This window comes from Canis aureus, chromosome 7 (genome assembly GCF_053574225.1).
Source record: "Canis aureus isolate CA01 chromosome 7, VMU_Caureus_v.1.0, whole genome shotgun sequence".
NCBI classification, from domain to species: Eukaryota; Metazoa; Chordata; class Mammalia; order Carnivora; family Canidae; genus Canis; species Canis aureus.
The window spans coordinates 56,495,461-56,639,639 of NC_135617.1; the positions used below are offsets into that span (position 1 = coordinate 56,495,461).

General features: G+C 37.2%; 1 protein-coding gene, 3 long non-coding RNA genes and 1 pseudogene across 6 annotated transcripts; 1 reads left to right on the top strand and 4 right to left on the bottom strand.

The window, feature by feature from the left end:
• Positions 1–12,212: 12,212 nt before the first annotated feature.
• On the bottom strand, positions 12,213–18,911 carry LOC144317413 (uncharacterized). Its single transcript, XR_013383414.1, has 2 exons — positions 18,255–18,911; positions 12,213–17,071 (listed from the first exon to the last, which is right to left on the bottom strand). It is a non-coding gene; the product is annotated as an uncharacterized LOC144317413 (long non-coding RNA).
• On the top strand, positions 18,248–72,397 carry LOC144317411 (patched domain-containing protein 4-like). Of its 2 annotated transcripts, none has more exons than XM_077903730.1 (2): positions 18,248–18,863; positions 71,196–72,397. In XM_077903730.1, exons 1-2 carry the CDS (start codon positions 18,264–18,266, stop codon positions 71,697–71,699), a joined length of 1,104 nt encoding a protein of 367 aa, XP_077759856.1. In that variant the 5' UTR covers positions 18,248–18,263; the 3' UTR covers positions 71,700–72,397. The 2 variants fall into 2 exon arrangements, with proteins under 2 accessions (XP_077759856.1, XP_077759857.1); XM_077903731.1 differs by having other exon boundaries at positions 18,248–18,689.
• Positions 49,474–107,514, bottom strand: LOC144317412 (uncharacterized). Of its 2 annotated transcripts, none has more exons than XR_013383412.1 (5): positions 107,395–107,514; positions 103,757–103,852; positions 80,426–80,534; positions 65,410–65,478; positions 49,474–49,604 (listed from the first exon to the last, which is right to left on the bottom strand). It is a non-coding gene; the product is annotated as an uncharacterized LOC144317412 (long non-coding RNA). The 2 variants fall into 2 exon arrangements; XR_013383413.1 differs by lacking the exon at positions 49,474–49,604 and adding an exon at positions 64,410–64,558.
• Positions 51,166–51,371, bottom strand: LOC144317942 (U2 spliceosomal RNA; annotated as a pseudogene).
• Positions 107,515–118,914: 11,400 nt separating the features above from the next.
• Positions 118,915–136,543, bottom strand: LOC144316874 (uncharacterized). Its single transcript, XR_013382709.1, has 3 exons — positions 136,363–136,543; positions 124,454–124,575; positions 118,915–119,079 (listed from the first exon to the last, which is right to left on the bottom strand). It is a non-coding gene; the product is annotated as an uncharacterized LOC144316874 (long non-coding RNA).
• Positions 136,544–144,179: the final 7,636 nt, after the last annotated feature.

The following is a 144,179-nucleotide window of genomic DNA, read 5'->3' on the forward strand; positions in this document are numbered from 1 at the left end:
AGATTTATCTTGCTTTTAGATACCATCAACTGAAAAGGAGATGGTAAGCTTTCCTAATACAGGCACTATCACAAATTGCTTATTGCAGAATTTTCAAGAAATTTTTAATAGAAAAAGTGGTTATGCTAGATACTTGTTTATATAATAAGTGTGCAACTGAAAACGTGGTGTGAATTAAAGCTGTGGAAAATTGACTCTTTAAATACTATGGGAGAATGCTCTTCTAAAGGATGGCTCAACACTTATTGTGGACACTTCTGTCAAGAATAAAGCAATCAAAGAGTGAAGTAGGACAGTTGAAGAATATTCCACATGAGTTCTCTTAGCAATTCAAACATTTATGGATTCCAATTAGCTACCAATGCTCATTCTACATTATGATTTATTGTCTGTATAATTGAGTGGCTAATCCCATGCACAGAGAGATAATGAGAGATAGGGTTTCTGCAGCCCCTGGCAGCCTGATTTTCTTATAGAATAGTTATTTTTTCCCCTTCTGAGATTTTTTTTTTTTTGCAGCCTAGTATAGAAAAATCGTAGGCTTTCATCTCAAGTAGATCTCAGTTCAAATCCTAACACAGATAATTATTATAGGATGACCTCTCTGCCTGCTGCAAAATGGCACTAAAAATAGTTGCTTGGTGGCACTGCTGTGAGGATTAAAGACAATATAAGTCAAGTAGCCTTTGAAGAGAGCAGCTATTTTCTATGAAGGAACAATATTTTCGTAAGTTTCCCTGGAATGACTTTCCTTCCAATCAAATATCCAATGATCATGCAAAAATGGCTCTTGTTAATTTATAAATATTGACACAAAAGATAGCAGATAGGTAGTAACTATTTAGAAGATTTGTGTGTATTTCTGAATGCATGTCATTATTAAACAAGTTTGCAATTTCTAACATTAAACAGACAATAATTATTTTTATAATAACAGGAAAGGTTCTGAATATTTATTAACTAAATCCAAGTTTAATTTACTACAAAGTATTAAGTGGACTAGAATTTATGAAGTAGTTCAGAGAAACTATAGAAAAACATTGATGAAACACTAAAGGATATATATAATTGACTCTTCAACCAAAACAACTTCTGTAATGCAGGCAGATAGACAGTTTTTAAAGAAGAAAACAGATAAAAGTGAAAAAAAAAAAAAGCAAAGTAATCATGTGGTAGTGAAGGATATGAACAATTAATAAGCTATAACCAACATGGGAGGCATGAAATGGAACACATGTGAGACATAAAATTTCAATTTATACATGGGGAATAAGAATTTCTAATGAAATTGATAAATGCATTGAATACTGTCATGATGAAAAGATTTTTCTCAACCTGCTGAATGAGAAATCTCTATTGGCAGAGTTGATGAAGGGAATTCAAATTTGAGAACAAAAAACAGTTATAAAATATCATGCAAGAGTACAGTTCAACAATGAGGGCTATGACAGGGGTTGTCAAAATTATACCAATAAGCTATATGTTCATTCTCATAGAATTGTTAATCATGTCTTATATAAATATGGTTATCACTTGTCTTTATAATGACTGATTACATTAAAATGTGTTAATATTTTATTACAGATCATTATAATCTGTTAAAACAAGAAGTTTACGTAGTGGTGATTCTTCTTTGTTTTATGGAGACTGACAGGCTTTATTTACCCAATCCACCACTTAATTAGTGACAATACCTTTCCAGAGTTTCCGAGTCCAGTATCATGAAATGTATTAAATAAATAATATTTACAGCATCCTTAAAGCTATGTCTGTGCCAGAATAAGTACACTGTAAATTGTTCTGCTTTCATTATCATTTAGTTAATATTAGTTTTCTGGGAATTTTCACTTTATCTGGCCTTGCTACTATTGATTTTATCACATTACAGCATCAGTATACATCTGTCTTCAACATGGGCAAGTTTTCATTAGAGTGATAGCTACGCACATTTTTTTAAGCCAGAGATTTTTGCAAAGCCTATGTGTTGGGAGGAAAGACAGGTTCCTTTAACTTGGTAAAATACATACATTTTCACTACACTAAAACTAAAGTCTTTTAGTCCCTCAAACACTTACTGATATTCTTATAGGATATGTTGGACTTCACTGAGTTTTTTATCACATCTCTGAAATAATAAGTCACCTTCAACAATGCATATTCACAACTTACACAATCATCCAGACATATGAGTGTTCATTTCATGCACTGATTCTGCTTGCTCCATTCTGTGGTCATCTTTAACACAATCAAATGATAGTCATTAAACAGAGGGCAAAAAGTGAATTGCTTTTATGAAGAAAGGAAGCATTGTAAACTATAAATCACTTGTCCATTATAGAAGGTGGAGTTTTCAGAAAATAGATCTTCTTAAATCAAATCAACATATTTGTCGAGGAGCTAACCTATGCTAAATGAGGCAATCAATCAATATCGACTGGAGAGGCCCACCCTTCCAGCTGGGAGACACAGTATTTCTGTGTCAATGGAGACCCCTGAAAAATACAAAGAGTATTATTTCACATTTTATCACATCAACCAAACTCTTAATGCTTTCCGGTAAAGTTTCTTATAAGAAATGGCAAGGTATCTGCGATCCTGAGTTTTCTGTTGATGGTCTTGTAACCTAACATGCCCACTCAAAAAATTATTTTGATTCTGAAACGAACATAATTATTATACACTCAATTTATTGCAGCCAACTGGGTTGAATATTATAAAATAGCATATATATTTTAACCAAGAAGTTACATCAATATGTTCTATTATATATACACTTTATCTGAGATCTAACTTTGTAAGAGGCTACCATATTATAGCTCCATTGACAGTAGAAATACAGAGACATTATAATTGACCCTTGTCTTGGATGTTTGACTCATTAATAATTAAGAGCTGAAGGAAATGATAGATCACACAACAGCAAGCTAATTCTTTTTAGATAGTTGCAGCTTTTTCATTTGCCTTATCTACTTTCTCTTCAGAATCATTGTATAGGCTTTGAAGCAAGATAGACCTGGATTTGAATCCAGGTTCTGCCATCTAGTGGCTGTGAGACCTTAAGAGAGTAATGTATCCTCTTTGAGCCTCAGTTCCTCTACAAATGTATAACAATTAATATTGCCCACCAGGACTCCTGTGAGGGTTAAGTAAAACAGGATATGCAAAGGTCCTGGATCTTAGTAAGGGTCTCATAAATGTTACTGATGATTAACATCATTAACAAATACAATGCTACATCACTACATAAAGACAGGCCTAGAGGGGAACAGGGAGGGCCATGGGAGTAGATGGGTCAATGATGGAAGTGGAATTGGGAGCAGCCGCCTCGTCTCCCATTCCAATGTTTTAAATACTAAGCTTCTCCATCTCTACTGAAAGCCCTACTTTGGAACAAACAGATCTTTTGGATTTATGATATCATTTTGAAAATGAAGAGAAAATAAAGACTTAGATATTCATGTAAATAAGTTCTTACTTGCAAAAAAAAACTTCTTACTTGCACTTTTAGACAAGAATATTAATAACAAAAATGATAGGACAAATTTTGTCATTTGTGCAAATGACAAAAAAAAAAAAAAAGCCACATAGTAACCACAGAGAGTCATGGTGGGAATGTTTGCTTTATCTCTAGATGTGTGATGTTTTGCTCCACAGACATTCTCACTTTCTTGATTTGAAGCTCCCCCTCCCTGACTAACATAAGAAAACATTAAGGGGAAAAATATCCAAATGTCATTCTTATTTACATTATTCTAGTGACTCCTACCCATACTAGACAGAGAATTTGTTTATTAGTTTGTTTGTAAGCAGACGTGCCCCGAGAAAGAAATGAACATGTCTTTTCCTTTCACCTCCATAATTTCCATTCTTTCCTACTGTTTCCCAGTGAAGTAAATGACAAAAATACAGAGATGGTGAATATTTCATGGTTTCAGCTTATTTGAAAATTTTGAATTTTTTTAAGACATTCTCTTCTAGTATGGGAGTCTGTGAACTCTGGCCCAAAGGCCAAATCCAGACTTCTCTCTGTTTTTATATATATTATGAGCTAAGAATGAGTTTTTCCCTTTTAAGCTGTTGAAGTAAAATCAGGGATGCCTGGGTGGCTCAGTGGTTGAGAGTCTGCCTTTGGCTTAGGGCGTAATCCTGGAGTCCCACATCAGACTCCCCACAGGGAGCCTACTTCTCCCTCTGCCTATGTCTCTGCCTCTCTCTGTGTGTCTCTCATGAATAAAAAAAAATCTTTTTTTAAAAAAATAGAAATAAACTGTTGAAGTAAAATCAAAAGAAAAGTATTAATCTTTGGCATGTGAAAATTATATGAGAATTAAATGTCTTTAATTAATTAAAGTTTTATTAGAACATAGCCACACTATGTTCTAATTTACAGATTGCCTGTAGCTGCTTTTGTTCTCCAACAGCAGAGATGCATAGTTGTGACACAAGCCATATGTTACATGCTCTCCAATTTGCACAGCTGCTTGGTTCACTACAAATCACAGCTATAATTTTACAACATTTCTGATGCCATGCATATTGCTGTACCACACATTTGTTTTATTGCTATTGTATGTGATGTAAAAAGAAGGAAAGTAAAAAGTGGACTTTTAATAATTCAATCTTAAGGTACTGTGGAGTGTGGATTATTTCATTATCAAATGAGACAACAAATTCCTTTGTATTTATCAAAGACACTATAATAATGCTAAATAAGTGTTCATATTCCCAGACTATGCATTTATCCTATCTCCCAACTCATGGGAAAACAACGATCAGAATAAAAGTAGAAACATTTAAATAAAGCATCTCATTACAACAGAATTTCTTCACAAAAATAAAAGACAAAAATGAGGCTGCAACTAAATTTCTGAGTGGATCATTTATTAGCCAAAGAAGAGAATGATTTTACCAATGTTGACTTATCAATTAAAGAAATGTAGCCAGAGAAAGTAGTTAAGACTGTCAACTATTTGGCAAGAACAGTTGCTTAGAGTTGAAAACATTGGAAGCAGCATCAACAGTCAATTAAAAACAAGACAAATTATCTTGAATGATTTTCTTTGGCTCTTCATTAGTGAAAAGATAGGGACAATACTGGTTGATTGTTGCTTATCAGCAGAGTCAATGATGCATTTGGAGTGGCTGAAAAATTACCTTTGTGAATCATCTGTGCAGAGCAAATACAGATAAGAATAATTTCAAAGAAGTTGAGAAAACACTCATACACAACAACCTGAAGTGGAATCTGCTAAGATGTGTTAACAACTGATGGTGGAAAAAATATGTGTGGAGTAAAAAAAAGCCTCCTCTCCACAAATTCACAAAGCTTATGAAGATGTAAGGTGTTTAAAACCTATGGTCATTCATTGTATCATTCATCCATAGGTCCTTTGCAGAAAGCATTTGAATCTATGTTGTCAAACCAGTAGTGTCAATAGTGAACTTCATTCACTCTTGTGGATTTAAGGATTGTCACTTAGATGATTTTGAACTCAGGGCCAGGAATTTAATGTTTTTTTCAACTGCTATTATCAAACATCGAGCAGCTTTGAAAATCACATTTACTATGGACTTGATAATGTTCCTTAAGGAAAAGACAGAGTGCTTATCTTTGAAATGTATACTTCAGTATAGTCATTTCTATAACTAATGTTGGTTGAATCACAAGTAACATCAAAGTGCTGTATAAGACCAGTGCTGTCAAAAGTTAAAACAATAAGCTAGGTCTCCATTTTTATACAAATTGTAAAGTGGGCTAAACTACAGTTCTGAACTAAAACTACAATTAGCTTTTTTCTTATGTTCATGAATGTGCAAAGGAAATGTACATATTTTATAATCCATTGAATGGTGCAGCCAACAAAGCTTCTCCATACCTTCAATTGGACATGGCTCGTCTGCAATGTAATGACATGTTATAAAGCAAACATCAAGACTGGAACCAAATAGGATCCATAAATTCCTTCCAAGAGATTGAATATATTCAATTAAAATGATATGTTTGTGGAAGGTTATGAATGTCAGTACATCTCCGTGGGAAAAGATATTTCATAGGTAAAATATATACAAAATGGCATTAGGGATCGACAATCAGAGATGGACATTTGCAATCAATTTGGATGATCAAGAACACTAAATTTGAAACCCCAAAGTATGAATTTTCCATCACTGCTATAATAAGTGACCACAACTTAGTGGCTTAAAATACCCATTTACTACCTCACAGCCTTATGAGTCAGAATTCTGAGTGACAGCATAACTCACCTGGATTCGCAGTGGAAAATCTCACAAGGCCAAAATCAAGGTCAGCAAAGCTGTGGTCCTTTTTGAAAGTTCTGGAAATGATTCCACTTCTAAGCTCATTCAGACTGTTGGACAACCACAATTTCTATGTTTATGGAACGGGGGCCCTCATTTCCTTTATGACTGTCAGCCAGGGGCCAATCTGAGACTCCTTGATTCTCCACATGTCTTTCTCATGCTTTCCATGTGGCCCCTCCACCAACTGCAGGTCTGCTCTCTCATGCTTCCAATATCTATTTTTCTTTCCCCTGCATTTCTATGACTTCAGCCTGAGAGTGTTCTCTCTGCTTTTTTAAGAGCTTGTTTAATTAAAATAGGTCCACCTGGATAAAGCAAACTACTATCCCTATACTAATATCCATAGTCTCAATTATACCTGCAACTTCCTTTCGCTTATATAGCATAGTTAGAGGACATAAGGATTAGGATGTGGACATATTCGTGGGTCATTCATTATTCTGTCGATCATACCCAATGGAGCAAAATGTTATTATTCAAAAAAGAAATTTTCTTTTCATTAGCAGCTTCATGTCATAAAAATTGTACATACTATTATTATTTTGAATTGTGTTAATTAAAAATGTATGGAAATGTATATTTCTCTCTTGTTATACAAATACCTGTCTAATAGTACAATTTTGCCTTTTGGCCCATAAGCTTAAAATGTTTTCTATCTGGCCCATTACAGAAAAGTTTGCTGATTTATGTTGTGGTAGAAAAATAAATTGGGGCAGACTTTTTGGAAGGAAGCTTAACAAAATGTTTCACAAACTAAAATGAAAATGAACAAACAAAACAAAATTTTTTAAAAGATTGTATTTATTTATTTATTTGAGAGAGAGAGAGAGAAAGAGAATGTGTGAGAGGAACACAAGAGGTGGAGAGGGAGAGGCAGGCTACCCATTAAGCAGGGAGCCCAATGTGGGGCTCAATCTCAGAACCCTGAGATCATGATCTAAGCTGAAGGCAGACACTTAGACTGAGCCACCCAGGTGCCCCACAAACAAAACAAATTTTAAAAAACTGTGTCAGAAATTACATTACTAGAATTTTATTCCAGAAGACAAAGTATGTATAAATCCATTTGGTTCTAAAATTATATTGTAATAAATGTAAATGATTGCTATTTTTATTGCCATTGATTATATCCATTTCAATATTTTAATAATATATATTTATTGTATTATAAAGAGACAACTATAATTACAAGTCTTTTTATAAAACAAATCGTCTTAATTTCATCGGAACATTAAAGAAGCAATAAAAAGAGACTTTGGTCTAATGTAGTTAATCCTCAAATAGAGCTCTATAAATATTGCTTAGGGATATGGAGAAATCTTCAAGAAGAAATGATGGGGGTTGTCCTCCCAGGAGTGAGACTGAGAACAGGAAGAAGTGGAACAGGAGTTCTCACTCGTGATCATAAGGTCTATGCACTATTTGATTTTATTTTGATAAAAGTGTAAAAATTTGGAATTAAATATGTGTATGTGTTTTATTTTCTTTTTTTTAAAGAGTTATGTATTTACTTTAGAAAGAGAAAGCATGCGTGAGTGGGGGCAGAGACAGAGGGGAAGGGAGACAAGCAGACTCTCCACTGAGCAGGACCCCCGCCCCTACCACATGGAGCTCAATCCCAGGACCCCCAGATCAGAACCTGAGCCAAAACCAAGAGCCAGAGTCTTTAACCAACTGAGCCACTCCCAGGTCCCCCTGATTTTACTTTGACAAAAGTATAAAAAATATGGGATTTACACATGTGTAGTTTATTTTTTTAAAGAAATATATGCTGGAGGCTGTCTTTTCATCAGAAAGCCTTATACTCCACAGAACAAGAAATTACTGAGAAATTGAGAGTAGAACTAATTAGTAAATTTGCTCCCTTTGACCAAACAGTCCAGAGCTTAAATGAATGAAATGTAAATTGAATGAAATCTCACAGGGCCTGAAAACAGTATCTTGTAGGTCACTTTTTTCCTTTTGAGTCTCCTGTTCTAATGTCTTCCTTTTACATTCATTTCCTAAAAAGAAGACCTTTGAATTCTGCTGGTTATAGAAAGCCTTCCCTTTCCACCAGAAGAAGGGAAATCTTTAAGCAAAGGCCTCTTTTCTCCTGGGGAAAATCTCACATAGGCAAGGGGAATATTTTCCCTGGATGCACAAATAGGCACAGTAAAAAAAGTCAATAGATAGACAATTTTTTTTTTTACAAGGAAATATCCAAGATAGGCTAAGAATACAGAAATGCAGTGCTGGCTACACATCTGAATGAAGAGAGGCTTTGAAGTAGGCATGCCTGCTTTCAAATACTAGTAGTTCCTAATCCTCTGGACCTCAGTCCTAGCATCTCTAACAGTGAGTAAGAGGTATCTATGTCAAGGATTCCTTAGCAATTAATGAATTAATGAATATAAAATGATAAGCGTAATATTTAGTTTACAGTAAACATTCAACAAAGCTGTTTCTCTGCCCATTATTGTAAATTTCTCCCCCCAAACTACATCCTTTTTAGTGTCTATAATCATATGAATAAGATTTAAATATACCTATATATACTTAAGTACAGCTTTTCAATATATGCAAATTAATTTAATTATCTATGTTTTACTTTCAAGCAATTTGTACTTCCTCTCCTTTTAGCTATTTTGAAAGCAAGAAGCACATCTAATAATTCTTGTATAACCCCATATAATATGCATCCTGTTTCTATTAATGTATTTGAATATTTATATTCAGTATTCCACTTAATCCACACAATATCCTACAAGGTGTGAGCTTGTTTTATCCCAGGGTAACAGCTGAGAAGGCTGAAGGGTACAGTGGTTACATAAGTTGGTCAGGCTAATACCACTCGAAGGTGACAGGGAGGGTAGGGATTTGAGGACTTGAACCCGGATGTGTCTGTGTCCAGAGTCCAGATACCTGTTATGCTGTATTGTCATCACCCCTAAAAGAGAGCAGAAATAGCTTTCTTGCTCATCTTTGCAGGTGCTTTCAGGAGTTACACTATCTGTTTTTAGCATACACGTCCACATTGACTCCACATTACTTCTCTTTTCCCCTGTCGGTAGCTCACAAATACTTTCATTTTCCACCATCCCAGTCCATAGTACCCTGGTCCAGGCTGCTCTTATTATGGCTCAGACAACAGGTTCAAACTCCTGCAAGATCAGCCAGTCTTCCTTCTTACGCCTTCCGGTTCATTCTCTACACTGCATCCCAGCTGTATTCTAAAACCCAATCTGTTCTTGTAATGCTTGGTTAACTCCAGACCTCTGAGGCAAAACACTCCAACTCTTTAACTCCCCCTACCATATAAGCTCATGAAAGCGGTAGCAACCCTGGACAGCTGGCATACCAGGGCCTGGCATATTTGGGTTATTCAGGAAGTCTTCGGTCAGCATGTTGAAGGACCCTGGCTTCTTTATATTCGTGCACCTGTTCATTCTTTCAGCCTCATCTTTTGCTATTCTTGCCCTTGAACATGTAAGAAACTGCTATAATAAACTTCAGTATCCACCAGGATACTGAAGCTACAAGACCGGAGGGCAATAGGCATTGCCCTCATGAAGACTGTAGTCTGTGTAGGAGGGAGACATAGATTATTTCAGTACAACAAAAGAAAGACTGCCCTAAGTTTCACAGCAGCTCAGCAAAGGTGGGGCACTTTGCCAAACATGAAAACCTGCAGATAGGTTTCATCACCGCTTCTATAAATGCCTATTGATTTTGCCTATGTCAATAAGATAACTGAATCTCCAGATGTTTAGTCTACATGTTTTCCGGAGATGCGTTGTTTATGTACCAACATGAATGGTCACAGGAAACTTTAATTTTTTTTTCCATTTGAATATTATTATCATTTTGTTCATACCAAATTTCCTGGCAAAAAGGCTAAAAATTTCCCAAAGGTCACAGTAGAATTCTTCTCCTGGTTTGACAGGCTGAAGACCAAATTTTTGAATGTCAAACATGCTCATAAGTAGTCTGAGTTTGTCTGTTGGCTAATGCCATTTCACTTACATTTTTCCCAAGGATATCTGTTTTCCTCAGCAAGAGAACTCTATTTGGAATTAAGTCACACGCAGACTCTGCTACATCAGGGGTCAGGCCCTTCCATTTCTCTCCCTTCAATTTTGACAACATCCTGGGTAGGGGTGAGGGGACCATCGTAGGGGGCAGGTAATCAAAGGAACAGAGCAACTCAGTCTTTCATATTGTGATTCCATATTGACCGAAAACTACTCCAACCTTTTCAGCAATATGCAGCATCGGATATGCAGAATGTGAAGTTACTCAGAAATCATAGCTACAGATATTGGGAGGAGTGGTGTACCGAGAGTGGGGAGAGGGCACGGTGGTAGGAGCATGCCACCTCATGTGTGGGCAGCAATGGCATTGGCTGTAGAAAATTTAGAGAAATGATAAAACTGACTAAACTCTGGTCTGCTGGGATGCCTGGATGGCTCAGTGGTTGAGCATCTGCCTTCATCTCAGGTCATGATCCCAGGGTCCTGGGATCAAGTCTCGCATCAGCGTCCCTGCAGAGAGGCTGCTTCTCTGTCTGCCTATGTCTCTGCCTCTCTTTCTGTGTCTCTCATGAATAAGAAAATAAAATCTTAAAACTAAATAAAAATTTTAAAAATAAAAATAAAATCTGGTCTGCTTTTTATTATCCCCATGCATTGTCATTTTAGCAATGTCAGTGGTACAATCCTCCTCCCTCCTGGAATAGACCATGCTTTATGAGACCCTTCTGCCTCTCCCCAAGTCCTTTTCTCTGTACTTATGAATCTCTTTCTCTCTGATGCTATGAGTCAAGGACTGCTGTGACCAGAGCTAAGGAGCGTTACCTTCTGTTGCTGTCTATAATGGTATCAGCTTTGGTATCTGATGATGCAGCAATAAATGTGGAGTTGTAACATGGGGCGACATCCCTAATGCTTTCCTATTAGAGTATCTCTTCCATAGCGAATCTGATGCTCACTTCCACACAACAATTGGCTTCATAAAATTCTTTATTTTCCAGGATCTGATGGGAGAACTGCCTTGTCAAGAAATAGGATGCATTTCCACCAACAGGCCTGAAATCAATGAGCAACTGGTCCTTTAGGAGCAGGTTCCTCGCTGGGTGCAGTAACACCACTAAAATCCCAGCTCGATAACTGACAATTTGATTTGATTATGGGCCCACGCTTTTTTGGAAAATGTGTAACTATATAACAAACAATATGGGAGAAGTATCCTGAGTTCAACCAGAAGAAAGAGATATATTTTTGAGAGTTATTTCAGGAAGGCCTTGCTAGGAACACTTGAGAAAAAAAAGAATTATTACTGGAAGGAAGGCAAGAAGGAAGACAAAAGGGAAAGAATAAAACAGGGAAATCCTTCAGGTTTTTTTTTTTTTTTTTTTTTTGTAGGGCTAACTGATTGACCTGTATTATATCTGGATGTAAGACAAAAATTAAAAGATGATTTAAAAAAAAGTATGATTTACTTCTTCCCAAATTAGAACATTTTTATTTAAATGATTGAAAATGGAATGTGTACAAAGCAGCATGTCATCTTTGTACATTGTCCAATAAGTCTCTGCATCGAACTATATTTTGGCAGGCAGTCTTTTCATCTTCAGACCAGCTATTCCCCTGTGGCCACAATTTTCCAAGTATTTTTCCAGCCTCTCTATCTTTTACCAGACCAACACCAAAGCTTGCATGCTCCCCTGTGCTGGGCCACTCCCAGCCCTCAGTGACCCTCTGTTTGACATTGTGCAAAGAGTAAACAGGAAAGCAAGGCTGGGACACCAGCACAGAATAGAAGTTTGCCCTTGTTAAAATGTAGCAAATCTAGCAAATGAACCTCAGGATTGTCATTCTAGAAGATTATGGAATCACAGAGGAAAGGTAAGATAATGATCACTTAGTCCATTTTTATTACTTTGTTTTAGTTTACAGATGTGAATAAGGCATATTGACATGCAATGATTTGACCAGGTTGTTACAGATGTGAAGCAGGAGAACCCAAGTAAAAGCTAAGATAAAAACAGAATCTTAATTGTTTGATATCTTCACCAGAACTTACTCTTAAATTTCACCATAGGACAATACTAGTTCTGGAAAAAATTTAATACTGAGGATTTATTTATAAATGGTTAATAATGGATGCCTACCCTACTTTGTTCATTTTTTGGATACATAGGGCAGGTATTTTACTACTGGATTGAAAATTATGCTTATTTTCTGTTCTAAGCATGCAGCGTGCAACATGACAATGAGACTGAACCTCTAAGCCACATTTGATACACAGTCTTATATATGATGAATTATAGGTTATCAAATAATGAAAATCCTATCTAAACTTCCTATAGCTTTTAGTAAAACAAGATGTTTGCATAAACTCCTCAGCCATTACCAGCTAGTCATTTCCTACCCATCCAGAAATGGTAATCAGAAGTAGTGGATTTTCCCAAAGAATCATATTTATCTGTACCCTATTAAAATAAAGGTAATTTTTCAAATATCAAATATCATTGGAATACCTCTGTGTCATACTATAAAGCTATTAATATAAATGGATTACAAATCAGAAAAACAATTCCTTTGTCAGATTATGTGTCTATTCTCCATTCAAAAAGTCTGGTTTCCAAAAACTAATTTGCTCCAAGCAGAAAAACTCAACACCCAAGGTTAATGTCAGCTGCCCAACATCCAAACATCCCTGCCATCACATTATAATACTTCCTAAAGAAACTTTTGTTTAAAACAAAACAAAACAAACTAACAAAGTAAACCCCACATAAATTCCCACATGGCGATGTTCTCAGAGAGGAGGCTGGCTCCATTCCCAGCCCCACAGTGAGTCCAGATTGGTCTAAGCCAATTACTGCACCACCATTCCTCTCACCAGGGTATGAGATTTAGACAGGGGCATGAGAAATAAGACTTAGGAAAGCCATTGGAGATCTTTTGGGGAAAGGCCTCTTCGCTCTCAGATGAGATGCATAGAAAGAGGCACCTTCTTCCCCAGGATCTAGTTTTGCCTTGTTTTGTGGTCCGTGAGCAAGCACAAGCAAAAAGCGCATGCTCCAGGGATGGGCAAAGCAGAATGAGGAAGAGGACTTAGGCTCTTAATGACAAGCTGAACCTCTAAAATAACAAGCTCTATAATTACCATTTCTCCAGACATTCTGTTGTAGGAGGTAAGAAATGTCCTTACTGTTTAAACCAATTGCAGCTGGAAATATCCAAAATGATAAAGACCAAAACTGCCTTGAAAACTGTGTCTCTCAGGTATGCCCTTCCTAGATACAAGAGGCCTGACTAAGAGATGTGGGTAGGCGCAATGCAAACTCCTTAAAGCCACAGACGAAGCTCAGTGAGCATTTTCTAAAAAGCCCCAAAGCCAGCATTGCTTGAGACGGCTGTGGTAGAGTGAGTTCTGTGTAAAGCTGCATTATTCAGCCTCTCCTGCGACTAAATTCTAATCTTAGGCTGTAAGAGGAAGGGAGGTATGCCATTCCAGACTGAGCCAGAAGCACTTCTCTGGTGGGCTCTTCTGGGCTCTGTCCCCCCTTGCAGCTGGCTGGCTAGGAATGACCTCAGGAATGCCCTTGGAAGCCAGGAGCTAAAGGTGGATGAATGACCCATGGAACTGAGGTCTACCTCTTCCCGCTAAGCAGAACTAGTCATCATGGCTATACCTTGAACAAGATATAAACTTGTATTGTGTTATACCGCTAACATTTAGAGGTTTATTTGGTGCAATCACTAACATTATGCCTTAGTTAACGAAACAAGAACTACAGAGTTTTGGTGAATGGCGATATGAATGAATTGACCAGTAGATAAAGAACATAATCACATATCCAAGTGTATAAATAAGGAAACAGGATCAGAGAGTTCGGCGTCTCGCCCGAAACACCCAGAAAGTAACTTGTGGAAATGGCCTAGAACTCAGCTATTTTGTGTGCAAATACATGTTCCTCTGCTGTCCTATCCTTCAAAATGCCAAGTGGATAAATTCCAACTGGTTCCAAGTCTTGAGAACTGATATTGACCAACACATAACAGAAAAGACTAATCCTAGGTGAACTAAACAGCACAGATTCTTGTGTTGTTACTGACTGGCCTCTAAATGCACTGCTTTCAGCTTTATATTAAGCTTTATTTTAAATCAGGTTAGCTAAAACTATCATGTGATTGATATTCACTGATATTTTAGTGCAAAGTAACTTCCTGTAGGTTAATCTGGAATGTTGCTATCTCTTCCCTTCTTTGAGCATATACTTTATCTTCCTAATGAATCTATAATAGTATTTGACATTAGCTTTTCATAGCATGAAAATTAAGGAACCATGCTTTTCTTCTTTCCCTTAATTTTTTTCTGTTAAAAATATGTTTTCACCATACAAAAGAGATTTAAAAATCACCTACTGAACCAGTTTGTCATTGTTGACGTGGGAGGTTATAGGTAAGCATGGGAAAGAGGCTTGAATGATCCATGTGGCAATAGATTAGAGTCAGAGACATACGTAAAAACTCATATTTAACCTAGTATAGAGAGCCATGTAAAGAAATATTTATAGATACACAAATGCACAAATTAATATATAGACAGTCCCTAATTTACAATGGCTCAACATAGGATTTTTCAACTTGATGATGCTGTGCAAGCATTCCATAGAAACCAGACCTCAAATTTTGCAAGCCATATTCAGTAAGACAATCTCTTCTGATGCTGGGCAATGGTGCTGAGCCACAGCTCCCAGTCACCAATGCAACCAGGAGGGTAAACAACCGATGTATTTACAACTATTCTATTGTTCACTTTCAGGATGATATTCAATAAATTACATGAGATATTCACACTTTATTATAAAATAGACTTTATGTTGGGCTGCCTAGGTAGCTCAGTCAGTTGATAGCTGACTCTTGACTTTGGCTCAGGTCATGATCTCAGGATTGTGAGACAGAGCCTGTGGTCAGGCTCCATATGGATGGAGCCTGCTTAAGATTCTCTCTTACCCTCTCACTCTGTACACCCCCTGCCCCCGTGCCCCTCATATGTGAACTCACTCTGTCTTAAAAAAAGGCTTTATGTTAAATGACTTTGCCCAACTATAGGCCAATGTAAGGCTTCTGAACATGTTAAGGTAGGCTAGACTAAGCTATAATTTTGGTAGTTTAGGTGTATTAAATGCATTTTGAACTTACAATAATTTCAACTTACCATGGGCTTATTAGGATGAATCCCCAGCATAAGTTGAGGAAGATCTTTACAGTCATGTATTTTCTTGCTGTCAGTTGGAAAGGCTTAGAAGTGATAACACCACAACAGCAAGCAGCACATTTAGCACCCAGATTTTTGTTTCTAATACCATTGTCTAATCAAACAAACCAGGGCTGGTTAGAGAAATTAGAGAAATGGCTAATACTGGGCAGAAAAGATAAAAGACAAGCTTGGATTATCTTACCGTACAAGAAAGAACAATATTATTTTTTTAAAAAAGCACATAATAATGGGTTATGTCAAAGGGAGACAGAAACTAATGGACAGAGTTGGAACAATCTGAGCAACAAAATAAAGTAGTATTGAGTTATAACCCAAACACAATAGAAATATGTCTAAATATCCATTAGTCCATACTAATATAAAAGCATTGAGGGGCACACAAGTGGATCATTCAGTTAAGCAACTGCCATCACCACAGGTCATGATCTCAGGGTCCTGGGATTGAGCCCCCCCTTCCCTGAGTCAGACTCCTATCTCAGTGGGGGTCTGCTTCTCCCTCTCCTCAGCCCCTCCCCTCAACTTGTGCACATGCTCTCTCTCACACATAAATAAATAAATAAAATCTTTTTTAAAAAATGTTGAGTAAATAGAATAGTAAATGGAATATAATAGAATGAGAATAAAAAAGAAATCTCATACAGAAGCATGGGATAGGTTGGAGAACCATCAAGAATATTATAGAAGCTGTTCTTGCCCTCGGTGGGGGATGCAAAATGAATGGTCACCAAGATCACTTTCAATTTTAAAGGCTGGAATGTGTCTCTAATCTTGTATATAACACCACCTTTAAGCTATCACTCTTAAGCGCTGCCCCTGTTATAGAGCTCTCTGCAGTCTCATTGGCCTCCTAACTGAAAAACTGATTTCACTAGCAAACATCAAAGGCATCTTTTAAGAGGATGAGTCCTTCAGCTTCTTTGTATGCATAGATGGGCACATCTCTAAGTATCTGATGAAGAACAGGTCCTTTCACCCAGATTAAGAAAGTGTGAATGAATCATCTTTTGAAACTCCATCTTCTCCATGAAGTCAATGCAAAAAGAACAGAAGCTTTGGAAGGCAGGTCTCCAGTTCACCACCAAATTTAGCACTTGTCTTCAAGACTTCTTCATGTTTTCCAGAACATTGGGTTTTGTGAAAGGTCCAATCAGTAAAAAATAAAGTACACATGCACATCTATTAATGTAAAAGTTTCCGAATTCGATGGGGTCTGCAGGTGAGACTTTGTCGCCTTCATAGTGGTGGGTACTGAGGGAGGAATTGTACCCCTAGGAGTCTTCCTTCCTCTGGGGTGAAGTGGACTACTGTTTTACATTATCAAATGACTCCAGTGTGTTTTCCCCCTAGCCATCTAGAGCCTTCTAGTCCTCTTTCCGCAGGCAAAAACAGTGTGATAGAGGTCCCAAAATGTTTGTTTCTGGACTAGCACTCACAAGAGAAAGATTAGCTTCTTGGTCCACTTCGCATCAGAGTAAACCTGATGGAAAGGAGAATGGGGGAAGGGAACTGAAATCAGTTTTAAGAACTTTTTGTCCTAAACTTCACAAGCACAGAAAGTAAATGTAATATTTTATGGGAAACCACACATTGCCTGTGGATCTTCACTACCAACACGCGAGCGTTGGATACACACACACACACACACACACACACACACTCCAAGCCACAGGCTAGACTGCTATTGGCAAATGCCTCCTCTCCAATCACCAGAGCTAGGGAAGAATCCGGAGAGCCCCAACGCACCACCAACAGATGGGGTCTCTGGCAGCCCTGGGCTGCAGCCTACTAGTCTGTGGAATGACAGCGTGGAAGGTGTTGCAAGGAAATCCCTTGCACGCTTTGTGGTATGTTAAAAATGCAGCATCATCCTCTCTGCTCCCTTGTCTTCGGCAGGAAAGCAGAATTCGAGGGCACCGTTTCCCTATGGGGGCAAAAGCGCTGCTCGCCTCCAGGAGCCCTCGAGCTCCCTCCCTCCACGCCCCCCCACCCCAGCCTCTAACTGCCATTGCTCCAATGGGCCGGCAGCACCTTCACCCGTTTCCTCCTCCATTCACTCCAGCCAGGAGGGAAGAGGGAAAACAAAACTCTAAAAATAACTGCCAGCATCTTAAAAAAAAAAAAAAAAAAGCAAAGCTTAGCTGCCCCCCCCCACTCGGCTCCCTCCCTTCTAGTCTGTCTCCTCCCCGCCCCCCCCGCCCCTTATGGGGCACATGTCTGCTTCTTACAACACCGAGGCACATGGTTTCAGTTAGACACCGAACCCCGTCAGGACGGAGAGGGAATCCACATCTGTGGGACGCTCCGCGCGGAACCACCTCCAGCGAGGGAGGCCGGGGGACTGCAGCACCGAGATGAAGGGCTAGACCCAGGGAGCCTGCTCATGCGGTGAGAGGGCGCGGGCGGCGGCGGGGGCCGGGGAGGCCGGGCCCGTGGGCCCCGCGGGCCCCCACGCGCGCGGCCGGCGTTTGCCCGCCTTGCTGCAACTTGCTGCAGTGTTCGAAAGAGTAGTAGGAGCGCATGGAGGTGGGGCCGGGGAGAGACCGGGCGGAGTGGCCGGGGTGAACGCGGGGAGGGGGGAGGCGAGGCGGCGGGGCTGGGGAAGGGGGCTGGCCCGGAGCCGGGCGGGGGGGACGGGGAGTCGGGGGTAGCCAGGCGCTTACACATGTCACATGTGCTTTTTAAGACGGCCGGGAGCGCCTGCGAGCTGGATCTGGTGGAGGATGCTGCGGCAGGTGCTTCGCAGAGGGCTCCAGTCGTTCTGCCACAGGCTGGGCTTGTGCGTGAGCCGGCACCCCGTCTTCTTCCTCACCGTGCCCGCAGTCCTGACCATCACCTTCGGCCTCAGCGCGCTCAACCGCTTCCAGCCCGAGGGCGACCTGGAGCGCCTGGTCGCTCCCAGCCACAGCCTGGCCAAGATCGAGCGCAGCCTGGCCAGCAGCCTTTTCCCCCTGGACCAGTCCAAAAGCCAGCTCTATTCGGACTTACACACCCCTGGGAGGTATGGCAGGGTGATCCTGCTCTCCCCACCCGGGGACAATATTTTGCTCCAGGCTGAGGGGATCCTGCAGACCCACCGAGCCGTGCTGGAAATGAAGGTGAACCACAAGGGCTATAATTATACTTTTTCCCATCTGTGTGTGTTGAAAAATCAGGATAAGAAATGCGTGCTGGATGATATTATTTCAGTGCTAGAGGATCTCAGGCAGGCTGCCGTCTCCAATAAGACAACAGCCAGGGTGCAAGTGAGGTATCCCAACACTAAATTAAAGGTATGCTCCTCCTGCATGCTTCTGCCAATTAAAGAGGCAGCACTTCATTTCTTGCCCTAAACAAGCAAAGAAAATGCAGAGGTCTCATCCTTAAGACTCAGAAGCTAATGCTTCTTTCATTTCTCGGAGGGGAGGGGGGAAGATGGGCAACTGAGTGAAGAAAACAGGCCATGAATGGTATGACTAGATATTAAGAAATTCAAAGCCAAACAAAACAAATGCCAAAAAATGGAAAAAAAAAAAAAAAGAAAAAAGAAAAAAAAAAAAGTTGTTTCTGAGACCCTGCAATTACATCTTTGTTCAGGGTTAATAAATCAGTGAATGGAAGGGGGAGGGGGAGTCCTGAACAATTTGGGGGATTTCTTTTCATTATGGGGCTCAATGTATTTCTTATTACTGATTACACATCCACCTGGTGCCATATCCACCTATTTACATCTTCAGCCTGGCTTGATTTTGACGTGTAGAGATTTTGTGTTTTGGTGCCCTGTGAGTGTGTGTCTGAAAGCAGTGGATATGAATGTAGTAGGGATTCCAGGAATTATGTGTAAGTGTGTTAGCATAGCAAAAGAAGCAGAAATTTTCTGTGTGTAAAAATAGGGAAATGGAGCCAACTGATGTACTATTTTACTGAATCCTGTTATCTCCCTTTTTCGTGACAAAATCTAAACCAAACCAAGATGATTATAAGAGCCCAACAGCAAAAAAAGAAAGAACTCCACAGTCGTCAGCAAAAATTGCAAAAAAAAAAAAAATCATTTCAACATTAAATATATTGTGCTGTTTAAACTCTTAATTCAAATTTTGTTGCTCAAATGAGATTTCTAAACTCATTCTCCACTGTCAGGATTGAGCTGCTGCAGGCAATGAGGCATGCAGTCTCCAGGTGACTGAAGTTTCAGGGACAAATGTGACTTCCAAAAGAGTCACTGCACCATTTGTATGCTCGACCCTGTGCATGCTCAGATGCTACAACCAAGAACTCCCAAGACAGGTGTTTCCCAAGAAGGAGGAATTTTCTTTCTTCTAATACATATAAGGCTATGTGTGTGTGCTTCCATGGAGATAATGGAATAGGAAGGACCTCAGTTTGGATAAATGGATGGCCTAATATAGGAAATCATGAATATTTCTGTTAATGTATCTGGTATAGTCAGCATCTATACACGATTTAAAAAGAACTTTCTCGGTTTTTTTTTTTTTTTTTTTTTTTTTTTTTAGTTAAAAGGCTCTTTTTTTGTGCATTGAAAGAGGACTTCATGCACTCAGAAAGTAGGGATTCCTCAGGAAACCTCATAACCTGACTCCTTTTAACATGTTGTCCTTGTTCAAATGCATCCAGAGGCTGACAGGGTTTCAGCTTTACAAAGCCGAGCAGTCCCTTGAGGTTTACTGAAACTAGACAGATGATTCATCAGCTTGAAATCTAGGTAAGGGCTCGCCTGCCTCACACTTACTGAAGGAGGCATGCTGAATATATGTGGTTGGGTAGCTTGCTTTTTGTTACCTGAATCTGTTGCCATCAACATTATCACTTGCCACAGAAAAGGATGGAGTGGAGAAGTGATCTTCCCAGACTACAGTCTTTTACCTCAGTTATTACCTATGCCAAACATCTGGTGTAAAGAAAGGTTGGAAACTGTGTCATAGTTAAGTTTCGATTTGTTTTCCCTATTGAGGCAAGTTTGCAGATTATTCACAGGCATTATTAGTTGGGTCCCTTGTTTCCTTCATTCAGCAGTACCCTCCAGGTGTAAGAGCTTTGTCCAATCGGCCACGGTGAATATTTCGTTTACCTGGCAATGTTATTATGGCATTTACAAAATAAACCCCTGAGGTTTTTCATTCACTCATTTAATAATTGGTTGTGCTCCTATGATTTACTAGGGGCTTTTCTAGGCCTACGAGACAGAATTTGGGGTAAGATAAGCAAGGATCTTATTCTCACTGAGCTTAAGAGTGATATATGTCGGCAACCTCACCCAGAGTTATCTTGTGAGCAAGGACTCTGAGATTTCTGGGTTCCTCATTGAGTCAACACCACACTAAGCCTATAATTGGAGCTCCATCTAAACTTTTTTGCTGATTGGTTAATAGATCTACATCTTGGTAGGGGTCAGTGAGTAATCATAGAAGAATGGAGTAATTGATCACAAAGACCAGTGTAGTAATAAAATTATTCTATTAACCATAAAAAGAACAGGAGAATTATATGCCAGCTCTATAAACTGTAGAGCCCTATTCTAGTATATTCTAATGTCAATGTCTCCTCAAATGTGCTGCTGGCTTGACTCTCTCTGCATGGCATCAGTGGGAGTTGTAGAAGCTGTTTGGGAAAAATGAATACTTTGAGTCTCTTCGGAGAGCAATGGGCCCTCTCAAGCATCCAGAGGTAATCTCAGCCATGGGAATGTAACATAAAATATAATTTGTGCAATAAGTACCATGGATACCTTGAATCTGATCGAAGTGTCTCCAAGGACTTCTAAGTTAAGAACTCCTTAACTCCTTAACTCCTTAGTTCTAACTTCTAAGTTAAGAACTCCTTGTCACAGAGCAAAATGAGACAGCCTTTTGTTTGGATTACATGTTATTTGGAAATGATTTTGATTCAAATGTGGCACTGGTTCTCAAAGAGTGTCCCTGCAATGTTGATGTGTGGTAAAGTTTGAGAACGTCTAGTGTACGTGATTTGAGGGGAAAGTTTGTACTCATGTGTTATGGCCCTCGAATTCATTTTGCTTTCCTCTGCTGTACTTGGGTCACCATCCTTCCCAAATCAACATGGAAAATTTTCATGGTAGAAAATGCTACTGATGGGCCTGGGAAGCAGGAGTTATGGAAAAACGCAAACTAACTAGCACAGGCTGGATAATGAGAGTAGGAATTGGCAATCTCTTGACATGAAGAAAGCAGTAGGTCAGTTCTTAGAGACAGTCTGAAAATGCATAAACACTGATTGGCAGAAAGAAGTAGCCAGACACAGTTCTGACAATTGGAAAGGCATCTTCCAAATGTTAATTAAGACACTTGAGTCATCCTGAGCACCGAACAGTTTAGAACTTCTGATAAACATGATTTTCTTGACTAGGTGATCCAGAGAGGCAGGGACATGGAAAGTTGACTGGTATGGAATTCCAAACAGAGGCTCAAATAAAGCTGGTATGGAAAAAGCAGGACTCAGCTTAGGACACTACAGAAGAAATGAAACATATACACGTTTTCAAAAACTGTAGAAAAGATGACAAAATCTACAATTCCTACATCTATGTGATATGAACTCTCTAAGTGTATTTGTCATTAACATCTTTAATTATCTCCATTATTATATCCCAGATTAGGCACAAAGGTCATGTCCTGTGTTGCTTCTATATTTATTCTTGCACCCCAACCTAATCTGATTCTTTGTAGATAGTGTTCACATCATTGATTAGCCTATTGATTGATTTGTACATTAGTACTGTAATATCACAAAATTATCATCACTTTTCAAACCTCTGTGGCATGATTTTTTTAAAGGTGCTTTCTACATTCTCCAGATTTCTATAAAGTGTTTTTGGTTTAAAAAAAAAGTGTTTTTGGTTTAGAGTCATTTATCATCATTTTTCAAACCTCTGTGGCATGATTTTTTTAAAGGTGCTTTCTACATTCTCCAGATTTCTATAAAGTGTTTTTGGTTTAGAGTCAATTATCATCACTTTTCAAACCTCTGTGGCATGATTTTTTTAAAGGTGCTTTCTACATTCTCCAGATTTCTATAAAGTGTTTTTGGTTTAGAGTCATTTTTTCTGTTTTTCTTCCCTTAGTAAACCTACATATCACCTGCATAAATTAATCCAATGTGGCCAGACTGAATTTTTAAATTAAATACATACCATCTTGCTAAAACGAGGCTCTTGAATAAAACCAATAAGGCACTCAAAATCCTTAAGCAAGAACTACTCTGGACTCCAAGAAATCTTTCCATGATTATTCAAGTGGCTCAGGTGTTGGCAGGTGGTATTTCTCATGATAGGTCATCGTGACCTCACTTTTCCATCTGGCTAATTCTAAGAGAGTAACAATGTTCATGTCCTCAGTTGTTTATTTTTACCACAGTGAAAGGCACAGGTAAAGAAGAAGCAGACAAATGCAGTCCATGGCAAATGATGAGAAATAAATGAAGCAGGTTTGATTCCCCTGCAGCCTGTCCTCCCTGTTAAATTTCATTAATATGATGCCTACGAACAGATGTTTAACTGAATTATCTGTGCTTCAATATACTACACTTAAGAACAGGTGCAAAGAAAGACTTTCCTGTTTCTTAATAAAGGGCAGTGTTTCTTTGGGTACATTTCCAGGCTCGGAGGATGTTGCCATTGATTATTTAGTTCCAATCTCAGTGGAAGGGCAACTTAAGCCAACACGGAGAGTGGGGACTAACATTATTTTTAGAAATTTCCAAGAAAAATGGTTCTATAGATCTCTTTCTCTGATTTATTCTGAAATCTTATAAGATATCCATGTCAGGATCTTAGGATATTTTGATTTAGGTTTACCTTTCTGATTCTCTCTCTTTTTTTAAAAGATTTTATTTATTTATTTGTTTGTTTGTTTATTTATTTGAAAGAAAGAGCCACACAAGCAGGGGGAAGGGCAGAGGGAGAAGCAGACTCCCCACAGAGCAGGGAGCCTGATGCAGGGCTCAATGTGGGGCTCAATCTCAGGACCTTGTCATCATGACCTGAGCCAACAAGACACCCTCTGATTCTCTCTTATTAGGGGAAAACATTGCTACCTTATTGAATGTTCTCATTGTGTACTAAGTGGTACTGGTGTTTTATACACACCATGTTATTTTTACGAGTTTATGAGTCAGGGGAATATTTGTATTCTTATTTGATAGGTAAGGAAACTAAAGACCAGGAAGTCAAATGACTTCTACAAGGTCCCCGAGGTAGTACATGTTGGAGCTGGGATTTAAATCCATGTCCGTCTATACCAAAATTTATACCCTTAATCACAATAGTAGACTAGGTCCTATGATACCTTGCATCACTCTTTGTAGCAACAGGCTTTATACTGAGGAAAATCTAGTGTCCTAATTCTCAAGCCATCTCAAATCCACATTAAAGACCACTGCTGGGCAGTCCGGGTGGCTCAGCGGTTTAGCGCCTGCCTTCTGCCCAGGGCTTGATCCTGGAGACCCGGGATCGAGTCCCACGTCGGGCTCCTTGCATGGAGCCTGCTTCTCCCTCTGCCTGTGTCTCTGCCTTTCTCTCCCTCTCTCTGTCTCTCATGAATAAATAAATAAATTCTTTTAAAAAAATTAAAAAATAAATAAAGACCACTGCTGACCTTTCACAGTAGTGTTCCTGTTCAGTCAGATCACCAGCCCCTAAAATGGTGAAATGAAGCCTCTCTTCTCTTACTCTTCTCTTCTCACTTCTCTTATTCACCCACAAGAGAGTACAGCTTCCAGTCTGGGCAAACTCCTACCCTCTAACTACCATGGAACCTGCTACAGATTGTTTAGCAAATTCCTCACTGGCACATGATTTCATCTTTAATATCATTTCACAGCAACTCTGAACAAACCATGGTGAGTCTCCAGGATCAACAGCAAGTGGGAAGCCTATAAAGTGGCCCAGGGTTTTCAGACAGGGGATTTTGTGCCAGACAAGCTTGGGTGTTTTAAAAATTGGCATCAGGAAAAATGATTGATGAGATAGCATGGGATAAAACACTGCAGACTAAATTGAGAAATGTTCAGGAAATCTAAGTTCTAAACCCAGTTCTTTAAAGATCAGTTGTGTGAAAATGGACAAGTCCCATTACCAATCTGGGCTTCAAGTTCTTGGATTCTTCTGTAACATTCCACTATGTAGTAGATAAATATCATCACAGCAGATTTGGGAATATATACTAGAATAGTTTTCCTGTGGAAAGAAGTAGATGTGTTTGGTTAGATGTGAACTATGCTTTTGAATGATGTTAATCATAGTTTCCTAATGAAATTATTGTACATCTATTTTCTAGTCATCATGTCAGGAGTAGTCAATGAAAGTTTTCTGAGTGCTGGTTTAAAAGCTGGTCCCTGGGATCCCTGGGTGGCGCAGCGGTTTGGCGCCTGCCTTTGGCCCAGGGCGCGATCCTGGAGACCCGGGATCAAATCCCACATCGGGCTCCCGGTGCATGGAGCCTGTTCCTCCCTCTGCCTGTGTCTCTGCCGCGCTCTCTCTCTCTCTGTGACTATCATAAATAAATAAAAAATTAAAAAAAAAAAAAAAAAAAAAAAAAAATAAAAGCTGGTCCCTGTAGAAAGAAAGCAAGGAGAGACCAAAGAAAGAAGCAGACCACTCTAGATTGGGAGGTGACAAGTGTAATGATCCAGAGAACTTACATATAAGGGTTGTCTTGAGCAGCCGCAAGATGAGTAGGTCTCTATACTGGCCTGCAAGAATCTTAAAAGTTTATATCGAGGCCTAACTGGGTTCAGTCACATATACTGTCCAGATGGTCTCAACAACACATTGTTCTCTCAAGGGTGCATCCTTGAAAACGTCTCCCACTATGAGAATAGTGGACAGAACATATCTTCCAAAGCCAGGGGAGGGGCTGAGGAGCCTCTGACTGCCCAGGTCCAGCTCCTGGATCAACTGGTGGTTACATTCTCTTGACAACATCCTCCAACACTGAGTATCCAAATGGACAAAAGACTTGCTTGGTATGGGGGTCTACCTCCTTCTCCTTGGCTTCAACAAAGACCTATTTTTAACTAAACTAAATGATCTTCATAATTCTGTTTGTACTCTTTTCATTTTTGAAAATCAAGGTTTAAGGGATGTTTTTTTAAAAAAGGAACAGAAATCATTCTCTCCATTCTTCTCATTTGCTTATTCTCAGTTTATCTGCTGGTATTTCCCTCTCAGGTGCAAGACTACCAAGAGCCTGGGGTTAAGGGTAGAGAAGAGAAGTCAAAGAGACACATACAACGTGGGGGAAGCATAGAAGGAACAAACCACTTCCCCCACAAAATGAACCACTTCTTTACCTCTGCTGCCACTTTAAGCAATAATTAGCTCTAACAGTTGTTTTCTTAATCTTTTCTATGATATACATTATTTAACTGAAACAAACTGTTATATTTTGCTTTCATATTGTGTTTGAAGAGTATTTTTATATTGTGTTTGGAGAGTATTTTCCATCTTAAGATTTTATTTATTTATTCATGAGAGACACATACACACAGAGGCAGAGACATAGGCAGAGGGAGAAGCAGACTCCCCTCAGGGATCCCCATGTGGGACTCGATCCCTAAACTCCAGGATCATACCCTGAGCCATCCAGGTGTCCCAGTATTTTCCATTTTAACCCAAACAGCTATTACATCATTATTGGACCATGTTGCTTTTAATTCAGTTTTAGAAGGATCAGCATATGCTCAAACCTATTCTAGATACTTCTAAACACTTCCCTATGTGCTCAGTATAAATATTTTTAAAGAAGAATTCTGGAAATTCCAAGATTCTAGATTTGCATAAGACAGTTCTAGATTGGACAGAAGGTCTGTTTGTTTCCTGAGTGAAACAGATACCCTCTGGGAGTAATTCATTTCTCTGGATTGTTTCTGCCCAAATGCTGGTGGGTAGGGTTACATTCATCATAGCCCTGGCACAAAGCAACATTTAGGCAATGCTTCTGGCTCACAAGGGTGCTGAGTTTCATTTTAAACCACAGAATCAGTTTCATTTTGTTTTCTAAGACCTTGCTCCCCACAGTGTTATGTATGGACCAGGAGCATCAGTATTACCTGGGAGCTTATTAGAAATTAAAGCTTCCCAGGTCACACCTGATTGAATTTTTCACAAGGCCTCTAGATGACCCCTATGCATTTGAGAGTTGGAGAAGCTCAGGTCTAAGCCATAAAGTTGACCTAAGGATTCCTCATTTGTGGCTGAGCTTGAAGTAACACATGTCAATTCAGGCCAAAAACACCAGAAGAAAATTGAGTAATTGAGCCTGTAGCGGTATCATTGAGTCATGTGATAGAGACACTGAAGAAATGCCTGGAGAATGAATGAGCAGCTATTCTACACTGAGAAACCCTCATCCCTATCATCTGTAGTCGGGCCTGTCACCTGGTTAAGCTTAAAGCTGATTACTGTCGTTCAATATTTTCCAAAAGTGTTGAAATTAAATCTAACCATCTCTTTAAGAAAGTATATCTGCAGCATTTTTCTCAAGCCCCTTTGCTGTTATTTCACAAGAGTAGCAACATTAAGGCCTAGTTAGCTTAATTATGTTAATATAATATGAGAACACAAGGTATAGGAACTATCCATAGGAGCAAGAGTATTTGGGAAAATGAAATACAAAATTACAGTGGAACATATTTTTAAAGTGGCCTTGCAATCCATGCTTTTCTCAGGCAGGATTATTACGGCAGAGCCATTCACTGAAATCAAGGCTTATTCTCTGTCATTCAAGGGAAATCAGAGCCTCTGAAAGGTACCTGATGAGCAGCTCTCAGGATGAATGGACTCTGTTTAGTTATAGGATTTGTAGGTTAGAACAGCCAATGTTTTCCCTCCAGAGCTACCCTCCCAACATGGAGAGGCCTCACCTGAGCCACTCTGACTTTCCTCTGCTGTCTCAAAGGCTGAGGGAAAGTACAGGCTCGTGATTCTAGGAAGTGGAAATATGTTCAAAGGGTTCTCCTAACTTCAGGAGGTCCTGAATGTCTGTGGCAGATGGAGCCTTGCCTGGATGGTTCCGATTCAGCCACAAAGTGTACATTACCTTTGAATGATCATGTCTGCTCTTTCACCTCACCAGGTTTCTTAATAACGTGGAAGGTGAGAGTGTTTGGTTCTGATTGTCACTACAGGTCATACTAATATGGGTAAGACACACCTTTGATTCAAAAGTCATTCCTAAGCACATTTCTGCAGGCAATGATTGCGTTGCTGCTACATGCAGGGCTTGGTCTTAGGCCCTGGGGTTCTGGGATGTACAAAACAGGAGTGCATTTGCCCTCCAGGAGTTTGAGCCAAGCCAAAAAAAAAAAAAAAAAAAAAAAGCGCATATATTCCTAACTACAGATGATCATGGGGGAAAAATACATGATTCTGTGAGAGTGGAATACCACGTCTTAGGGTGTCGGAAACGGTCCTCTCGAGGAGGTGACTGTTAGCTGAGATCTAAGGGATGAGAATATTAACACACAGGGGTTGGGAGGTAGAATCCGAGTACAAAGGGGACGACATGTACCTTAGAAGCATTGGACAAGAGCCACTGTGGATGGAAGTTTACAGAGATGGTGGGGAGGGTGCTGAGGGCCATTGTCATAGTTTTTTGAGGGTTGGTGTAACAACCTCAATTAGATCCAGGACTATGGATCTAGATTGTCTGGGTTTAGATCTTTGCTCTGCCCCATTAGCTCTCTGACTCTGTGCAAATATTTTCGCCTCTTTGTAACTCACCTCCCTCCTCATTGTCCCTACCTCTTAGAGTTGAGTAAGTTAAATGAGTTCAGGATGCCTAAAAGCAATGCTACTCAAGCTCTAATTGTTACCTGGGGATCTTGTTAAAAATGCAGATTCTGTTTCAGTAGGTCTGGTGTGGGTGACAGTCTGCATTTCTAGCAAGTGATGCTGATGCTACTGGTCCATGAACCACACCATGAGCAGGATCAGTGTGCAGCATTAGACCACTACCTGGTTCATTGCAAATTCTTGACCACTGCCAGTGGCTTAACTCCTTGAGCACTGATGCTCTGCCCTTATCCAGATTAGGTGAAAAGCTCTTTTTGTCTCAACCCTCAAAGCTGGAAAATCTTTCTGTCATATGGTAGTATCCTTATTTCCTTAGTAAGTGCAGCATGAGGGATACAGATCCCTCTGTTTTTTGTGCTAAAAACCTTAAGCCTCCAGGGTTATCATTCTGAATGTGACCTCTCTTTGTGAAGGATAGGAAAGAGCAGATAAGGAAAGTGTGGGACCTCAAGGTTTCTGTGTTCACTGGGTTTGGTAGTATCTCAGAGGTTACATTTTTGTGATATTCTTAGTAGAGCTAGCCTTGACCTTTTTCTCCCCCTAGACATTTGTGTTGTTCTGGTTCTCCTTCTATGTTTCTGATGTCTCCTATTCTCTACTTCTTACTGGCTCCCTCTTCTTACTATTCCCATATTTATAATGGCCCCCACAAAACATTATTTTTCATGGTCTATTCTCTCAATATTCTCATTCAAAACAAACACCTGTTTTCTTCCACATCTGTGACTCTTTGAATGGCACCTCTATTCTGTCATTTACTCAGGGTCAGAATGTCCATCACCTATAATTAATTCTTCCTACCCCCCACCCTCAAACAGCCGAGACATATATACACAGTAATAGCTAATTAACTACTGAGTCCTGCCCATTCCACATCAGAAGTTCTCCTAGCATGGTCCTTGGACCCACAGCATCCACACCACCTAGGAACTTGTTAGAAATATGAATCCTCAGACCTCAATTCAGGTCTGCTGAAACTCCGAGAGTGGCACACAACAAACCCTGTAGATGATTGATTCCTACTTAAGTGGGAGAACCCCTGTTCTACAGTAGTGGTGCTCAATCGTGCCTGAGTGTAGGAATCATGAGGGGAGCCTTCCAGATACTGGTGTGTGAGTCTCATCCCCAGAGATTCTGATTTAATTAGTCTGAAAGAGGCATGGGCATTGGAAATTAAACAAAAAACAAAAACAAAACAAAACAAAAACCTCCTCTGCTGATTAAAATGGATTACCAAAGTTTCATACCAAGGTTTCCTTTTCATTTTTTTCCCTTTTCTTCCCCCTTGCTCCCCCTTGGGTCTTCATTACTTATTATCTATTTTATTTGTGTGATAATATAATCTCTCTCCCATAATTTCTCATACTTGGAACATAGCCTATGTAACAGGACTATCTACATCTCTTAATTATATTTTCTTCTAACCAAATCCTGCAAGTGCTTCCCATTGCCTGGAGAAGAAATTACAAACTCTTGACCATGGCTATGGAAAACCTTCCTTGGCTAGTTCCCCAACTTTCCATGTAAGTTTCAGGTTGCAGTACATCATATGCTGTCTCATACACTGTCACCAAACTGAAGTAAGCCCACCCTGAACTTCCTGTTTTTTTACCTCCATTCATACTGTTCTTTTTGCTTGGAATTTCTTTCACACTGTCAAAATCACACACATTTCTTAAAAGCTGAGGACCCAAAGCCACTTTTTTTCATGGAGCTTCTGTAAGTGCTTCCAAAAGTAAAAAACACTTCCACGCACATTAGAATTACTTTGAAGGCAGTTCCCTTAATCACAGTCTAACTTTTATTATGGATTTATTGCAAGTTTTTGCAAAATAAAACTGTATGTGCCTCATGAGCCAATAAAGGTGGTAGCCTTCATCATATAAATTGACTTGCTTGGGAGGAGCTAGCCAATAAGAAGAGCTGTAGGGCAAGCTTTTGGGGGAGGGCGGATTCTAAGAATACAGGAAAAAAGCCCACCTCAGTCTGACATTCTTAGGCTGTGTCTAAACCCTAGAGACAGATGGCCACAGATAGACCCTGAAAGCTGTTTCTGTGAGTGGCCCTGAGATATATGAAGTGCAAGCAGTGTAGCTTTGGGCTAAAGAGCCAAAAGGCCATCAGGAGAGAGAGAGAGAGAGAGAGAGAGAGACATTTTCCCCACCTATACGGAGCAAACATGGGACTTTAGTTCAAGAAAGATCGCTGTGAGCATGACATGGCTTGGACACCTGATAGGGTTGCCAGATTTGGCAAATAAAAATACAGGACACCACGTTGAAGTTGAATTTTGGATAAACAAAGGACAATTTTTTAGTAAAAGTGTGCCCTGTATATATTGCCTTTTTTTTTTTTTTTTTTTTTTTACTTATTAGATATTCAGGGATGTCTGAGTGGCTCAGCGGTTTGAGCATCTGACTTTGGCTCAGAGTGTGATCCTGGAGTCCTGGGATTGAGTTCTACATCAGGCTCCCTGCATGAATCCTGCTTCTCCTGCCCATGTCTCTGCTTCTCTCTCTCTGTGTATCTCTCATGAATAAATAAATAAAATCTTTTTAAAAAAGATATTCAGATTTTTAAAAAGATTTTTTATGTGTTTATTTGAGAGAGAACCAGAGCAAGAGAGATCACAGAGTGAAAGGAAGAGGGAGAAGCAGACTCCCCACTGAGTGGGGACCCTGACATGAGGTTCAATCCCAGGACCCTGAGATCATGACCTGAGTCTAAGGCAGATACTTGACCAACTGAACCACCCAGGTGCCCCAGATATTCAGATTTAACTGGGTGTCCTGTATTTTATCTGGCAGCCTAGCAGTATATGAATTCACAGAATCACATCAGAAGAGCACTGACTTGAGAGAGTCACAAGGATCAGCACCAGTGCTAACTCACGGTATAGGCAATCAGCCAAGGGGGCTGGAGGGGAAGACCAGGAAAACTCTATTTGGGACATAGTGAAGATAGCAGAAGGATTCCCAGAAATGCATGGGTAAAAGTTTTTAGGGGCCAGAGTTCCTGTCTCAAAGTGAGGCTACAAGCAAGTGAAATTTAAGTTCTTAACTACGACCTTATTTGTACATTGTACCTGTAGGAAATCCAAGTTACATTTATTGTTTTAATGGTTCCAAGTATTTACTTGCTAGTAAAATGAAAATTGAATGAGTAAGAGAAATTAATCCAAAGACTCCACTGGATAAAGATTCCATTTAGCAGAAATGTCTTTCATTTTATATTTTATCTATGAGAAGATTATTTACACACAAGAGAAAAATTTAATTAAAGAAAATAGATGATGAGTGTAGATTAGTGAAAATTTGTAGCATGAGAATATTAGCAAACCAAAATTTGAACCCCTAAACAGGATAGGTTACTCCCTCCACATATGAAATGTTGCATTAGAAACAAAGATGAAGCGTAGCATTAAACATGCGTTCAACAGCACAAAGGGGTTTATGTGTTAAGTAGAATCTTATTTTCCTTCAAGATTATAGAACTTTTAAGAGCAGTGATCATTTCGGGTTCACATTTCTAGCTTTAAAAAAAATGAATTCTAGCTTTTCATCTCTCTCTTCCCAGGAACCAGGTCTTCCTGCACAGTGCAGTTTACGGGATGATCTCTTTAGAGCCAATTCCTGGGTGGAGGAGGCAAAGCCTGAGTAATGAAGCATGAGGACAGGGATGGTGGGGCACCAGTAAGTGCCCCCAGAGACAGACACACACCCTGCTGGAGCCCCCAGGGGGCTGAGCAGCTCAGGGGCTGAACTAGTTTAATGACCCCTTTTCATAGATAGAGCATATCCTCTAAGGGAATGGCACATAAAACTGGTATTAGCAACCTGACTTTTATTATCATTTCATTCTTTCCAGACACTTTTTACCTTAGGGATTATTTTTAAGGAACTGAATCCTTTCTAGGCTGAGAAATGTTAGACCTTTTTTTTATCGACTAATCACTTCTTATCAGTATGTCCCTGACTAAACAATGCCCAACTTCACATTTTTAGTGACTTATTTTAAAAAGTTGTTTATAAAGTGATATTATCCTACTTGACTTTCCTGATAGAATATTTTGTTAATTGATAATTAAATTGGTAAGAGATCTTCACCTCTCATCTTTCCCTCACCTTAGTATACAGAAAACATGTTGATGGTGTTAGACAGCCTAAAACAACAAATGTTTTTATTGAGGTGGGTCAGGTCATATTTCTTAAATGGATTGAGATGGGATGCACGGCTTTTACTGAGTCCTTCTTTTAAATTTTTAAAATAATGATGAATAGGGTAATAAAAAAAGGAACAAAAAAAAAAAAGGAACAGACACATCTTTGAACCCAGTTTTGTCATTTACTAGCTCTGTGACTCAGATATGTTACCTAATACCTTTGTCCTTAAGTTTTTCTGTTAAAAAATTGTATTATTAATACCAATTCTGTAAGTTTTCAAAATTTCTGGCACTTGGTGGTTTCTTAATAAACTATAGCTATTTTTTCTATCAATCCAACAGCACCATAATACCAAGGAAAGATTAGGAAACCAAGTGAAAAATCTCTCACAAGCCCACTCACCAATTCTATAAATGATTTATTTCTAGTCTTTAACTATAAAATACACAGCTATCATATACAGTATATGTCTTTTTTATCCCATTTATTTTCATTTTTTAATAAGCATTTTCATAATTATAATTTTATCAGTTGCTCAAAAGTCTGGCAAGTAACTGTGACATAATTTATTTAATTGCTCATTTATTGTTCACTTTAGAGTGTTTCTGGGGCAGTGTTTTTGGAACTGATTTTCACTATCTTTAACAGGCATAAGAAAGAAAGCAAAATATTCTGGCTTGTTAACAGAAGCTGTAGGAAAAGAGCATTTTCTTACATGATTTCAAATATCTCTTTTGTACGTATAGGCACTTACGAAAGCAAGATACAAATATAGGTCAAAGAGTTCCAAGGGAGCAGGTGTCGCAAGAAAAACCCTGGATAAAAATTAGAAGGACTGGATTTATTTATAGACCAACTCCAACATGCTATAAATTACTTTGTTAAGGACCACTTCCAAGATCAAGCTTCTAAGAGTAGTTTGTGGCTGATCCTATTATGAAGTAATTTTTACTGCTTTACACTTGCTATAGCTCAATGATTCTCAAAAGAAACAATTCAGGAACTTTCCAATTTCGTGATGCCCTGGGGCCCCTCCCCAGACCATTGAATTAGAATCTCTGGGGAGAGGGCCTGAGCATTGGTGTTTTCAAAGCCTTTGTATGAATGATTGCAGTGGATAACCAGATTGAAACATTGAAGTACTTTAGACCAGAAAGATCCTGCTATCCTACCCAGCAATTTTGCAGAGGATGAGAGGTAAGGGGGAAATGCTCTTTCCCCTGAACCTCAGCGGTAGGCTTTGTCTGAGGTACCAAAGGAGAGAACATTTGCCTTGATACCAACAATCACGGTGCCATTTCCCCACCAGATAAACTGCCTCCTTGAGAACTCTTCAGATAAATAAACAAATTCATTCTCTCCTGGAATTCCTTAATCTGGTATTGGCTGGCCAGAAATATGATGTCTTAATCAATTTGTTATGCTCCAAAGATATCCTGGATTGCTAGCCATTGGGGAAATATATCCCCTGACACTTTAACAGGCATGCTTATTTAATACATTTTTGTAAGGAGATTAATGAAGAAAACCTGTAGGCACATGATAAATATTATGATGATAGAGCCAAAGGTAATAAATCTTGAGAGTTCAAAGAAGTATAATACTAGGACCTGAAATAGCCTTCCACATTTTATTAGGTTGTTATTAGCTCCTTGATTTTCACCAAGATAACCCAAATGCCTTCATATCATGAGATGGTCATTGTTTGCTACCTTGTAACCAATTCATTAATTGTGCATACAGTAGGAGATAAATATGTGTTGAATGAATGCAAGGTCAAGTGAATTAATGATCTTTTTAATTGTCACATTTTGAGTATTAAAAGCATGATATTAAAGAATTTCAAAATATTCCCAGCTTTAGCTTAGCCAAAATTTACTTAATCTTCAGCTAAATCCCATTTCTTGTATCCTTTCATCTATGAAAATAGTATTATACTCCTTGTCTGGACATAGGGGTTCTGGGAAGGTTAACTACTAGGTTTTAGCAAGCTTGAGACTTCTAACTCATTCATAAACAGATCCTGGCTTTCCCAGATCAGCAAATCAATTCAGATTAAAACAGTATTAACACCATGTCTAATTAAAGGAAAAGTATGTTCATTAAAGTGCAATGAATATTTAAAGTAGTTCTAACTACATAGGAGCCATAACAATTTAAGTGCCCTTCTTGGGTCAGCAGAGAGCTTTTCCATTAGCAGCCTAGTGGATTCACAAATCATATACTCCCTCGCTTATTATTTTTAAATGGCAATTATAAATCATTTGATAGAATGAGGTAAAGGATGTTTTCCTAGTCCATATGAGTGATGTGATGTGTGCTACCGGCCACTGAAAACTTGAAATTATATATCATAAAAAGAAAGTTAAACATTTGGTACCTCACTACTGTCTTTATATTAAATACTTCATTTTTGGCAAAAGGCAAAAGCATTTGAGAAATTTGAATCCATACTCATGTTTTGCAAAGGCATATAAAATAGAGAATTGATTTCACTTTTATTTACTGTTCTAAGGAATATACATTAATTGTGGCATGCATTTCTAAAGGAATGCATAAGCATCGCATTTTATGCATATATTTTCATAAGGCTTCATTAACAGAAATTTCGGAAGGTTATCTAATTTACACATTTCAGAAAGCATTGCTGTATATAAATTCGTTTGGTAACCTATTCACTATTTAATATCCCTCTCGAAGAAAATTATTCCTCATATCTCTTTAAAACAGATATTTCTATTTGTTCTTCCTTCAGTGAAGAAGGAGAACCTGATTGTTATGATCTTCTTTTTTTTTAGCCATCTTCTACCTGTGACCTTGGAAATGGTCATTATATTCTCTTGGCTTTTTCCTCTTTGGCTGCATAATCTCTTATACGTAGACTTCATTCTCCACCCTCACAGCCTTTTTGTTTCCAACATACTTTTAAGATTGGGAAACTGATGTGTCTCCTGGGTCTTAAAAACATATGTTTCATTCTTTATAGATAAGCAAGTATTGGGGCACCTGGGTGGCTCAGTCAGTTAAGCATCTGCCTTCGGCTCAGGTCGGTAACCCAGGGTCCTGGGATGGAGCCCTGCCTTGGGTTCTTTGCTCCATGGGAAGCCCACTTCTCCCTCTCCCTCTCCCCTGGCTGCTCCTCCTGCTTCTGTGCTCTTTCTCTCTCTCTCTCTCTCTCTCTCTCTCCATCAAGTAAATAAAAAATCTTTAAAAAATGATATGCAAGTGTCTTCGATGCTCCAAACTTCCTTCTCTCTGTATCTGCCTTATCTCAATGAACAGTCTTTCACAATAGAGATGTAGTCCATGCTTATATTGTTTCAGAAACTACACTAGGCTGAGGAGTTACAGATAAGTTACAGATCCTCTTTTTCAGAAACGTAGGCTAGTGAAGAAGAAAGAAAATTAAATGGGAAGTAATCAGTACAGTGTGGTAACTTGAATCTTAAAGGTGAGTGAAAAATGATCCAGAGCTTTGAATAATCCAGCGTTGGTGCTGTATCAGATTCAGCCTCTCAGGGGCTCCATAAAAAATAAAATAAAAAAAAAATTACTCTTTAGTGGTGGGAGAAGTCTTTCAGAGATGCTTATTTCAATCAGTAATAAATGTTTTCTTTTCAAAGTGTATTCATTAAAATTGAGGTCAATGGAAAGCTGCTCTCCACAAGGAAGGAAATATTTTGCTATGATCAGTTACTCTGAAGGTTATGAAGTCAGCATAAAATCCCAATAATGTTATAGACTTAAAAAATGAATACAAAGCAGGAAAATTTTTATGGGTATGGACCAAGAAATATCAAGATGAAAAAGCATGAGGGCTATTAATCACAAATAAGACCTGGCTAGAAGATCTTGGAACTTTCCATGACCCCAAAAATCATCCCACCTTCAGGTCTTTCCTCCTTGATGGGTAGTAACTGTTAAGGTAATCATAAGATTACTTAGCCACCAAAAATGAAGCCTATACACAAGTACAAGACATCTTGTCTAAATATTGAAGCAACGACTACTAAGATGTTGAAACTGTGAGACAACCACAGCTAAAATGCTGAGCATTTTTAACAGTGACAAAGAATGAGAAGTTAATTCCTACTTTTGTTTTGGGTAATAGCCAGTTTGATAAACGTATCTGACTTAGTGCCCGCTTGGGTGGTAAATCAGTATTTTTATTCCCATTAAACAAATTAGTCACTTTTATATCATTAACAAAAGGTCATGTTAAATCTTTCCAGAATAGCATGGCTAAATACAATCTGCAAAAGATATCTCCTGCTTTCATTGATTGAAGGAAGTTCCATGTATGCTTTTGAGAGTTAATGTTTATGTAGAAATTGTAAGACTCCAAGTCTCCTTGCTGAGAAACGTAAAATGGAAATGCACCTTGTTCCTTTTTCATATTCTTTGTATTAGGAAAGTCAAGTGCAGCATTAAATAATTGCCCAGTGAGTTCAAATCTTTATGAATAGAAAATCTAGATATTTTTATCTGACTGTCCTATATCAACACTTTTATTTTGCTTTGTTTCCCTCAGTAATTATTTCAGTTCTCTCATTTTTATTGTTGTTTAATTCAGAGATAGTAAGACGGCAGTCTCTTTCATCTCTGGAGAATTGAATTTTTTGGAGGCCAGGATAGCCCACAGTATGTCTGTTTGTAGGTCCCAGGGAGCAGTTCTACCAAGGAATGGTACATGGAGACTGAGTAATTGTCAGAGTCCACCGAGACTGTAGTGGGGACAGTATTCTTATTACAGCACCTGCATTCTTACTGCTACACCATTGACCACATAGGCCCTTAGATCTTTAGTTCAGTTGCACATATTTCTAAAGTTATCTCTGATGGTCTTTGTGGGAAACTCAAGATTAAAAGTGGAAAGGATTCACTGTATCATCAAATTCACCCTCACCCAGAACTAATAAAAGTATATTCCCTACAGCATTTTTTCCAAAGCTTTTTAGGCAGTTTTATTAAGTTCAATTTATGTGCACCTCACTTAATTGATCGAATTTCTGCCACTTTTCTTGGAATATTCCTCTAAAGCCCTAATAAACCTGACTAATATCATGACACTTCTCTATTATAAAACTATTTCTCTTTATTATGATATACCATTATTCCTTTTTCTATTAACAACATAGAATGGCCCTAAATAATTCTTCTTTTTTTAATAAGTCATGTTGATGCCTAGTTTTTTATGAATACCAGAAATCAAAGTCCACATCCTGGCTTTGTAGACTAGGAACCATTGTAAATAGAAATATATTTGATTTAATTTTGAAATGATCCCTTTCTGTCCCAATTTAGACTGGGGAGAACTGGCAGCCAAAGTCCTTCTAATTTTATGTAATGATGACCACTCTGAGGGTACTCAGAATATTTGAAGAGAGTGAATATTCATCATCATATAATGAATGAATGATTACAGAGCTCTCACTATGTGCAAGCTGGTAATAGATTATGTGTTTCAGAAGCAGTATGAAACATTATCCCTACCAGTAAGGAATTTACAATTTAGTTGACTTGGTTGGATAAGTTCACAACGTAGTTGCCTTGTCTCATATGTACAGTAAGTAGATGAGACAGCAAATGCCCAATGAGGTATGCAGACACTACTTGCTGTAAAAAAGGAGTCCAGAGGAACAATGGATCACCTTTGTCTTTCCTGCAGGCTTTTGGAATGAAGTGGGACTTGCGCTAGTTCCAAAAACAAAGATTGGAATCAGCTGGAGTAATACAGGGAGAGCATCTGGGATGAAAAAAGAACCCATTTTTAGAGTGCACCCATTTGGGTGGTAAACCAGCATTTTTATTCTCAGTAAACAAATCAGGAGAATTATTTTATTTCTTAGAACTGGCCCAGGTAGGCTAATTCAAGTCATTGAAAGCACTCTTTAACAATTAGTTATAGTATGCTAACATTTAAGAGAACTCCAAAAATGTGTACATTCTCCAGGTCAGGGTTTCTTAACCTTGACACTGTTCACACTTTGAGGCTGATAATTCCTTGCTGGGCAGGGCTGCCCTGTGCAGTGTAAAATGTTCAACAGTGTCCCAGGTGCCTGCCCAGTAGACATAGACATCTAGCTCCTCTCCCCAGTTTTGACAACCAAAAACAAATGTGTCCAGGTATTGCCAAATGTCCCCCAGGCTGCAAAATTGCTCCTCCTCATTGAGAGCCACTCTCTGGTTCTATGAACATTGAGGAAAAGAGTTCTCTCAGATTCTCCTCTCCTCCTGTAACACCAGCAATCAGAAAACTTGTCTCTGTACTTAACCTAAATCCCTCCTATTGCATGTTATAAATCCTCTTCTTTAGTAGCCTCAGAGTTGCACTTCCATGTGAGGAGTACCGTGTCCCCTTGGCAGGACACTAGGCTATAATCTCTGGAGAATTTCTAAGTGCCCAGAGAAAGCCACTAAGAAATGCTCACTAGTATCTCTTCTCCACTTAGGAAAAACTCTCTAGTCTTGTTCACTTGTCAAAACTGTAGTCCTGTTTAGATTAGAAACCTATTTCAATTGTAAATCCCATTGGTGGGGGAAGCTCAGCTTGAGGAGAGACAGCACAGCTGGTGCTTCCTGGATGTTAAATAATTCATCTTCCTTATTTTGGAGAGTCAGAAAAAGCCAAGCTGAGATGCTAAATCCTCAAGGTAATACCTTGTCCCTGGCACTACAAAGGGAAAAGGCCTGCTAGATTACAAAGACCACCCTCCACAGCTTTGGGAGGAGCTGTAGAGAAAATACTATTTGCTCACCTGATTCTTTCCCCGTGTTGGTAACACAGGGAAGACATGTTGCCCAAAGAATTTTATGAAACTCAGTTAAGAAAATCAGCCTTTCTACATTGTATATAGTGCCTGTGTCACTCATGCATGTAATTCATTTTTCAAGTGCAGAATTTTGTTCCTTCTAAAAAATATTTCCCCCAGAAATCAAAAGGTAATCATGGAACTCAGAAACCACCTGCTCAGTTGCAGTTTGTAGAAAATAGATGACATTTGAGCAACTGCTTAACGTTAAATATTTCTCATTAACGGTTCCATTCTTACACTTGGCTATTTCTTGCATAACATATTTTGGTCCAAATTGTCCTAGTACCTGTCCTAGGCTCATCTTGGATTTTCATATTATGTTCAAAGCTGCACTAATTCCTCCAGAATGCACAGCTTCTAGAACAGTGTTTCATGGTAGTACTAACACATTTTCAGGTAACTGATAATCTTAGTACCTTTATTTCTGTACCCTGAAAAAGGTAACATTCTTACTAGGAAACCTGTTTTACATCTTAATGAGACACTATTTTTCTTCTTTCATGATAGGGTTCATATGTGTGCTACTACACCTATATGCTTCTCTCAACCAAGTTTCTTGATTGTGGGACTCTAATGAGAATCTATAATGCTCAGTGATTGCAGCAATTTTTATGTTTTAATCTATGCTGCTTGAGTGGTTGACTGCATATGATATAAGCAATCAAAGCTACCAAACTCCAGATTTTTCCATCCATCAGGCTCGGTAGTTTTGTATTAATTTCAATGAGAGTAAATACAGACAAAAGTAAAAGACAATCGGGAAGTCTACATGCAACCATCAGAGTTATCAAGGCAACACAAATTTCTAAATGATCATTTAGTTCTTTATCCAGGGGGATTTTCACAGGGTACACAGACAAAAATTGAATTTTCCAACTGGAAATTGGCCAGATGTAATTTGTAAGAGCTATGTTCTTTTGAAAAAGACGTGGTGGTCATTACAACAGGGGAGACGGAAGGGAGGGCGAGTTCTATCAAACAAAATCTGTTTGGGTTCATTTATTAAAGCCTTTTCTCATCTCATGAGAACAAAGGGGAAAAAGCCATTTTGGTGATTGGACCCATGGGCCAGACAACCCAATAATCAGGCTTTGACTGAACCTAAGACATCCCAAGCAATATTCCGTTTATGGCAGTGGTTCCAAGGAAGCTTTTATGAGCATCCATACTATTTTTCCCTCCATGGTGTTTTCTTCAGAAGTTAGGAATATAATCTGAGCTATTTAGCTTCCTAATAACACAACTTGCTTTAATGTACCCTAAACAGAAGCACTTAATTCAAATGAGCTTCCTTTCTATTATTTTTCAAAGATGTCTTCCTTAGGAAACCCATTTTATGTGCATTTTATTCGATTTGAAAATTGACAACTTGTATCATAAATCAGATGTGATACTGCACAAGATATATATTATTTCAGTAAGTGATAGGACCTTTTAAAAGTCAGAACGAGGCACTTGAGTGGTTCAGTTGGTTTAGCCTCTGCCTTTGGCTCAGGTCATGATCCTGGGGTCCAGGATGGAGCCCTGCTGTAAGCCTCCCTGTAGGCTGACTCTCCCCTTTCCTCTCCCCCTCCCCACTGCTTGTGCTGCTCATGCAGTCCTCTCTCTCTCTCTTCCTCTCTCTCAAATAAATAAATAATCTTTTTTAAAAATTAAATAAGAAAAATAAAAGAACAATTGAGACAGCTGTCCCCGTATAAATATCAGTAGGTTCAAAAGTACACAGTGGAAGGAAAGGGGAAATGCTTGAAAACTTTTAAAATAAGAATCCCTAAAGATAATATTAACCCAGTTAAAATACTAGTTTATGACTATTATTAAAAGCTAGAAAATAATAAACCCATCTTATCACTTAAATATATATTTGCTTAATTTAACATGAAATTATGGTACTGGGAGTATGACACTTTTAATTGGCCTGGATTCCATTCAAAAGAGACCGGGAAAGTTCACTCAGAACTATCGGAATGGGGCTTCCCAACAGAGCTACTTGCATCTGAAATTCGTTTATTTCTGTAAAGAAGCAGCTCTAAGAGGAATGAGTGAGATAAACAAATTTCAGTGTGAGTGAATGTCTGGGAACCAATGACCCAACAGGTTGTGATGAAAAGGCCCTCAATCATGAGGGAAGAGATTTGGAAATCAACTAAAGTAAATTAGTTCAGAGGTAGTAAGTTTTAGAGCGATATTCTAATTTCTTCTCCCAAGTCACTTACATTGACTTGTTCCCTGGTATTATTTAATCTGTAAATGTAAGTATTTGCTCTCCAATTTTCCATTTTTCCTAAATGTCTGAATGCTCTGGTTCAAAGAAATTCTAAAGTAGCCAGACTGGCTCATTCACAGCTAAATCAAGACATGGCAAGTGGTAAGGATATAGATAATGTTTCTATGTAGTCTTTGAACACCTTGTTCAGATTGTGTTTAGCCACTCATTCATTTAGCATACACTTTAGTGAGATTATCCTATACGCCAAAACCTTTGATGACTCTGGAGAAACAAAGGCACATTATACTCAATCCCTGCCCTCCAAGCTGCAGAACTCAGTGGACAGAAACTCCATCTCTAGCATCAGACAGATTTAGGATGGCATCCTAGCCTTGTCAGTTACTAGCTGTGTGATATTGGGATAAATGACATTATCTCTCTAAGCCTTGGATTCTTCAGCTTAAAATGGGGATGATGAGGGATGCCTGGGTGGCTCAGCAGTTGAGCATCTGTCTTCAGCTCAGGGCGTGATCCTGTGGTCTCAGGATGGAGTCCCACATCGGGCTCCCTGCATGGAACCTGCTTCTTCCTCTGCCTATGTCTCTGCCTCTCTCTCTCTCTCTCTCTCTCTCTCTCTCTGTGTGTGTGTTTGTGTGTGTGTGTCTCATGAATAAATAAATAAAATCTTTTTAAAAATTTGGGATAAGGATAGGAACTATCCTATAAGTCACTGGAAGGATTGAAATGAGAAACACTTTTCAGTAACTACCAAAATAATCAATGAGTAAATGTTAGTGTTTGTGCTCTAAAGGGAAGGTATTACACGATTAAATTGTAGGGGTCTCTAATGTGAGGGCACCAAAGATCTCTTATCATCTCAAGAACAAAAAGAGTGAAAATGAAACATCCTGTGTGGGTGAAGCCATTGCTGGAATAATCAGACCCTGCAATTTTAGAAATATTACAACTATTACAAATATTTTTAAATGATATCAAGGGAATGCTCTCATCTCTGCTGAGCTAGAAGAGGGAACAGAATCAAACTACAGTAAATGATTAGGCTCCATGAAAACTTTCAAATTCTAAAGGTTGTTAGGAAAATTTATCACCCCAAAAATGTATTTTTAGAAATATGACATGCAGTTTTCTTCTCCAGATGATTTGGATGTAGGGCTGACTGGAGACAGAGGTGTGAAAGAAATCTTTAGGAGGATATTGCTCTCCTCCGATGATTGATGTAGGGATGAGATGCAGAGTTGACAACATATAATAAACTATCATGGCAGAGATGGAAAAGCTGTAGTAAAAGGTCAGGAGAAATAGATACCAGTTATATTTTTTAATAAGGAGTGGGGCCTATTCTGCAATTGTGGAATCACATAGTCTTTTGAAGTTTTGAATATAGAAATACCAACCTATAAATTCTGTTTGCAAATTCTGCTTAGAATTGCAGCCTCCAAATCTTATGGTGCTATTACATTGAAACTTGACAGCATTTCAGTTAATAAAATGCTATTTGACAAGATTTTGAGGACTTTGTCGTCTGGAATGCATGTTGAAAATATTTGGAAATTTAAACCTGAAAATTCCTAAGTTCATTTTCAAAATTCATAAGGTACTCATTTCAATTAAAAAAAATCTAAGCACAATAAAACGTAGTAGGAAATAAAATTGGAACATAGAGATTCCTATTTGGCATGTTCTAAACGGGGTGTCAGTAAACTTTTCTGTGAAGCTCTAGACAATTCATACACAAATGAATACTACTTTATACCAGTAAAACTTTATTTACAAAACCCAGCAGGGGCCAGATTTGGTTGGTGGGCTTTAGTTTGCCAAGACTTAGTTTAGTAATTTTTAAGTCTTTTTTTTTTTTTCAAAATAATAACATTTTTTCCTGCTGAGTATCAGACTCCCTCACCTCAAATTTGGGTTATATATCTGTGTTTTCTTTCACTCTTCAGAATGCAACATCAAAAAAAAAAAAAAAAAAAAAGAATGCAACATCTAGAACTGCACTTAGACTAGGAAGAGCCTAATCTACAAACACAATTATAGATTTGCATTACAAACTTACATTCAGTTTAGAAAAAATCCCCACACTGAAAAAACAGATGAAAAGAACCTAGTACCCAAAGAGATGAGGATTATCTTTGTGGTGGGTTAAAACATTGTGGCAGAAAGGAGAAAAAATATTATATTCTTCCCCTTTCATATCTAAAATTGCTGCCTTCATGAAAATGCCTCAGGACGTAAGCACAAAAATTAAAATATTAATGAAAATACATAAAACAGCAGCATTAAACTCCCCTTTGGACAGGCCTCATAAAATGGGACTGATACTGGGTCCTGCAATCAGGCTCAATCAGGAATCATGAAGTCCCACTTATTTCTTTGCTCTTCTTCCCTTCAAACCCCTGAATTTTGCATTCTAATTCTCTTACATCGAAGACTAAATTTTACTTTAGATTTGGGATAAACAGCCTAGGCCCAAAAACTCTGCTTCTGTCCCTGTCGGGTTTAGTAGTATCTCTTCGTTCGATCCGGAAGCATTTGATATAACTGTTACAGTGCATCTGAGAAGCTATATCCCTTTGAGAAGGCAGACAGCCCCACTTTTATAAATATTTGGCATCTGGAAGCATGTTTTTCATTTTTGAATATTGTTATGAGCTTGGCACCTATTTTTGGTGGCATTTCTTAGAGACATTTTACATAGCAAGAAAAGCAAGCACAAGCATTTATTTGAATTTAAGGAGCAGTGACACTTGGATTTGAGATCATATCCGTGGCATACATTATAAAGCATGCTTTACAGCAGACCTGCGATAAAAGGTATCACTCTGATGACTTAAACTGATAATGAAGAAATGTAGGGAAAGTGCAAGTGTGTTTGAGGCAAAGCTTTGAAACTAAGATGAAGATGGTGAGGACATTCCCAGTCCTAGTGTTCTGAGTTTGGACATCAGAAAATGCTGCCTCTCTGCATGAAAAGAATTATAGAATACTATGGCAGGGAATGAATAATATTCTGTTAGCAAGTCTGTGAGGTATATGCCTCAGATTGGCATCTGGACATCATTAATGTTGTTATAGATAGTGAAAAGAACAGCTTGGATCAGAAAATCAGAATTGTTAGAAAACCACTCTGGGAAGGCTTGGGATTGATATGGAAATGTGTTGGAATGAAAAAAACCTTAAAGACAAAAAGTGCTTGTGCATATTTATCTATATTAAAGATATGTGCATGCCTCCCCAGCAATATTCATTGCTTTAATATGCAGGTTTGCTTATACCTTCAGGCTTTTTTATAAACATACTCGTATTTCTCTAATCTGTCCCAACCGTTTCATCTGCTCCCTCCTATTTTCACCTTATTCACTAATACTGTCCCTCAGCTCAGTACACAGTAGTAGAAACTCAACAAGTATGTTGATACATTAGCTAAGGAACTAGACCAAACGCCACGGACATTCATCAGAAATCAGAGTAGACAATAATTTGGCAGTCTTTCTTTCTAGCCACTGTTCCTTGGATAAAAATTAAGCAACTGTTTGTGGTGCTAGCCCTTATTGGCAGTTGTTTCTGACTAATCACCTTATTGATTGATGTCATATTTATTAAGTGTCCCCAGTGTCAGATGTCTGCCTAGCGTTTTGACAAAGGCGAGACCTAGAAACTGCAAAATAGACTGCAGGGAAGAAAAATAGGAAGGAAGAAACTGCAATGCAGTGGCCAGGGGAAGTTGCCTGAAAAGAGCGGTCTGGAAAACAGCAACAGAAAAACAAGATTAGATCAGTGATTTGGTTGGAAAGGGCCACTGTGTTCATGCTAGTCAATTTCCATTTCTCAATCCAGGCCGCTAAACTGATATTTCCATCACAATTTTCAGCCTTTGTTGAAGGATTGGTTTTACAGGGAACAGGGGCCAGCTAGCCCACACTTAGGTTGGAGCTGATATTCCTATTGTATTAAATTGCATTTGCATTGGCCATCCTCATTTAAATATCAAATAACGAAGATTCCTAGAAGTCAGTGATTTCTCCCAAGGGCATAAAACTAAAGAGTGAACTCAAACACAAATATCCTGGCTCAATGTTCCTGGTGGTTGTGTTTCTTCATGCTGCCTGGTGGGAAGCTATATGTAGAGCCAATCTCATTCCCATTTGGGAAACTCCTGTTTATGGGCCTGGATTTGAGTTTAAAACTGGTCAAACATGGGTGGCGGTAGTAGGAGTGACAGATGTTCTTTGTCTTTTCTTGAAGTTAATCCATGAGAAGAGAAGAAAGTGCTTATACCTAACAACACATCACTGGCTTCTTGTTAATATCCCCACCATTCGGTGTGTGAACTTCGAGACCACAGTTCCTACAGTTATGGTTCCTACAGTTCCTACAGTTCCTACAGTTATGACCTTGCACACCAAGATTCTAATCAATCCGTCAGTGTTTCTGGGCACATCTTAAACTATACCAATCAGCAAAGAAATCTTTACTTGCTGTGTCTTGCTTCCCGCCCCCACCCCAGCAATCTTAACACTGAAATTTTTGCTAGTTGCAAAAGTATTCATAAATAATTTCAAATGGTTTTCAAAAAGATTGAAGAAATAGAATAAAAGAAGAAAACAAAGATATGCTAGCAGTTGTGATCAAATGGTCGCTACATCTCAAACTTCAAATTCAGATCAGTTTTCTGGATTCAGAAAGGTACACTAAAAAAGCTTGATCCTCATTGCGGGAGGAAAGGATTTCACCAGGCTTTTCTATGACTGAGTCTTAAGGGATTGATAAATTGGACATTTTTGGCAAGCACAGAGGAAAACTGTATGTAGCTATGCCTATCAGCAACCTCTGATGAAAAATGAGAACATAACATGAAAACATTTTAATGGTGAAAGTTCTATGAGACTGCTAACCCAAGAGGGCCAGGTGTGTAGACATGTTGTGTTCTAACTGGTAACGAGGAGAGATTTTAACAAATTTGACAGTCAGTGGGCAGCGTGTCCCTTATGTAGTCTCCACCAAGTGTTACTTTATTTAGCTAAACATTTGGTAAGAGTTGGATTTCAAAGTGTTTGAAGTTGCACACTTTGATAGGGAACTGAAGAGCTGATGTCCTACATTACAAAGTATGGGAGAGTGAGCGCTTTTGGAAACCAGAGGAGATATTAGCAGGGCTGATACTCTATTCTGAAAATTGATAGTCTGATTAAATTATCAACTGGAAAAGCTCCAGTTCCTCTCGGTTTACAGGCATACCTCATTTTATTGTGCCTTGCTTTATTGCATGTTATAGATACCACATATTTTATAAATTGAAGGTTTCTGGCAAGCTTTCTTGAGCAAGTCGGTTGGCACCATGTTTTACAACAGCATTTGCTCACTTGGTGTCTCTATGTCACATTTTGGTAATTCTCACAATATTTCAAGGTTTTTAGTTGTTATTGTATTTGTTATGATGATTTGTGATAAATGACTATGGCGCACTGAAAGATCAGATGATGGTTAGTATTTTTTAGCAATAAGATATTTTTAATTAAGGTATGTTGTTTTTTAGACATAACACTATTGCACATTTAATAGACCACAGTATGGGGTTAATACCACTTTTATTGCACCAGGAAACCAAAACGTTCATTTGACTCACTGAATTGCGATATTCACCCTATTGCAGTGGTCTAGAATCAAACCCACAATATCTCCAAGGTATGTCTTTACTCACTAAATTGAACTTACTACTGGTTCCCTAGGAACCAGTTTTGAAAACAAAACTCATCTCACTGTTATCCAGTGAGACTAGTCATTTACATGTAATGAGTTGACATTTGAATTTTAGTTAAAAAATTATATTCAGAATGGATACCTGCCGTGATCATCACCATGGATTTTTATATATATTAAAGATGTAAGTTTCAGGATATTTAAAATAATGATACCTCTCATCCATGCTTCACCAAAATGAGATTTTGCTTCTTCCTAGGAGCAGCAGTGAAGCAGTATGATGGGTGTAAAGGGCACACTGTCTCTGAAGTTAGAAGATTGGATTCAAATCTTGACTTTATCTCTTATGAGATGTGTTGCTTTGGGCGGGCCACTTGACTTCTCTCTGTAAAATGTGTATAAGAATTATATCTGTTTCATGGTATGGTGGAGGAAATTAAAGCATAGGAGAGCACCTGCCAAATCATCTGGCATTTAGTACACACAATAAATATGCTTTATTTTTTTTGTTCCTTACTCTAAACTCACTCTTTTCCGATATATAAAGTTATTCCATTAAACAGTCACTGTTCATAATTTAAAATCATCCTGTCGGCCCTCAAATTTATACCTGATCATTATAACTTGCTCTTTATGAGAACTGGAAAGGAAGGCAAACTTGATATTTATCCTTTTGTTCTTGACTCCCATGAAACAAAAACGACTTACTCCCAGGATGGGTGCCACTGAGGGACAGAGGGAAGGAATTCCCTGGGGACCATGATAACTATGCTTTCTGCTACTCCATGTGTCACAAGGACAAAGTTAGGAGAAGTTCTTATCAGGGATCCATTATTCCATCTCCAGAACAAATGAAAATAGAGTTATTGTAAATAAAATAGGAGAAAGCAAATTAAAAAGCAAGGAAAATGTGGAAAAATAGGAAATTAGACTGCTTGGATTGATAAGCCATTCTGATTATCCTGTGAGTGGCATGGCCTCAGTTGTGTGAGATTGACCCATGCATGTTCCTAAATTAAGAATCAGAATCATAGCATCATTAAATTTTAGGAGTGGTAAGGACCTTAAATTGCCTGTTCTCTCACTACTCAGAGGGACAGCCACTAACCTACAGCATCATCATCATCACTGGGAGCATGCTCAAAATGGAAAATCTTAGTCACACTGAGTAGACCAGGATATATGTTTCCACAAGATTCCCAGGTGATTCCTATGTACACAAGGGTCTGAGAAACAATGGTCAGGTCCGTCCCCATCCCATTTTCCTGCAAGCTTCAAATCTGATATGCATATCTTACATTTCCATCTGAGTACCTGATAAAAAGTGTTCATTAAAGCAGTGAACAAAGTCAAAGACAGAACCCTACAATATGCCTCTGAAAAATTCTCTCAAGCCTCATCTGATGTTGTGATTAAATCAGCATCTTGTTCAGTCATACAAATTCATGGAATTATTAATTATTATCCTCCAAAATGTTTTCTTCATCTTTTTTTGCAGTAATATCATGAGACACTTTCTCTAGCATTGTAATTATGTAATACATCATATATACAGAAGAATATACGAGAGATATGTATAGTTTAAAGCATAATTATCAAGCAAACACCATGTAAACAGCATCAGAGTTAAACATAAATCACTGCCAGAAGCTCAATATTCCTATGGCAGCTAGTTCCAGCTGTATCCTCTTACCTTGAGTATAATAACCACTAAGAGTATGATTTCTACAATAACCTTTTTCCCTGTTCTCCTTTATAGTTTTTCGGCCTAAGTATACATTCTTAAATAAAACAATTACTTCACTTTTTTGAGGACTCTATAAATGGAATTCTATGGTATGTGTTCCTTGCTAATCTCACTCAACCTTATGTTTGTGTGATTTATCCATGTTGATGTGCTTAGCCTTGGTTAGTACCTTTACATCACTGCCACGGTATTTCACTGAGCGTTCATTTCACTATTTATCCTAATATTCCTAAGCACTTGGATTGTTTGCTGTTTCAGGCCATTATAGGCAATACCACAGTTAACATTTTATGTACATGTCTCCTGGTGCATATGTGCAAAATTCGTCCAGGCTACCTAGCTAGGAGAGGAATCTCAGTCATGGAGTCTCTGCATCTTCAACTTTACCCAATGCCAAAAAGTCTTCCAAAGTAGTTCAAGCAATTTCCATTTTGAAAGAATAACTAAGAGTCTTGACACTGTCCATCCATGACACTTCTTCATAGGCTGCCTTGATGGAGTCCAGGTGCACAAGGTCCTCTGCCATTCTCTGACACATCTGTCAATGACTCTGTTGAAAAAAAAAAAAAAAAGGCTCCCACCAGCATCTTGTTATCTCTACCTCTTATCTTAATGGCTCACCCAAATATCAGATCTCAGATCAACATCGATCTTTGTATAAGTACGTGAGAAATTCACCTTTCCTTTTTTCAACCCCAATTCCATTTGCCCATTGCCAATCTTATGATCCTTCCCTATTCACTGTGGCAGTATCAACATCACTGTTGGCATCTCTGGGTCTACTTCTTTTTTTTTTTTAAGATTTTATTTATTTATAGAGACACAGAGAGAGACAGAAAGGCAGAGATACAGGCCGAGGGAGAAGCAGGTTCCATGCAGGGAGCCTGACAAGGGACTCGATCCCAGGTCTTCTGGATCACACCCCGGGCTGCAGGCGACGCTAAACCGCTCGGCCACCAGGGCTGTCTGGGTCTACTCTTGTTCTCTTGGAATATCAGGTGGTAATTTACCCAGGTCAGCAGACAAACAATTTAGAGACATCATTCAGTAATGAGTTTTGTCACCTATTCCTTCCTCAGCCCTGTTTCCTTTCTCCCTATATTCTCCTCACCTTTCCATTCTCACAGAAGTAGAAGACAGAAACTTAGCAGTGGCTTTATTCCTCTTTTTTTTTTTTTCTTTTTGGTCAGTCATGAAGAGTTACATGACCACCTCAATGCGGAGGGCCTGTTTCCTCTCTAATCTTCTTGGTCCAAACAAAGAAAAAAAAAAAAAAACAAGTCAAATATTCACAACAAATAAAAAGAACTTTCTTACTCTTAGCATCTGGTGCCTTGTTCTAAATTTAGCCTTCTGAACACAATTCTCATAGATCCATGATGGTCTTTTAAACTGTCTCTTTATTTACATTTTTGGGTCTCCTTGTAAAAGGTAAGCTCATTGGAGAACATTCTATGCCACCTCATTTCCTGTGGGATTCTCCTCTTTTCCTTCCTCAGTACAATTATTTGTATTAGCATAGCCTGTATGATATTTTTAAGATTTTTGTAACCTTTGAGCTTTCTTTTTCCATTACAGAGTTACATGTTATAGCTTCTGTCAACTTTTTCTTTGAAACTCTTGAATCCTCCTCTTTGAAGTTCGTAGTGCATGTCTAAGCCCAAGCTTGATCAGGATGAGATTTGCAAAAAGAGAAGAAGAAGAAAAGAAGAAGAAGAAGAAGAAGAAGAAGAAGAAGAAGAAGAAGAAGAAGAAGAAGAAGGAAGAAGAAGAAGAAGAAGAAGAAGAAGAAGAAGAAGAAGAAGAAGGAGGAAGAGGAGGAGGAGGAGGAGGAGGAGGAGGAGGGGGAGGAGGAGGAGGAGGGGGAGAGAAAAAAAAGACATAAATTGGCATACACTTCCTTTATAAGAGGACTCTTGGCTTCTAGAGTGTGTGTACCTCTACATTTCTTCAGGGTGATGTGTCATGTTTAAGTGCTTCCCTACATCCTCATCTTAGCACTTTGATGTTTTCTCCTGGATGCCTGTGAGCCTCATTCTGTCTTGCTATACACATTGTCTTTCTCCTTAATTTTTTTTAAAAAAAATTTAAGCAACCTTTATTTCCCTTTATGGGGGTGCACCGTTCCTGGAAATACTGCAATACCAGGTCGATGTGTGGAATGGATGGAGCGAGCTTCTACTCCATCTCCTAATTCCAAAAATCCCTTTCTCCTTAAATCTTAATCTCTCTTGATCCTTTTCTTTTAGCCATATCTCTACTAACATTTATATACTGAATTTCTTGGGAACTAAAAAAAAAAAAAAGAAGAAGAAATTAAACCTCTTGCCATGTTTCTGTTGTGAAATTTGACTCCTTGCCATCAAACTGACATTGCAAACTCAGGAGAAAAACGTTCTTCTAGATCAGTGGTTCTCAAGCTTGAGTGTGCATTGGACTCACCTAAGGGCTTATTATTAAAACACACATTTGCTGGCCCCTCCTCCCTAAGTTTTTGATTCAAAGAACTTGCAATTCTCCCAAGTTTTCTGGTGATGTTGATGCTGCTGGTTCAGAGAACACACTTTAAAAACAATTGTGAGTGAAATATTAGAATCTTTTGAAGGATCAATTTTCCTAATTCCAAGTAACCCAACTAGTCCTCATACTTCTTCAATATAAATGGTAGACTTTGAGCTGATCCTGTGGAATCATGTGTTGCTATCTTCCAAGTAAGTGTTTTAGTGGTATATTATATGTATGAGTGAAAAAATAATATTTATAAACACTTCTCTGCAAAATGAAGAGATTTTTATTCATTCACCACACAGATAATAAGAAAAAAGATGATTTAAAGAAGAAAAGTAAGGAAAATGAGTTACATTTTTCATTTGAGAGACATTTTGGGGCACAAGAATAGTACAGCATCAGGAAGAAGTGGTTTGACTCTTTGAGAAATGTATTCACCCAGTTTTGGGGAGAGGGTGAATGCAGAAAGTGTCTAACAATTCCTCTGGAAAAGAAGGTACTTTGCTGTCTCTGATCAAGTAACTCACTGCCCAGATAATTTTAACTATACCTTATTATTACTCAATTCTTCACGATGTTTTGTCTTCTAATCATGGTTTCTGGAGTGAGATGAATCAGTGAAAAGTAAAATTTTCATTGACTGCAAAGGGAGTTTATTCTGATAAGAGGTGGTGCTGACAGTGATGAGGGCTCAAGTGATAGGTCTGCCGATAGATCTGGAAAAGTGCACACTATGCCAATATTCAGCAGTGAGAGCAGCAGCAAAGGCATAGAGAACGGCCCACCTAAAGACCTGCTGTGCCCCACCCCAGCACACTCTCCATCACAATTGTGTGACAGAGTAGTTTTGATATTTCAAACCTCCATTCAAATATTAACAATACTATAATTCTCTGAAACCATAAAAAAATATATATATCATGCTTTCCCACCCTCAGCTTTGTCCTTTAAAATGGCAGCCAAAAAAAATAAAAAATAAAAAATAAAATAAAATAAAATGGCAGCCAAAGGGATCCCTGGGTGGCGCAGCGTTTTAGCGCCTGCCTTTGGCCCGGGGCGCGATCCTGGAGACCCGGGATCGAATCCCACGTCGGGCTCCCGGTGCATGGAGCCTGCTTCTCCCTCTGCCTGTGTCTCTGCCTCTCTCTCTCTCTCTCTCTCTCTCTGTGTGACTATCATAAATAAATAAAAAACAAAAAAACTTTAAAAAAATGGCAGCCAAAACATCACTGGGCCATCTTCATTCCTGTCAAGGAGTTAAGGGGATGCAGTGTAGTGAACTGCTGATCTTCTGTGTCTAGGCCTTGATTCTACTCCCTTTTGATGAGACCCATATCCCAGCTTCTGCCTTCACAACCACACGTGGTACCTAGTAATGACTTCCACATCTCTCTTTAACCAAAGGTGCCATCACTGAGGTCTAAACCTGCCTGCTAAACACTTGCCCTTTTATTTAGGTCATATGCACCTGGTGGGGGAGGTGTTTTGTTTTATTTGTGTTTTTTTAATAAAATAACAATGACTGTTTTATCTGCCACACAAAAGAAATCTCACAGCTAATTTTGGTCAGAAGTGTACAGTATTTTTATGCTGTCTCTTTTTCTTCAACATCCAGTATCCCATAAATTTCTACAAAATGTAGTGCCCCCCCAGCGGGCCCACAGTTCCTCAAGGGGTGCCTTATGTTTGACTCTTCAAAACCTACTTTAGGGGCACCTGGATGGCTTAGTGGCTGAATGCTTGCCTTCAGCTCAGGTCGTGATCCCGGGGTCCTAGGACCAAGTCTAGCATCGGGCTCCCCACACAGAGCCTGCTTCTCCCTCAGCCTGTGTCTCTGCCCCTCTCTCTGTGTCGTAAATAAATAAATAAATAAATAAATAAATAAATAACTTAAAAAAAGAATTTCAGGTCCAAATAAGAGGTGCAAGCAAGACCATGGAAATTAACGGAACAGATATTTAAGAGAAGGCAGAAACCATGTAAATACACTTGGTGCTCATCCAGCTACCATTCTGACATAAAGAGAAAAATATGAAGTACCTGGTTCCTATCCATGTATATGCTACTTTAGTGTCTTGCTCTTCTCTACTGTTATAATCCAGTATTACAAGTCTCCACACATCTGGAGGAAGTTTCTGGAAAACATACTATTTCTCCATACCTACCAGTGCTGCCTGGGCATTGAGAAAGGCCATGTATATGGCCTCATGGATTGTTTGCAATGTGAGCAAACTAACTTCATACTAAATCTACAGATGAAAAAAAAAAAGTGAAATCCTATATCACTTGATCAGAAGGTCCAGGCAGAGAAGTGGTCCTTGAGACATCTGTCACTCAAGTTGGATGAAGGCCAATGGTCACATGGCTGATCAGTGATGGAAGAAGAGAAACTTTGGTACAGGATTTCTAAGTTAGAAAGTCACTTAGTTTTCTTTAAAGTCACAGATAGAAGACAGCACTGGGCTTCAAAGATTAACAGAAAAGATGGAAACAGTACAAAGTATCACACTTTTTCCAGAGACCCTTGGGATTCTCACTCTCAGCTTCCTGAAATGTCTACAAACATACAGTGGTCCACTCCCCCCTCAACCCCCTTAAATCTCACCCCTGGTTTCACTTTGTGCAGTTTCCATGTCCTACAGTTTCAGGTCTCTATAGTAAATGATCCTCCTTCTGACATATCATCAGAAGGTAAATAGCAAGAGTGCCTTTAACTTTGGCTCATATCATGATCTCAGGATTGTGAGGTGGAGCCCTACATGGGGTTCTGTGCTCAGCGAGGAGTCTGCTTGAGATTCTTTCCTTCTCTTTCTGCCCACCCCCACTTATGCTCACACACACACACTCTCCCTTTCTCCTGAATAAATAAATCAATCTTTTAAAAAAAGTTCCATAGCGGCCTAATGTTACATCACAACACCTGTGACTTTCCCCTCACTTCATCTCATCATGAAAGCATGTTATCCTCTCATATCATGACAAGAAGAAGGGTTAGTGCTGTACTGTAAGGTATTTTGAGGGACAGAGCACATTTATATAACTTTTATTATAGTATACTGTTATAATTGTTCCATTTTGTTATTAGTTATTTTTGTTGCTCTCTTATTATACCTAATTTATGAATTGAGCTTTATAATAAATATTTATGCATAGGAAGAAAAAAGTATACATAGAGTTCAGTGCTATCGTGGTTTCAGGCATCCACTGGGGATCTGGGTATGTATCTCCTGTGGATAAGGGGGAGTACTGTAAATGTAAAAGATTCTCCTGATTATAACATTCTAGATCCACACCATTTCCAGCGAATAGGATTTCCCATGATAGGTGGAGGGTTTAGCTCCATAACCCTTAAGAGATGATTAACTCTATTGCCTAGAAGCTGATTTCAAACTCTGGAATTTCATATGTAAATTAGACCATTTGGTTTCTTTGTGTACTCATAACCCTGTCCTTTTCTATTCAGAAAAGATACACAATTCAGAAAGAAAAAAAAATTGAGCTGATAAGACACTTATCACCCTTTGTTCAATAGATTTTTAAGAGGATACTGTATCATAGGCAATTACAAAACAAAGCAAAATAAAAATATGAAACACTTTCTTCTGCCTTCAAGAAGTTTCCAATAAAGAAAGGGAGAAATAAAAATAATGAGAATACTGTATAGTTATGAAAATTGTTGTTTGAGCAAATCCAGAAGATGCCATAAGACTTCAGAGGAAAGAGCTTTCCTCCAGTTTAAGGTTCTTGAAATTTTTGATGTCAGTTCTAACTTTCTTTATTTACCAAATATAAGAAACTTTCTTGCTAATAAGTTAACATGTCTCAGACAGTTCCAAAGTTCTCTCAGAGACGTTGTGGCTTTAATGATCATATTGATCCAACTAGAAAACCTGACCATGTGATTTCATTATAACCAGCAAATGTGTCAAGTTGTTCAAATTATTCTTAATGCAGTGTGCTGTTGCTTCGTAGATAGAAGGTCATTTTGTTATTTCTTTATGATTTAATTTAACTTGTGTCTATCCAAGGTGTTGCTATGCCATATTAGGTTAGAAGTTGGAAGCCCCCCTCCACACACAAATGTCTGCAGCTATTTCCTTGCTTAAAATATCCTGCTGACTCAGGTGGCTTTGATGATCAAGCTCCCTTTTACAAATAATTCTTAGCATATTCAATTATCTAATCTAACATGGCTCTTCATGACTAGTTCTGTGTTCACAAATGCCTGGCTGTGAAAAAAGGAAATTTGTGAGGTCATTTCTAAGTATTCTTTTTATATTGCACCCAGCAGAGGAGGGGAGGGGGATTTTTTTTTTTAATACTCAATTCTTTTAACTATGCCTTTTTTTCTTTTAAATGCCTGAGATAAATTTTCTGGAATCTGTCATTACTCTAAGCCGAGTACATGGTCCAAAGAAGTCCCTGCTTCTGTAGAGAATAATCAAGTCAAGGACGGAGGGTACATCATTATAATGAAATGCAAATATCTCATTAAAAGGCAAATCCTTCATCTCAAAAGGTTGAACAGGATGCACCTTCACTTGACTGGCGGGAATTTCCTATTAAAGCACTGAAAAAAATATTCCAACTGAAGACTATTCTGTGGATCTGAACCACTTTCATTTCAATGAATTGGAACATTTGAGTGTACAATAAGCCCATGCCTGACAAAAAATGTATTCTGAGATAATTAAACAAATGTCAGCAAATGGGTTGCCATCTATTATAATTCCTCTTATAATTCCTTTAATAAAAGGGTTGGTGGAATATTTCATCAACATATGTAGACTCTACAAAAAAGCTCACTATTTTTCTGCACTGTTTGCCTTTAATGACTCTTTCTGACCTTATTTTCCTCATTCTTATGGATTCTCCCCACAGCATCTTGTCTTCCCACATTATTCACTCTCTGGACAAGTGTGGTCTTAGATCTTAATGTGTATACCTCTGAAGTATTCATCTCTAGCCTCTATCTTAAGCAATTTATTCCTTTGTAAGTATCTCCAACTTAATGTTTTTTTCAGGTACCTAAAAGTCAAAATCTCAAGCCCAGTTTCACCTCCCCTAATTGCACACAGAGTCTTCGGGTTTGCGAGTGCCATTGTGGTACAACAGATGCCTAAGTAAATGAGTCCTCATTTACTTCTCCCTTCTTTTCTTCATTTCTCACAGGGGTCAGTCCCTGAGTTCTATCCATTGTACTTCTTAAAGATCCCTTTATTAACTCCTCTTTCTTCTGTTAATAGATCCCTCTATTAATTCACTTGCTCATTTTATTTTTTTAATTTTTTTCATTTGCTCATTTTAGGGACTGTCTCTCTCCTGAGAGTATATTGGAACCTCCTTATCAATCAATATCAACCAATCAATACTATTGTAAAATTCCAGCATGCGTGCACATACCCACACCTACATTTCAGACCATTCATATTGTTATCAAAGGGAACTTCTAACATATATCCTAAGTCCCTTCTTGTTTTAAAGATTTTCAATGGCAACCCTTTCAGATTCCTTCAGATGGTGCACAAGACCCTCCTGATGTTTCCCTTGGGTTTATACTTCTTTTCTTCTCTAGATAAGGAATAGCAAACATCATTGCTGAAACTGCTGTTGGACGGAAAAAAAAACAAACAAAACTGCTATTGGAGGGAGTGGTGGGCCTCATTGCACTTCCATGCCAGGAGGAATCCTTGCTCATTCCAAATTGCATAGCTAAGGGCTGAGTGCCATTCCATTCCTTTAGAAACTTGCTCAGTATTTTTTTGTAAATAGCTCCAGTGTGGTCCAGACAGCTGCCAGCCCCAATTCTGAGGGAGTGTTGTTTTGAGTGTGTGTGTTATTAATGTTTTTTTTTAACAGTGTCTTGACATAGCAATATGCATTTGGAAAGTCTCCCCTAAATACCTGCTTATGTAACTGATTGTGGTGGCTTCAAATAGCCCTGATTTCTTAGTCAAGGCAAACACCCACTCACAGAGTTAATTGTGCTTCCACAGAGGACCTCCATGTAAATGAAAGATGTGGAACTGTTTTCTTTACCTAAGCCATGGAAAATAGAGAGCCTCTCACCTTATTCCTAAGGAAGATGTGACATAGCTGCCTCGAATTCTCTGACAACTTGCAAAATTATAGGGAATGAACCTGTGTTGCAGTAAGGCAGAGTGATGGCGAATGTTCTTTAGGACAATGAACCAGCCTTTCATGTTTTTGTGCCTGTAAAATTGTTTCATCTGTAGCAGGTGCTCTAAAAACACAAGTTCTCTGTTGGGTGTGTTAAGTTGGAAGCCATGTCTTTGTGGTCCTTTTTTGTTTGCATTTTTCATTTTGTATCTTTTTTCCTTCTTTTCACTTTAATATAAACAACTCATTTGAATGAAGATATCTGCTATCAATGAAGAAGATGAAATACTTTGGATTTCTATTAACACTGTGATAGCATTCTTGGCATTCTTGAATAAACATCAAGAATGCCTGTAGTATGTTACAGAATATTGGAGAGAACATGTAGTATCTTATAGCAAGCATGAAATATTATACTAAAGCAAGCATATTAAAATCAAAGTTTGCTGCAAATTATTTCAATGAAATTCTATCGCTCTGAACAATCTGGTAGGGTAAGAAGATAATGGATCAGTAAACACAAATTGGTCAGCAAACACAAAATGAAACCATGTGCCCTTTTATATATGAAATGTAAAGAGAGGTGATAAAATAAGGAAGTTAGGAGAGGCTCGTTCACCAGGTGTTTTTAGTTATGGAAAGATAATTCAGTTAGGAGACCCCCTAGATTGTGGAATCAGAGGGATGGGTTCCTCCATCCATCATTCCACCACAGTCTTGGCTATACTGAATGCCAAAGAGCTGTAGGCTCTTTCTAAGATGGATTTCATTACATCCTGACACCCCACCTGTTTGGTGCCTAGAATAAAAGCAGATGGCAGGGCTGACATGTGGGCCTGACTCAATTCCTGACCCCAGGGAAACCCAGGATGCCTGCTGTGAAGGAGAGTAAACTTCATGAGTTCAGCTTCCCAGTAAATTGGCTCTGATATTGAATTCTTTTCCAAAGTAAAGAAAGCCTGTGTTTGGGTGGTCATATAGAATGTATTAAGGGGAAATTTAAACCAACCATTTTAGGTTCCCCCTTAAAAATGCCAGATACAGTCTGTCTCCTGACCCAACACTGAGCTGGGCAAGCTCTCAGTCAGACAAAGTGGACTGTCAGGACTAGAACAAACAATTATCATTTGTTCCTCCTTTTAGCTAAATATACTCTAGTTCTGAAGGCCTAGAAACTTCTTGTACTTGTAGAATAGACTGAGGGTTGATGAGATGTTTTTGCTACTGTGGTACCAAAGACCATGCTCTGTTTTTATTTCATTTTGAGATTACTGAATCACTCAACCATCATTTTGTAATTAGATAATAACTATTGACAGAGCCTTTATGAAATGACAAATGGGGTGCCACCCTCTTCAAATATCATTGAACTCATTTTTCATAATAATGCTTATGAGCTAGACTGTCCCATTTCATAACTGACCAAAAAGACTCAGAGAATCTTTTTTTTTTTAAGATCTTATTTATTTATTCATGAGAGACACAGAGAGAGAGGCAGAGATATAGGCAGAGAGAGAAGCAGGCTCCCTGAGGGGAGCCCAATGTGGGACTTGATCCCAGAACTCCGGGATCACAACCTAAGCCAAAAGCAGACACTCAACCACTGAGCCACCCAGGTGCCCTAAGGCTCAGAGAATCTAAGCAATTTTCCAAAAGTCACAGTGATCTTAAGTGGCTAAATCAGCACTTGACCTCAAGTTCTCTAGACCTTAAAGCCAGACTCCTATTATTGCCAGCCATGTGGCCTGTGATACCTCTAGAATGCCTCCTACATCTGAGAAATGGAGAAGAGATCTCAGTTCATTTCTTAACACTTTGAAGGAACAGGTCAAGAGAAGTCTCTATCCTAAAGTTTTGTGCTTTAAAAAGAAAAGTAATGATTTGCTGAAGAAAAAAATATATTAATGGTCAGATTATGAGAAATTGGACTGCTGAAGCTTGGCACTATTTTGGAAAATTCAGAAGTAAATTGAAACCAACCTAAAATGAGTGCAATTTTGATTAGAAGCATTGTCTCCAAACCTCACGAAACAGAACTATGTGACACTAGAATTGACACAGCTAAGAGGGATATTTATGTGTGGCTGGAAGAAGCAGCAATCATGTTTATGTAGTACATGCAATTAAACTCCCAAAGGCTAGAATGTGGGTCGGCCCACTTAAAATTGGCCTAATTTTGAATAGTAAATTTACAGTAATGATTACTTTCATTATAATGAGTCTGTCTGCCTTAGTATTTTCCTCTGTTGCATAAAAATCCCTATTGCATAAAAAGTAAATCAATTGCCAAAATATTTTGGGAGAATCCATTGTAAATGCTTTTACTCATTGTAACTTGCTACCACCTAACCTATTAAGTTTACCATATGTTCCAAACCCAAAATGGGGATATAGGATCAAATAGTGAATACTATCACTTGAAAAACCTCACAGAAGTATAAAATAAAAACACATGTATTTGAGTGTTCCATGAGTTTTTCCAAGTTAAGTAATAAAATAACATGAAATTTTATCTTCTTTACTAAAACTAGGGTCTGTAGTCATTATACATAATTTAATATGCTTCTGACTTATTTCCTTGCTTAACTTGAGTGGGTTACTTCTTTCCTACATAAGGCAAGTATTTGTATGTTGATATTTTTGTTTAATATTAGCCTTAAACAAAGACAACCAGAAAAGCAATTCTTTTCCTCTCAAGAAATACAAGCAGAAAATTATTTTCTACTCTTTAAAGATTTTTGGATAATCTTTTGCAGTTAAACTATCAAGCAAAAAACACACACTTTGCTTTTGAATTAATTTTTTTATTCGAGTATCTTAAAAGTATTATTAGCTTTTACAATTCTACCTCCTAGAGGCATCCAGATGTTCCTTTTCTAGATATCCAAGAATACAGAGTTTAATACAAAGATTAACACTTGAGAAAAATATGTCACATCAACATAGAAAATGTTAACACACTTGCAAGGGTGAGCCATTATACCCTTGTCTCCAATGCTGAGAGGAGTAATGTTTAACCCACATGGAGCTGTGAGATAGGAGAGTACTTATTTTCTTAGCTTTATCAAAAAGGCTTTCAATTATTTTAATATCTTTGATGCTGGATATCTTGGTGGTGGTAAAGAACAATTTCATGGATCTCATTAGAATGTATATCACACACATGTTACTTTCAAAGCATGTCTGTCCTTTTGAGGATTAAAAAGGAAAGGTAATTTAGTGAAGATAAAATAGACTTAAGCAAGCATTGTATTCTTTATCTAGCATTTTACTGACATAGTTCAATAATTATCCTCACTGTGGCTTTGAGGCAGTTGTCTTTCAAATAAAGGAAGGACAGCGATGGGAGGAAGAAGAAGAAAACTGAGAGAAAGGGTCAGAGGGGAGGAAAGAAAGAAAAAAAAAGCAGGAGAAAGAGGCAGGAGAGGTAGAGGAGAAAGGAGACGGAGGAAGGAAGAGGTAAGGCGAAGGTTCATGTAAGATGATGAAATATTAACATCTGATTTATCTTTAGTAGACATGCAAGGATGTCACTGCTGTTTTATCAAAGGATTAAGACACAGCTAACCTCACCCACAACTGCAAATAAACGTTACATTCTCTGTTTCACATTCTTTTTCAATATGTCAATTCTTCTACCTTTCCTCGAAATATGTGCCCCCAATTAGTTTCCTTTAGCTTGAGAAATGTATCATCTTAATTTTCTATCTTGACTGAACTTGGAAGGCTAATTGGAACAATGAAACAGATAACAATAGTAAAAAGCAACATGTATTCATTATCAGGAGAGACCCCTTTGAATGAAAATTTTATATGATCTCGAAAACAAAGGAGGGTAGAAGTTAGAAGAAATTAGAGAAATGGAGTTCATAAATGGCAATGCTATCTCCACACTGCAGAAAGTTGGAAGTTGTAACCAACCTCATAATCTAGACCTCTGTGATTACAGTCATCTAGATAATTCAAGAAAGAAAGAAAGCTTTTGCTTAGAGTGATGTTTTATATATAGCAAATACTCAAAAAACTTTTGTTTGATTGGTCAATTAATTTGGCTTCTGTTTTCAGATTTTAGAAAATGCATGGGAAGGAAAAATTCAATGACAGAAATGAAAAAGAAACACATAAGGGCCAATTTGGAACCCAAGTTCAATGGAAGATAAGTGATATTCAGCCACCAAAGTCTTCATGATTTTTCTTTGAAAAGAAAATGTCAGTCTGGCAGTGCAAAGTCAGATCAGCTTGAGAGTTACGTGTTAGCATTTTACCCTACCCTAGCAGCTAGGAATCTGCCCTTCTTTACCTTTAACTTTAAGTAGAGCAGTTATTCATTAAATCTTAGTGGGCAAAACCACAGTCTTTCATGGAGAAGAATGAACCATCATAACTTAAGTCGACTTAGAAGCCACAAGGCAGATTACTTAGGACTGGAGCCCAGAAACAAGGGAGTCTTGATTCTTGGTCCTCCTTCCTCTTCTACTGCTTGTCTAAGTGAAATCTGATTAAAAGTTGAACTTAATTAATCCTTCCCATTCCTAATTACCCTTTATACCATTCCCTTAACATACTTATTTTTTATTATTTTTGTTGATGAGTTGATAGCCTTAAAAAAATGGTATAAAATAACCCAACTAACCAAGAAAGCAGATGTGACCTATAATTTTATACCAAATAAGAGCCAATGTTAAATTTTGATGATTTCCTTTGAATATTTATACATGCATATTTATTTTTACATAGTTGAGATCATGCTGTATGTATATAATTTTGCAACCCTCAGCAGTTATCTGCATTCTTCAGCAATGTCTTCAGAGTTGCAATACTCTATGCCACTTTATTTTCTCACCATCTAACAGGCTTTGTTTCTATAACAAAAGTACAAACTCTTCCAAGGAAGAGATTTTTTTCTTTTTGTTCTATTTGTCCTTATCTTGTTTTCTACATATACACTAGTGATTTGCCTTCCCAGACACTCAACACAAGTATTGTTTGGATTTATTAGATTTATGGGAATCATTAGAATTAAGTAAATCACTTTTAGCAACTTCTGCCCCTCTAGGAAGGAAGCTTTTCTCCAAGAATCTCTAGCACTCAGAAGAAATTGTTCTTTGGAAAAAGGCTTAGGTATGGGGAAAATTTATTTTTCAGAATAGTGTGAATTCCATAAAGTCTTTTAAAAAATGGATGCTTATACAATCAAGTAGGTCTTGGCTTAAATAAAGTTATAAGGAAGGCAAGAAAACCATTCAGTGCCTCCTCTCTAGTGTCTCTCCCTTCCAAGGCACACCTAAAGTTCATTTCTTTTTTCACAATGCAGTCAAAGAGGGCTTTGGAATAAGCAAATTTCTGTTTTCAATTCCAGCACTCATCTCTGCATCACCCCTCCCCACGCCCATATTTGAGAATATTACAGTCATTCTCAAAGTCCCAGGAACACAACATGCATATCCTCCTTGCTAGACCTTTGCACATGCTGTCCCCTCTGCCTAGATCATCCTTCCCCATGTCTACCAACCAATACCCCATCTTACCTGTGTAATTTTTACTCATGCTTCAGATCTCAGCTAAAATGCCCCCCTTTTAGGAAAGTCTTCTTAGTTCCTGCTAGGCTAGATGATTACTTCTCACTACTCCCTTAATACATATATATTTTCAAATGCCTTTCTGCTTACATATTTTCCCTCATCACCCACTATAAGAACTGTAGCTGTTCACCATTCTAACCTCAATATCTGGCTGACACAAAGCATGTCATAACAGAATTGAAGAATGAATGACTCTGTCTTTCTTGACTCTTTCCATCTATATGTCACGTCTTCCAGCATGCCAAGATTTTACCACCCTGCAGTGCAGCCCCCATATAGTTATCTGCAATACCTATGCTTTTGATCCTTCTTCTTTCCTATTTTGATTTCTCAATCAAAAGATTGAGCTCTACTCTAAATTTGCCTCTGCAGTTTGTTAGTCTGATATATTTTCCACTCAGAGGTGCTAATGGCTCAGGTGTCACACTTTTAATAATAGGATGTGGCTATAAGCTAGGGTGTATTCTGGAGTTTCTTGCTCATAGGAAAGACGGTAATGACAGGACTTACAATCCCTTTCCTGAAGAGGGCACTGTGCTTAGGGCCTTTGTGCATTCCACAAATGCTCCCATATGAGTGATGGCCAGCCTTCTTTATGGAGAACAGCATCAAAGTTAAATATCCTTTGATATGGAACACTTGCCTGTGAATAGTTATTTGATCCCTTTGTGAAAGACTCACTTAAAATAGTAATATTGCTTTCAATTGAAATTTTTGGCAGAGTCACTAATATGAATTACAGAAAAACAAAAAGTTATTGCTATATGCCTCACATTTCATGTAGTTGTTCATTCTACTTCCACACTTTTAAAATTAATTCGTATAAAAATTAGGTATAGGTAAAGGAGAAATTAAATGTATTTATCCTAGGTAAAATTGGGCAAATTCTTGATCTTTTTGCATTTGAGAAGATTCCTTTCTGGAAGTTATTCAAAGAGAGAGAGACAAGCTACTGGGTCCAGATTTTAAAGAAGATAAAAAGCTTCTTGTTTCTATGGAAATGAACATGGGTCATCTTCTTCCTTCTTATTGCCTTTTCCCTTAGGGTAGATTTCTCTAGCCTACTTTGGAGTGTCTAATGACTTTACCACAGATGAATCATTAAATACAGAGCTAATGAAACCTCTAGAAAAAAATATGCCAAGCCTTTTATTTTTGAGTTAGAGTTGGTATCCATAAAAGTCAAGCAGCATGCCTCGTCACCTTGCTGTGTAGTAGCCGAACTGGAAAGTGGAGTCAGATACCTGGATTCTGTCCCCTGCAGATCTGTAATATCTCTCATTACAGATATTTGCTTGGAAGTGTAGAATAATATTAGATGATAAGTGAATAAACAGTATCATTCAAATATTTGATTTGTGACATATTAACAAGAATAATGCCTAACCCTTCCTAAGCACTGTTCTAAATGCTTACTATACATTAGCACACTTGATCCTCATAATGCGTTATGATTCTTAGTTTAACCAGTAATGAGACTGACATCCAGACAGCTCCACACCTTGTCCATGTTGACACCAGGTCTCTAAGTGAGGCAGCTGGACTCTTGAGTCTTTGTACATATCTGCTGTATTATACTTCCTTTGAATCAAATGTATTCATAAATTATTCCAGTGCAGTTAAGAACATGCCCATTGATGTCAGAACGAGGAATAAGTGATTAGCTATGCAACTCATAGCACACCATTATGTCCTCTCCCTGGGTGCCTGGATCATCCTTAGTGACGTGAGACTACTCCAGCATTGCATTCTCTCATAGACTGTCTAGAAGAGTTACATTGGATAATGCAATAAGAAAATTATTAAGTCTTACAACTGTGTCTGCCCCACATATTAGAAAGTGATACACTGGAGTGCCTTGTTAAACTTATTTTATATTTCGGTTGGCTAAAGTTTGTATTTCATTTCAACAATACGAACCTTATTTTTTTAACCCTCCTATTTGAAAAAAAAATAATAAAAACACACCACTGTACTCTTATAGCTGAGTAATGCGACACAGATGTAAATTATTCCTTATTGGGGCATGTTAATGCTTTAAAGGCTTCATTTTTATTTTATTTATTTTTTTTAAAGGCTTCATTTTTAAAATAAGTTTTTTCTTTAACTAAATACCTTGTAGGAACCTGCTTTCTCTTTACTTACTTGTTAAACATGAAGCTCTGGTGAGGAAATTCAAGATAGCTGATGAATTTCATTTAATCGTAGTTTATCCTGCAATATTTGGAGTTGAGAATAAAACAAGGAGATATAAATTAAGAAATAAACAGGAGGGAAAATCTTATTTAAGCAAACAAAACAACAACAACAACAAACCTTACCATTCCTTTAGAAATGTCACTGCCGACTATACATAGGAAGATTTTCTTTTCAGCAATAAAGGAAGCCTGACAATCTAAAGTTTCCAATATCCTTGCAGTGTCTACCTCATCGAAAATCAGTGAAATCTGAAATAAAATTGTCTTGGACGGAAGCTCTGCAGCTAAATTATCTTGCAATCACAGAAAGTATCTTAATAGCAACCTAGCATATATATTGAGCAGATATGACACTTACTCCCCTATAATTTCAAAGCATCATTGAACATTCTTTTTCTCTGCACAATGGTTTATGACATTAATGTCTCTTTCCTCTCCTATCTCTTGAAGAATTTATTCTTTGATCTTGTCTCTGAGAGTTTTAATTTCCTTTTCCACTGCAGAGCTTCGGATTGGGTAGTAATTTTTAAGAGCTACAAAGTAGTAACCGTAAATGAAATGAGACCTAAAGAACCCAAGATTTTTTTTTCTGGCATTACTGCTTCTGGAGAGAGAGTATGATGCAATGCCTCATGGGCATGAGGTAGCCTCGTGACCTGTAAATACATTGATTCACCTTGGAACAAGTCACCTACCACAGACGGCCTCAGCTGACATTTTTTTTTCATGCTGCATCAAGAACCTGAAATGCTGCAGGGACTTCCTAATGGAGCTCTTTTCTTTCAAGTCACCCTGACTCCCAAAATCATCTGCCACAGTGCAGTGAGAGAGCACTCCAAAAAGGAAAGCATGCCATTCATTCCCTGCTTAAAACACCCAATGGTTTCTTACTGCAGAACAATTAACTCCAGCTCCTTAATAAGGCTTTCCTGGCTCTTACTGAAAAAGCCCTGCTTTCCTCTCTAGCCTCAAACTCCCTTGTTCCCTTCAGTTCCTGGAACATTTGGGCTGTCCTTTGCACCCAGACCACAGTACCTACAAACCGGTTTTCCAAGTACTCACTAAGGCCCCCTGTCGGTTGATAAGCTTACTCCACATGTTTGGTCTACAGTGAAAATGGAAGAGAGACTGTATTTTGGGGAAATGTTACCCTAGAATAAGGAGACTGAAAAAAAGAAAGGTCAAAATTTGTGTGTGTGCGTGGGTGGGTGTGGGTGTGGGTGTTTTCAGTACCAGCCTCTAATTTCTATATATACCTCTCTTTATCCAAGGCCCTATTGTCCTCATTTTGAACTGTCCTTAACTTTTTCTGTTCTTCACAAAATGGTCTCTGAACAAATAGTGTATGACTAGTTTTATACACTTCAGGGTGAGCTGAATTAAATATTATGGAACGTTCATTATAGAGCAGGCTGCATTCTAGGCACAGGGAGATTATCAATGAGTAAGAGAGGAAAGGCACCAGCTCTCAACAAGCACACATTCTAGTGGAGGAGAAATTAAATGATGAATAAGATTGCTTCAGATAGAAGTCCTTTATAGGAAGAAGACAAAATAAGGGTATGTGATAAAGTTATTGCTGGAAAGGAGGTGTCTAGTTTAGACCATGTGGTTCACATGGTCTCCTTGAAGATAGGACCACCAGGAGAAAATAGCCCTGGCAGTGGAAGAATGGAGTAAAGCATTCCAGGCAGAGGGTGTAGCAGTTGCAAAGGCTATGTGGTGAAAATTAACTTGTTGTGTTCAAGCAGTAGGAAGAAAGGTGGGATAACTAGAACAGAGTTCATGGGGAGAAGAGTGGTGGGAGACAAGGTCTGAGGCTCAGCCAGCAGTGGGACATGCATGGCCTCACAGCCCTGGTAAGGAATTCTGTTATTCCTAATGCAAGTGGAAGCCAGCAGGTTTTAAATGTATAAATGGTGTAAACTCATTTAGAGTTGTGCAAGTGAGCTATGGCTTTAAGGTAGAGAAATAGACTGAAGAAAAGTAAAAGTGAGCACAAGGGTAGGAGTTCGGAACTTCAATTCATCTCACGTTAATTATGCCTGTTCAATTCAGAGAAACACTGAAACAGGAGAGCATTGGAAGTGGTGTGTTACCATCTTGTATTTTTAAGGTTTATCTTCATGGGGACATAAATGTGAGTTCTGCACTTAAAGAAACTAGAATTTGTGTAGGAGGGTTTACTAGAAAATGAGGAAGTTGAATCAATATAAATGGTAGGTAATTGGTTCAGTGGAGAGTAAAATATTGGGAAAAAGGGGATCTACACACATGAAATAAGTTTTAATCATAAACAGCAGTTAACAGGGACTAGGAGTCAAAATGGCTTTCCTGAAATCACCCCTATAGGATTCTAGAAAGTTTTAGATTTGGAATTAGAAGTATTGCATTGGAACACTGGGGTCATCACTTTGACGAACAGTTTTATACTCTCTGGGCCTCTATGTTTGCTCATCTCTTAAACAAAAATGCCCTACCTGACAATTGGTAAGATTTTTTTAAGGCATAAAAATAATCCATCCATGGCTCTATTATAATGATATCATTTCTGACATTCAGCTCTCTTTGGAGTAACTTTATAGGTGGTATTTTCATAGAATAATAGATCTGAAAAATATCTTCAATATTGTGTAAACATTTACTCGTATATTCATATCTGCTCATTTTAAAGATGATAAAATGGAAACCTACAAGGGAAATGAACCAGCCAATGGTTCCTGATCCAGTTGGTGTGACAGGCATGCTGCAACCCAGGTCATGTGACTCCTTGACTCCTGATAGGTCCAGGGAAGTTCTGCCCAGAGGATAATTAAAATACATGTTCCATTCATTCTTTGTTTCTCCTACATAGAAGCACCCATGAAATGATAAAGCTCTTCTCCCACCTCTTACAAAATAGTAGAATTTTACTTACAAATATTTCTCAGGACTACACTGAGTAGGATGACTGGGCCAATGGCTTGTACAAAATTTCATTTCAGCAGAGCTTCCTGTCTAAGAATATCTTAAGACCTTGTTTATTTTGTTCTGGTGCATGGAGTAGAGCAGATTAAGAGAGAGAAATTCATTGTGTTTGTTATAAATATTGTATTTGTATTTGTTTTTAAATATAATGAGATTAAAGCATATCTTTTATGAAGTAATTTTTGCAAGAAATGGAAATTAGACAACTTCAAAAGGAGGGTGAGCAGTTAGCCAAACTCAATAAAGATCAGTTATTTAAAACTCTATATTTTGCTTTCTGTAGAGTTTTGACTTTTGTCCAGACACATTATCAGTGCCCTCTTTGATCCACTATAATCTCCAAATAAGGCCTGAGGGACTCATAAATCTTTGTTCTGCTGCTAAAGATCCCTGAGAAATCTTTTTGATGACAGAAATGAGTAAAGACAGATGGAACTGCACATTCTTAAGTGAATAAATATAGCTTTTAAAATACTTTCTCTTTCAAATAATCGAAAGCACAAGTCAACATCACAGACGGGATTTCAAAGAAGTAGACACAAGGGTGGAGCTAAAAATTATACCAAGCATAAAACAAAAATAAACAAGCCTAATTCAGGAGCAAAAGTGGAGATTATTTAAAGAGTGGAAAGAGCACTTATTCCAGTCTCAGTGCTGGGATAGGATTCCCACTCCTTCTTTAAAGCTCTCCTACCTTTTCTCTTGCAGCTCATCAGAGAAACCCACAGGTTTCAAAACAGGATGCTAGGAACTTCCAGCTGGTATATATATATATATATATATATATATATATATATATATATATATAAAATCTGGAATATATATAATCTGGAATATATTATATATAGTGAATATATATATATATATATACATATGAAGATGGAAAATTTACAAAGATGCCTTAGAAGTGGGAGATTTATCAAGTACAGGAGGGAAGAAACCCCTAATTAAATTCTTATTTAGAAATATAGTACTCATCAGAAGTTGGTCAGGTTGTATTAAATAGAAAAATTGCTTTCATTGAACATGTATGGGGAAAATGGGTATGTGAAGTGACTATGAAATTTATTCCTCACAATTTTTATTAATGATCTTACTAACAGCACTTGTACTTTCTGTAAATTTCTCAAATTTCTTGTGTTTGCAACACACTCTCAAGTATTACAGTTACTTTGGTATACGTTAAAAATACAAATAGGAATAAGGACCTCAGATACAGGTGTCTGGACTAAACCACTTCACATTAACTGTTATACGTGTCTGCCTGAGTAGACAGTGCCTCGCAGTTTTGTGAAAATCACCAGAGTTATCAGACTGTTGGTTTTTTTTATTTATTTATTATTAAAAGATTTTTATTTAAGATTTTTTATTTATTTATTCATGAGATACACACAGAGAGAGAGAGAGAGAGAGAGAGAGAGAGAGGCAGACACAGGCAGAGGGAGAAGCAGTCTCCATGCAGGGTCTCCAGGTCTCGCCCTGGGCTGAAGGCGGCGCTAAACTACTGAGCCACCCGGCTGCCCAGACTGTTGGGTTTATTGCCCTTCTGCACTACCCTTCTAGAAAGGACTGTTTCCTGCTCTGACTATACTTTTCTGTCCTCATGAGATAAAAGTCTTGGTTGATGTAGCAAACGCAAATTCTCCTTAGAGCATAGATTTACCTTTGTGCCTGCATTACACCCAGTACCTGCAGCACATTTTCAATGCTATGCTCCATCTTGCAACCTGCTATTGGGCTCAGTATCACAGCTGACAAGCATTGCCATGGAAGTGAATGACAGTTGTGGCAAAAAGAAAATATCCAAGTTGTTGAAAATTTGGTGATGCCTGTCAGGGATTTCCCTCTGAGTCTTGAGGCACACTGCTTAAAAATTACTCCTCTGAATTAAGCAACTCAGTGTCCACCTTGCGTGTACCTTAAAGAGAAGTGATTACCTCTCTTATAAATGTCCTACTAATATGATCTTGTCTGCTCTACATCATGAGAAATTCTGAAAATCATAATGACTTTTGACAATCCTACCTGAAATCTCATCAGTTTCATTTAGGGGGTTTATCCACTCTGTTCTGTGGGAAAAGGGTCAACCTATGAACTGAGGCAGGTGTTTGAAGGGAACTTTGTAATGAGTGAACAAGGGCTACATCATATTTACAAAGTCTTTCAACACTAGTATATTAATTGGAAAAAGAAAACAAAACAACAGTATCTTCTATTTGTTTTGCAATATTCAGTTGTGCCCCCAGAGTATGGATGTGTGTGTGTGTGTGTGTGTTTGTGTGTTGGTGTAGGTGTGTGTGTTAACCTTGAAAAGTTTAGTGTATATTTATTAAATGAATTATTATTTTAATTTTTGAAATGCTGTTAACTCATGCCATGCTTCACTTTTGGCTGAAACTGAATCATCAACCTTGATCCTGCATAAAGGAGTTATAATAGACTGTTACAGAAGGAAATGGTTGGAATGGAGTATGGATGGGATAAATCAAAATAGTATTTATGTACATTATCCTATGCATGTGGTGAGTCTTGTATAGCTTCATAATACTCTTTGCATCTTTCTAATCCTGATCATCTTGCATGGTATCCCATGACACCCCAAAAAGCTGAATATAAAATCCTAACATGCCACTCCACCCACATCACTTCCACAATTGCAAGAGCCTACCTCTGCCTTTGTTGTGTTCCTTCACTTAGAGTAAGAATCTGTTGTTTGAAATGTGCATCCTCTGCTAACTTTAAGTCTCCCCTCTTTCTATTTTCAAGGATGGGAGGAACAGTTTTATTGGACACCAACTGGGCGGGGTAGTGGAAGTGCCAAACAGCAAGGACCAGCGGGTCAAGTCAGCCAGAGCCATTCAAATCACCTACTACCTCCAAACCTATGGCTCTGCTACCCAAGACCTCATAGGGGAGAAGTGGGAGAATGAGTTCTGTAAGCTCATGAAGAAGCTCCAGGAGGAGCACCAGGACCTGCAGCTCTACTCGTTAGCATCTTTTAGCCTCTGGAGAGACTTTCATAAGACCAGCATCCTGGCCAGGAGCAAGGTCCTGGTAAGCCTTGTGCTGATCCTGACCACAGCCACCCTCTCCAGCTCCATGAAGGACTGTTTGCGCAGCAAGCCCTTTCTGGGCCTCCTGGGGGTGCTCACGGTGTGCATCTCCATTGTCACGGCAGCAGGGATCTTCTTCATCACTGATGGAAAGTACAACTCCACCCTGCTGGGAATCCCATTCTTCGCCATGGGTAACTATCCATCCTTGTGGTAATTGGATTCTTGCCGATTTGGGGCAAGGTAGTACATTTCTTGAATTCTCAGGCAGAAATCTGTTTTAATTTTTCACTGATGTGTCTGTGTGTGATTACATCAAGTTACTTGGGCTAATCTCTGCTTCACCTTATTGGGTCTTTTGGAAATTTTAGGCTGACCAAGTCATCTTCCCATTTATGTTGGGGAATTTAATGCTGTCGGATATTCTAAATTACATAATATAGGAATTCTCTACTCTGGTTTTTCGAAAATTATAGGTCAGGGATTATGGAGATCCAAAACTTACTTTGAATAAATTTTGTGCTTCATATTAATGGACATCTTCAAGTAGTGATGGTGAAGAGTGAGTAGCATAGGATGAAAATTTGAAGAACCACTGATAGATTCTAATCTCAAGGAACTTCTTCATTAATCTTGGTTTATTCATTCATTTCAAAGTTTTTATAGAGAATATACTCCATTTCCCTATCTCCTTATAAATTAAACCTTCCTGCTACCACCTAAAGATGTGTCCCCTAATTTCTTTCATCTCTGGTGAAAACAATTAATGAGCATCCTCAGTCAAGATTGTCCCTTCTTGTAAGTTTTCTCTAAGACATACATAAATGTCTAGAAAATGCTTTGTAAGTGTATGTGTCTGTGTGTCTGTGTGTGTGTGTTCTTGCAAAAAAAAAAAAAATCAAGCCTGGGAAGAAAGATGAGTGATGGCTCAGCAACAAGACTGATGGAATATATCAGAAAAGTCATGATAATGGTGAAATCTGTGGTTCTACAAAAGAGTTCTGTCAGATGTGAAATAATTCCCTGCATGCAGGGAATTGGAGGATGAGCTGTAATAATGGCACCTAGGTGGTGAACTGACATGTGCGGAAGAATCTTCAGCTATACAGTAATTGCTTTTCACTTCCCATACTAAAATCAGTTATAAATTATAGTTTTATTATTAAATAAAAAAGACACAGGTATGTGGTCAGAAGGTCTTCTAGGTGACCTGGGCCCTTTTCGTTTCCACCTTAACAAACATCTTTGAGAATACTGCAAAATGTATTTATGGCATAAGTTGCTGGGGCCAAATTTCTTTATCTGGAAACTTAAGTTCATTGATGTCCCAGTAAATTTATTCATCTCCATAAACCTCAGGTTCCTCTTGTATAAAATAAGGATAATAATTGTATAACTTTCAAAGAATTGTTTTTTGAATGTAGTAGAATATACCTAAAGCTTATAGCATATAGTAAATGCTGTATGTGTATCAAACTTTAAATGCACTGGATTCAACAATAAATAGGAACAGACCTTGGCTTTAAGAAATTGAAAGTCTTCCTGGATTTTGCATATCATTTTTAAATGCATGTTCATCTGGTTAACAAAAAGGTTTTTATTTTTCCTGAAGAACTATATTAAAATCTGTTTGCACCAGTGACAAGGATGAGTCTAGATTTAAGCCATTTATATTTGTTATATTTTTTTGAGCTTGGACTCCTGATTTGAAATAATATAAAATTTGTAAGAATCATTCACTGTGATTCACAAATGAAACATGGCTCATTCAAAAATGACAAATTAGGGACGCCTAGGTGGCTCAGTGGCTCTGCCTTTGGCTCCGGGCGTGAGCCCGGAGTCCCAGGATCGAGTCCCACATCGGGTTTCCTGGAGCCTGCTTCTCCCTCTGCCTATGTCTCTGCCTCTCATGAATAAATAAATAAAATCTTTTTTAAAAATGACAAATTAGATAGCTTAAAACCTACTAGGGCTTTTTCTAAAACTGTGGCAATCTAATTGGTAATGGAAAGATTTATCAGGAAAGCTCTATAATATATAGAATTACATATTCTATACAAATAAGGATAAAAATTGTCTCCAGTGATGTTTAATTGTATTGTAGACACTACCAAATCAAAGTGGTGTTTTCATTCCTTAAGGAAATAATAACACTGGAAGCCACAACACTGAAGAAAGTGCCAGGATTCTGAAACACACATGTTTCTCACTTTTCTTCTGTCTCAGTGACCTTTAAGATCATAAAGCCACACAGCATGGCATGTTTTCCTAGAGCAAAAATCTAGGGAAAACTGTTATTTTTATATAAAAACAAACCTAAATATAAAAAAAAACCTTGGACAGTGTAGGTGCAGATTCTAGGAAGCCTAGTGAATGGTTACTCTTCAGGATACCTAGAATTCAGTCCTTAAAATATTCCGAAATTAACTTTTTTGATATGTACTGAAAACACAACAACAAGAAGCCTATCAATATATACTTATCTAAGATAAGTGGTCCATCAAGAGGGACTTTGTTTGTTTGTAAAATGATCTGTAGTAATAAAGACACCAAGATCAAGAACTAGTGAAATGAAAGGAATATCCCACAGGGCTATGAAATCTGGATTTTCATCCCAGCTTTTCCACTGACTTTTATGTCTTATTGGACAGTTATATATAGTTCTTTTGTCTCAGTTATTTATATATTAGATGAAGGATTTGGACTTTTCAATCTTAAAATTTGAAGATCCTACAATATTATTTATTTCATTTTCAGTTGAAGTTAGAATTCGGTCATTCCTTTATAAAGTCATTTAAGGTTTGTGTTATCTTCCAACCTCTAACTTCCATTCTCCTTTGTTGACTTCCTGTGTGTGTGTGTGCGTGTGCATGTGTGTGTGAGAGAGAGAGAGAGACAGACAGACAGACAGAGAGAGGGGCTTTAGAACAGAAAAACCACAGCATTGCACACAGAGTACAACTCTATGAAGGTAATGAGATGGAACATGTTACTGAGCATCAGTAAGTTGAGTTTGGCAGATACATATCTTCTAGTGGTGCACATGGCATTGGTTGAATGTAGTCCTTTGATTGATTTCAGCTTACATAGTGTCAAAACTGCATAATCTAAAGTTAGTTGAGTATAAGGGGAAGGAGTCCAACTTTTCTGGTAAACCTTTATTTCTATTCCTATCTTCACACAAGGATTTGTTTGAGGTAGTGAGTATTTACTCCAGTGTGCTCCAAGATTCAAACCTTTTATCTTCATCATAACCTATCCCCAAAACTGGATATATTGCTTATCATGTTCTGTTCTTCAGCCATCTTATTTCGGACCACCTATCTTCCTTTTAAACTGTATCTGCTTGTTCATTTTTCTAACCATTCTTCCACTTAATATACCTGGTGCCATTTAGGATGTATATATACTGTACCTTTATATGCTGCATTGTTTAAACCTGTACTAATTTTTATATTTTGTTCAGCTATCCCCATAAGTAAATTTGTGTCTTTCAAATTATATGTTCCAGATTTAGATTTAGAAAAGGAGATGATCATAGGCATATGTGTTATCTCTGTAAAAGTTCTGATAAGGGAAATCCAGACTTATAATAATTTTTGAAAAACACTTAAAATTATCCTATTTAGCTCCAGCTTAACATCTTTTCTCTAAACAAGCATAAACAAGTAAGAATGCCGCTAATTTAATTTATAACTCATTGTCAGCCCTTTTCCCCCCACTCCATTTGCTTTGTGTGAATGTGTTTCCTCTTTCTAGAAAGAGAAATATGGGCTAATAGTACATACAGGCACCAACCTGGCTCCCACTATATCTTGGTGATCTGTGGATAGTTGGCAAAGACATTGGTAGCCTTGGTTTACTATTATTTTACAGTCTATCCTGAGTTTGTTTCATATGCCAAGAGTCTTACTTTAGTCATTGGTGATTTTGACAAGAGCTGCTTTGGGACAGTGCTGAAACTAATTTAAAGAAGTTCAATACAGCTTGGAAAATAGGTAGTGAAGATAGTGAGTAAAGACAGTGGACACATGCACATGATTTCTTTTGTTCAGGTAAACCCAGCATTTCCAGATATGAGACTTTCAATCATTATCTGAAACTGAACTCCATATTCATTTATTTATTAATTCATTCAGATATTTATTGAGCACCTACTATGTTCCAGGTACTTTGGATTCAAGAGTAAAATGTATCAAACAGAACCAGTCAAGTGGTTGTCTGAGTAGATCTCACTTTATAGGCCTGCAAAGGGGGGGGGGCATACAACAATAAACAAATAAGTGGTATAAAGTACAAAAATAAAGCAAGAAAAAGGATAAAGAGCTTTAGTGGTAAGAGAAAAAACTTTTTAAGAAAAAAAATAATAAATTGAAGTAGAGAGCTAAATGAAGTAAAGTAGCCATGTGGCAATCTGAGAAAAGAGTATCTCTGACAAAGAGAACTATATGTGCAAAGTCTTTTAGAAGGACCTCTCTTGGTGAAGTTGAGGAAGCCCAAGAAAAAGAGTGTGGCTGGAGCACAGTGGGCAACTGTCTGGGGTATTATTAGATGGAGGTAGGGAGATGGTAGAGAATTAAGTCATGTAGAGCAGTGAGAAGTTAATACTTTTTTTTCTAAGAATTTATTTATTTATTTGAGAGAGAGAGAGAGAGCCGAGGGAGTTGAAGAGGTAGAGGGAGAGAATCTCCAGCAGACTCCCCACTGAGCACAGACCAAAGGGGCATAATCCCATGACCCTGAGATCATGACCTAAGCCAAAATCAGGAGTCCAACACTCAATGAACTGAGCCACCCAGAACCCCCAGAAAACTTAATACCTTAGATGGAAAGATATCTGAAGCATTTGAAACAGGAGTGTGATCTGTCTTATGTTTTAAAGGCATCTTTGGCTACAACATGGAAATTAGTCTGTAAAGGAGTAAGAATGGTTATAGGGAGACATGTAAGAGGTTATTACAAAAATCCATGGGCTATCATGGTGATGATTTGAAATACCATGGGAGCAGAGACAGTGGCAAAAAAGGATTGGACTCAGCATATGTGTTTGAAAATAAAATTTGTAAGATTTGCTATAGGACTGGATATGGTATGTAAGAAAAAGAGGAGTCTAGGATGACCCCCAAGCTTTGAGGACTGAATAACTAATAGAAAGCAGTTGCCATTTTTGTCATAGGGAGATTATGATAGAAATAAGTTGGGGAGGAAAATATTAAGAGTTTACTTTTCTATTTGGTATGTTAGATATACCTATTAAGCACCCAAGTGGGAAAATGTGGAATTAGCTATATAAGACAGTTTGTAGATCAGGTGCAGAAGTAAAATCTTAAGCTAGAACTGGAAATATAAATTTTGTATATATCATGGCATAGCTAATAATGAAATCCATGGGATCTGATAAGATCAACTAGAACAATAAATACAGATAGAAAAGAGAATTCAGAGTTATCTGAGCCCTGGAACATTCCAATGCTTAGAGTTTGGGAAGATGAAGATGCTCAGAAAATGACATGAAGAAGGATGAGGTAGTTAGATGGTAAGGGAGTCAAAAGAGAATAGTGTCCCAGCAGCCAAGTAAAGAAGGTGTTTTCTGAAGCAGTTAGAGACCAGGTGTTCCAAAAGCTGCTAAGAAGTTATGTCCAGGGACGCCTGTGTGGCTCAGCAGTTAAGCATCTGCCTTCAGCCCAGGGCTTGATCCTGGAGTTCCAGGATTGAGTTCCACATCAGGCTTCCTGCATGGAGCCTGCTTCTCTCTCTGCCTATGTCTCTGCCTCTTTCTCTCTGTGTCTCTAATGAATAAATAAATAAATAATCTTTTTTCTTAAAAAAAAAAAAAAAGAAGTTGTGTCCAATGAGAACTGAAAATTGGTCATTGGATTTAATAATTTGAAGGTCATTGGTGATCTTTGACAAGAGTTGCTCTGGAGGAGTGCTGAGGATAATTTAAAGAGATTCAATAGAGCTTGGAGGATGAGAAGCGAAAACAGTGAGTAATTATAATTTTTCCAAGGAGTTTTGCATCACAGAGAAACAATGATTGTATGCTATTTGTGATGCACAGCAAAGAAGGCTTCATAGTAAAGCAGAGATAGAAAGAAACTGCAAAAGCAATGTCATTCAGTAGGAGAGATGGGACTGGATTCAGAGCATAACTAGAGTCATTGACTTTATATAAGAGCATAGACAGCTCATCTACAGTTAAGAAAAGAGAAGGCAAAATATATGGACAGATACAGATAGACTGGTACATGTGGGGGTGGGAGCAGGTGGAAATTCTCTTATGTGGCTTCAACTTTGTCAGTAAAATATGAAGCAAGCCATCAGTGAGAATAAATTTGGGGAAGGAGGTGTTGATTTGAGGAAAGTGAAGAGAGTTTAAAAGAGTCACTTTGGAAACTGGAGAACAAATTAAAGAAAAGTTAGGTGAACAGCTAAGAAGCACAAGGACCCACTTATATATAGTTTATGTTCATGAATTTAAAAAACAAATCCATTCAGCATTATTGCTGAGTCACTACATCCCTCCCCCCACCCTCCCCGCCACCCCAGCCGTGGATAGCTGCTTGGGTTAGAGATGAGTAGGCATTGACATGAATTTAACTGAGAAAAAATTCCTGGGGAAAAAAACGCAGCAGATTTATAGTATATGCAAAAGAGTGACTATGATGACAGGTCATGAAAATTGTACTAGTTAGGGTCAGCTAAACCATGTTGCAATAACAAATAATGCCTTAAACATAGATAAACACAACAAAGATTTATTTTTTGCTTATACTGCATTTTAGTGTGGGTCAGGAAGCTTTCTTTGGGAACTTTCTTCCAGCAGAGATTCAGGGATCTAGGATACCTCTATGATGCAACATCTTGTCTTCTCTGAGTTTGCAATCCCAGCTACGTACACAGAAAAGAGAGTAGAGAAACCACACCTACTTATAACTACATTATACTCAAAGTTATAGAGTTACTTATCATCATTTTCTATTGGCCAGAACTACACATATGGCCATAAGCTAACTCAAGGAAGTATGGGAAATGTAGGAGAGTAAATGGATTATTCATTGTGTATCAACAATGTCTCCCACATAAACTAAGCCAAACAATAAAGACAATGATTTCTTCCCATTGTCATCATAGTGAAAAACTGGTAGGGTCAAAATATTATGTATTTTTGTGAGGTCAGAAAATTATTTTAGGTTGAAGTCTATCTAGTTATCTATTGCTGTATCCAAATACCACAAGAATTAGTAGTGTAAAACAAATATTTTATTATGTTCATGGGTACTGTGGCTCAATAATTTGGAATGGGCACAGTGAGGTCAGTTTTTCCCATCTCCACAATGCCTAGAGCCTCAGCTGAGGGTAGAATGTTCAAAGGCTGGAGCAGCTGAGGCCAAAACAGCAACTTCTAAGATGCTTTCTTTGCTCACATGGCTGGTACCATGTCTGGGATTTCTGAAGGAGAATCTCAGCTGGGAATTTTGAACATTGCATCTGAATGTGCCCTGTCTAATATGATATTCTCATGGTTAGTCAGGTTTCTTATATGGAGACTCAGGGCTCCAAGCAAAAGTGTTTCAAGAGAGCAAAGCAAAAAATGCTGGCCTAGATACAGAAGTTGCACAGCATCATATCAACCATATTCTACTGACTGTGTGCCAGTCACAAAAGCTAGCCCAGGCTCAAGAGCAGGATAGTGGGATTCCACCTCCTGCGACAGTGGCAAAGGGTTGAGAGAGAGGCAAAGTCACATTGCAGAACATGTGGAATGGGAGCTACTGTTCTGGCCATCTTTGGAAAATGCAATCTGCTACCCAGTCTTAACGTAAGAAGCTGGAAAGGAAAGAGATGAATTCTAGAGATGCTTGATCAAAAGGTTTTGAGAAGAGATCATTACTTTTGAAAGTGACAATGATTTGCTCATTTTGAGCTGGAAGACAAATGTAGAATTGGGGACATTATGAGTTCAAAAGACCAAGAGGTCTAAATATAGAATGGATTTTCCCTGTGAAATTTGAATCCATGAAAAATTATGACAAGACTTGTAATGGCCACTGACACACAAAGAGTTCCATGTTAAATCTTTAGCAAAGGAGAAAAATTGATCCTGATGTCTGTAAATTAATGCTCAAAAAAAGAATAATTTGTATAGTACATGATCTACATTCAAAGGAGTAGGTGTTTTTAAGGAAGACAAACAACCTCTTTGACTCTCCATGGGGTACAGGATAGCACCAATAAAATTTCCAGGTCCAATAGCACAGGAGGAGTGGGAGGTCAAAGTGACTTCAACTGGAAAGAGGCAGGAAAGCAGTGTACTCAGGGGATGGCAAGCTTTTATTAAAACAAGAAGCTAAAGATTATATTTGGGGAAGGGATTTTGGAGGTAGAGAATCTTAGTGATGACAGACCGGGTTCCAGAGGACAGGAGAAGGATGAGAGGGATGAGGATACGGTCGGATGAGGGAATGTACAGAACTGTGTAGGAATGAGAGTCTCTAGCAAAGCCCTGGGAATCCTGGGCCTTTGTGATTGCTTGGTGAGGGGAAGTGTATGACCTGATTGCAGTACCAATGGTCCCACCTGGGAGAGTCATTCTGTTATAAGTCAGATCATATCACTTATCTGCCCCAAATCCTATAATAGCTTCCCATCTAAACCAATTTAATGGACATAAACATTCAGTGATCTGCAAAGGCCCAACAAAACTGGCATCTGCTACCCTCTGACCACAGGTTCAACTGGTCTCTCTCTCTACACCTGGAATGCTGTTCCTCAGACATCTGCAGACTTGTTTCCTTACCTCCTGAAGATTTTATACAGATGTCACCTTCTTCATAGGGACTCTCCTGGCCACTCTGCCCCAAATCACTTCACCATGCTTCCCATCTCCCTCTCTGTTTCATTTCTCCTTAGAGCTCATCATTAATATACAATATAGTTTACCTTTGGATTTGTTCTCTGTCTCCCATCAATGGAACATAAGTCCCAAAAGAATGTAAATTTTCATTTTTCCATTTGCTGCTTTTCTCCAGTACTTCAAACGGTACTTGTCCTAGGGCAGGCATTCAATAAACATATGTGGAATTAATGAATGGTCTCCCAGTGTTTCTCAAATGGGTTATGATCTATTAGATTCACCAAATCAATTTAGTGTGTCATGATCCACATTTATATTTCACTTAAGGGAAAAAAAGAAAATAGAAAGGAATAAGAAATATCAGATGGCATTGCACATAGTCAAGTGTTATTGCATCATACTTTTGTATGTGTATAATAGATCACAATGTAAGATGCTTTCCCTAATGTGAGCCACAGTCAAAATTTTTAGAACTAATGTCTTAAGCAGATCATGATGATAGGTGGGGATTTATTGATGGGGAGGCAAAGGGGAGAACTCATCAAAAGTGTATACAGCTGCTTCTCTGGGTTGGTTCTGTAGGAGGCAGTATCAGGACTTAGGAAGGGAAAGGTTTTGCCAGGGGACTTAAGGTGTTACTTCCTGGGAACTGCTACTTCCCCAGACAAGAACCAGCATAGTGTTTAGCACACAACAAGATCTCTAAGACTTGATGGTTGGCTAAAGGTTTTTTAATGATTATGTTATGGTATTGGAAATATTTCTCAGTAAACTGGTTTTACCACAGGGCCTGTTTTACAGCCATCAAAAGCCTTCCCAAAGTAACTCATTGCTGGAAAAGACAGGACCTATTACTATGACATCAAGAATGTTCAGTTGGAGCTATTTCTCAGCCCCATTAATTGCAGCCTCCCTGCTTTTAGTAATTAACTGTTACTTCCTTTGGGAAAAGGTTGGCCAATGATGTAAATATATCCCTATGCTTATGACTCAGAGTCAGTAAACTTGAAGTCCAGTTCAGTCCCTGCCTCTTGTCTGCTAGGTGACTTCTCCCTGAGCCTCCCACGTTTTCTCTTTCATAAGATAAGGAAGTTGGACTGATTGGTCTTTACATCACTTCCACCTTTATTCTTTAATCAAGGTTTCATTTGACACTTAGAGTAAATGTCATTTTATTTTCTGGAATTCGGATTCATTGGGGGCTAGAATGGGTCTACTTAACATCTTTTCCAGTGTCTAGTGCAAAGAGTCCATAGTAGGCATTTTGCAAACATTGACTTATTGATGGCTTTTGTGACTGTTAGAAGTCATAGAGCAAGAAAAGTCCGAGCTTTTGGTTCTTTTCAGCTTAGCTATTTTAATGTCCCTATTTTTTTCTCTTATTCATTAGTTCTAATTTTCTTATATTGATATGTGTTCTTCTTTTGTGGCTTTTGAAATGGACTTTCTGGAACAGAAATATCTAATACGTTAAAACATTGTTTCACTAATTGGTTTCTGTAGACCTTTTAAAGGATGTGGGGAGGGAGTAGATTTTGGCATAACAAGTAAAAAGTCAAATTTTATGTCAAGAATTTCAGGTAATATTGAATAGTATGTACTTTTTATTGTATACACTGTCCAACATTAGTAGTAATTATATCCTGACTCCTTAAGATTCTGCATTTTCTTTGGAATCCACCTCCATCTATTGCACTTTTTAGTACAAACAAGCTTCCTCCACTGGTAGTTGGAGTTTTGGAATGAGGAAGAGTACTATTACATAACACAATTTTACTCAGAGTGAGAAGCATATGGACTCATTTTGGTGGGACTGTTTATCTCAAGGGTAGCTGATGTTACTTTAGACTTTTAAAATGGAAAGATTTGTAAATATGCCTCATGCTGCCTAATATGCTCTGCTCTTGCTTTTTACCTCTTAAATCAGATAGTGAATCAGTCTTGAGTATTTAAGCAGCTAGGGAAATATGAAAGGCAACAATTTATTCATCATATGCTAGAATTATTACTATGTCAGATACTATTGCTTCTCCAGCATGGACATCTAAGCCTTCCTCAAATACATCTCTATCACAAGCAACCTGAGCTATCCTCATTAATTGAAGTTGACTTGACTGTCATGTCAGAACATTCCAGGAAAAAATATTCCTAATGCCCAAAAGCTACAATTAGCAACCAGATTTGGGATTTTCTGCAGTGCTACAGCAACGTAAATGCTGCAATTTAAGCTAGAAACTTAAAAAATAAAATAAAATAAATAAATGAACTAGAAATTTGAATGGTGAAACTGCATTCAGACTCATGCCATCACTTTTCTGAGGGAAAATAAAGTCCCATCCAGAAAAAAAATCGTTTGAAAATTGGACACTTACTTTCTAAATTCAATTCTTTTCACATCCAGTCACCTAACAAAACAGGACAATTAGCAGAGAAAAATGAGAAAATGCCTCTGTTGATTTGAGGATGCTAGTGGCAAGCCTGAGGCTTATAAGAGTGGAAGAACTCCTGTGCACTGATTCCTACCTGCCTTCCTAGAACAATGTGGCTTATGTATGCATCAAATATATGTGTCTTAGTGGTTGGTCTCTTTTGTAATGATAGAGCCATCTCTTCATCCAGACCAATGCGAAACTATTATTCAAGCTTCAGTTTATGAATCCCACTGTGTACTCTTAGAGAAGTTATAATCCTGGATTTAAATTTCATAGAAAGAATATGCTGCTATTTCTCCTACTGCTTTCTCACATTGATTTGGCCTACATGGAATAAGACTGAGTCTTGGAAAAAAAAAAAAAAACTGAGTCTTGGACAGGGATATTTCTCGTGATTGTTTACAGAGAGTGGGAAATCCTAAATTAAATACTGTATTTCATCATATAAATCAACAAAATATTAGTTAAGAATATTTCCTAATAGCATTTGAGATGATATAATAAAAAGTATGATAAACCATAATAGTCAATGATACATACCAAACAATGAAGAAAAGGAAATAATTTTATCACAAAGAAGTGGGTATAGGAATAGGTTTGTCAAGCTCAAAAACAACTGCCATTTATTTTACCAGAAAAAGATGGGTTTATTCAGGAATAAAAGAGAATTGCAATCTAGACAACCAACCTGTGGCAAAACTGTGAGCAAGTCCTGGAAACAAAGAAAAGGTACACTTTTTAAGGAGAAAAGTATAAGTTGGGAAGGCTGTTATAAACTAAAGTCCATTGGAGTACGCTATGAGTTGGAATCATGGTGACTTTTCACCCACTGAACTGTGGAGAAGGAGCAGATGAAAGCATTTCTTTCTTTAGAAGGCATAGAAAAGTAGTATCCATGCACAAGGCCAAGTCTACCTCTTCCTGTTGGGTCTGCAATTGAGTCAGTGGTAAGATATGAGAGTTCTGAAACCTAACCATCTCCATTTTAGTGAGGTTTCTCATTACGAATTTTCACAGATTAAGCTACTCTTTAGCAGGAAAAGGAGGAAAGAAGAAAGAAGAAAGAAGAAAGAAAAAAGAAAAAGAAAGAAAGAAAGAAAGAAAGAAAGAAAGAAAGAAAGAAAGAAAGAAAGAAGAAAGAAGAAAGAAAGAAAGAAAGAAAGAAAGAAAGAAAGAAAGAAAGAAAGAAAGAAAGAAAGAAAGAAAGAAAGAAAGAAAAAGAGAGAGAGAGAGGGAGGGAGGGAGAGAGGGAGGGAGGAAGGAAAAGGAAACAGGAGGGTTAAATGGGTCATTTCACTGAATGAAAACAAATCAAGATCACACATACACAAAAGGAGAGACTGTAGATTTTTGGGGTGAGGTTGTGATGACTATAATAAGGACTCATTATAATACTTAAGAGTAAATTAATGGATTCACTCTATAATTCTGTTACCTTTCCCTTCCTTTCCTATGTCTTGGCCAAAGGTCAATACAACTTTATGTACTTCATTGTTTTGGCACAATGTTTCAAAAATAATAAGTACTCAATAATTATTTCTGGAATGAATGACTTGTAATTTGCTAGCTCACAGCAAAGATAAAGGTTAACTTTTTAGAAACAGATATAAAGCTGTATAAAATTTTATGTGTTCTTTTAAAATTGGGGGAATAATGATTTTTAAACAAAGTCATTGAAAATGGCTATGTAATGAGGGGATTTTGGATTTCCACATATAAGAATTTAGTCTAAGTGTTATATCATTTTTTTTGGTGCTTCATGCAACTTAAAAGTATTCCCATGGCCTTTTTTGTCATGAAGATGGTTTCTTTATTTTCCCAGAGATACGTGGGTAGCTGTTTCTATTAAATAAGGAAATAAAGTAACCAGAACTGTTCTCAAGTCTGTATGTATGAAGCTAAGATCAGAACCTGTATTATTTAATTTTTTTCTCGCAGATTCCTTGACTCTATTGACTGTTCTCAAACTGAGCCCTGGTGACTCCTTGGTATGTGTGAGGACTATGGGTCTTGGCGAAACACTGAGCCAGCAAAACTCCTGGCTATTCCTTCCTGCTTCTGACAATGCACTTTACTCTGATATTTTTACATGACAAGTTACCATAAAGATTCAATTTGAGGATAAATCTTTGTGGATTAAAAAACAAAAAACAAATGTTTGAAAACTTCCAGTTCTGTACCATTCCATAGTGCCTCCTTCATAACATAATGGAAGGCTGAAACAAAACTTGAGATGAACTAAATTTATTTTGCAGCCTGGGTGGCTTTGCTTTGATCAACTGTTATATCCACATATTTCCTGTAGTTATTTTATCGAAGTATTTCTAGAAGTGTGATTTCTACTTAAGACTATAACTTTCTCTCCTATAGACAAGTTAACCTATTTTTAAGATGCAGAAAATCCAAAGGGATGGAGGCAATGAGGTTGTATGGTTGCCAAAGGAAACTGAGTGAGACTGCCAACAGACTCCAAAGGGGTAGAATTATTTGTAATTTTACTGTATTCTGGGGTTATAATGTCTGTCTTACAGGTCAAGAAATTGTATTGTAAAGGCACAGTGGGAAAACTAGACTTTCAATGAAAGAATCCCATTAACTAAGTTGACAAGAGATAATATTAGCCAAAATCTCTGTTCTGGTAATGTTTCCCAAAAAAAAAAAAAAAAAAAAAAAAACGGTCTACATATATCCAAGGCTTTCTTTTCTCAAGATATATAAGAAAGGCCAATTCTTACTCAGAAGGCTTTGTGATGAGCATAAATTAAAACACAATGATATCTGATGAATTTGAATGTTGCCAAATTGCCCACCCATGCCTTCTAGATTTGGTGTCATTCTTCCCTGGAAAGTATTGTGTACACAGTACAGATATTCACATTGTTGGACCTTATTCGATGTTGGCTACCTCCTTTGGTTGGTAAGCTTTATCTATATGATGATTCAATATCACTGACTCTGCTAGTAAATGAATTAAATAAATAGTGTTTCTGTTGGGACTAGAAATAATCTGTGGATTATTTATTGATCAGATAAGTTTAGTCCTCAGAGCTTCACCTCCTTTTTATGTTTTCCAAGTGTTTGAGGTTCATCCCTCTGTTCCCCCGTGAACTTTCCATGATATATTTTTGGGTGTGCTATTTATTCCAGTCTGTTTATTCCTTTGCCCATTCTGCTAATTCTTTCTAATCCTACCCTGAAAGATGAAAACCCTAAAGCAGTAACACATTATGTGAGGATTCCTATATTCCCCCATCCTACCCAAACACCATTACCAACATACCATCTGCTTACTCAGCTTAGCACTGCTGTGTTTCTATAGCAGTCTGGCCAGGGAAGAAATGCCTGTCAAAGGAAACCCATGGGCTTCATCTCTATGAGCTTCTAATTCCAATCTCCTTCACATTGTTTGCTCTAACCAAAACCAAACACAAAGGCCATTTCTTGTCTCATGCTGCTCCTTTGTCCAGATATTTCCTTGTATATATCTTCCTTGTTCTGATCCTCAAGGCTTAAATGTCTCCTGCTCTGTGGCATTTTTAATTGACTTCAAACCCAAGAATGAATGGTTTCCGTTTTTGCTTCTCTGTACCCTTGTTTACATGCCTATCTTCAATTCTATCCTAGGCTGCAAAGCCTTCATTAGAAAGGATCAACTTACTGTTTTTGTATCTTCAGCAACTAGTGATGGGAAGGAAGTACAATGTAGGAAGTAATTTAGAATTCTTTTCAGACCGACTGAATGAAGGCCATCTCTGCCATATTGGCCCACTGTACATAACTGGTCATTGCCCTGAGTTCCTCGCATAGCACTTGTTCTGGTTATTCTGATTCCCCATCATCACCAACACATTTTCTTCTCTATCCTTCTCTTCTCTGATCTTTGCTCTAAATGGCAGACTCCAATGGACTGCTGCACTGAGGCTCCCCTGTCCTCTGGCTTTGCATTGAGTTTGGCCAATAAAAGGCATGACCAGGAGATGGTAAGACAGAAAGAGAAATATGTCAAGGTCTTTCTTTCCTGCTCCTTCCCTCTCCACTTTGGCACTATTTCTCTGACAACTTTACCTTCTGACAGGCAGCCACTCCTTATCTACAACTGTTACTGGACTTCTGTACCATTTCCTCCCTTTATTCCTTAGACTTAAAAGTGGTAACTTTTAAGAGCTTCCTGCTCTTGATAATCTCTAGATACCTCAACATCCCTTATTTTTGGCTCTACCCATATGTTTGTAAGTCTCTCAATTAAAGTCTTTATATTTATACCATGAGGGATTTCTATGTCCTTCCAAGCCTCTCAGTCTCTTGCTAGATACCATATAGGCACCCAATATCTTGCCAGATCTAAAGTTCCCCCCACTCCGCCCCAAAGTCCAGCTGTCTGCCTCAATCTGCTGCCTAACTCTTGCCAACCAACCTTCTTCAAGAGCACTGGATCCAACTCCTGGCCATCAGTGGGTCTAGGAGCAGTCTGTATTGCCTACCTAAACTTGATTATCATCAGTGGGAGGCATAGACACTTGCTGCTATATTTGGCCAGTCATTCTGGACATCTTATGTTCACAATGTTCTGTGGACATTGCACACTGCATTTCTATTTAGAGGCCAGTCTTGTGTCAGGATTCATTTCTCTTATTTTTATAATTTCTGTATATTCATATAATTCTTTGTTTTCTCCAACAATTCAAAGTCTTGAGGCATATAAGCTTCCTAAGAAGATGTATTTTTGTACCCTACACGGCTATTTTGATACACGTCCTTTGAGAAAGACCCTAAAGAAGAATTTTCAAATATACAGGTTTTAACCTTGATAAAACTTGGGGTTAGCATTAATAGAGGGTATGCCCTCCATGAAGCAAGAATTAGAAATTATTTAATTGGAGAATTCTGTATCATCATAATCATATTTAGGTCACAAGGGCTATTTTCTTCCTTGTACCTAGTTTAAGCTAAAAGTAGTTTGATATAAAATTGTTGCCTTACAGTCAGATTTTCCAAATATATATAAAAAGAGGCTTCCTGTCCTTGTTTTGTGCCATGGTACTTGTGCTTTTGCAACTGAAAATAGCATTGGCGCTCTTTCCTGGCACATTACACTGCAAGCTTCCATCTAATTTGCTGTCCATACTCACCCTGAAGTCCTTTTAAGCATTGCTGCTTTCCAAGTATTTCCTTTCCATTGAGTATCCATGTCTCACTTTTCACAAAGCTATTCATTTTCCATTTTCACGGTTGACACATACCCTTCTAACAATGTCTTCTCTCTTATAAACCCTATTTTATATTTCTGAGTAGTAGGTTTTTTTTTCATTTTTTCCTTATTTCAAAAAAAGTGTATATTATAGGAAAACATTGCAAGAGAAAGTATAAAACCACCATCCAGAGATAACTGATAAAAATTTCAAGTTTATCTTTTGACTATATCTCTGTATCTATTGATAAATATGTAGATCTTTACAACCAGGCTACATTTTATCATTATATATATATATATATATATATATATATATATATAATTATATTATATTATTATATATAATATAGCCTGCTTTTTCATTTAGTAAATTAAGAATTTCCATGCATGCAGAAACTGTATAAAACCTGTATGTATACTATTTTTACTAATATTTTTGTGTTAACACTGGTGTAACTACTGCTCAGATTAAGAAATAGAATGCCACCAACATTCTTAAAGCCTCTTGAATTTCTTTGTCTAATCACACCTACCCCCCTTGTGATAACCATTATCCTGACTTTTAAGGTAATGAGCTCTTAGCTTTTCTTTGTAGTTTCATCCATGTTAGAGTGTGCATACAAATATATATTTTATTATATTTTCTTGGTGAACTAAATATTTTATCAGTATAAGCTGATTTTCCATCTCTAGAAATGGTTTTGCTTTAAAATCTATTTTCTGATATTAATGTAGCTCATCAGAATCTTTTTTGCTCATATTTATTAAGTATATTTTACTGTTTTTTTGGATCAACATTTCTGTTTTTTCAGGTTTCCATATATATTGTGTAAATTGCAGATCATTAAATGTGGAGATTCTTCCAGCCTAATGATTTCTATCTTTTAGCTGAAGAACTTAATCTCTTCAATACCTTTAATACAATTTCATATGTCTTCAGATTTAATAAATCTACCATTTTATTTTGTGCTTTCTGTTTGTCTCAGATGGCCCACATATTTCTATCAATATATATATTCCTTTTTTACTTTCTTTTTACCATCTTTTGGACTGAATTCGGATATTTTATTATTTCATTTTTTCTCTCTGCAAATTTGAGAATTAAATGTATGCTTCCAATTTTGTGAGTCCTCTAGAAATTACAGTATTTATACTTAATTTACCAAAATCTAAAATTTACTAAAACTTTCATTTGTCTTTCTTATGGAAAAAATAAGGAGATCACATAAACTCCATTGAACCCCTCTGACTTCTGTGTTATTTCTGTCCAATCTTTAATTCTGATGTTATTATGTAACCTTATAATAACTTCTTCATATAGTTCATGATCCTTTATTTTTACCCACATATCTACTGCTTTTTTATTATTATTTCTTTTTGCATCTTAAACCTTTTATCTGAAATCTCTTTTTTCTTTATAACAGACATTGTTTAGTATATTCAAAGATGTTCTGTTAGTGAATAACTCTGGGTTTTTTTGTTTGTTCGTTTTTCTGAGTGTGTCTTTTTTCCTTGATATTTGAAAGTTATCTTTGCTGGGTATAGAATTATTTTACTACATTGAAGATGATGATTCTCCATCAATTTTATTCTATTATTTTTTATTGTTTTTTCCCCTGACTGCTTTTAAGACTTCTTTTTATCTTTGGATTTCTGTAGTTTCACTAGAATATATCAACATGTGCTTTGTATTTGTTTCACTGACAATTCTCCGAACTGCTTGATTTCATGGATTTCATTAAAAAAAAACTGCCAGGCTTTTATCTATTGAAATATTACTTTTATGTTATTCTTTTTTCTTGCTCTTGAACTCCAATCAAACATATTTTCTAATTCACATGTCTCTTACCCTCCTTTTTGTATTTTCCCTTCATCTCTCTGTGCTCCATTCTGAATAATGTCTTCTATTTAATAGAATAATTTACTAATTTTCTCTTTTGCTGCATGCCTGGTCTGAATGTTTGTGTCCCCTGCAAACTCATATGTTGAAATCTTAACCACCAAGGTAATGTTCAGTATTACTCTTATTACCAGGGGTAGAAGGCAGAGCCCTCATGATTGGTGCTAGTACCCTTCTCACAAACATCTCAGAGAACTTGCTCTTCCCCTCTACCATGTGAGGGACACAATGTAAAGGGACCACCTATGAACTAACAATTATTCTCTCCAGACACCAGATCTCCCAGTACCATGATCTTGGACTTTCCCATCTCCAGAGCTGTAAGATATAAATGTTTGTGGCTTATAAACCACCCATTTTATGGTTTTTTTGTTATAGTAGCCTGAGTAGACTGAAACACTGCACCTAGAATGTTGCTGAAATACCCATTAAATTTTAAATGTTTATTATTGGATTTCTTAAGATTTCTATAAGTTTGATTTAATTCTTCTCTGAGTCTCCTATGTCTAAGTCTGTTTACTGTTATCTGAATTACTTTCAAGGTCATATATATTTTAAAACAGTAAGCATAATGTAAGCTTTTTAGAACCATTCTGTTATCCAAGGTCTCCATCACTCTTCTGCTGTCTATTATTTATACAGGTCTTAAGTCAACCACCTTGTTTTCTTGTGTGCCTAGTTATTTATGAGTGTGTGGTAGGCATTATTATTGAAAAAAATCATGGATCTTTTCATATTCCTGTGATGGCATTCTTTCTTCCAAAGGGGCTCTGTGTTTGTGTTTGTATCCATCTAGCCTTGCGCCTGGGGACACTACTAATTGGACACCATCTCAAATATAGTTCATAGCTTGAGGTTCCCTGCTCCACTCAGACTATGATGTCCAATTTATAAATATACACAGACTCATCTATAAACACAACTTTTAAGATTTTTTTTCCTTTTTATTTTTCTTCTCCTGCTGTGCTCAGCACAGATAAAATCATCTGCTCTGTGACTTGGAATAAGAGGTAGTAGTTAGTTCTAGTATATCATTGCTTTGAATCTGTGGCCTTTGAGGTCCCAGCTTGAGGTGGCGAAGGTGTCTCAGTAAAACATCTCACTTTGCAGAGCCCATAGAATAGAACCTCTGTTTCTTCCCATCCCTTCCAGCTACTGACCTGAAGCCCAAGGGTGCAGTATTATTAAATTAATTAATTAATAAAATCACTCGAGGAATAAATGGAATTCCTATGAAATTCTGCTTATTACTCTAGGTTCAGTCTTGCCCCTAAAATGTGCCTTAAAGTTCTCCATTATTTTTGCAGCTATTTCTTGATTTTTCAGATGATGTGCTTTATTTTTTATACATTATTTTCTTATTTTCAGCTAACAGGTTAATCCAAATAACAATCTTGTAATATGAGGAATCCAAAGCAGCTGCAGTATTACTTTTATTTCCTGGATATAATTCTGGGCTCTGTTTGTAAGCCATCATCTTCTGAATATTTTCTTGATGTATATGTGTTGTATATTTAATATTAACTGCCTTCTAACTCAAATTTACCTTTTACATAATTTTTTAGGTAGTGATTTGCTCATTATCTTCAATTTCTAATTCAATAGATAATATTTAAATACAAATTTTTTCAAGCTTGCTTTTACTATAGGCCAATTATTAGTTTTCCTTTGAAATATTGTCATTTCCTTCTGAAAGGAAAGGGTTAGCAACCACAACAACTTTAATATTAATGTAGAAGTAAATTCTTCAAAATACAAGGTGCAATAGAATAACTTTTATCTAGAGTGTGACACCACCACATCATCAATGTGGAGTATGTGCTTAAACAAATGCTTTTCCTTTGCAAGGACTAAATTCTCATGTCCAAATGTAGAATGTTGAAAAGATACTAACCACTATATTACTAAACTATATTGGTGATCCTACCATACAACTTGATATATATATTATGAAAGAAAACAAAAATAATTCTCATGGTGATTCTTAGAGCTTACAGTTCCAAAATATCATTCTTTGTAGTATTCCAGGTTCTAGCTTGATTAAACGGGATTGAGAGAAAGGGTAATACAGCTCTACTAGGCAAAAGAGATCCAGTGGTTTGATAATGGTAAGGTATAAAGAAATTCTTGTAAAACAAATGAAGATAGTCAAGAGCAGCATACATAAATCCTTATCAAAAGGCTCTGAATACAAATACCTCATAGAAAAGCTGCTTACAATTGTATGTGCAATAGACATAGGACAATAGAGAATGGTGGGACTTGTCATCAGGTGATCAATACACTGCATTGAAATGTAATGCTTAGAAATGCATTACCTATGTAAGACACTTCTGCAAGCCAAACTGTGTGGTCAGGGAGTCAGGAAAAGGAACAAAGGAGATTGAATAATAATTAAAGTGTATTCAGCACTTAGAATGTCCCAATGATAATAACTTACAGGTATTAATTTACTTAATGTTCAAAATAATCCATTAAAGGAATGTTTTATAGATCAGAACAATGAGAAAGAATTTTGATAATTGGCCAAAGGTCCTATTAGATAGTATGTGATGGTGGTAGAGCACAAACACAGGAGCTGTGACTCACCTAAGCTCTCTATCACTAAGCATATTGCTGTTCCATGTCTTTGTGGGTATTAAACTAATTAATGTTTTAAAAATAAAACTAATTCTGTACCAGATTCTCTCAAAACTCAGATATATTTCTCATCTGATCAAAGGAAATGTATATTTAATATTAAGATTATTATATATTATATAATTATATTATAATATTTATATTATAATATTATAATATATTATATATTTTATAATATAATATTATATATTATATATTATAATATTATATTATAGAACCTCTGTTTCCTCCCATCCCTTCTGGTATATATAATAATAATATACGGGATCCCTGGGTGGCGCAGCGGTTTGGCGCCTGCCTTTGGCTCAGGGCGTGATCCTGGAGACCCGGGATCGAATCCCACATCGGGCTCCTGGTGCATGGAGCCTGCTTCTCCCTCTGCCTGTGTCTCTGCCTCTCTCTCTCTCTCTCTGTGACTATCATAAATAAATAAAAATTAAAATAATAATAATAATAATAATAATACATTATTATATATACATATATATAATTGCCCAGTTTAATATAGATTGAAATTTACCATGAGGCCTTCCTTATTTGGCCTCTGATCAGAAATAATTTAGATACTGAAAAATAAAGCAAGCCAAAAGAGCAAATGACATTTGAAAAAGAAAAATTCACCTCAATGTAAAATAACATCACCACAGGTTATTTTCACAATTTAGGCTCCATGGATATTGTTAAAAATATCAGTGTATTTGAATGAAAATCTTTGAAATGTTAAGCTTTCTATGCCTTAAAAGAACAGTGAAAAATAGAGCACACCAATAAAAAGTTATTTGAGTATGGAGATATGATATAAATAGCAATTGAATCAGCATGAATTTATTTAATTAAAACTAATGTTTTTCACCCTCCATTTAATAAAGGATTTCTCCTAAGTCAAAAAAGTTGAATGAGAATAATTACATCATAAATTATTCTTCCTCTATTTTTACATATTTCAACTTTATAATGCTAAAAATATTTTGACTACATAAGTGGTTTTCATACAATGCCTTGTTATCTATTATTTCCTTTGATACTGCAAATCATTTTATTACTATCCAAAAACATTAGAGCATTCTGGCTAGGTACTCCATAAAATTCCATTGTCCTGATATCTGTCCTTGTACTATTTCTGAGTTTTAACATGTTTGTTTTGTGTTGTGTGTGGCCTTTCGCAATTTTTATTTAAGGTGTAAAGAGCCAATCCTATCAGCATATTTTTTTTTTTTAACAGTGTTACTTTGAAGAAGCAGTAAAAATGGGAGCTATACATAAAGAAGGCAGGAGTCACTAAGAAGTTTCTGAAAATAATCCCAAAGAGTCACATGAAAAGATATGTTTTATGAATAAAAATCAATTCTCATAAATAAGTAAAAATGTAATGAAATAGTCACAACTGAAATTGTGAAATATGGGAATTATTTGAAATTCCCATATTATACATTTCATTGCAAAGAACTGAGTTAACCCTATACTCCTATTAAAGTTGTAGGGAAAATTTAACACAAGAGAAGATACGAAAATTTATCTTTAGTCACAGTTTAAAGAAAATTCTGACTTGTAAATTATGTAATTGTTTTCCCTACTTTTGAAATTTCTCCAACGTAAGTCATATTGCACATCTATTTAATATTAGATCATAGCTGCAAATTGCCTATAAATTAACTTATTCACTAAATCATATTATAATTTCTTGATATTTATTTTGCTTTCTGATGTATAATCATTGGCAAATATTGTCTCAAAACATACCCTTATATGCACTTTCTTCAAGTATTTATTGTTCTGCACTGAATCTTTATATGAAATAGACTTTCCTATCTAAAAGAATCATTTTTAGTGTAATTACCCTAAATCAATGTATTTAAGATTTAACTTAATATATGGCAAAGCAGGGAATCCTTCAATTTTTTGTAGTCATCATTAATTATGAAATCAATAGTAATTAAAGTTTTATTTAGAAACATTACTAATGCAAATATATTTCTAATAAAACTATTGACAATTCATAGCACTATTCATTTCTAGAATAGATATCTAGTTAGTAGTATTAGTATCTAGAAATGTATTAAATATATCGTAATACAAGATGAAGAAATAGGTCATTCTTTTTGTTTAAATCTTACATATGTGAGACTGTCATGAATTTACATAGGAATTGAGTTAAAATTTCATTTGGTTTACTGCTAAATGTTTAATATTTATGAATCATAGTATTTTATAAAGGAAAAACTGGAATTCTCCTGTTTTCCTAAATTCTAAGATTAGAATAACAAATTAGCCTAGATTACAGTACTATTTTGTTGTTGTGTTTTAATTTGAACTTCATAACTCTTTAAACTATTGGCATAATTTGTTGAGCTTCTTGGTAATTCACCATCTTCTTTGTCTTTTTTTAATATGTTAATATATCCTTAGACATTTATCAAAATTGTATATTGCACATGAAAACTGAGTTTTGCCATACAGTTGCACCATAAAAAAGTAAACTTAGAAATCTCAGTTATTTGCACTTCAAATCGGGCTATACCAAATATGCCTCTGTGAATAGAAAAAATACATATTTTTCAAAATTGCTTTAATGTCCTCCTTTTAAATTGCTCCCAGAGGGATCCCTGGGTGGCGCAGCAGTTTGGCGCCTGCCTTTGGCCCAGGTCGCGATCCTGGAGTCCCGGGATCGAATCCCACATCGGGCTCCCGGTGCATGGAGCCTGCTTCTCCCTCTGCCTATGTCTCTGCCTCTCTCTCTCTCTGTGACTATCATAAATAAATAAAAATAAATAAATAAATAAATAAATTGCTCCCAGAATATCTGTATGAACTACAAGAAAATTAAATATTTAAGCTACTGAAAACTAAACCGTTCTCTTCTGAAATACAGAAGCACTTTTGAATCATGCATAAATCCCACTTTGGCATTACAAAGCATCATTAAAGCCTTCTTTAATCTTATTATTTTAAACATTGAAAACTCTTTTTTTCTACTGTAGAACCAAATAAAAGCAAATTAAGAACAAACTCACAAACTGGTATCCAAACAATTTTGTTCCCTTCCTGTATTTCACCTGAAACATAGTTTTCTGATCTTTTTCTTATCAGTTATTTGGCAGTTTGATGTCTACTTTTTTATTTTACATTACCTTTCAGAAATATGAAATCTAAAAAAGTAATCTTTCAGATGTATCTATATTTAATTTAACATACTTATTTGTTATATTTATGTAATTAAATTACAATTAATTTCTTTTTTAGGATTTTATTTTTTAATTTTTATTTTTTATTTAAATTAAATGTAATTAACATATACTGTATTATTAGTTTCAGAGGTAGAATTTAGTGATTAATCAGTTGCACATACCACCCAGGGCTCATTCCATCAAGTGCCCTCCTTACTGCCCATCACCCAATTACCCCATCCCCCCACCCACTTCCCTTCCAGCAACCCTCAATTTATTCCCCATAGTTAAGAGTCTCTTATGATTTGTCTCCCTCTCTGTTTTCCTCTTATTTTATCTTTCCTTCCCTTCCCCTGTGTTCATCTCTTTTCTTTCTTAAATTCCAACTATGAGTAAAATCATATGATATTTGTCTTTCTCTGACTGACTTACTGCACTTAGCATTATACTCTTTAGTTCTATCCATATCATTGCAAATGAGAAGATTTAACGCCTTTGATGGCTGAGTAATAGTCCATTGTATATACATTCCATATCTCCTTCATCCATTCATCTGTTGATGAACATCTGGGCTCTTTCCATATTTTGGTTACTGTGAACATTGCTGCTATAAACATTGGGATGCATGTGCCCCTTTGAATCACAATGTTTGTATCCTTTGGATAAATACCTAGCAGTGCAATTGCTAGATCATAGGGTAGTTCTATTTTTAACTTTTTGAGGAACCTTCATACTGTTTTCCAAAGTGGCTGCACCAGTTGGCATTCCCATTAACCGTTTATGAGGGCTCCCCTTTCTCCACATCCTCACCAATTTCTATTGTTTCCTGAGTTGTTAATTTTAGCCATTCTGACAGGAGTGAGGTGACATCTCGTTGTGGTTTTGATTTATATTTCCCTGATATTGAGTGATGTTAAGGATATTTATTTAATTAAATTGCATATAATTAATTCTTCAATTTTCAAGAACTCACTCTCTGCTTTGCCATATATATAATACATAGTATTTTATAGCCTTTAAAAAAATTTAGTTATTTATCTTGATATGCCTTGGATGCCCTCAAAGATAATATAATCTTGCTTGGAATTTGGCTTGTACTACATTCATGAATTAATTCATGATTGCATTCAGAATTCTTATTGAGCACTTATTATGGGGAAAAAAGAGGTAATCCAAACTGATTACATTAAGCACCATAAAGGTTCTGTGAAGAAGAGAAATCAAATTGTGGATTTCTTGGATAAAATTCAAGAGAGATGAACCTGATGTCAGCTTCACAGGCAGGCAGTTCTACCAATTAGAAATGCTTCTACAGACATTTTTAACTGCTTCCCTGTCTTACAAACCACCGAAAGCAACCACAGTCACAAGCCCAACTATGAATTATAAAGAATATCTGCTATATTGGACCAGGCAAGAGAGGATAAAAAGAATCAACAGGAGTCCATCTCCTTGGTTTTGTGGCAGGTTGCAGATTTCCTGACAGTTAAATGTCACAGTTTTTAGAAGAGCTCACACCATCTTTCTGATAGCAGAATGAGATGTAGAAGCTGAAGCAAGGCTTGAGAGGGCCAGCGGAATGATCCATAAGAACCTAGTCTAATACTGTGACATGTTAGGGAAAATGCAACAAAGGAAAGAGTAGTCTTCATTGATGAAGGTAAACCTGGGTATGAGGGTTGGAGGGGGGAATAGTATGGGACACTTCTTATTTTAGGGAACCCATCATTTCAGAATGGTCTCGACAAGCTATATTGACCTCTTGAATGTCAAAGCTAAATGAGAGATGCACAACAGGATAGAGGACATAGAGGATTTAGTGAGGGAGATTCTAAGATGGCCAGCCCAAACTGAAACTTGAAGGCAAACCCACCTCACCTCTGCTACCATCCCCTTATGGTTCAGCCAATAGCTGCTCCAGATAGAATGGTCTCCACTCCATAACTACAGAGGCACCAGCACACAAGACAAAGGAGAAAAGAATATAAGTAAAATGAAGATGATGAAATTCTACCTGAAGAGCAATTTATCCCTCGAAATAGAAAAACCTCAAAGTATGCTCCATAGAAGTTACAAACACCATGGCTTCTCTAAGGATTACAAAAATGTGGAAAATAGATACAAAACAAAACAGAAAAACTGAAGAGGCGGCAAAAAAAGAGGAAAAATAAACTGGCAGAGCTCAGGGGAAAAAAAAGTGAAGGAAATAAATCAAGCCAGTGTTAGAGAGATGAGCTATTTTGAAAACAACAAAATATAAAATAAAAGAGTGAAAACACATTTAGAAATGTAGAGCACAGACTTGAATAAATCACACAAAATGAAATAAAAAATTCAAAAATAGGAAGGCAATTAGAGAGAGGATGATTGAAAAGGAGACAAAGGCATCAACATAATGATAAGCTGTGATTGAGGAAAAACAGAGAAATATGAAAGAAATAAAATAGTCATAATTACCCCAATTGTCCTTCAGGCATTAAGAATAAAGACAGATGATCTCCTGTGTGTAACAGCTCCGGAATATAACACACATGTCCCCTTCTCAATAAAAGAAACTCCTTTATAAAATGTCATAAGAAAAAGGAATCAAAATAAAAACTCAAAAAGGAGAAACCATGATAAAGCTACTTAAATACAGAACCAAATTTACCAATTCTGAGATTGCAGACAGAATAGAATGAAACTATCATAAACTTAAAAATGTAAGAAAAAAGGTATAATAACAAAATTGAGGAGGAGGAAAGAACTGTGTATATCTCCTGTCTTTCACAGTGAGGAATACACAAATAGTTCTTACTGTTAAAACATGAAATTGAAAAAATAGTAATGACCTAATATTTTAATTTTCATTACTTTTTTATCATTTTTATCTGAAAGAATTATTTAGAAACTTTTTAGTTTGTAAACAAAATTCCATATGAAGTTTAATAATTTATTTTGAGGAACTTATTTAAAGAAAAAAATGTGAGGACATTCATTAAGTTACCAAAATAATTCAGTAATTGTCATTATATTAGGCAAATTTATTTAAAATATGATTTTAAATAATCCTACATATAATCAAATATAATTTCTTTGAAAATTCATTGAAGAATGGAGAGAATTTTTAGATTTTTAAGTAAGATGAGCAGTGAGAGAGAAATGAGTATTAAAAGTTTTTTAAAGGATTAAGAACACAGAAAGAAGAAAGGAATACAAAATTTTGAATGTAACTATCCAAATATAACATGCAGTGGATTTTTCCATGACAAGTAAAAACTGTAATATATCAACATAGGAATATAAAATACAGTTTTGTTGTCTAAACATCATGGGTTTACCCTTATTCTATATATGTACCCTAAGAAATCATCTTCCTTCATGTTTTAATATTCTTATACATAAAAATAGAAAATTTCCCTTTCATAATTTAGCATGTATGTGATTGATATAGATATTGTGTGCAAACATTTTGGATTTTGTGAGTGCAATAAACTGAATATAAGTAGATATTCTTATTGGTCTGGTCCTAGAACAGTCAGATATATTGATGTATCCATGTTGAAGAATGATAAAGATATAGTATATTTTAAAACTCAGTAGGAATAAGACTATTGGCTTTAAAAATAATAGTACTTTCCAGGAGAGAGCAGATTTAATAAGTAAAGAGCTATTTGTTCTGTGAACATCAAAAATATAGCCAGGAGAATTATATAAATGGTAGTTGTTGATTTAAAAACTTGTAGGAAATATGAGCTTAGAAGATTTTAGATTTGTGTAATGCTTTACTTAAGGACACATACACACACACAAACACATAGATTTAGAAATATAGACTGAAGTTTTTAAATATCTAATATAATTTGCTTACCAAGCATTAAAAACCTGCAAATTTCTGTCACTGAGAGCTTACTTTTTATTACCTTTTTATTATAAACATTTGAAAACATATACAAAAAGTGAAAGGATTATACTTACCACTTGGATTTTAAAATTGACCTTTACCACACTTCTTTATCACATAGCTATTCATTTATCCATTGATCAATCATCTTGTTTTTGGTGCACTTTCACTTCAGTATGCATGTTCATTTACTAGAGTTCAATATTGTTTATAGTTTGTTTCTTTTGAGATAAAATTTATATACAGTAAACGCATAAATCTTAATTATATCATTCATTAACTTTTGAGAAAAAATAATTGATCTGTATAACCCAAACCTCCACCAAGGTATAGAACATATTATATCTCCTCAGCACATTCTCTCATAACCCTTCCAGTAATCCTTACCCCCAACCCTTGACCCTCAAAAGTAACTGCTGGTCAAATTATAACTCACCATTTATTTATTTTGCCTTTTCTAGAACCTCATAGAAATAAACCCATGTATGCGGCACCTGCATGGCTCAGTCAGTTAAGCATCTGACTTTTTTTTTTTTTTTTTTTTTTTTTTTTTTTTTTTTTTTTTAGCATCTGACTTTTTAGCTCAAGTCATGATCTCAGGGTCCTGGGATCAAGCTCCCTGCTTAGTGTTGAGTCTGCTTCTCCCTCTCCCTTGGACCCTTCCTCCACTAATGATCTGTCTCAAATAAATAAAATCTAAAAAAAAAGAAAAGAAAAAAGAAAGAAAAAAGAAAAGAAATAGATCCATATAGTCATCTTTGATAAAAGTTTTTTTTTTTACTGGGTGATAATATTTTAGACTACCATCTATATAAGAGTTTATTTTTTGACTTAAATAAGCATAGTGTTAATATTTTTGAGAAGAATGTAAAAATGAATAGAATATTTTTGTTATTTCTAAGTGCATTAGACTACCGACACAACAACAACAAAACCAGATGAGCCCGAGTACTTTCAAAAATCATTTCACCAGTGGTACATATCCCACACTTGAAAAAACCCTGTCTTTGAATCCTGACTTTATTGTTCCATTGTTCTATTGATGGATGAGTTAGCTAACTTTACTTGGCCCTAATTAGCTTAGCCATCATTGGGATAATAATATCTATCTCACAGGGTTATCGTGTGGGATAAATGAAAAAACATATGTAAGTGTTTAACATAATACCTGGAAAAATAAGAAGGATGAAATAATTGGTAGCTATTATTATCATGATTAGAAACCTATCAATCATGAATATGAATTAGTAATCATAATAAATGTGAACATTTAGTTAGCCTTTATGTGCCAGTCTACTAAATGAATTAAATAATTTAATACTCAAACTATGAACTGGACATTATCGTCATCCTCATTTTTATATGACAGAATTGCAATAGAGAGCACTTAAGTTACTTTCCTGGAATATACACTAATTGGTAGAGCAAGCTTTCACTTGAGCAGGATGCTCTTGACCACCAAGTTGTACCACCTCTTGGCAGTTTAGTGGTGCTCTGTAGAGAACAGGTATGGGGAATGGTAGGAGAAGAACTGTTAGTAGCAGTAAGAGTAGTGGTGGTAGGCTAATAGTAGCAGAAATGAAAAAGAAGCATAAGGGCATTAAATCTCAAAATGAACTAGTAAAAGAGACTCTACAAAACACAAAATCTCAAAAAAAAAAAAAAAAAGAAGGAAAGGAGGAGGGGCAGGGGAGGAGGAGAAGGGGAAGCAGAAAGAGGAGGAAGAGAAGGAAGAACTGGGAGAGGAGGAGGGGGGAGGAGGAAGCAACGATGCCAATTTCAATCTTTTTTCAATTTCCCTATTTCTAGTTCTATCAATAAATTAATTACTTAAAGAAAAGTGTAGTTTTGGATGTTCCCCAGTAATATAGTTGTTCCGAATGTGTAGGGCCAAAGCAGTTTTACCTTTATAGGCTCCACCATGTTACTTAGGGAGCATGGAAGTTCTAAAATTATCAGCCAAAAGATACATATTTTGTTGAGTTATCTTTACTTTTCTTCTCCCTCAGTATAAGAAGATTACATAAATACACTGTTTATAGAAAAACTTCAAAGTATGAAATGAAGCAAAATTGAAAAGGTGTCATTCTCATTATCATAATTGTATTGTTCAAAGATAATGCTATAAAAGTCTAGGTATATATATATAAGTCTATATATATAAATATAGTCTATATATAAAAGTCTGTATATATAGATATACATATATTTTAGTTATCTGTTGCATAATAAATCACCCCAAGACTTACCAGCTTAAAACAACAATTATTATCTCTAGTTTATAGGGTCAGGAACCTGGATTTGGCTTAGCTGGTTCCTCTGTTTTAGGTTCTTTTATAAGGTTACAATTAACTTTCAACTAGGGCAGGATTCCTTCCAAACACACTGAATGGCTATTGATAGATTGAGTTCTTCAAGATTGTTGGACTGAGGATCTTAAGTCCTCACTAGCTGCTGTCCAAAGACTATTCTCAGTTCCCTGTCTCATGGAATTCTTCAGAGTAACATAATGTTTCATGGCAGCCCACAAAAGAGTCTACAAGCAAAATGGAAGTTTCAATAGACTTTTGTAGCCTAATTTAAAAAGTAGCATTCCATCACTTTTGCTCTATTATATTTATTAAAAGCAAGTCACTACATCTAGCTTACACTCAAAGGCAACGTATTACAAAAGAGTATGAATAGCAGGAGGTGAGGATTGTTAGAAGTAATCTTAGAAGTCTACCTACCACGGTAGATATACCCAAATCATAACAAAACTGATATTGGACTGTAAAACTTGTTTTTCTAGCCTGTTTTATTCACTCATAAATAAATATATTGTGAATATTTTTCAATGTAAACAAATATTTTAAATTATTTAAAAACCGTATAACATTCCATCATATGGATGTAAGATAATACTGTCTGCCACTAGTCTTAGTGATTATTTAGAGACTAGAGATGGTTTCCTGGGGTGGAATCTTGGTTCCACCCTGAGTATCTGTGGGGCCTTAGACAGTTACTTAAATTTTTTATAGCTTAGTTTATCCACTGGTAAAATGGAGCTAAGAATAATACCTTCTTCATAGAGTTGAGAACAGTGTGTGGTACATGGTAAGTGCTCAATGAATGTTATTATTGTGGTCATCATTATCACTATGACTTCAATTATTAAATTGCTGCTGTGACCATCATTTGGATATACAATGTTCTTCATCCCTCTAATTATATCTTTTTGCTAAATTCTTAAATGTGAAATTGTCAGGTCAAAAGATATATGCACTTTAAATAATATTGCTAAGTCACTTTTCAACAAGATTAGGCTAATTTATCATCTCAGTAGGGCATGACAGTGTCTGTTTCCTCAAGCTCCCATCAATTCTGGATAATTTTATCTTTGTGATGATAATTTGATAAGCAATAAATGCTATTACATTTTTTAAAGATTTTTTTATTTATTTATGATAGACCTAGAGAGAGAGAGAGAGAGAGAGGCAGAGACACAGGAGGAGGGAGAGCAGGCTCCATGCCAGGAGCCCAACGTGGGATTGGATCCTGGGACTCCAGGATTGTGCCCTGGGCCAAAGGCAGGCGCTAAACCAGTGAGCCACCCCACAGATCCCCAAATGCTATTACATTTTTATTTTAATTTGTATATCCTTATCACTGAAGCTGAACCTTTTTCCTTTTTTATCAATTAAGGTACACTTGACATACAACATTATATGCCAGCTGTACGACATAATTATTTGATGTTTGTACATATTGCACTATGATCCACAATCCACTAGACCACAATAAGTCTAGTTAGCATCCATCACCACACATAGTTCTAGAATTTTTGATATGTGTGGTGAGAATTTTGAAGATTTACTCTCTTAGCAACTTTCAAATATCCATTACAATATTATTAACTGTAGTCACCATGCTGTACATTATATCCCCGTGACTTATTTATTTTGTAAATGGAAGTTAGTATCTTTTGACCACCTTCACCTATTTCACCCATTCCTCCCACTCCCTGCCTCTGGCAACCGCCAATCTGTTCTCTGTTTCTATGAACTTGGGGATTTGGTTTTGTTTTTACAACCCACATATAAGTGGGATCATACAGTATTTGTCTTTCTGTGTCTGACTTGTTTACTTAGCATAATGCCCTCACAGTCCATACTGTTGTTGCAAATGACACAATTTCATTCTTCTTTATGGCTGAATAATACTCCACCATGTATGTATGCGCCATATTTTCTTTATCTGCTCATCTGTTCATTTGTTGACGGACATATAGGTTCTTTCAATGTCTTGACTGTTGTAAATAATGCTGCAATAAACAAGGAGGTGCACGTTGATTGTTTTTTTTTTTTTCCTTTGGATAAATACCCAGAAAAAGAATTGCTGGATCAGAGGCTGAACTGTTTTAATATCCTTACTGGCAATATAAATTTCTTCTTTTGTGAATTACAATTCATACTTTTACCATTTTTAAGTGTGATAAATTATTTGAATTATTAATTGGTAATTATCTATCTACCTTATACAATGGAAATGCCTCTGGAGGTATTGAAACAGTGAGATTTTAGCAAACTTTCAGCCAGATAGAATTCACTTCCCATCTGGAAACAGGGAGCTGAGAAATCCCTGAGGGAGTCATCCTTTTTCTCTGGGAAGGTAGAATTGTGTTTTTGACTCCACCCTTGAAAGATTCATTCTTTAGGAAACCAGTCATTCCCTAATGAAACATACCTAATAAGGGCTTTTCAAGGCTTTCGGTGCTTTGGGGGCTGCAGCAACAAGCTGAGTGAGGTGTATCAAAAGGGATAGCAGTTTGAGGAAGTACTTAATCCAAGTAAAGAACATAAGATATTAGAGAGTGATGTGGCTTATCAAAGTCCCTAAACAGTATTGCCAACCTGTAAGGACAGGACAAAGGCACCTGAGAACTGAAATGATGACTAGAAATGTGCAGGCCTGAGATCAGAGAATAAAGGAGCAGAGGGCTCATTTGGGGATCGGTCTCAAAAATATGACCCATCCCCTCTGATATCTATTTTGTGTACAAATGGCCTAGGATATATGTGTACGGTTGAAGAAGAATATATATATATATTCCACTATGCAATTTCCAAGGGCAGGAGTTTTCCTGTTTATCTTTGTATGCAGAATGCTAAGCACAATCCCAAATTCATAATAGCTACTTAAGAAATATTATTACTTTAACTAAAGAATAAATGTAGTAGCATAGTTAGGAAAAGGCATAGGTAGGTACACCAGGGATACATGGATCCTTGGAGGAAGGGAGACTTGGAGAGTAATGATTGGTAGTAGGGCAGTGTTAAGAAGATCAACCTCACAAAGTAAAAAGGATATACTGAAGGCAAGGCAAGATTAGTAACCAGAGAAACTGTCAGAAACTTAAGAATCAATGGAAACCAAGAAAGTCGGGAATACAAATTATATAAAATAACAAAGAGATTTCTTGCTACTAAGATAAACACCAACCTTAGCCGGGATGGGTCATAAATGTTAAAATGTGTAACAGGAAGCATTTTCCAAGTGGATTAGTCAGGAATTTATTATTCAATAACTATACATCGATAACCCAATATGTGACAGGATATGCTACTTAGTATAGGATGCTGAACAAGATACATCCTATAACCTCAAGAAGCAAATCATTACAACAGAGTATAAAGGCCATGATGGAATAAAGAGAGAGAATTTTAAAGGAGTTTCAGTTGGGAAGCCTAAACCAGCCTTGGAAGTGATGAAGGCTTCCCAAAGGAGATGAGACAAATAGGGACAATTGTGATGAAGGGCAATTCAGAATGCACCAGTTGAGCTGAGTAAGAAGAGTTGGGGAGTAAATTCCTGAAAGAAGCAGCAAAATACACCAAAATAATAGTGTGAGAGAGAGCTTGAAGCACTCTAGAAACCTCATGTATTTCAATGTGAATACAACCTGGAAGCTGCAATGGAAGCAGGTACATAATTGATTTGATTTTAAGAAATCTCAACTACCCATCATACCCTTACTGGTATAACCTAAAATACCTACATTCTTGAATGTTATTTTAGAATTGTTATGGGTACAGTGGGACATAAGAGTCATATATCAGCTAGTATATATTTAGAATTTTAGAATTTTGCTGGCATATTTGTAGGCAGGCACAGAAATGTAAGATCCATGAAGGACCAACTTTCTTTATCTCCAGTGTCTGGAATGATGCTGAACAAACAAATCTTTGTTGAAGGAAAATAAATGAGTGAATGATGCTGTCACAGCTTCATTATAAAAATGTGGTTTAGTATAAAATGTTCTAAATCCCAGATTTATTTCTGGATGATAGTTTTACATTTATTGGCCAACTTCCCTGCTCACCAATAATTTGTTGCCAGCAAATAAAAGTCAATGTTAATATTAGCCTATATTAAATAGAATTAGAAAGAAAAATACTCCCAGAAATAAAAACACCATGCCTTCCAAAATAAAATATTTCCTTAGATTATTGCGCTGTTCCCAACAAGGGACAATTTTGCCCCCCCCCAAGGGAGATTCAGCACTGTCTAGAGTTATTGTTTATTGTTAGGTCAGGAAGAAAGCTACTGGCATCTGATGGGTAGGAACAGGAATGCTCATAAACACTACATTGCGTAGGATGATCTCTACGACAAAGAAACATCCTACCAAAATGTGATTAGTGGTAAGGTTAAGAAATCCTGGATTTTTGGAATCAGGGTCTCTGCTTATTTGGTACAGATCACTAAAACATGGTTTTGTCTTTAAACCCTTGGAAAAAAAATAAAATAAAAAATAAACCCTTGGAACTCTTTTAGGTCTCAAAGTCTACATTTTTATTACAATGAATGTATTTGGCTCTGTAGTAGAATAAAATACAGTAGGAAACATGGAGAAGAAAGTGGAGTTTGGCTCCTGAACAGAGTATTCAATGAAGTTAGCCATTTGCCTGCTTCTAAAATGAGATGAAATATTGGAGCCAACTTTTTTCTTGTTTTCTTTCCCGAATGGAGATTGGGAAAAATTAACAAGTAGAAAATGGTTATCTCTGGCATTTCTCCTAACTTGTCTCCTATCATGATTGGTAGCCCCTCTACTTCTCTTTGTCTTCTCTTTGTGTATTATCACCTCACCATAAAAGGTCCCATTATTTAAATTGTTCCCTATGTCTCCTCACTCTTCCCAAACTATCCTTTTCTTGGTGTTCTGTTCTTAACCACTTGAGAGAACCCTACCTCAGTGTTACTAGATGAAAATACTATTGATGTCCTACTTGTTAATTATATTATCATTTAAAAATAAAGATGGCAGGGAACTGATGGCTCAGTCAGTTAAGTGTCTGCCTTTGGCTCAGGTCGCAATCTCAGGGTCCTGGGATTGAATCCCACATCTGGGTCCCTGCTTACTAAGGAGTCTGCTTCTCTTTCTGCCTTTCTTCCCACTCATGCTCCTCTCTCTCTCTCTCAAATAAATAAATAAGATCTTTAAGAAAAAAAGAAAGATGGCGATGATATTGATCCATAATGGTGAAATTTCAAGCAGTGACATACTAGAGATCTTCAAAGCATGACTTTAACTTTTACCTTTGTTCATGAGGAATGAATTTATGTATAAACACTCCACAACCATAAGAATTTCTAATCAAGGTTGGTCTTATCCTTGACTATAGTACTACCTGTAGCTAATGCCTTATAGTGGTTAAACTACTAAATAAAACATTTCCACATTACAGATATAGATATGATATATAGCTGTTGCCCTAAGCCTCCTGATGCCCACCATCATCTCCAGTCCCACTATGGAACCTCTTCTATCTCCCCACAACCCAGCAACTGTAGCATTGATACCTGCTCCACTAGATGCCTTCAAACTCTGGCAGCCTCTGCTCTGATTGATTCATTCCAACTGTTCCTCTCCCCCATTGTTACATAGTTTGAATACTGTCTTGATTATGTCACTGGTTACAACTCTTGTCAGTTTGTTCCTACTGTCATTCTTGGTGGAGGAGGTACTTATCTTCTTAGATTCTAACAAGTAAAAGTAGGCAAAAAGCTTCATTTCCTTGATATTTGGGTACTTCTTTGAATGTTTCAAAGAAAACAGAAAACCTCAGATATAAGCTACAATTTCATCTTTAACAATATTTTCTTCAAGTTCTGAAAAAATAATCCATGATGAAAATGTGCCCATCCCGTTTGTGTCCATTTCAAATGTGAAAAGATATAGAGGATTATAAATAATGGTATATGTTACATATAGTTGTATGACTCAGGAAGATAAAGAGCATAGTGTAATGCTGTTTATATGGAGAAAAAAATGGCAAATGAGGAAAGGAGTGACATGAAATCAGTGGTTTAATTATAAGGGTGCTAAAAGCATAGGACAGATTATAATATAGAAGCATAATAAAAATGAATGACATCACTCAACTTTTAAGCACTAAAATTCATTAAAAGAGATCCCTTCCATTTTAAAATTAATGATGTCATAGTATTGACGTCATTATTTTTTTCAAAAACTCAAAAAGTACAAAGAAAAGAGTAAAAATAATTCCAAGTCTCACCAGAACAGTCATAATTAACAATTGGTAAACCTTGGTCTAGATAGTGTTTATATACTTATGCAGACATAAGGATGGATGGATGGATGGATGGATGTTTAGATAGATAGGATTTAAAAAAATGATGTTGTACTATATTTCATTACTAATGATTAGGTTTTATTTATTTTAAATTGATTAGAAAGCAAAAGAATTTGTGGAGCTGCAAGTTTCCTGAACTTTATACAAAGTTCGAAAAGCTAGAAGAGACATGAATTTCTAGAATTTCTGTGAATCAGAGAAAAAGATTATGCAAAACAGTAGAAATTGAAGTTTGTTAAATATTTGTTTCCCTTTTTTAGGCCACCTTTATTTCTTCATGTAATGAAACATTTTTAAATTAGCATATTTTGTTTCCTTTATAGCTCCCTCTTTCCCCTCTACTGACCTTAGGTATTGCATAACTTTTTTTGTAATATGCTCCCATTTGGTTACTTTCAGTTCTACACTTAAATGGAGTGTAGTCCTTTTCACTGAATAAGTACACAATTATTCTGCTGTTTCATGATTGATTTAACAATTGTACTTTATCTATTGAATTCCTTTTATAGAATGTAAGAATAGAGTCTAGTTAAACCACCTCAGCCATACATGCTTCTCTCTCTGCATCTTCTCATTATATTTATGTAGTCATTTGTAGTAAAATAATGGTCAGTGCTTATATTACAATCACTATAAATACTTTTCGGAACTGAGCAATGTTTACATTTCTTTTCTATCCATTTTTTCCCCTCAAATTAGTAATTGCTTTGCTTTTCTATGTTAATATTGCTACTTCTTCCCAAATTTAGTATTATTTCCCACTTGTCAAAATACTTTAAGTAATTGGTTGGATCCACTTTTCCCTCTTAGAGATGTTGCTAGTAGAGCCTTCTATTCTCCTGAGCCAGTCAACTGATTACTCTGTAAGTTTGCTGTACTGTTGTCACCTTTGGTGCTTCCCATGGATTTGATCCCAAGGATCCCCTTCTTTCATGTGCTGTGATGGTGGGACCATTTCCAAATCTTGTGTCTTCTTTACATGGAGTACATTCTGAGTAAGGGAGCTTAGGAGGTAAGTTTTTGAGCTCTTGTATATCTGAAAACATCTTTTTTCCAACCTTACATGTTAATGGTTTGGCTGAGCATTAGTTAGAAACTTCTTCCTAAAATTTGGAGGCATTGTCTCCTGGGTTCCAGTGTGGCTGCTGAAGTTATCAAATGTCATTCTGATCCCCTGAGCTTTTTAAAAAATATTTATTTATTTGACAGAGAGGAGAGAGAGAGAGAGAGAGAGAGCAGGAGCAGGGGCAAAAGGGTGGAAGGAGAAGCAGACTCAATCCCAGGACACTGAGACCATGACCTGAGACAAAGACAGATGCTTAACTGAGTGAGCCACGCAGGCGCCCCTCCCTTGAGCTACTTATACATAACTTTTTTTCACTTCTCTGAACAAGCCCTAATGTTCTAAAATTTCAAGTTCCAAACTGGTGGAGTTATTTTTTTTTAAATTGTGCTGGGTACACAGTGGATCATTTCACTCTGGATGAGCTCCACATGTAACTCTTACAGAGGTCTTTTTTTTTGGGGGGGGGGGGTTCATTTCAGCAATATGCTTTCAATTTCCAAAGAGCTCCTTCTTATTTTCCCATTGTTCCTTTTTCTTTATCATCCTATCTGGTTTCATGAATTCAATCTCTTAACTTTCTAAAGACATCATTTATAATTTTTGAAATTTCCTCTGCTCTCCTCAATATCACATGTCTTGCAGGGGGCTGTTTTTTCCTCTTTGAGTTTCTTCATTTTCTCTCCATGGCCCTCCTCAAGTATCTTGTGACCTTTTCTATGTTAGATACTTAAAAAGCATGTTGAAAGCTCTATGTGCATGCTTGGTGTAGCTAACTGGCATGCTTCATGGTGGATTGATCCGGTTAGATCAGAGCTCTTAAGAGCTCTCAAGAGTTCCCAAATCCGAGCTTGAGATTTAAACTGAATACCTCAGAATCACCTGGAAGGCTTGTTAAAACACAAATCGCTGGGCATCACCTCAGACTTTTTGATTATGTAGGTACAGTTTGATAATTTGCAATTGTAAAGAGTTTCCAGGTGATCCTAGCATTGCAGATCCTTGGACCACAATTAGAAAACCACTGGTCTAGAGAAAACTCAATCCAATTTCCTGCCTGGTGGGAATATATCTGTTACCCGAAGCAGAGCAGAGCAAAGGAGTCATACCAGAGATCTCTTTAATATTGAGCTTTCTCTAAAACTTTCAGTTTGAGGAAAGTCCTTGTTCCAGACCTCTGTTGTACCTAGTGTCTTGCAAGTTACAGTCCCTGTAATAATTTCATCAGAAACAAACCTCGTCCTACCTAAGGGTCTCACGGTTCCTTATAAAGATTTCAACCAGACCTCATCCTTTCAATCTAATGCATTCCTACCTTCTGAGGTACTAATTGCCTCCAGTTCCTGAATCTTTCTAAGGTTTCTGCAGCTTAAATCTCTATTGGCATCCTTCCCTTCAGGCACACAGGCTTCACGTTTCATGTTCCCCATGCTTGGTTAATTACCATTCTGCCACCTGCTTTCATTTTCCCCATTTGTTAACATTTTGTTCATTATTGTCTCTATTCCAATTTTTTAAATAGAATACTATATACCTTTTCAAAAAACCTATGTCATTTAATGGGGCTCCAGGAGGGAGCAAATGTAAATTTGTGCATTCAATCTACTATGTTTTATTAGAAATATCCATTTCCTTCTTTACCTTCCCCCCTCCCTCACCTAATGGCTTACTGAAGCTAGAATAACTAAGCCAGAAAGTTGGGGCTCACAAGTGGCTCAGTCAGTTAAGTGTCTGCCTTTGGCTCAGGTTGTGATCTCCGGGCCCATATCGACCCTGCCTCAGGCTCCCTGTGCAACAGGGAATCTGCTTCTCCCTCTGCCTCTGCCCTTCTGCTCATTCTCTCTCTCTCTCAAATGAGTAAATAAAATCTTAAAAAAAAAAAAAAAAGTTAAAAAAACCTAAGTCATGGAGAATGGACACAGGCATATGGCTTTTCTTTTATGGGAATAATTCTCTCATATCCTGTGATATACTCAGATATCATGTGCTCAGATTTTGTTCTTACCTTTAGGGACCAAGGTGATCTACTGAAGTTTTTGAAAGGAATTATGTGTCAAGTTTATCACTTCTTTTATTTATTTTGGACTATGTTTGATGATATTTGAATCACACTTTATTATTTGAGTTATGGATACGTTCTGGTTCCATTGAGTATACGTATTTTCTATCATTTTTATTCCCTAATATTGGTAAATTTTAAGGAAAGAGATTGGATTCGAAAATTGCATTCTGCTGTCTTCAATTGAAATTCCCATTTCTGAGAATTTTACATCCTCTGAACTTTAATGTATCCTAGCTTGAGGTGAAATTAAAAGTATGCACTGGACAATTCTTCAAGCTCCATGAAAAAAAAAAAAAAAAAAAACTTGTTTTAATAGCTATGCCTTTATTTCTTTTCTTACTTTACTTTTTAAAAATTGGATCATAGCAAAATTTAATCTGAACTGTTTAATATTTAACATTTAAGTTTACAATTAGTGAGTTTATTTTTTTAAGATTTTTAAAAAATTTATTCGTGAGAGACACACAGAGAGAGAGGCAGAGACACAGGGAGAGAGAGAAGCAGGCTCCATGCAGGGAGCCTGATGTGAGACTCGACCCCGGGACTCCAGCATCACGCCCTGGGCAGAAGGCAGGCGCTAAACCGCTGAGCCACCCAGGAATCCCCACAACTTATTGAGTTTAAATAGAATTTGCCAACTTTACATAGAAAGATATCTCTGATAGGTAGTGAATGTAAATTTTTTCTAATCTTTTTAAGGATGAACCAATAATAATATAACAGATACATTTTTCAGATTTTCTGGTGTAATGCCTGACAGTATTAGATGCTCAAAGATATTATCTGCACCAGTGATTGCAAAATGGATCTCATGAAGTACATCCATATTTGTCAGATTTCATGCCCTGTTTCTGGTTCTGTCACCATAAGCAGCTCACTAATAGGAGTATTCAAGAGGAAAAAGCGAGCATGGGAAAACAAAACAGGCTCCCTCTGTACTCCTGAGATTCTGAAGTTTAGGGGCTAAATAGATGATCAGAAGGCCTTCTGTCTTTTATTTTGTCTAAATTTACTGGATAGACCTGTCTTTGTTTTGTTTTCCTCAATATCCAGTGATGTTTTATAAAACAAGGAGTCTTACCAATATCAAGTAGAATTCAAGCCACGAGAGATAAATAGCTATGGAGTGTTAAAAGTTTATACATTAAACATTGTATTTGTCTTTTTTACTAATAGGAACTTTGCAAGATAATAAAGGAAATCTAACAGAAATAAATTGAATCACTAGAGATTTAGAACAAGAACTAGAGAGATCAGTGAACTATATGCACCCCATTCTTAGGAATGAATTTGTTGGGTACTTTAATATAATATGTTTCATCAATCATTTTCTCCTTCTTCCCCTCTTTCTTGGGGTTTTCTTTATATTTTTCCTGATTCATTCTTAGAGTCTAGCTTGTATTTACAGAAGAGTTTTTTTTCTCCTTTGGGTTCTTTTTCTGTCCACATTCCTGCTTTCTCAAAACATATCAATAAAATACTGTTTGAGACCATTTCTATCTGGAACTAAAGCAGCTGTATGAAAAGTGGAAGATTCAGGAAAGCACCTAATTCACTAGTGACAGGGTGTGGACAGCATATTTACAAACATGACCAACTGAATCTTTTACTTTTCGTTGTGTACACAGAGCCAGACATTTCTCATTACTAATACTAGGTGCTGAAAAGTCTTAAAGCAAGAACCAACATTATCATTTTTTTTCTGGATTATATGATATATACTTATATCTCTTTCATTTCTTATTCCCCAAAATACACTTACTTCAGGATGAGAACTTCTTAGCACAGTATTGAGTTCCTTCACACCAAGACTTCATGAAATAATAGATTTTACTTTCTTAAAAAGCGTTATTACTGGTGTCCACACCATGGTTTACATATAGCAGGCTCCTAGTAAATGTTAGTTCCATTCTTTTGGAATTTCTTTCATAATTAATTATAATTAATAAGCTTCTATTAAAGCAAGGTATTCTGTCTGTAATATGTGGAGTTATTCTGAGACCTTTTTAAGGAGAGCAAAATGGAAATACTTATTTCTCCAGATCCCTTAAAAGGTACAAAGTTGCCTTTAAGTCTTCAAGAATAATAGATCTGTGAATCGTAATCCCAAGCCTGCACACCCACAAGTGATATCATACTTTTGTAAATGGTTTTCATGGAAAATTATCTATCTTCACATGTATTCAAATGAGTGTCAATTAAAAATCAACCTAATTTAACATATGTTCAGGGCATTCGAATTTGCTTATTGAAGCACTTACTGATGGGAAATAACACCGAGGGACATTTATTTTTTTGAAAGCATTTTCTCATCAGTATCCCATCAAAATTCACAAAACAGTGAGAGGGATAATGAGTGGATGAACAGTAATGAAGGCCAGGTATTTTTCAACAAATGACAGGGCAGAGACCCTAGTAGAAACAGACATGTATAATGACAGTTATTGATATTGTACTGTCATACTCCATAGTTCAACTCCAAAACAGAGCCCTTCTCGTGTGCTATTTTTAAAGCTTCACAATACTCTCTCCAGCACAGGAATGGATTACTTACCCGGAAACTGTTTGATCTTTTCAGTGTTGCATGAAAGTTTTGTTTGGTGAAACTGGAGCAGTGTTAATCTAGAGAGAATCATCTCCCACTATTGAGGCAAGACTCTTGTGTGCATTCTACCCAATGCCTCATGAATAAGAGGTTTTCCAGTCTGGCAGATCATAACAGGCACTATTCTAGTCCTTCTGTGAGCACCAGATCCCACTCCTTCTTTACCTTTGAATGATTCTTTTCTTAACCCAGAGGATCCTTCACACACATGCGTTGATCAGTATTGTGCTGAATTCTTGAGGGGGTGGGGGCCTTTCGGAGATCGGCATCATTTCTTGTCATGCAACTGTTTCCTCTCCAGCATTCTGTTCTGTAAACTCCAGCCAGCTTGGATCTCCCATACTCTCAATTCCATCTCAATTTAGGGAGTCCATCAGACTCTGCCCAAATTCCCCCTCTCTGAACCATGGCCTGGAAACTCTCACAGAGCAGTAAGCTGGAAGCAATAGTGGGGCTCATCTCGTGTCTTTTCCCATCTCTCAGGGATTAATATCTTTAAAGTGCCTGATGTCCAGTGACTTAAAGACCATTGTTTCTTATCATTTGTCCAGTTTCAGGTGGGGCAGGGGATGGTAAGTTGGTCCCTGTGACTCCATCTTGGCAAGAAGTAGCAGTCTAAACTACTAAGATTTTGAGATTAAGTTGTTACCATAAATCCAGTCTATCATGACCAATACACATCCATTATCCCCAAATGAGACCATTAGTAAAATTTCTGTTGATTTAAAATAAAAATAAAATCCACAGTGATTTAAGACATCTTCAACTTCAAATTTATTCATTTATTTATTTGAGAGAGAGAGAGAGCAGGCGCCCAATCTTGGCAGGGGTGTGGCAGGAGCAGAGGGAGAAAGAATTCTAAATAGGCTTCATGCCCAATGTGGAGCTGGATGCAGGGCTCAATCAATCTTCCAACCCTGAGATCATGACCTGAGCCAAAATCTAAGAGACACTTAACTGAGTAAGCCACTCAGCTGCCCCATGAACATCTTCAACTTGTGAACAACATAGTGATTAGAAACAATTTCAATTTTCTTTTTATTATTTTACAATTTTTATTTCTGATGTTATAGAAAGACATCAGATATTCTATCAGTAGTTAGAGAGAGGACTGTCTTAAATAATGAAAATTCTACATAAAACACTTTTGAAAAATAATGTGGATTTGGCTCTCTATGGTCCCCTTGCTTAGCATTAAAATATATGAACATAGTCTTAAATTTGAGTGGTAGAAAGACACTTACAGTATTTCTTGGTTTAGGGGGTGGGGTAGAAACACAGAGTAACTAATTCAGGTTAAACTTTATAAGAGATGCACCATATGTTACTTGGTCTGAAAATTCATAACAGGAATAGAACACACAGATTTAGCAATAGTATTTCTGCATGGTCTTACAAATAATGGAAATTTTACCTGCAATAACAGATGTAGCTTAAGTAATATGTCTCAAAATGGGATGTGAGAATCTATATCCTATGCAGTCAATGTCAGTTTTTCTTGAATGAAACTATGCTTATTTTTTACTCTTAACCATCATTCTTTGAATTTAACTTTCTTTTTTCTGTTTAAAAATCTTTTACTATATTATAGGCAATCTAGAAAAATAGTAAAAAGCATTAATATACCCAAAGACAATCATTTTCAAATATTTTTATTATCTTTATTATCTCCTTTCTTGTGTGTATGTGTGTGTGTGTGTACAATTGTGTGTGTAAACCAAAAAGTATATAGCGTAGGGTTTAAGAACTTGGATTTTACACCACATTCTCTGGCTTCAAATTCTTGCCCAGTCACTGCCTAGCTAGCTCTTTGATCCTGGGTATGATATTTATATCTCTGTGCCTCATCTGTATAATATAGAAAATATTACCTATCTCATGAGGATGTTTGCAGATGTAATGGAATCAGATTTATAATGGAGTTAAAATACAGGCTGACTGAATAATTAATTATATAATTAATATATTAATAATAATATTAAGTGATTAATATTATTCACTTAATATTAGCTATTGTTATATGAATATTTACATGTTCCTATAGATTCTTCATAATTATCTATTTTATGACTACATTCTATGATCTTAAAGCCTGTAATTTGCTGAATTAATTCCTAATTTTTATTCAAGTTACTTCTAAATGTCACTGTAGATAATGCTACAAAGAAATCTTCATATATATATCTCTGATTCTGCTGAATTATGTATTAGAGTGGGGTTATTGTGTAAAAGGATCTGTATATTATGCTGTTTTCCAAAAGGGTTATATTAATATATAATTGGTTTCTTGGATTGTTAACTCTTTTAAGGAAAGAATCGGCACTTTCTTTAATGATCAACCTAAAGCAGACAGTAGGTTGCAAATCACTTCAAAATCTTAAGTTCTCAAATACTTATATCACATATTGATAAGCTTTTTCTCTACACATATATAATAGTATCTCTCTTGATGAAGAGAACATATCCCAATTCTGCCCTATCCATCTAGAAATACTATGAATGGGAGTAGAAGTGACAAAAAAAGAAGGGCTAGATTTATTCTCAGATGTCCAGAACTAATACATAATGGAACTATTATAAAAACTTCATTATATTGTAATTAAAATCCCCCCTCAAAAACAAGCACTATTTACAAATTATTTAAACACTTTAATTTAGAGAAAAGGTGTATGAGAATGGGAGATGTTAGAGGAATGAGAAGGTTCTGGAAGGACAAGTAGGACCAGAAGTACTGGGGTAGCCACATTTGGATATCTGCCATACTACTACTTTAGTGTTACTATTAATGGTACAAAATACTAGCTATGCCATACAGTAAAATTAAAACCAATACTAATACTGCAATACTTAACTCATACTTTTGGGGGAAACTGCCTCACATTAGTGTACCTCCTGGCTTTCATGACCATCCCTTTTACCAGACAAAGGTTTCCTGAGAATAAGATTTGTGTCTTATTTTATTTCAAAACAGAGCACAACGCTTAGTTCAGAATAGGCACTTAATGCATGTTTGTTGTATGAGTGAAAAGTGTGAATCATTACAACTAAAAGAACTAGGATAATATAAGTTATGCCACCCTAACGTGCCACTTTGGCATGTGGCTTATTTTGAGCTGAGGGCAATTGTAATTCATCATAATAGGAAGTAGGAAAGTTAAAAAGTAGAATTATTTTTAAATATAGAATGAGGATGTAAAGTTTTCCTACAGGAAATGTTAGGGAGGAAAATTAGACAGAAGTTACTGTGATGTTTAGTTCCTGCTCCTGCAATCCATTTTGGCAGACAGCATTCAAAACTGAAGGAAGGTTCCAGTTTAGATCAGATAGTGTTTTATGTAATGTTATCATTTAAGCAGTTAGTGTTTTCCTAGGAAATTATTTCACAGTCTTTAGTTACATCAATACATCACCTAAATATTCTTTTTTCTTGATGGAATATTTTTACCTACAAAGCACTTTGGGCAAGATATACTTGGCCTCATTCTGCTTCTCCATTAATACATTTAATGTGCTTTATGGTTGACACTCCAATTCCAATCTTTCAATGACTACCCTCATTTAAATATAATATCATTTAATATAATGCCACTTTGTATTCATACTAGAATATTTCCTGTAAGGATATCTCAGATCACTTAACTTAATAATTATTTTGCAATATATGGTGTAGGAGTGATTTTACTTATATGCTAAATAAGATACTGCCAGGCACTTCTTGATTAAAATCTCATCCAAACTCAGAGATCAATCACTACACTAGCATGCAAGTAGTATATCTCCCACAAAGCATAATTCCTAACTTTTTAAAAAACCCAAAATTATTGGAAATGCTGATGAAAGATAAGGATCTCATCCTCAGAGGAAAAACTAACAAACACATGCACATAGCCACATAGTCATAATTTTTCTGTGTACAATTGCCAAACCTGTCACAAACTCCTAGGACAAGCATTCACCATTATCCAGAAATTAAGGGTATGCTCTTTTGTTCTGAAGTGTATATGCTATCATTGACTTTGTCATTATCCTAATCCTCATCATCTCTCCCATCATTATCCTCCTCATCCTCATCACCACAATCATTATAGGGCATTTCTAAAGTAGTTTAGAATTTTCAATGTACAAATGTCTATGTTGTTTGATTTTGAAAACTAATTTGATGTGTGTGTGTGTGTGCGAGCGCACGTGTGTATTTAACAAACATTCACTGACTACTTTGTGCCAGGCACTCTTTTAGAAGCTAAGAATAAAAATTAAAATCTGCCCTAGAGGCGCTCATATCTTTTGGTGTTGACAGACTGACAACAAATAATTGCAGAGTAATTGGAGTACAAGGCCAAGAGAGCTGTAGCAAAGATAGAAAAGTAAATGCTGCAGGAACACAGCCCAGAAGACAACTTATTCCTTCTTAGGGGAACTCCATCACCAAAGCTTACATTCCAGTAGACATGGAATATCAGTATTTTGTCAATAAATTCAAATTATCACTAATACTACCCATTTCATTGTCCCCTATTCTAGAAGATGTATTTCTGTTCAATTTTTGTTCTTTTTTTTTTTAAGATTCTATTTATTCATGAGAGACACAGAGAAGCAGATACATAGGCAGAGGGAGAAGTAGGCTTCCTGCAGGGAACCTGATGCAGGACTGGATCCCAGAATCCCAGGATCCTGACCTGAGCCAAAACAGATGCTCAACCACTGAGCCACCCAGGTGCCCCCAATTTTTGTTCAAACACATTCACATCCCTGCCTCCCTGATGTTCCATACTTGACAAACAAGATTTAAAAATCTTCCATTATAGCATAATCGGTGAATAAATGTTGCTTTGTCCCTAAACAGTTTTCTTGGGCATGCAGTATATCTTCTCACCTAGAATTTTTTGGTAACTTTAATCACTGGTATATTATCTCGGTTGTTTTATAACATCTCTATCCTGCTTTTTTCTTTTTTTTTTTCTGGCTCAGACAACTTTTTAAAGATGATTATAATATATTCACACACAAATTAATCAGTGTTTATTTTGTGCAGATCATTGTCCACCTTTTTCTCCTTAATTCTCTTCAATTCTCCTTTTCTTTATAGAAGATTGATACCTGGTTAACAATTCTTCTAGGATGTAAAGGATCTTCTTAGAAAGATGGAAGGTTCATTTTAGAACTGAAAGAGAGAAAAAAAATCCATATCTACCTTTCTTGTTTGGGATATGGGCTATCCTCAGTTACTCAACAAATAATTACCGAGTGTAGTGCTGTCTACATAATTTGCAGAACTCAGTAGCAAATAAAAATCTGGGCTCCCTTAATCAGAAATTAAGAATTTTAAGATGACAGCAGGACAACATTAAACTAAGTGTGACTTTTCTCAGCATTGGGCCCAGTGTGATCACACCAGCCACATACCCATGAAAACAGCCTTGTCTTAACATATGCCATGTGCAAGGCCCAGTTAAATATCCAAGCTACCAAAAAAATTAAGGCGAGATCAGGGCCTTACAGAGGAAACAGACAAGTGAACAGATAATTGCATTAATAATAATTTAGAACACATAAATCTGGACAGCACAGCTTCACAGTCAATAGAACCACTCTCTGGCATCTAAAAAGTGCTGAAGAACAATTTAAATGTCTCCTGAAGTTTCTCACTATAGTGTCAAAAAGAAATTATACAGAAAAAGTTAGGAATTTTATTTGTTCTATTTTCTTTCCAGTGTTCCAAACTGGAGAACTGTGACTGATTGTGTATATCCCCTTCAATTAATATGTTGAAACCCTTCCATCCAATATGATGGTATTTGGAGATGGGGTGTTTGGGAGGTAATCAGGCATAGAGGAGATCATGAGGACAGAGCCCTCAGGAAAGGGATAAGCATCCTTGTAAGAGTCACAAGATGGCTGGTTGCTCTCTGCCATGTGAGGACACAAGGAGAAGTCAGCTCCTGCAACCCAAAGGAGGGTTCTCACCAGAACCCACTTACGCAGGCACCCTGACCTCCAACCTCCAACCTCCAGAACTCTAAGAAATAACTTTCTGATGCTAATGGTACTTTATGACAGCAGCCTGAACAGAATAAGACACTGCCCTAAAACTTCCATTTTACTCCCTGATAAATCTCAGAACTCTGTACACAGCCATTTCAAAACTCATCTACACTGATCTTTTTCTCTTTCTTTTTCTGTTTTCAAAAATATGAGAATGTGGGGAAATCACAGCTAATGGACCATTTCCCCAGCCTACTTAAGTAGAGGAGACTGTTATTTATAGTCACTGCAAATGGCTAGCAAGGGTCTGGTATCTGCACTCTTGGGTGTGGAGTTAGCTTTCTTTATAGTACTTGTCCAAATTGTAATAGAACATGTTTTCAAGTATTTGCTCCAATCTTCTATCTCCCAAATAGATTTTAAAATTCCTAATACCAGAGACAGTGGGAACATGTCTGGTGTTCCACACTCTATCCCCAGGCCCAGCACAGCCTAGCAGAGAGTAGTCACTCAAAAATATATTATGTTTAAAATATTTATGGATGAATAAAATAGTGAACTACAGCACATTCCTGAGGCAGAAGGTCTCTGATCCAAAGTTGTATTTCAGAGACACAAGGCAGACAACCCCGAGAATCAGGCTCCTGAAGACACATGCATGATCATTTCTAGAGAGGAGCTGCTCTTAGCAAGCCCAGGTGCATCCTGCTGAGCAACTGAAAGTTGACATCTGTGACTTTTCTTTTCCCTTCTTTGCCTTGTCCAGCCTTAGTCCCCTTCCAATATGGGTACCCTTTGTTTACCGCCCCCACCTGTCTTCCAACCCAAGATTCATTTTCTCCAATGAGTATTGTCTTCTGTTTTTATAAAGTCAGAAAGCAAAAAAGTTAAACTTGTAGGCACTGCTTCAATAATTATTCCTCACATTCCTTGCTCTAGTGATGGACAGACGTGTGATCTGCCTTCTGAGTATGTCCAGTCACTCTTAAAGGCCCCCAAAACAAATTTCTCCATCAGAGCTCTAGGAAATCTAGGCATCAGATCTGAAGAATCAGCCTTTTGCTCGTTTCCAAATTATTTTTCTTTTTCTTTCCTGGAAATTCGACAGCTTAGATATTCAGAAAAAATTTACCTAGCACCAATACCTAAAAATATTAAAGAAAACTTTTTTTATGGTGAAGTTGACCTGGCAGTAAAGTAATGAAAAGAATCAGAGGCTAACAATTAAAAGAAAGCACAAATCCAGAAATGTAACTGTGACTTGAAGCTAGCATTTGCCCTGAGGGGAGTTGGTGACCCCATAGTCTAAGGCTTGGGTTTCAGTGGGTCATGCTTGACCAGCCGGGAGGGAAAGCCTGGCACCTGAATGGAGTAGGAGGCAGAACTAGGATCTCACACATATGCAGGACCCTCAAAGGGTGAACTGAGAAAACCTGATTTCATAGAGGGAAACAGGTAGGGAGTGCATGTCTCTTTTGCTTATGGCGCAGGGTCAAATGAAAAAAGAAAATTGAGAATTCCTATCTGGAATTCTATACTTAGAAGCAAACATGGATACTCTTTCGAAAAATACGCTTTAAGAGCCATCTTCAAATAATTACAGAAAATAAAGTTTCACATAGAGCACATGCTCACAAACAGTGATGAGCCCAGAGATAACAGAAAGAACGAACTGCAGAATCAGACCTTAGGGATTATAGATCTTTGAATTCCCCAGTGCAATATATAAAATAAGTATGTTCCATGTGTACAAATAAAATAGAGTTCAAGAATGAGAGTTTTGAGATATTTAAAAAAGATTTTATTGATTGATTTATTTTAGAGATAGATACAGAGGGAGAGAGAAAGTGTAAGCCGGGAGAGTGGCAGAGGGAGAGAGTCAAGCAGACTCTGTGCTGAGCACAGATCCCATGACCCCAAAATCATGACCTCAGCTGAAATCAAGAGGCTTAACCAACTGAGGCTTAACCAACTGAGGTACACAGGTGCCTCCATACTCCAGATTTTTAAAAACTCATAAGGCAGATTTGCACAAGATTTGCAAAAGAACCAAATAAAGCTTCTAGAAATTAAAAATACATATAAAAATCAAATTTAAAAGTCCATGGGCAAGACTTAGAAAGAAGGTAAGCTGAAAAACAGATTTGAAGAAACTATAGAATACCACTTAGACAAAGAGAAAAAAAATTATGAAGGAGAGGTTAAGGAACACACATAATAGAATGAGAAGATTTAACTGACATTTAATCTTGGTTCCTTCATAAAAGAATAGAAAGAATAGCAGAAAAGTCATATCCAAAGAAATAAGAATATTCTGGAAGTTATAAATAGAAAGAACTTAAAGAATGTAAGCAGTATAAATAAAAAGATATCCAAAACCAAACACATTATATTGAAATTATAGAACTGGGGATCCCTGGGTGGCTCAGCGGTTTGGTGCCTGCTTCGGCTCAGGGCGTGATCCTGGAGACCCAGGATCGAGTCCCACGTCGGGCTCCCTGCATGGAGCCTGCTTCTCCCTCTGCCTGTGTCTCTGCCTCTCTCTCTCTCTCTCTGTGTGTCTCTCATGAATAAATAAATATTTTTAAAAAAAAGAAATTATAGAACGTTAAAGACAAGGCGCCTGGGTGGCTCAGTCAGTTAAGCATCTGCCTCTGGCTCAGGTCATGATCTCAGGGTCCTGGAATCAAGCACCACACTGAGCCCCATATCAGGCTCCCTGCTGAACAGGGAGCCTCCTCTCCCTCTCCTTCTGCCCCTCCCCCTGCTCATTCTCTCTCTCTCTCCCTCAAATAAATAAATAAAATCTTTTTTTAAAATTATATTAAAGACAAAGAATATTCTAGTTTTTTTTCAAAGAGAATATTTTATTTTTTTTTCAAAGAGAAGATTTTAAAAGCAAAAAAGCAATCAGAGAGAAAAAGAACACACAATGGAACAAAATTTCAACTGACAATTCAAAAAGTATGACAAGTGAAACACAATTATCTTTAATTCACTAAGAAAAAAATCACTGTTCATATGGAATTCTTTGTCCAGCAAAAAGTATCTTTTATGAATGAGTGTAAAATACTGTCTTCTCAAGCCCAAAACAAATAAATGAAAACAAAAGCAAACAAAACAACTGAGTTTAGTTAAAAGGTGAATTAACACTAAAGAAACAGCTAAATTTGGGACATCTGGGTGCCTCAGCAATTGAGCATATGTCTTTGGCTCAGGTTGTGATCCCGGAGTTCCAGGATCGAGTCCTGCATCAGGTTCCCTGTGAGGAGTCTGCTTCTCCCTCTGCCTATGTCTCTGCTTCTCTCTCGGTGGCTCTCATGAATAAATAAATAAACTCTAAAAAGAAAAAAAAAAAAAAAGGAACAGCTAATTTTGCAATTCAAGAAGAAAGTAAATGATCCTGAAAAGAAGATGCAAGATACACAAAGTAATGTGAAAAAAGAAAATATAAACTTTTTGGTCAGTTTTATATAAAATGGTAACAATATCTAATAGTAAATGTTATACATGCTAGTAATATTTTAAAGAAAATTATTACTTTCTTTGGGAAGAAGACAGGAGAGGGGAAAGGTACATAAAGATATCAAGATAGAGCTAAATTACTAGACAAAATTATATATGGGAGGAGTCGTGTTACCAATATAAAATGTCCTTAACAAACATTGTATGTTCTCATTCATTTGGGGAATATAAATAATAGTGAAAGGGAATATAAGGGAAGGGAGAAGAAGTGTGTGGGAAATATCAGAAAGGGAGACAGAACATAAAGACTCCTAACTCTGGGAAACGAACTAGGGGTGGTGGAAGGGCAGGAGGGCGCGGGGTGGGGGTGACTGGGTGACGGGCACTGAGGGGGGCACTTGATGGGATGAGCACTGGGTGTTATTCTGTATGTTGGCAAACTGAACACCAATAAAAAATAAATTTATTAAAAAATAAATAAATAAAATAGGATGAAAATAAATAAATAAATAAATAAATAAATAAATAAATAAATAAATAAATGAAATGTCCTTAAATTGTTTGGTGGAAATGTGAAGATACTAATAAGTTTCACACTTTTTTGCTTATTATAGACATTAACATCTCTAAAAGATTCATTAAAAGTAGAGATAGAATAAAAAAAATCAGGAAAAGGCCTTTGTAATGTATTTCTTACGCTTGGGTAGGGTGTACACAAGGGTTAGTTTCATTTTTTTTTTCTCTCAAAAGAACAAATATGTTATACGTGCCAGTAACATTTCCAAAGTAAGATTATACTTCTCAAATTGGATGACTAAACCCTATCCTGTCTTGAGAGGGATGGATTCTCAGAATTAACAAGGTGAACTCTTAGAGCATTCATTTTACTTGACGATGTTTAAAATGTTTAGCATACTCCGGCTAATCAGTCTTGTACTTAACAATTATAGCAAAACATTGTGGCTCAGTTTCCATGGAAGACACATTCTGCTTTGTCTTTTGCCCATTTTATATCACTGCCTTGCAGAAGTAAATGGATCTTGTCACCTTTAGTTTTGTCATTTTTTTATTATCTGTTTAGCATTTACCTGTACCGATGATTCCTGCTGGATACACGACCCTGCATTCATCCACCTTCTGAAATGGCCATGAGGTCAATTTCCTGCTTCTGATTTTGAGCAGATATAAACAAGGATGGGTGGAAGACAAGCTGTAAAGAGAGGGAGGGGAAGGAGCAGAGAAGAGCTCACCGATTCCCACTTCTCTTCAGGCCTGGGGTGACCCGCCAGGGAGGACCCTCACACCCCAGCTTCAGCCAAGTCAAATCAGCCGGGCACATTCATGTAGGAGTCCACATTCCGCTACACCCACTAGCACATTGTATTATATTTTAAGGGCTCCCTGCGTCTCTTGGCCTTCGAAACCATAGGCACCATGAAGCAAGGGGCAAGTTTGCCTTACTGTCCACTACATTTTCTGCACCTAGCTCAGTGTTTGGCAAACAGGAGGTCTTCAATACATGCTTGTTGAGCAGATGATGGGTAAGAGAGATGTTCCTGAGTTTTATTAGCAAGCATAACTGAAATTACAGAAGCCTAAAGGAGAATGAGAGGGCTGGTCCCCTTTACTTCTCTTTTCCTCTTGCAACTGACTTGTTGGTCAAATGTAAGTCTTCCAGAAGGCTTCTAAATATAGATCTGTTCAGCCCATTCATTCTCAGGTCAAAAGGCCCACATTACAGCTTTAGCTCTGTGTCTTCATGGATCATTAAGACTCAGTAATTTGAAGAAATAATTATTGCCATCAGGCTGATTTTTGCTAATTTTTTTTTGTCTTTTATTCAAGGGCACTTTTTCATATCATTGTCACCTGCTAGGATCTAATGCGTGTCAGAGATGAATTGAGAATGCTGCCAAGTTCTTTTCATTGATGTTTTCTGAATGTTCTTTGAATAATACATGATTGATCAAGGGTTAGCCTTAGTTTTGCAAAATAAGATGTGGAAGATTTGGATCTGGTGCAGTTACAGTTGGATTTATCTGTCCTTAACTGATTTCCATAAACCATTGTGCTGTGTGTTTGCTCCAGCTGCAGTGCTATATTTAATTTTAGCCCATGCAGTTATTATTATAGAAGCATAGAGCTATGGGATGTTGGTGCTGGAAAGCTCTTCTGAGACAATCCAGTCGTACTCTCTCATTGTATCTATTGCTCCCCAGCTCTGCCATTCCCTTTCTGAACTGATATGTGCAAAAGTAGAAAGTGTTTCTGAAGACTAATTTGGAGAATTTATAGTCTGACATCAAAAACTTTTTTTACAAAACTTTTTTAGAAAAAGGTATAAAAATATGTACTACTTTTTTAAAAAAAGTAGAAACTTATTAGAGAAATCTTTAAGATTCTTATGATTCTAAAAGTTTGATTAAATAAGGTGGAAGGGGCTTTGTAGCCAGAGGGAACTGTGTTCAAACACCGTATCTGCAGCTCTAATAATCTAAACCAAGAGAAGGCAAACTTCATCTCTAAAGGGCCAGGTCGTAAGTATTTCAGGTTTTGCAAGCTTCTCTTTGGCAAGTATTTAGCTCTGTCTTTGTAACTGAAAGTAATCCTAGATCTACTGGCTATGTCCCAGTGAAATTTAATTGTACAAAACCCAGCAGTAACCTGGATTTGGCCTAAAGTCTATAGTATTCAGACCCCTGATGAACTGTCATTTGGGGATGAGAGATGAGCTTGAGAAACTGACTTACATATATACATTATAATTGAGAGTTATTTGATAATTTGGACACTTTATAGCCCCACCCACTTGTCACTTCTGGATTGTGATTTCCTCCAGATTAAGAACTGCATATTCCCCAGGGCCTGGCACAAAATGCAAAACCACAATAGGCATTCACCCAGGGTTGGTTGAATGAAGAAGTGAATGAGGGTATGCTCAGGAAAATTATAGAAAGTCACAAAAAAAAGACATTCGTGGACTATCATCAAAGAATTAAAAAAAAAAATCTATAGGTGGGACGACTGGTGGCTCAGCGGTTGGGCATCTGCCTTCAGTTCAGGGCGGGATCCCTGAATGCCTGGATGGAGTCCCACATTGAGCTCCCTGCATAGAGCCAGCTTCTCCCTCTGCCTATGTCTCTGCCTCTCTTTATTGTGTCTCTCGTGAATAAATAAATAAAATCTTTTAAAAACATCTATAGGACTATATAAGCCTTACATTAAGCATGCAGAGCATTGTATGTATTTGTCTATGTAAATCCCAGATTTGCATTTCTAAGTATTTTTGAATATTAAAATATATGAGGTCTTTGCAATCCTTAATCTAAGATTTTGCCCCAAATGGATAGAATTAGGAAATTAAGTATGTCCTAAAGATTCATCTTGATAAATTACTGATATCTACATTCAACTGGATGGAAATGGAAAAATTAGGTGAAATCAGTCTCTTGTGAAACTGCATAAAAAAGATTAATTCATAAGCAAGTTCCAAACTGCTGTCACAGAAGCAGGTTTGCCACAGAAGGCTTTCATTCATTGTTAAAATAAATCCCTGGAAAAATATATTTCAGGTTATCTGACATCTTCTTGCTGAATTTCTCAACTGATTACTGAGATACTAAGGAACTAGAGGGAAAACTTTTACACCTGAGAGAAAAAAAAGAAGGCAGAGATTATTTTTTTCCTCTTTCTCCCCTGGGTGGCATCCGCCAGTAACAAAAAGTATGTCTCACTTTGCAAAACTGAGTAATGTATGCAGAGGAAAGCATTGCAGGGCAAACACTGGTTTGCTGGAAAATAAAGAGCCCTGCTTGCTTTTTGAAACCAGATTTTTCCCAACTGGAGCGTTCAAATGTAAACCTGTGCCTAATAGCTAGGGCAGCCCTGGCACCTTTGCCAGCTGTGACAAGGTGAACAGAGAAAGATCATTTTGACCTTGCAGCTTACATTTTCTGTCCTTGAAGGTGTTTGGTTATGTTTTTAATTGTGTTGGTATGTTCTTATTCTGCATTCTCACTGCAATACCCGAGAATTTATGAAGGGCAACTGCCACGTATTCGTGGGTAGAAAAATTATTTTTCTTTAAATATATCAATCCAAGAGCTCTATCCTTTTCAAGAGTTATTCTGAGAAGCTCTAAGCTTATGCCAGTCACAGAGCCATTGTCCAGGACACATTTGCAGCTGCTCAGTTGGAATCCCTTTGGATGCTCTGCTGTTTTGAACATTTTTGAGGGTAGCAATGCTTCATCTTTTGAGAGTGTGTTTGATTTTGTATAAACAGTCCTAAATCATTCAGAGCTAAAGCACATGAACAAGGCGAATGGCCAAGTTGCATAATACAATTTTTCATCCAAAGCTGGGATAGATGGTTAGGGAGAAATATAGGGACTTGGGAGCCTCCAGCACCAGGCAGAAGGACCATGATCAGAAATTATAGTGTTCTGATGTGGCTGCTGGATAGTGTGTCACTACAAGTTTGAAATGTCCACATTCCAGAAACGTTTTGAGCATTGGGATTAGAGCCGAACCTCCCAAGGAGATGACTTTTCAGGAAATCTCAATGTATGTATTTTTTATTTTTATTATTTATTTGAGAGAGCACACAAAGTGGTGGGGGAGGGGCACTCTTAGGCCCCTAAGAGGGAGAGGGAGAGAGAGACTCTTAGGCAGGCCCCTTGCCCAGCCTGGAGCCCGAGGCAGAGCCTGATCTCACAACCCTGAGATCGTGACCTGAGCTGAAATCAAGAGTCAGATGCTTAACCAATTGAGCCACCCAGGCACCCTTGGATGTATGTATTTTTTACATTAACCTTTTCTTCAACAAAAAATCATATAGTATGGGACACCTGGGTGGCTCAGTGGTTGAGCGTCTGACTTTGGCTCAGGGCATCATCCCATGGTCCTGGGATTGAGTCCCACATCAGGCTCCCCTTAGGGAGCCTGTTTCTCTGCCTGTGTCTCTGCATCTCTCTTTCTCTCTCATGAATAAATAAATAAAATCTTTTTCTAAAAAATCAAACAGTACTAACCGTGTGTCATTCCTTTTCCTACAAATTTTACAAATATTAACTCACTAATCCACATAAAAATCCTATGAGGTAGGTACTGTCATTAACTACATTTCACAGATGAGTAAACTGAGGCCAAGTAATTTATTCGAAGTCAAGCAGCTAGTAATATGTTTGACTTCTTTCCCACTCAGGTCAGCTCCCAGGTCTGGAGTATGTAGTATGTTTCTATGTGGCATCTGTTTTGCTACTTTATGGCTATGTCTCCCAGTAGACTAACCTAGGCAGCATGTATCCTTGTAGTGAACTCTGTCTCCCAGTCCTTCTCCTCCTCCCCAATCTGTATATATTAGACAGGAGCAGGAAAAATTGGCATTTCAAGCCAGAAAAGATTTAATCAAAGGAATCAGGAGCTTCAGAAGAGATAGAGCACATAGGAAGCTTTCAGGAAGTCAGGAGTTGCCACGGCTGCTTCCACACAGCACATCTCTCTATTTGCCAGAGCACAGGTGGCTTTGGCTTTTGCTAGAAGAACATAAGAATGATTTCTGCAATTCTTCCACCTTCCAGGTGTCTTGAAACTTTACATGATTCTAGAAAATGTAGTTCCCAAGGATATGGCTCCCACCTTACACAGGAGAAGTTAGAAAGGGAAGAGTGACATTAGGTTGCCAACTGACAGGCACACTGGAAGTCAGGAAAAGTTTATTCAAAAACAACTGATATTATTTCTCACTAGGCAGACCAGATCGTGAAAGGTCTGTGAGTCAGATGCAGTGTCAGAGAATCAGTATTTCTTAGTTATCTGTTGTTGAGCAACAATGGAACAGGTGCTCTGGGAAATGTTAGACTTACGACCGCCTTCTAGATTTTAGTATTGATTTGGCTATTAGCTTGGGATGGCCAGTTCCTCCCTCTTGAAATTGGATAGAAAATTATATGAATCCTGATACTAAGCAGGAGGGAATAACTAGAAGGAAAAGAAAATGGAAACATGTAAATTGGTTTTTCTCTTCCTTTATTCTCTGTGTGACTCTGCTTTTAAGCCATATTTTTCAAAATGCTATTTCGCACATAAATAAGCACAGTAAAGTGGCAAAGGAAAGCCTGTTTTTACCAGGCTTTCAAAGAGGGTAGGAGTTAAGACTTTAAGTATTTATGGTTTTAATTTTAGGCTCAGATGCAATACAGTGACCTAGAAAAGGCTAATGCTTTATGGTATTAAGTTTGAAAAATATTCAGCCAAGTGACTGGGTAACTCCCTTTGGAGGTGAAAAAAAGTCATTTGTTAAATTGTGTCTGTCTCTACCTTTCTTCTCTCTCTCTCTCTCTCTCTCTCTCTCTCTCTCTCTCCCTCCCTTCCTTCCTCCACTCCCCTCTCTCCCTCCCTCCCTCCATCCCTTCCTCTCTCTCTCAGATTTTATTTTGAAAGTCATCCACTAGGAGAAGAATACATAGGCAGCATGCACCCAGGTGTTGCTGAGTAGCCACCTAATACTTCTTCCTAAATCCACTGCATGGGGCAAAATGCGGGAAACATGATATGGGCAATTTAAAATCCATACACAGACTAGTTACAGTTTACATTGTCCAGTAAGATTGTATAATGATCTTAAAGATCCTGTTGAAATATTTCTATATATTTCTGTATAGTTTGGTTTATGATTTTCTCTGTGGTTACCTATGAGATCCAAAACAAAAAGTTCACAAAAGAGCTGTGGTCAAATCCATTTCTACACTGGGAGGCCTCTTACAGAATATAAAACAATTATGATTCTAATTATAGTTTACGTCTGGATAATGACAGTGCTTTTGCTTTATGTCAATGTCCCTTACAACATTCCTAGTTCCCAGGAACAGATGTCTAAATCACCTCAAGTTCGAGCTGTTATAGGGTGGCAGATTTTAAAATTCCAAATAATATTAAGAAAAGCACAGAATGCTACATCAAACCAAGGGCAAAAGATCAGTTTTAGAGCAGGATTGGGGATTTCAGGAGATTTCATTTAAACAAAGTGCCTGCGGAAATGAAGAAATCACAGGCACAGTTGTGTTGAGTTTAGTGAGCACCCTGTATCAATTCTGCCCTAATTACCCGAGCATGTATCAGCTCATTTATCCTCCCAACAACCTCAGCAGGTAGTCTCTGATTGTTCCCTCACAAACCAGCCTTCCCTAACTTAATAGCAAACTTGGAGCATGAAATAACCCTTGACAACTCTCTTTCATCACCTTCATTTGCTTTCCCTTCCTTCCGTTTATATAAATACTCACCTGCAATCTCATTATTGTCACCACCATCACCACCATTATCCTGGCCCAAGGCGTCATCTCTCACCTGATCACTGCAGTAACCTCCTACCTTGTCCTCTCTTTTTCCCCATGAAGGGTCCTCCCCAGTATCCCCTAACTGATGCTGTTAAATGTAAATTAGAGTCACTCCTCTCCTTCAAATGACCCAGGGCCTCACCTCGCACTCACAATATATCTCAACCACTCAGTATGCTCTCCACGGTCCATTTTATCTCTGACCTTTTCTCCTATGACTCCCACTCCTTACTAGCTCCATCAAAACTCGTAGCTGTTGGAGTGCCTGGGTGGCTCAGTAGGTTAAGCATCTGCCTCTTGGTTTCGGCTCAGGTCATAATCTCAGGGTTGTGAAATCGAGCCTTACATTGGGGCTTTGCACTACCTTGTAGTCTGCTGGAGATGCTCTCCCTCTGCCCTTCCTCCTGCTCCTGTGCTCTCTCTGTCTACTAATAAATTTTTAGGGACACCTGGGTGGCTCAGTGGTTGAGCATCTGCCTTTGGCTCGGGTTGTGATCCCGGGGTCCTGGGGTTGAGTCCCACATCGGGCTCCCTGCAGGGAGCCTGCTTCTCCCTCTGCCTATGTCTCTGCCTCTCTCTCTGTGTCTTTCATAAATAAATACATAAAATCTTTAAATTAAACAATAAATAAATAATTTTTTAAATAAGTCTTTAAAAAAAAAAGAACTCCTGGCTGTTCCTCCAATGTGCCAAGTATACTCTTACCTCAGGGCCTTTGCACATACTTTTTCGCTGCCTGAAATTTCCTTCCCCTGCATATTTATGTATCTCAATGCCCCTCACCTCTCTGCTTAAGTATCACTTTGTCACCCAGATAATAAAGTGATGAGTCTTTCCTCTGAACCACATGCCACTGGCACTTTCTACCCTTCTTATCTGCTTCATTAACTTTGTTTTACTTTATAGGATTTATCATCACCTAACATTATATGCTTTGTAAAAACCTACTTATTGCCTATCTCCCCCACTGGAACGTAATATCAATAAGAGTGAGAACCCTTCTTTACCTGTCACTATATCCTTATACCTAAAAGTGGCACCTAATCAGCAATCTATATATTTGTTGAATAAATGAATGGATGAAAGAAATCTAAGGTATGGTTAAATGCAAATGGAATATAAGTCAATTTACTTAAAGCAATAACAATCAAGCTAGAATATGTGAGTGTATTGGGTCTGATTAACTTCTCTCAAAATGTTTTCACAGTGTTTGGGGCCTCCCTTGATGTGGTTTGGTACCTGAGGAAGAGAATATTAAGACAGCCTCAATGGTGATGTAAATGAAAGGTGGCAGAAAGCACAGGGTGTGCCAGCTGGTATTACTCCACTTGAGTTCATGCGGACATCTAAACAATAAGAAGTGCCCCACAGCATATTCTCCTTTAAAAAAAAAATCCAACATATTAATTTCTTTCCTAATATAGATTCACTATAAGAACACATCTCTAAATACAATTTAATGCCACAAGTGAAGGGCATAAGACTGATATACTTCACAGTTGATTTCATAGTTTAATTCATGTATTTAACCTAAGAATAGCCTCCGCAGTAAGGTTGTATGCATTATATGGGACTAACATAAAGGAAAATGGCTTTAATTTACTGACAAGAGACTCCTTAAAAAGATGAGATTTCTGCCTCTGTATCTCTATCACACAAAAGCCACTTACTCAAAATGAAATATCGACTGTAAACATACCAAATAAACAGCTAGATGATATCCTTTTCAACTGAATGTACTCCACCACACGAACACAACAACTTCTTTAGTTTTAGACATAGGTAGAGTGAAATATTTAAAGTCTTAGTTAAATAACACGGTGCATATCCAATGATTTGAGTTGTTCAAAAGAACGAGAAGCATGCAGATTTTTATTTAAAATTTATCTTCTCAAAATGGACATCAATTTTACATTGGAGTACAAATTATACCCATGACTAAAAGACAAAGATAACAAAATCACAGTGAGTAAGAAAGAAGTGAGCCAATGAATACAGAAATTTGGGCTGCAGAGGGGAGTGATGGAGTGAAAAGCTGCCACTTCATTTCAGTTCAGCCCCAAATGCTTTATGAAAAAGATGCAGCCTTAGAAGGAATTGATGGAAGATATTTTAGAAGAAAGAACTTTTAAAATTGAACTGAAGGTAATACTGGTCAAGTTGAACTGTTCATATGCACTTTAGCAAACTAAGTCACACATACTAAATTAAGTTGCTAGATTTAGATCTGTACAATGTCCGGAAATCAAGCACCATACCAATTTTTCTTTTTTCTTGACTGGCTATCCAGGAGGTTTGCATATTTAATAGTGTTCAGTGTAATAGTTTTATGTGGAATTTGGTGGCATGGATACACATAATGTACACATGAATGTTTTAAGTTGTGGACAGATGACTATACTATTCTGCAAAGAATTTTTAAAGACAACATTCTAATTATTTACTATGATAATCAAATGAATCATAACAACTTAGTCATTTGACATTTTAGGAATAAGTCATTATTTGCTTTATAATGCATGGTAATCAAAATAAATGGTAAACAGTTCAGGAAAATGATATAATCATCAGATAAATTTTTGTTGCTTGAAATGGAGAAAAGAGGAGGTGTCATTATTTCTGGAGACAGGGCATTTTCCCCTCATATATGAAGATTGGCCTCAATTACTAAGTGGTACTGATGACCTACAAAAGAATGGACTTACGCTATTTGGATGCTAAGCCTATGATGTGTCAATTCTTGATTGACTTATGTCTTACTGTCCTACATAGCAAATCAAAATTCAGATACCTGAAGGTATATTTCAATCTAGTTCATCTTGCAGGACTCATTAGGAATTTGCAAGCACTTAAAATATTTGCTGGTTCCCCATTAAGATATATAGACAGATGTATAAATATTCATATTCACTTTGAAAATTTAAGCCAAGCACTGTCTATCGCACAGAACTAGGGACCTTGAAGATCTTATGGATTCATAATTCTTTCCTGAGAAATATTTGGATTCCTCCATTGATAGCCCTGCGGGGCTCATAGTCAAGGGATGGTCTTCCATTACTGATGTCAACCCAGCCTTCCACTTGGTTGATTATCAGAGCATATGGCTCTTCCTTTAATGCATCCATACAGAATGTCCACAGGTGAGGTTCTTATCAGAAAGTCTAATCTCAAACTCTCACTTCCTATGATCAAAAATGCTATTTATTTTGTATGTCACTTAAATTGCAGGTTATCTTTCTTCTGAAAAGTCTACACTTTTAACCTTCGATTAATAATAGCTTAAACTTTGTAACAGGGTACCATTCTAAGCCCTTCATACATATCAACTAATTTAAACCTCAGAGTAAATCTATGAGGGTGGATAATATTATTATTCCCACTTTACAGATGACTCTGCTGAGCCAGAGAGAGAAAGTAATTTATTCAGTGACACATAGCAAGGAAATAGCAAAGTTGGATTCCAAACTCAGGCAGTTGTTTCCATGTTCTTAACCTTTATACTACACCATGGTATAGTCATGCATTTGTACCAAAACATGCATGCCCCTCAAAACTATGCTCTTCTTTAGTTTTGCTTTGACACTGAGCCATCTCTTATACTGAAGACCGTTCTTAAGAAGTAGCCCTAGAAAACTCACCATTGGATTTATTGAAACATTTGCTCTAGACATAGTTCACTACAGCCCATCAAGTACCCTTTAGGAAAAGAATTTTATCCCAGGTTTCAGAAACCAAAAAAAAAAAAAAAGTTGTGCTTTTCTCATATGAATACCATTAATCTCATTCTCATAATGTGTTTACACCTTTATTCCACTCACTAGAAAGCTCCAAACTTATTTTTTTCTCCACCTCTATCCCCCCTTTGCCTTCTCAGTACTTGACACATTGACCCTGTTAGCCTTATTTCCCTACATTTATCCTATATTTTAAGAGCAAGCATGAAAACAAATTTTAATTATTACTGATAGATCTAGTAAAGATGGAAATGTTAATTTACTTGAGAGGACATGATTTGGTGGTTCTCTCTATAAAGATATGTACTATTCCAGTGAGTATGTAATGTTATCAATACTTGTGTTTAGTCAACAAGCATTTTAGGGGTCAGTGAGCTGTAGGTAACCACTCACTAAACTTTCCATCTCTGAGTTCACAACCACCCAGGGTCCCCTTTCTTCAGTAGAGGTGTTTGAGAGACTTCAGGCTCACATTCAGGAGCTGAAGGGAGATGGGGAAATTTGAGGGTCAAGCTCTATCTGGTCTGGAAATGAATGGAATAGAACAGAGCCCCTTCCATGACCATAGATGTAGGAAGGAGCTTTTGCAAGAAAAGAAACAAAATAAAAGGATGAAATTCTGATTTCAGACTTATAATTAATTACAAACAAAGGAATCCTGGAATGAACCATCCAGTCTGGGCCTTACTGCAGTCAACCCAAAATCCCAATATTGAAGTTCATTTGTGCTAAAAAGAAAACACTCCTTAGAAGTGAGAAGGGCCCCTATTACATGATTTTGTCAACTTATGTAGTAGCTTTCCTAAGACTTTGCTGAGATTGGCTGAGGGGACCAGGGGTTGGATAGAAAGTGAGAGAATTGAAAGGAATGAGGGGTAATTTTTGAGCACGGCTCACTTCAGAGAATTACCAGAGTAAGTGACAATTTTAAGGAGAGGATTTGAAATGGGAGAAAAATGGAGTGCAATTCTGAACATGCTGAGATTTTGGTGCCTTTGGAGCTTGTGAGGAAAGAGACTGTGGTAGCCATTTGATTATATAGGTCAGAAACTCCAAAGAAAAATCTGGAAATAGGTTTAGAAATGGTCAGGAAAATGGCTTTGCAGTCTGGGAAGTGAAAGAGAGCATCTGGGAGCGGAAGTACATCTAGTGAAAAGAGAAAGGAACGTAGAACAGAGCCCTAAAGGTAGGGAGTGGAGAATAGGCATCCAAAAAGGCAGCTAAGATTAACTGACCAGAAAGAAAGGAGGAAACTAGGAGAGCAGTATAATGGAAGTCAAGGACCAATGTGTGTCAGAGGCCACCTGGCTTCATTCTAGCTGGAACTGGGACACAATACAAGGGATGTTCTAATAGGCATCGTGTTGCACACGAGGACCAGTCAACTATGGTGGCCATGGAAGGAAGAGGTCTTGTCTAAGAGAGAGAAGACTTCCAGAAATGGAAACCTTGGAAACGAAGGCATGCAAGTAAACTGACGGTGTGGTAAGCTTATAAAAATACAAACAGTTTGCTTTTGCTGAAAAATAAAATGTGAAGGAAAGCAGAAAGCGATGAGTGATTTGATTCACTTAGCAAACACTTACATGAGGCTTGGCATGGGCCCAGCACTGTTCTAAATGCCTTATACAGATCAACACTGAATCCTTTCAATAATCCCTGGAGTCAGTTGCTTTGATTATAATCCCCTTTCAGATGAGGAAATGGAGTTTAAGAAAGGATAGGCCACTTGTGTGAGGTCTCACTACTAGCAAGGAGCAGAAGAGACCTTCGCACCCAGGCGGCCTGGCTCCAGAGTTGATGTTAATTGCCATGCCTGGCAGCTTTTACAACAGATAGGAGGAAAGAAAATGTTTCTTGAAGGGATTCTGTGTAGAAAGCTAGATGGGAGTGTTTCCCGTGCTGCATGGAATTAGAGGCCCACCTTTGGACTTTGTAGCATTACATGGACTTCTAGAGTATCCACTGTGTCCTTGGGAAGCCCCTTAGTCCCTGGATAACTTGACCTTCAGATGGCCATTTCCCCACCAATATAATCACTATGATGCTGGCTTCTCTTTACCTCCCTCACAGGAAGCTTAGGAGGACTCATGATGCACTACCTAGGAAAGTTCCCTGGGCCTTAGGATGACCATTACCCTTGGCCCTGCTATTATGATGTCATTATTATGCTATGGATGCCTTTTGTCAGCTTCAGGCCAGAAAAGGAATTTATTCGAAGAGTGTACAGTATAAGTGAAAATAAAAACTTATTGTTTCTTCATATCCTACTTGGAGAATACGCTTAAAAGCAAATAACATTTTAACAGCAAGTAAAGAAGGCATTTCATTGCTCTTCAGTCAAACAGTAATGATTATACAATTACCTGTTTTTCTCCATCTGAAATTACCACTATAAATGTGCTCCTTTATTCATGCACTTAATTCCTGGCCTTTCAGCTGCCATTTGAAACACTTGGCTTTAGCTGTGCATCTTCAATGCCATGTTTGTCTATCTAGAAATATGTCTCCTTCCAAATATGGAAAAACTCATCAAAGAGAAAGGGCCAGGGCAGCCCTGGTGGCTCAATGCTTTAGCGCCTGCCTTCGGCCCAGAGCATAATCCTGGAGACCTGGGATCGAGTCCCACGTCAGGCTCCCTGCATGGAGCCTGCTTCTCCCTCTGCCTGGGTCTCTGCCTCTCTCTCTCTCTCTCTCTCTCTCTCTCACTCTGTGTGTCTCTCATAAATAAATAAATAAAATCTTAAAAAAGAGAGAGAGAGAGAGAGAAAGGGCCAAGTGCAAATATATATCTTTCATTGGACGCTGGCAAAACTTGCATGCATAATGGTAAGACCAAAAAGCTGCTGCCTGGCTGGGAACATGGGGGCTGGCAGCCCTCTCAGACGTGGATACAGCCCCTTGTTGGTGGTGCACTGGGGATGGTAAGCAGGACATGGTCAGATTTCATACTCAGGGACCTCAGGAGTTGATTAATGACCCTTCTAAGAGAGATGCTGTCTTAAATAAAGTAAGTGTCAAATAAACCAAAATACTCTTCATAAATCATGTGAAGTAAAGATGCTGCCATTTCCAGTAGCCTGATAAAAATCCCATAATGTACATCAGCTGTCTGTCCTGCTCAACTGAAGAGAAACAAGAGCTCTCCAGGGCAAAATCATCAGATATTCAAAACTGTCTCTCTTTTTCTTTTTTTTTTTCCCCTCAGTCTCATGTTTCTGGCCTCATGCACATTCCTCCTTTATAGAAATTACTAGACCCGAGGCCCTCCTGGATATCCACACCATGAAGGACCTGGTAACCTGGCATTTACAGATTGACAGACCCAATTATATTTTTACTAAAATCAATTCATATCACAGTGTTATCTCAGCTAATTTAAGCCCCATTGTGGAATCTCTCTGTAACTCACACACATTTTATTTTATATTGTTTTTGTTTTTCTTGTAACTCACACACATTTTAAAGGTATTTTTTTACATATCAGCAAAGAGATGGAGTTCTTGGGAAACTGAGGTGCAGATATCTCTGAAATCAGAGGAGACTTACTTGAAGGCCTCCCATTAAGGGACCTGACAATTCATGGGTGACAAATGTGATGGCTTAGAGCTTACACTCTGGAATCTGCCTAGACATAGAAAAGGACATGGTGCCCTCCTAGGAATCCTATCCAGCCTCCTCCAACTAAGAAATAACTCTGTCTCAAGACTTGTTAAGGACGAAAGAGCCTAGCCTATCCTTTGTCACTTCCTCTGTTAGGACCCCACCCTGCCTATCCAGTTTTGTGGGCATGTCTCTTCCTGGGAGTCCTTCTTTTATGCAAAAGAAGTTCTTAGAACCTCCTCCACTGCACCACCCCTGAACCAAATCTGTGTTCCCCTCTTTCAACTTTCCTAGATATGAATGCTTTTATTTTATTTTATTTTATTTTATTTTATTTTATTTTAAAGATTTATTTATTTATGATAGACATGGAGAGAGAGAGAGGCAGAGACACAGGCAGAGGGAGAAGCAGGCTCCATGAACCGGGAGCCAGACGTGGGACTCGATCCCGGGTCTCCAGGATCGTGCCCTGGGCCAAAGGCAGGCCAAACCGCTGCACCACCCAGGGATCCCTGAATGCTTTTAACAATGCTTATTTGACATACTGCTTGATAATAATAAATGTATCCTAATGATGTATATATTTCATATATACCCATTTTAAGGAAGTTTATGGTAAGAAAATATGTTCCTAAAAGAGTATTTTCTTGTTGAATAGGAGCATTATAATAATACCTTTGTTATTATATTTATAGAGCCGCTGTGTCCAGCTTTACCATGGGCTCAAAAATACATAAAAGGCAAGGTTCCTCTCCTTAAAGAATTCAGTTTTAAGAGGGCTGCTCACACATGGCACTGGGTTTAACAAATTTATATTGGCTAGTGACCTTCAGTGACATGTTCCATTAAAAAGAAAGAAGAGACTGGTGTCATTATATTTGGAAGCGGGGGAAAAAAGTCAAATTATGTGTGCTTTTGCCCGAATTCTCTGCATAATGCAAACCAGAGCAGTGTGTCCTGAGTTATACAGGTAATTGCAGCTCTTGGTCTCTGAATGTTTAACCATTTTTAAATAACTTGGATAAAAAGTAATATAGAAGTTCATATTCAGATACAATTCTGCAGGGGATGTTTCATGGCAAAAAAGAAATTGGAGCCTCCACACCCCACACTCCCCCACAAGTAGTTAAAAGGAAAGTCAGAACATATTACACTTTATGAGTACAATAACTTTCTTTATAATATCAGTGTTTATACAGGCATCTCATTTTATTGCACTTTGCTGATATTACTTTTTTTTTTTTTTTTTAACAAATGAAAGGTTTGTGGCAACTCCAGGTTTGAGCAAGTCCATTGGCGCCATTTTTCCAACAGCATTTGTTAATCTCATGTCTGTGTGTCACATTTTGCTAATTCTTACAATATTCCAAACTTTTTCATTATTATTATATTTGGTATAGTCATCTGTGATCAATGATCTTTCATGTTACTATTATAATTGTTTCGGGGAGCTGTGAACTACACCCACACAAGATAGTAAAGTTAATCACAAGTGTTCTGTGTGTTAGAACTACTCCACTGAGCAGCCTTTCCTTCATCTCTCTCCATACCCTCAGGCTTCACTATCCTCTGAGGCAGAACAATACTGAAATTAGGTCAAATAACAACCCTACTATGGCCTCTTACGTGTTCAAGCAAAAGGAAAAGTTGCACATCTCTCACTTTATTTTTTTTTAAAGATTTTATTTATTTATTCATGAGAGACACAGAGAGATAGAGAGAAAGACAGAGACACAGGCAGAGGGAGAAGCAGGCTCCATGCAGGGAGCCGGACACGGGACTAGATCCTGGGACTCCAGGATTGTGCCCTGGGCCGAACGCAGGCGCTAAATCGCTGAGCCACCCAGGGATCCCCATCTCACTTTAAATCAAAAGCTAGAAATGGTCAAACTTAGTGAGGAAGGCATGTCAAAAGCCAACATAGGCCAAAAGGTAAGCCTCACATGCCAAACAGCCAAGTTATGAAAACAAAGGAGAAGATCCTGGAGGAAATTAAAGATGCCTCTCTAGTAAACGCACAAATAAGAAACTGAAACAGCCATATTCCTGATAGGGAGAAAGTTTTAGTCGTCTGGATAAAAGATCAAATCACCAACAACATTCCCTTAAACCAAAGCCTACTCGAGAGTAAGACCCTAAGTCTCTTCAATTCTATGAAGTTGAAGCCAGTGCTCATTTACCATTCCAGAAACCCTAGGTTACTAAAGAATTAGCTAACCTACTCTGCCTGTATTCTATGAATAGAACAACGAAGTCTGGATGACAGCATACCTTTTTACAACATGGTTTATTGAATATTTTAAGCCCACTGTTGAGACCTATGCTCAGAAAAAATATATATTTATTTCAAAATATTGTTACTCATTAACAATGCAGTACACAAGAGCTCTGATAAAGATGTACAAGATTAATGTTGTTTTCATGTCTGATAACACAACATCCATTCTGCAGCCCATGGATCAAGGAGCCATTTTGACTATCAAGTCTTATTTTTTAAGAAATGCATTTCAGGTGTGCCTGGGTGGCTCAGTCAGTTAAGTGACTGACTCTTGATTTAGGCTCAGGTCATGATCTCAGGGTCATGAGATAAAGCCTCAAGTCAGGCTCTGTGCTCAGCAGGGAGTCTGCTTGAGATTCTCCCTCTGCCCCTCCCTCTGCTTGCACACACACTGTCTCTAAAGTAAATAAATAAATCTTTGAAAAGATACATTTCATAAGGCTATAGCTGACACAGATGGGAATTTCTCTGATGGATCTGGGCAAAGGATATTAAAAACCTTCTGGAAAGGATTCATCATTCTCAATGACATTATAAAAGTTTCATGATTCATGGAAAGAGGTCAAAATATCAATATTCACAGGAATTTGGTAAAGTTGATTCCAACTCATAGATTACTTCAAAGGGTTCAAGACGCCAGTGGAGGAAGTAACAGCAGATGGGGTGGAAATAGCAGAAGAACTAGAACTAAAAAAGTAAAGGTAGAGCCTGAAGATGGGACTGCATTGCTGCAATCTCATGATCAAACTTGAATAGATGAGGAGTTGCTTCTTATGGCTAAGAACGGAAAGTGATTTCTTGAAATGGAAACTACTCCTGATGAAGACGCTATAAAGATAATTGAAATGACAACAAAAGATTTAGAATATTATGTAAAATTAGTTGAGAAAGCAGCAGCAAGTTTTGAAAGGATGGACTCCAATTTTGAAAGAAGTTCTACTGTACATCAAAACATTATAAAATAGCATCGCGCACTATAGAGAAATTTTTTCTTGAAAAGAAGAGTCAACTGATGTGACAAATTTCATTGTTATGTTATTTTGAGAAATTGTCACCTTCAGCAGCCACCATCCTGGTCAGTCAACAGACATCAGGATCACAGATGAGGCAAGACCTTCCACCAGCAAAACAATTATGACTCTGAAAGCTTAGATGATGGTTAGCACTTTTTAGCAATAAAGTAATTTTAAATTAAGATATGTATGTTTTTAAACATAATGCTGCTGCACATTTAATAGTATAGTATAAATATAACTTTAAAATAAATAAATAAATAAATAAATAAATAAATAAATAAATAAATATAACTTTTATATATACTGGGAAACGAAAACTTAATTTGACTCACTTTATTGTGATACTCACTATTTTTGGATATTCATTTTATTGCAGTGATCTAGAATCAAACTCACAGTATTTCTGAGTTTATGCTTATAATATGGAAGCAGAAATAGTTCCAGGGTCTTGCCTGTGCAATATGAAGTTGCTAACTCACACTAATTCTGATATGGTGCAGAACCATCACTTGAGGTATAAATTTTGATGGGACTCTTGTACCTTCTAAGTGTACATAGCTTTCATGAATGTTTCACTTTGGGTTTTCAGTGAAGAAAATGTTCTAAAAATATTTTCTTTACTGTGTGCCATGGATCCCTGGGAATATGTGCCTGGGAATACATAGAAGTATGATGATTGAGTAGACATCAATAGCCAAGGTTTTGCTATAAGAATTAATGTTGTGGAGACTAAAAGAACCTGATATGAGCAAATTCTGCTTTAAAAATCTCCATGTCTGTGACAGTTTTTTTTCAGATTTTAGAGATCTCTGTGCGAAGCAAAACTTTCATCAAATTATCTGGATATGCTTGGAAGAGATCTTTGCATTTATTTAATATAGTTGAATGTGAAGGTGTAAAATATTGTTATATGTCTATAAAACATCTACCCTTCTTTTGCCCTTTCAAAGAGTGTGTTTTTGTGCTGACTCCAAGGTACTGCTTCACCTCCCACTCACTTCATTTTCCTCTTTTCCTTCTTTCCCATCTACTTTAGAAAAATCATTAAAAGAAAAAAACAGAAACAGACTCATAAATGCAGAGAACAAATTGGTGGTTGCCAAAGGGGAGGCAAGTGGGGGGGGGGAGTAGATTAAATAAATGAAGGGTATTAAGAGGTATAAACTTCCATTTACAAAATACATACATGATGGGGATGAAACATATAGCATAGAGTATATACTCAATAATATTGTAATAACTTTGTATGGTGACAGATTGTGACTACACTTATCATGGTGAGCATTTTGTAATATATAGGATTATTGAATCACTATGCACTTGAAACTAGTATGACATTATATGTCAACCATACTTTAATAACAAAAAAATCATACTATTTTCTGACAGCTGATTTAAGGATGCTAACCCAGTTTCAACTACAGGGCATGGAGGTTGATGGACTAGTCAAAACAAGTTTCTTACCTAAGACTATGCATTTTTGTCGTAGGAATCTAAGAAGCTGTAGAAAAGCTGTAGAACAAAAGCAGAAGGCATTATTTTCATTGGGCATGACCTCTGACTCATCGATCTGTAAGGAGTATAGAGCTCCTATCAGTGTGAAATGAAAAGTAAAAGAGACCAGAAAGTGACCACAGTCAACCACAAACAAATACTTAGTAGGGAGCAGGATTGTTGCACTGGCTTACATACAGTTGTTATACACCCTGAATGTCCATAAATCACATGTGAAACAGCACCAGAGCATGCAAGACCTCACTTCCCAGGCAATGATTAAAACCTCAGAGCAGCCTGAAGTTCCTCTCTGGAAATTCACAATTTCACATCTATGGATGTATATGGCACCAGGGTGTTGTAAACTAAAATGCAGCGGTGATTTGTCAGAGTTTACAACCTTTTTACCTACTGCAAGACAAAAAGAGCAAAAGTTATGTTTTCTTCAAAATAGGCTGAGATTCAAAATACTTGCAAGGTTCAGGGAGTAAGAATCACAGTGAATTCCTACAGAAACATCCCTTTGGGCTTATCAGATACTCGTCCCTATTATAGTTTTATTAAACACAAATATAAGGATTAAAAATAATAACTTGCCACCTGGGTACAAGTATTCAGTGACCTATTTGAATATCTTTTTTAAATGGAATTTTTTTTTTTACTTCTGCAAAATCTTCTTCCTGAGTTCAAATCCTTAGTTCAAATGAGATTTTCATTTTGATATGTAAATTGTCTTTTTATATTTGGATTACTTTACTTGCTTTGCCATTTTTTTCCATTTAGTACCATTTATAAAGAAAATGTTGGATACCAAGGTGCTTACATAGCACTCAATAGGAATCTACATTTAAATGTATATATATTAAAATGAAGTGATAGGTATCAATTCATAATCCTTATAAGGGCCTCATTCTAAATGCAGCTCCATTTAGAGCCTTTTATTTTAAAACATCCTTCCTACTCCAGATATGGCTAGATTCAGACTACATCTTACTTTTGTTTAGAAAATTTTACTCTAAAGTAAAAAGTACATAATTACTATAATACTTCTCTCCAACATTATAATAGGTTTCTCATATTTGTACAGTGCATATTCATTCATTCATTCAACAATAAAAAGACATTTATTGAGTATCAACTGCACCAAGAATTGCCTTAGCCCCGGAGGACAAAAATGGTTAAGACATGGTCCCCATCCTATGAAATGCACAATCACGTGGAATAGTCAGAAACATAAATAGGAATTGTTATGCAATAGGAGAGATGCTATAATTGCTATGTAACTTTATAAATACAATAGCCTATATTAATATACAAAGCATAGTGCAATGACAAAGACAGAAGGGACAG

Coding starts and splice junctions, on each gene's coding strand:
- LOC144317411 (XM_077903730.1), top strand. CDS start 18,264: ATGTGCTTTTTAAGACGGCCGGGAGCGCCTGCGAGCTGGATCTGGTGG. Junction 18,864..71,195: donor ATCCCAACACTAAATTAAAG/GTATGCTCCTCC, acceptor TCTATTTTCAAG/GATGGGAGGAACAGTTTTAT.